At 47.4% G+C, this 144179-nt stretch overlaps 1 pseudogene; it reads left to right on the top strand.

The window, feature by feature from the left end:
• Positions 1-23767: 23767 nt before the first annotated feature.
• Positions 23768-135839, top strand: LOC116910934 (annotated as a pseudogene).
• Positions 135840-144179: the final 8340 nt, after the last annotated feature.

Raw genomic sequence — 144179 nt, 5'->3', positions numbered from 1 at the left:
ACAAACAAAACAACAAAAACAAAAAACCTAGTTGGAACTGAGGAAAATTCAGGTTTTTCTTTCTCCTCCTCTGTCTTCCAGTCAAAGCCACATGAATGACTCATTCTTGAATGTAGAGTAAGTCCCACCCATTGTCCCAACTGAATCCACGGCTCCCCAAGAGTCAATAAGGCAGACGAACTGAATCTACAAGGCTGAGCAAACCTCGCCAAACTAGGGACAGTCCAAGGTCACAGAGGGAATAACTAGATGCGCTGGAACTGGAAACCGCCCTCCCCACTACACCCTTCAGCCAACCAGAAGTGGGAGGGAGGGAAGAGGGCGCTGTAAGAAGCCATGGAGCCATCCCCACCCAGTGAATGATGGGAAATCAAAAGAGCAGGTGCACTCCGCTGCTTCCAGGTCAGTCCTGCCTGGCAGGTGCATCCCAGGTGCAGATGTTTGCAGACTTGGCCAGGCCTCCTCTAGTCTGGGGGAGGGGCCGCCACCCTCCATTGTTCTGCTTGGCTCTTCTTGCAGGGGAGGGGGATCTTTGCTGTCTGCTCTTGAGAGCAAGGAGCCTTTGATTCTGGAGGAGCATGCATTTTCTGACTTTGATCTCCCCGGAATCGGGCCTTTTCGAACTCTCTAGAGAGCACTTTACATTTAAAAGCCTCTGAGCCGGCTGTCTCTCTTTGCTCACCTGTGGTGAAGCTCCTTTCCCTGTAGCTCATCCTTCCAGCAAAATGGCCTCTGGGCAAACCAAGTCACAGCACAAAAGAGTTCCACCATCACCTGCAGCCCAGGTCCAGCCAGACATAGTCACCTCTCTCTGTCTTAGGGCTGAAGGGAGCTTGCTGTTAATAGCTGAGGAGGGAGAAGAACGAGGAGGTTTTGCTCAACTCCTGGAATAGCACAGGAGCCTCTTCAGAGAATGTCCTCAAGACTGATCTGCAGGAGGTCCCCAGAGCTTTTAGGGTAGGCTGGAATACACACCTCCAGACCCCCACCCTGACCCCAGCTATCATGGCCCACTAGGGTTTCATCCTAGGCTGAGAGGAGGTGGTTTCTCAAGGCTTTCAGTCTCCACAGAGACACAGCAGTGAGCCAGAGTTCAAAGAGGTCTTGGCTGTCCTGTGTCGTGGCAGTTGGGATTGTGAGCAAATGGCATGGACTGCTATGATCAACCCTGTCTGCCCTTACCGTGGGAGAACTCACAGACAGGAGGCGACGTGAGAGTCTTCTGTAAACTGGTGGGTACGCTAAGCAAGTCAGTGCTTATCTATGGACAGACGCCACTCTTACTTCCATTCCCAATCCCACACAGCAAGACTCGGGCTGTGGGGACTCTCTAGTCTTCCTAGGAAAGGGCGAGGCTTGTCTTCCTGGGGGTGCAGTATTCTTAGTTCTTACTCCTGTCCCTTGTGATGGTAGAGAGGTAGACAGACATACCGACTCACAATAACAGCAACAACAACAACAACAACAACAACAACAGCAACACCCATTTAGAGAGACCTGTCTCTGAAAGTTCCCAGGCCTGTCACAAAACACCCAGTCCAGATAGTTCTTCCTCCCTACCTGCTCAGCATACTCAGCCCTCCTGACAGGGCAAGGAAACCTAGAGTTTAGCTCTGGGAAGGACCCAACTCATGGGGCTGGTAAGTTCAAGTGATTTTCCTTAACCAGGGCTGATCAAACAGAAGGACCACAACCATTGAGTCTCACCTTCTACCTTCTCCTCCTCCTCCCCACTCCTCTTCCTCCTCCTCCCTCTCCTCATACTTCCCCTCCTCCTCCTTCCCCCACCACCTCCTTCCCCTACCACCTCCTCCTCCTCCTCCTTCTCCTTCTCCTCCTCCTCCTCCTCCCCTCCTCCTTCCTTCTCCTCCTCCTCCTCCTCCTCCCCCACCTCCTTCTCCTCCTCCTCCTCCTCCCCTCCACCTCCTCCTCCTTCTCCTCCTCCTCTTCCCCTCCTCCTTCTCTTCCCCTCCTCCTTCTCCTTCTCCTTCCTCCTTCTCTTCCCCCTCCTTCTCCTTCTCCTCCTTCTCCTCCCCCCCCCTCCTCCTTCTCCTTCTCCTACCACCTCCTCCTCCCCTACCTCCTTCCCATGCCCCACCCTCCAGGACCTTGACCTGTCTTCCTCTAGGGCTCCATTCTCCACCTGTTCCTGTGAGTCCTTGGTGAGAGACAGGGGCAAGGGCCTCCCAGAAACTGAATACTGGCCAGGGGCACAGCCAGCGCTGGTGTCTCCCCACTGGGAAAGCTGGCTGTCCGTGGGAAGGTCCTGTTAACTGGGAGGACTTGCTTTGCCTTTCTGGATGTCATCTTGCAGCAGACCAGACCTTCCTGGGGCTGGGGCTGGCCGCCGTTCAGCCTTTGCTGTGTGGGGTCACTCCATGCTAGCTTTCCATCCCTAAGCCCAGTTTTTCACTCCAAGCCGAGCCTGCTTACTATCCCTCCTATACACGCTACTTGGTCCTGTTTCATGTCTCTGCCGATGCTACTCTCCTGCCTCAAATACACTCTGATATTTATAAATCTTTTGCATTTAGCATTTCAAAAGGCTTTTCTGCCTATGATCTCATCCAATTGGATCACATCAGGATCCTCACAGCAACCCGGGGAGCTTTTGCCATTACTTTTATTTAAATTACTGCTCTCTGTTACATCGGGAGGCACTGAAGCCCAGAGACCCTCAATGACTTGTTCAAAGTCACATCGGTAGTTACAGAGAGAGCTGGAATTACAGCCAAGGACTTTGCGACTCCCTGCCTAGTGCTACCTTGCAACCCTGTATCAAGTCCTTTCATCACCACTGCCCCCATCCATGGAAGCTTCTGGGAAGCCACAACCAACATAGTCCTGGCGACTGGGTTTTCTCTGCCCACCCCTTCCATCGTATCGGTTTATAGCGCCCCAAACTTTCTGTTGAAAACACCCCCCACACCCCCACTGTCAGCTCATTTGATTGGGACAGCATTGACCTCATCCCTTGGCCCGTGGGTAAACACGTGATCAGAGTTAGTCAATCGGAGCACTCTGAGTGATTGGTATCACCACCGTGGTTGCTTTCTGTGCTGAGTGGAGTAAATCTGTAGAGTGTAAACCTGGTCTGTATGACATTAAAACTGACAATGAGTTCTGTGGACAGGGCTCCACATCACATCCTACTGTCTGTTCCCAACCTTTGTCTCTTGGCCCTTACTGTTGGGATTTTGTCTCCTGTATTAAAAACAGAACTGCAATTACCTTAACCCCATGGACCTCAGAAAACTGTCATTTGCTTCTGTGTCCACATCTCTGGACTGCTCCTGGGGTGCCCTGAACTTTTGGATGGCAGTGTCACTTTCTCTGGTCTCTCCCTAGTTTGTTATTAGCAGTCTGGTTACAGGGCTGTGCTGGCCCCCTCCTCTTTCCTCACAGTGGAAAAAGCACATTTGTATGAATTAGGATATCTGGTCTGCCTTGTGCCACAGAAGAAATACCTTAACCTTTTGTTTCTTTTTTCATTGTTTTGTACAAGTGCACATGCACGTATGTGTGGGAAAACTTCTAAGTGTGGGTATTCTTGTATGGGAGCGTGCACACATGTGTGGATGAGAGAGGCCAACCTCATGTGTCATTCTTCAGGGGTCATCTGCCTTGTTTTTTGAGGTAAGGTCTTTTACTGTCCTGGGATTTGCCGAGTAGACCAGGCTGGCTGGCCATTGAGTCCAGGGACCAGCCTGTCTTCACCTCAGCTCTGCGATGACTGGCCCACACCACCACGCCTGTTCTTTGTTTGTTTTTGTTTTTGCTCTTGTTTTTAGACTTAGGTCCTCACGCTTGCATAGGAAGCTCTCTATGGACCAAAACAACTCCCAAGCCCTGAAGTTGATCGTGAAAACCAAGTAGAGACTTACATGCAAATGTCCTTCGAAGACTGCAAGATACCACGCTAGTGTGCGCGAGATCACTTGGATCAGTGCATGGAAGGTGATGAGTATGCTCTTGGTCGCCTAGACTGAAGAGCTGATGAAAATGATAGTTGGATTAACCCCATGCACTGTTCACCTGGCTGAATTCTTTGCCATCGAGCCGGTTGGTGACTGGTTGGACAGTCACTTAGGCTCTGCGGTGGTCTCCTCTCTTATAAGTTGTCACTAGACTTCGTTAGCTCATTCTCTACCGAGTGGGGGAGAGGGAAAGGTAAGAATGCCTTCTCTTTCCAGTGAGATCCAATGTGAGGCCAGATCAAGCACCATCTCAGGTCAAGAGCTGGTCTTGGGGGGAGTGTCTACCACTAGGCTCAGGAAGACAGGCATGTGTCCCTCTGGCAGCTAAAGCAGCTTTCACACTCACATTTCAGGCGTGAGTGAGTGAGGGCTTTAGCTCCTTGTTGGTTCCGGATGAGAAAGAACTCCCAAGTTGGAAACTAAGGTCAGTGTTGTTCACAGGTTCCTGGGCATCTTGCCCTCCTCAGATTCCTGGTCGCTCACCCATCCACCCAGGTGAGCGGCACTCAGAGAGTTTGAAAATGCCTCAAGGAAAAGTTGTTTGTTAAGTCCCTTCATGCGAATGATTGGGGAAGGGAGGGTAGATACTAAACATTGTGATGCTGGGTCTCACTACCTCCCCTTCCCCCTCTCCCTCCCCTCCCTCTTTTCCACCTATTGTTTCTTGAACACTTTCTGTGTTCAAGGTGAGCATTTAAGTGTGCTATAACATTTACTAGTCTGCACAACCATCTGAAAGAGGTCTTATTTATTTCCTATTCAAGAAGTTTAACTCACAGAGGTCACATTGCTAACTTAACAGAAAAAGTGGGTCCTAAATGTCATTTGTCTTCTCTGCAGGGTCTAAGCTCTTCTAAGTTACCGTCTTTGCCTATTCTGAGACTCCAGGATGGTCACACCCACCTTCAAATGACAGGCATTAGGTTGCACTCCGTCTAATAGCATGTAGATTTATATCACATAAGACCATAAATTCACAAGCACCAGGTGTCGGATGCTGCTCTTTTCTGCATTTCTGTAGAGAAAAGGAAAAAGGGGAAATGTCATGTAGATGGATGGATGGATGGATGGATGGATGGATGGATAGGAAGATGGGGGACATGTACTATATTGTCTCAAGAGGGTTCTAGTCTAAAGGGAGCAATGAAGCACAGGTCTTTGAAGACCTTTTTCAAAAGCTGTAACAGTAAAGCCCTTGCTGAAGGAAGAAGAAGAAGGAGAAGAAGAAGAAGAAGAAGAAGAAGGAAGAAGAAGAAGAAGAAGAAGAAGAAGAAGAAGAAGGAGAAGAAGGAGAAGAGAAGAAGGAGAAGAAGAAGAAGAAGAAGGAGAAGAAGAAGGAGAAGGAGAAGGAGAAGGAGAAGGAGAAGGAGAAGGAGAAGGAGAAGAAGAAGAAGAAGAAGAAGAAGAAGAAGAAGAAGAAGAAGAAGAAGAAGAAGAAGAAGAAGAAGAAGAAGAAGAAGAAGAAGAAGAAGAAGAAGAAGAAGAAGGCGACCTTTGGCTTCACAGCACATCTGTCTTGTGTTCGCCCGTGTTCTCCCTTGTGACTTGCTATCTCCCTCCATTCTCTGTGAGAAGGAACATAGGGGCCTTGGTCTCGCCCAGAGTCCATCTTACGAGCCCTTGGAGCAGAGGGTGGCATAGAAGATTCTGAGCAAGCAGTGGTTTATGATGATTGACGGTGGCGTCTAGAATATTCTCAGCAGGTCTGTGACCCGCAGCTTCCTCAATTTTTATTTAATTAGCTTCCTCTTTTCTTCAGCTGATCCCAGAGGAAGCAGTTTTCCACTTCTAAGAAATGTTTGACCAGGTCCCACCCTTGTGGGTGAGCTTTGGTGAGAGAAGCAGTAAGTTATCGTAGACTGATTTCTTGTCTCTTCCCACTTCCTCCTTCTCAAGTTCAAAGTCATCCACAATTGTCTTGGCTCTACCTCAGCTGGGGCAGTCCTCAGGCCCAGGGGACATGCTGTATGGTACCCATATCACTTCTTTGAGTTTTGCAAGCACAAGTGAACTTCTCCTTGAACTCTCTGTCTCCATGGTATGGGAACAGGAAGACGTTCTGAGCATGCTCAGAGATAACCTGCCTTTGTACGCCTCTGTTAAGGATAGGCTAACTTAGTTGTTTCTATTTCTAAAGCTTCTGGAAACTGGGTGCCGTTGCTTGATTATAATATTATCCTTTTAACTCACTGCCTCAATGTCCTTCTCTCTTGTTGAAGGGGTAGATGTGTTACCTGAAATCTGTTCATTCAGAATTCAGCTCCAGGCTAAATGAAAAACAAGGAGCGCTCTATGGTAGCCTCTGCCCCCCTCTCCTAAGCAATCCCTCCCACGAACCTCATGAATGATTCAGGCGCAGTCACAGATCCCCGTGTCCAGCTCCAGGGGTCTTCATAGGAAAACAGACCTGCCTGAAGTTGGGAAGTTCCCCAGACTACAGACAGTTCTCCCTCTAATTAATGTTCCTTTTTCTTCTAAGTTGAGAGAGGGGAAGAGGGAACAACTAGAGAGAGGGCAAGTTCTGGGACTCATCACCTCGCAGGCCGGTGATTCTTAATGGAAAGTCACCGTGGGTGCTGGCTTCCTGTCCAGGTGTTCATCCTCCCCCTGGCTCCTGAAGACGGGACGGTGTGTGAACTCAGCCGAGGCTCCTCACCCCCTCTCTTCCTGGACTTTAGAGGGAGATCTGGGCCAAACCCTGCACAAGTGGCTGGGCACTTGGCTGCCACAGAGGAATGACCAAGGTCTGTGTGTCCTTCAGAGATCCTGCCTCTAGCTAGGATGTGGCTCAGTGGTGGAACTACCTGCTCAGCCCAGTCACTCGTGAGACGCTCCTCCATGTTTGCCTCTCTTCACTCATTTTGTATTCCTTCCTTTCCTGTGGTAGCTCTAGGTCACTCTCAACCAACCCCCGCTGGCTGTCAGAAGAAGCTCTGAAGTCGCACATGGTCTCAGATTAAGCCGCCTTCACCACCACCCCAGACCCGTCCCTTCTCTGCTGTTTATTTGAAGATCTGTGTTCTCCCACAGGGCTATCCTGTGGGCTCCTTACTCGATTTTATTTTCTTAAGCTGAAGTTGTTACTTACTGGACACACCCACTGGTGGGGGGGTGTGGTGGGGGCAGAATAGTCTCCATGTTGCTCAAAGGAGCTAGCAAACAAAATAAAAGCATTTTGACACACACGGTTAGTAGTGAGCACACTTGGCCAAGACTGTCCGTGCCTTTTTATCCCCAAGGCAGGTGGTTACTGTGTCTCATTTCACCGGGGGAAGCTTGATTTCACAATCTGACGCAATTGAAGAATTGGTACAAGGTGGTGGTGGTGGTGGGGTAGAGGGATGTGCTCTCTTGTTGGACTAACTACTTTGACAGGAAGATAGAACCTGGTCAGAGGAGAGAGCATTCCGTATCCTGAAGAGTCTACACCCTCAGGCCCATAAAACTCCTTTGTGGTTTTGAAGACTTCAAGAATCTTCGTATGCAAATTTAAGTCCTCGGCTAACAATGAGGCTCCCTGGGAGCCAGAGGCTGGGGTTGTAAGAAAGACCTCAACAGTTTACTTCACAGTTTAAGCAAAGTGTGAGGCCCCCTGGGAGCCACAGAATAGCTGCTGTGAAGTGACCTGCAGAGCCAGGGCATGAAAGGGTGTGATAAAGACCCAAGGAGGTACAGCACAAGCCTCCCAGCTGGAACTCCTAATCTGTTTCCTCTTACTCACCACCTACAGGGCCTGGGGCAGGAGAGCAGCCTCAAAGGGAATACCTAAGGTTAGACTTTCTCAAAGACCCTTCCCTCCTCCCCCGGCTTTACCTCCACGGAATCTTGGGTAGTTCACCTGAGTTTACTTGGTCTCTCTAGCCAGGAAGCCAAGTCCTCCAGGGCATCTATTTCTTCTTTTTTGTTTCTTACCATAATGCTCAGCACGGTGGGATGCAGGAAAAACACCTCCCATTTCTTCATCTTTGAAGCACCAATGTGCCCTTTCTACCCTGCAGGCCGTTTCCCAGATAGTGGGGAAATCAGCTGAAAGGCAGAAAAGACCCGGACCAGGATGCCCAGTGCCCCAGTTCCTTCCAGTCTGCTCCAGCCTAGCAGGTCCAGGCATAGAACTATTTGTCTGGGGGATTCCCTGTGGTATGGCCCAAGCTCACTCGTGGGCTAATCAAAGCATATCTGTGTTGGTCTCCTAAGGCACAGCAGAGGGGACACTTCCTGTTCTGTGGTTTAGAACCTGGGATTGAAGACAGGCATATGAGGTGACAATCTTGATATCTTGATATCACCTATCACTGCAGGGGTCTCTCTCTCTCTCTCTCTCTCTCTCTCTCTCTCTCTCTCTCTCTCTCCCTCCCTCCCTCTCCCTCCCTCCCTCCTTCCCTCTCCAAAAAAAAAAAAAAAAAAAAACGTTCTTTTTGAAAATAGGTCTCACCGTGTCGCCCTGGTTAGCCTGAAACTCACGCTATAGACTAGTCTAGCCTTGAACTTATAGAAATCTACATGTGCCAGAACTAAAGGCATACCCACTACTCTCAGCCTTTGGCAATTTCTTCATCACTGTGTGCCTTTGTTTTCTTTTTATTTTATTTACTCCACTGGAAAATGAGAATGAAAGTCGGGTCCCACCTGCCTTTGTTGGAGGTGGTGTTCTAGTTTGCTTCTCTGTTGTTGCGACAAATACTTTAACCAAAAACAACTTGGTGGGAAAAGGCTTATATTTCCAGGTCAGAGTCCATCCCTGAAGAGTTTTAGGACAGGAACTCAGCAGGAATTGAAGCAGAACCCATGAAGGGATATGCTGACTGGCTTCTTCTTGCATGGTCTCTTGCTCAACCAGCTGTCTTATATCACCCAGGCCCACCCGCCTAGGGGTGGCGCCTCCCATAGTGGGCTGAGCCCTTCTAAATCAACTAGCAATAAAGACAGTGACCCAAAGACATGACCCTAGGCCAATTGGGTCAAGGGAATTCTGTAGTCGTGGTTCCCTTTTGTAGGTGACTCTAGCTTGTGTTAAGATGACACCGGTAACTGGAGTCATAGTTGAACGTTCACACAGGGGCTAGCAGGGGAATGTCAGCTGCCCCCAGATAGGGAAAGTGACTGTCCCAGATACTACTGGCTTCTGCTCCTTTATTATCTCATACCCTTCAACTAGCTCACCTGAAAGACCCCCGGAGCGGGGAGACCCTCACTCAAGTCTTGGGATGACGCAACCACCCCCCCCCCAAGAACTCACACAAGACCATCCTTGCTGTAATCACATGAAGTTTATCGATAGGAACCAGTGCACTGGGGTCGAGACTCATATCCCATGCAGGGGCAGTGGAGCTCAACCCCGAGAGGCTGGGAGAAAGGGTATTTAAAGGGAGAAACCGCAACCCGAGGGGGCAGGGATGGCGTCATTGGAAAGTGAGAAGAATAACAGTGAAAAATCACAAGGAGAAGAAGCTCTCTGTTTCTCAAGATTGTTTCCTAGGAGAAGCTGCTTCCTGCTTCTCAAGATTGTTTAATTTTATGGTCGGCTAGTTCCTAGGAGAAGTTGCTTGAACCAGCAGATGTAATTACCTATTCTATAGCCCTAGGAGAGGCTTCCTGGAACGTACAATTCTGAGGCTAACCTGTTTCTTCTGCTCTAAACTTTGTGTCTGGGGGGGGGGCAACTTTAAAACTTTTACCTTTCACACCTTTCCCTCCAGGTGCTGGAGAAGATACCAGCAGGGCAGGAGGCTTCAAAGGGCAGCCCCCTCCCTCTGAAGGTATGGCCATTATGAGAGTCTCCAGTTCCTTTCTTACAGAGAACCGGCAAAGTCTGGCAACACGCAGTCGCCCTTCATTCCTGTACAAGCTTCTGGAACTCAGCTCTACTTCTGAGGTGTCCCATGCCCTGATCCACACAGCCAGTCCCTAACTGGAGGACTCAGTTCCAACTGCAAGTTCCCCAGCCAGGCCTATGCAGTTTGTTTTATGATGGGAACCTCCAAGCACCAGTCCTTGGGCACACGCTTGTTCCCTTATCTTTGGGCTTTGGTTTCCTGTCTGAAACACACCTCTTTTGGGAGACCTTGGGGTTCTGGTAAAGAGGTCTCTCAGTCACACATTATACCTTTGTGCAATGGGACTCCTTTAGTGAGCTGGTAAGTGCCCTCAAAACAGATATTTATAAATATTTCAGGTAGACTTTTCCAATGGATTTTACCTTTGTGAGACTTCTGCTTTCTGGGTAACTACTTTTCTAAGGAAATACATATCTATGTTTCTTTTTAGTTGAACCTGGATAGGGAAATCTCTGTCTTTACGGGCGCTGTGTAAACTGTGGTTGACCCTGAGTCCACATCCACTCACTCCAAGTTCTAAGGACGGGGTGGGGGTGGGGTAGATTCCAAGAGCAAAATGGCCCCAGGGAAAGTGTTTTCTTCCACTGTTGGGCTCTGAGAGTAATAAAGGAAGCAGAGGCTGGGTTCTGGGAAGGGACTGTTCCCAGCTTGAGGGGAGGAAGTAAGCTTATCAGGACCCAGTCTTTATCTGGAGGAATCTTCCGCAGGCTGCAGGCTTTGACCTTCTGGCTGCAAAGCTTTGCCAAGGGGCAGGAAGCCTCAGGGTCAAGTGAGACGTTAGCAGAAAGCCTACTTTTGCTTTCCCAAGGCTTTCTGTTTTCCTTCTAGGGCTGGTGCTGGCACATTCCAAAGTCTCTGCCCGTGGCTTGCAAGGACGTTGGGATGTGCTAAGGAAGGAAGGCAAACACAGCTAAACTCCTCTGGCATCCACAGCCTGGTATCTCCAGATGCATCTCCAGTCTTTTTTCTTCTTTTCTTTCCTAGGATATGATCTAGAATGTTCCCCAAAGGATGATGTGTTAAGTGTCCCGAGTCTCCCAGCTTGGCAGCACTAGGAAACAGCACAGTCTTTAAATGATGGGGCGCTGGGAGGTTTCAGGCGAAGGGTGAGTTGGTAAGGTATCGGTAGATAAGGAGGGCAGGCATAGACTTCCTTAAGAGAACCACATTGTTGCCCATGGGAAATGGCATAGAGGAGAAGGCATGTGCAGTGGTGGATGCAGGGGTGCGGGGTAAGGATAGTGGGAAGACCCAGGAGCTTTATAAAATGCCTAACCCAGCACCTGCTGACTCCCAAATCTGGTGCCCCTCACCTCCCCACAGGCTCTTGAAGGGGGTTGTAGGATATCCATATTTTCTCCCCTTGTGTTTGATTTCGATAGTCCTGAGGTGAGCACTTTACTCCTTCCTACGCTCCCTGCCCAAGGCACCAGTTTGCCACAGGCTCAAAATCATCAGTGCTAACTAATTATGGATCTAAGCACCCACAAAACAAACCCAAATACACCGTTTCCTTCTAAGTTAATCCTCTTAGGTGCTCCCGACAGTGGTGGAGAACTGAGCGGAACATTTCCAGTCACTCTAGTCAAACAGGGAGAGAGAGAGAGACACTGGGAGCTCCTCCATCCTCCCTGCTCCTCCCGCCCTCTTCCTGTAGTCTACCTTGAAGCCATACTGATGGACAAGCATGAATTCAACCCACTGCACATTAAATCCCGGTCTCCTCCTCTGTGTACAGGTTCCCTCAGCCACTTGCTTGCCGCCTTGTCCCTGAGTCATAAGTCCCCTGAGGGTGGGTTTGCTCTTTGGATGTATTCTTAGCACAGAAGCCCCAGCTGTCAGTGACTGGTAAGAAACAGAGCAGTTACCATGAAGTCCCTCCTGTGGAGAAGGCAAGAGTAGAGACTCTGAGTGATCACTGGGCCAGAAACCAGTCCTCATGCTGCCGAGACCTGGGTTCCAGCAGCCCCCGACTCCTTCTCTTTGGAAGGTCCCTTTGGCCTTGCCGTCTTTCAAAGAGAAGGGCACTGAGAAGAAGTTGGGCATCTACAGCTTTGCAGTACACGTCCTGTTGGGATACTGGTGCTGTCACCTTATGGTTCAAACAGTAATGTCTACATTTTAAAAGAAACTAGTTTGCCTCTAATCTGTCTGTGCCCAGTCACTTCCAGGGGGAAAACAACCTTGTGTAGAGCCTGAAAATTCTCTCTGGCCTCTGGGTCCTACCTTGTTCAGGTTCTCTATTCAGTGCCCTCTGCCTTGAGACAGTTGGGAACAGCGGCTTGGCCAGGGACACCACTGACAATCTGATTTTCCCAGCAGCACTGTTAACAATAGGCATGAGTGTCCCCTTTGTCCAACCTGAGTGCTTCACAGGAGGCGCTGGGAGAGGCACAGCGACTGCCTTCAATCTTATCCCGTGCTCATCTCCGGCCTCAGCCTGGCTCTTGCTCACGGTGTCTAAGAGCACAGCACTGCAGCACAACCCTGAAAGGCTCCAAGACACTGGACTCTTGGCTAATCATTTCAGATCTGGGGGTTATAGGCAGAGGCACAGACAGACGCACAGCTCCTCTCTCGGGCAGGCTCCCCCACCTCTGTTTTCAGATAAACCAGCTTTGGTTTGAGATTATCTCTCTCCCATCTAACCTGCAAGAAACAGAAACGATGTCAAATGTTTAAACTTCCCCCAGCATTTCTCTTCATTTGACAGACTCTGTGCTCACGGCTGCTGCCCTGGGGTTCGGGCGGTGACAATCTGGCACACATCTTACCACGTTATGACAAGTGTTTCCTGTTCTGGACTGGCCTCCTCTGGTCCGTCTCCTTATCCTCTTCTAGACGCCCTCGCTGGAGGGTCAAGTTCATATGCATTTTTCTGTCATTCCAGAATATTGGATCATGTCCATGTATAGGAGGATACCTTCCCTGAACAATAGTAATTTAATTTTTTTTATTTAGGAAGGAGGAAAAATAAAGAGAACAAGGGTGAGGTGACAGAATTCTGTACCGTCTTGGTCAACGTGTGGATGTTCAAGTGTTTATTATCTCCTCTATCTAAGGTTCCAAGGAGGGAGAAAAACAGAAAAAAAATGTGTTGTCCCAAACTCCTGAACTTACAACGGTGTGATAAAGGCTTCGGAATGTCTGAGGTACCCAGAATTGGCAGCTGACTCACTGGGAGGCCCCAGATGAATGAAACCCCACAGTGAATGCATATCCCACGGGGCTGAGGTTCTGCCTGGGTAGTTGTGTCCCTAATTCTGCTGGAAAGTTAGCCACTTAGTAGACATGCAGGAAATGTTTGTTGAAGGAATAATAGTGACCCTGCTAAGAACCACAAAAGATGATTAAGAAGCACTGTGACAGAGGGGGTCACCATTCTCAGGGGACACGGAGTAGCAGTGGAGGAGACACACTTTGGGACCGAAGAAGGACTGCTTTTTCTTCATGGCGTCAGAGCTGAAATGGGATATAAGATTCCAGAAGTCATGAGCAATAAATTTCTATGGTTCACATAGCTCGGTCTGTGATCATCTGTTACAGCAGCACAGAACAGACTAAGACGCAGACACCACGTCTGGGTCTTGCCTGAGGGCTGAGACTGAATCTAACATGAACCGTCACCCGTTGGGATTGTACCTGTCCTGATCAAAGCAGAACGGTTGGTTCGGAATGAAATCCTTCCCTCCACCTCCCAGTCCTCGTTGCTAGTACTCGTAGTTTCTCCCATAAATCTGATTAGTGTGCTTAATCTCTGGGTTTTTTTTTTCCCCTTCAACTTTTGGCACACTGTTTTAATAATAACCTTAGTCGCCCCTCCCCCACCACTGCCATCTCCTTCTAATAAATATTGTCACATGTTCTTTCTTGTTTGTTCTATTGATATAGTTCATAAATTTTAATAGTGTGCTCAAAGCTTTACGTCTTGATGCGTTCACTAGAAACAGTGTTTCTTGGCTCCATGGGAAGGTAATGTCTCTCCGCCCCTCCCCCAATTCTAACCCTCTCCACCCCCCCACCCCCCAGTAAGGTCATTTCTTTTGCTTGTCTCATATACATGGGGATGGATAGCTGTATTTCAAATGTTCTGAGGTGTATTAAAAGTTTGAGCCAGACAGCTAGAGAGCAAATAGCACTTATCTATTTTAAAGTTCAGATTAGGTCATTATTTTATCATGTAACCTAGAGTTCCTGGTTACCTTTCATTCCTACTGTTGACCAAAAGCAAATTAAAACTAAAAAACAAAATGTCAAATCAAACCAAACCAAACCCATATGGTTTTTTTTTTATTCTCCGTAGGACACAGCTGCCTTCTTGTCTGGTGTGTTGCTCTGTCTGCATCGTAAGGTAAAGGAGAACAATGTGTGGTGTGGAGACAAGGTCTCTGCACCACAGGGGATAAGGAGAGAAAGAAGGTCAGGCTTCCCAGGGAAACACGAATGCATGACAGGACTTGAGGAATAATCTTCATATATGAGTATATGTGTGCAGTGTATGTGTGCAGACTGTGTACAGTGTGTAGCATATGCTCACTGTGTATGTTCAGTGTGTATATGTGCAGTGTGTGCACTGTGTATGTTCAGTGTGTGTATAGGCAGTGTATGCACTGCATGTGTTCAGTGTGTGTGTGTGCACTATGTGTATATGTGCAGTGTGTGTGCACTATGTGTATGCACAGCATGTGTGCCTTGTGTGTACTCAGTATGTATATGTGCAGTGTGTTCAGTGTGTGTGCACTGTGCACAGCATGTGTGCATTGTGTGTATGCAATGGGCATGTTTGCAATGTGTGTGCTGTATTTGTGTTCAGTGTGTATTGCAGTGTGTGTGCACTGTGTGTACTTGGCGTGTATATGTTCAGTGTACGTGCAGTGTGTAAAGCACCTGTGTGCAGTGTGTATTCACTGTATGTGCACTGTGTTGTGTTCAGTGCGTATATGTGCAGTGTGTAAACAGCGTGTACAGCATGTGTGAGCTATATGTATGCAGTGGGCAGATGTGTGCAATGTGTGTGCTGTATGTGTATTCAGTGTATGTATGGGCAGTGTGTGTGTGCAGTGTGTGTACACTGTGTATATGTGTTGCATGTGCAGTGTGTATGTGGAGTATGCATGTGTGCACAGTGGGTATGTGCAGTGTGTGTGTGTGTGTGCGGTATGTGTATGCAATATGTGTGTGTGTGCGGTATGTGTATGCAGTGTGTGTGCACTGTGTGTATGTGCAGTATGTGTGCACTGTGTGTGTTCAGTGTATTTGGTTAGATTTTATATTTTTCCTTCTAACATTAAAAGAAGCCAGATTTTTATATGGAAAAATTTTAACTAAACCAATGAAATCCTGACCCCAGAATTCAGGAAAACCTGTGTTTCATTTCTTTCTACTGCTCTGCCCTTGTTTCTCTAAGAGCTTCACAGTTCTAGTTTGTGATTTTGCTTCCTAAAGGCAATGGTGTCCAGGAGACAGAATCTCATGACTGCCTGCTACAAGAGGTCACTGTTTGTAGCAAAACCTGCCCATCTTTCTCAGGGTATGCCACCTGCTTCTTGGATGTCTTTCTTTTGTTGCTTTTGCAACTCTGTTTTAGTCACTATGTATTTATTTGTGTTTAAGGGATAGATGATAGATAGATAGATAGATAGATAGATAGATAGATAGATAGATAGATAGATAGCTGGCTGGCTGGCTGGCTGGCTGGCTGGCTGGCTGGCTGGCTGGATGGATGGATGGATGGATAGATAGCTGGATGGATGGATAGCTGTAAATGAATCCTTCTCAGAAGAATGGCTCCCAGCCCAGCTTCCTCCTCAACTCTGCACTGGTCAGACATAAAATGGCATGGGCCACCAGAGCCAGTGAGAGCCTTAGAACTCCTACTGATTGCTGCGAACCATAAACACAACAGGCTTCACACACACCTCTTCCATCCCCCAGGCTGCTGGGTTTCTGAGTCTCACATCTCACTCCAATCTCCTCCTCTAAGTTTTCTTCATGGCTGACTGAAGTGTTCTAACTAGACCCAAAGTATACTTCTGAAGATGTTCGTTCTGTCCACCCTCGAAGGGTGGTGGCAATCCACCATTATTGACCAGGGATTTCATAGCAACTGCCTCAGTGTTGAGCCTAACTCTCACTTTGTTAGCCACGTGACCTTTTACAAATGACCTAACATCGAGTGTCTTTATCAGAAGAGTCTGTGTTAGGTGTGCCCTCCACAGTGTGCATGGTAGACGAGACAGAGCACATATATTTCTGAACACAATGCTGTACTCCAGAAAATCAAATCAATGATAGCCCGGATGACAACTGAAGCTTTTTAATGCAGTTGCATGGCTGGGGCCCCGACTGGTTTTGACCAACTCAAAAAGCACGCATACTACGTAGATGAGGAAAATGCCTTTGTTTCAAAGATCTCTGTACAGATTTTTTTTTCAGCTGGGAGACTGAGAAGAGGGTTCAAAGATTAAGAACACTCACTGCTCTTGCAGAGGATCTGGGTTCAATTCCCACCACCCACATGGTGCCTTAGGACCATCTGCAATTCCAGTTTCAGAGGCCCCAATGCCCTTGTTCTGGCCTCTATGGGAGCCAGGTATGCACAGAGCACACATACATGCGATATTAAAAGGAAGAGAAAAGTGATGGGTTAAACATCTGTCCTCACATTGCTTCTTGTTTGTCTCTCTGTCTGTGATCCATTGCTCTCAGGAGAGGCATCCCGTTGGTTCCTGTATGGCTCTCATAGGTTCTCTCTGCCCTTTCTGGCCTCTGTCTGTCCCACATCATATTGTGGGGTTCCCTTCAGGTGTATTGTGAACACTGGAAGTCTAGAATTAAACCTTCCTCCCCCTTCAGAAATCTGAATCCATGCTCTGACTGATGCCAAAACAAGGCGGGCGCTATTCTCAGGCATCAGCTTCCATCCTGGGAACTCCAGGCCCTTCTAGGCAGATCGGCTTGATTTCTTTGGAGTGTATTTCCTGTGCTCCCCCATTCAGCCCGGAGATAAAGGTGCCCGTGCTGGTGGGGGTGGAGGGACCGACAGTACCACCATTCATAGTCGATTTGCCCATCAGCCTTCTCCGGTAGGGACATCAGCTGGCAGGCTAACCTTTGGGGAGTGGGGCCCAGAGGAGTCTCTCAAACTCAACAAGTGGCCAGAATACTTGAGAAAGGAACTTTGTAGTCAGGTGAATCATTCAGAACACGGCTGAGGGGGACTGGAAAGAGTGAAGCTATAAAGGCGAGACCAAGGAAAGCTGGCCAGGTGGCATAAGCCTGCATGCTTGGAAAGAAGTGAAAAAGGACATGTGAGGCCTTGCAAAATACCTATCAGTGTTACATGAGTAAGAACTTTCTGTCATGAAAACGGGGGAGTAGTCAGAAGCAAGTCCGAGAGCTTAACACACCCAGCAGACTATCCCTACCTGCCATCTCTCTTTGTTGATGGTGACACAGGAGTTCTGGGTCCCAGAAGGTGCTTAGTGTGTGTCAGATGGGTAGGGAGATGGCTAAGGTCTGAGACACCTTATGCAAATGGGCTCCAGCTCAGTGTGGTCTAACCTGTGCTTAGGTCTGAGACACTTTGTGCAAATGGGCACCAGCTCAGTGAGGTCTAACCTGTGCTTAGGTCTGAGACACTTTATGCAAATGGGCGCCAGCTCAGTGAGGTCTAACCTGTGCTTAGGTCTGAGACACTTTATGCAAATGGGCGCCAGCTCACTAAGGTCTAACCTGTGCTTAGGTCTCAAATGGGAATTGGGAGAATTCTCAACGACTCTCATGATTTAGGTTCTTCCGCTCTGAAGTTCACAGGGAGCTCCAAAATCAGAGCCCATTTTCCCCTCAGAGGAGCAGTGTGGGCCATGTGTCTCATTGAAATGGTCAAAACCAGCCTGGATCACAGTGATGTGACTGGACAGAAAGTGGTCCATCATTTGTGTTCCTTGGTGCTGACATTTGCAACAGTGAAAAGTGTACTAAGGCCAGGAAAGACTTTTGAGATTTAGAATCAGCCGCTGTTCTCTGTGAGCCCCTCTCTTCCCATCAGTCAGACAGAGGCAGGGCATCCACTGTTTCTGAACACGTCTCTGAGGTAAGCGGGTATTCTTAAATAAGTGAACTTTGGTGAGATGGAACCAGGAAAAACACACACCTTCACTGTCTCCCTGTGTTTTATTGCTATAGGTAACACAAGTTCAATGTAACCCTCCATAAAATGTCAGATTTTGTAGTTTAACAGAAATGCTACTTCCTTTATTTTCCTCTATGAAGTTCCCAAAACACATCACTTTATCAAAGACTCTGAGAAATTCTCTCACACACTTATTTGCATTTAAGGAGGAGTTTCTCAATGTGTATGCTCACTGTGTGTATGTGTGTGTGTGTGTGTGTGTGAATATATGTATGTGTACGTCTGTATGTGTGTGTGACTATGTATGTCTCTATGTATATGTGTCTGTGTGTATATGTATGTGTCTGTGTGTCTGTGTCTCTGTGTACATATATGTCTGTGTGTCTCTATGTGTTTGTCTATGTATATGTGTATATGCATGTGTGGTACATAGGAATGTGTGTGTATGTGTGTTTGTGTGTGTATGCGTGTGTGTGAGTGTGTATACGTGTGTGTGTGTTATTATACACACATCGTTCCTAGCACCCTATGGATTGTATGTAGAGGAGACTGGTCACTCCAGGACGGTGCTGAGGACCAAGGCTGGCATCTATGGTCCAGGCTCTCTGAGCTTCCTGCCTGTTCTGAAAGGAGTGTTTCTGATGTTCTAGAAGACAGTTTGTCACAGATCTGCAGTCTCCCGAGAGTCCACGCCAGTGACACATCTGCCCCACTACCAGCCCTGCTCTGCACCTCTCCTCAGTTGCTTGTTTGTGGCCATGGTCATGCTCTGTAAAGTGCTCTACTCCCTAGCTGCATCCTCCCTGGGAGGCGGACCATTCATCTCCACAATGCTCCCAGGCATCCTGGGAGTTCCGTTTGCTGTGTTCTTGGGCAGAAGCTTCTTGAGAGATGCTGTAAGGGAGTTTGACAGGTGGGAGACTCTCACTATAGGGGGGAATGCATCACTATGGCGCAGGATGTGATCACCCCTCACGCGTTAGTGTGTGGTCACTGTCACAATGCACGCTTTCTCCTGTTACCTGAACAACTGCTATGGAGCAGGGTCTGTGCCTTACAACGACTCTCCCTTCCGGTTTTACACAATGAGTGGCTAGCAGATGCTAATTGTGTGTTTTGCTAACATGTATTGTTTTTATAAAAAAAGAAATCAGGGGTGTTTCTTTATGTCTAATTTATGGGCAAACTGAGGCAGACTAAAGGGAGTAATCAAGATGATGATGCAGATGAGGTTTAAAAAAAGCACAAGTAGGAGGTCCATCTATCAAGATGATGATGGAGATGAGGTTAAAAAAAAAAAAAAAAAAAAAGCACAGGCCATAGGCTCAGAAGAGAGGGCAAGGAGAGAGGCTGAAGGAAAAGTTGTCACGATTGCAAGTATTGTCCCTGTGCTTGCTGCAGGCCTGAAGGACCCTGGTCAGTTAGGCATGTGGAAGCAGAAGCAGGAGCAAGCCAGGATTCAGAAACTTGGGTACCCACATCAGCTTTGTCCCCCAATATAATGTTGATGACATTAACACAAGAAAGACATCACCATGCCCCTGAGGCTCTCATGGCCTTGGGGTAGTCTCTGAAAATAGCATAGTCACTTATGGGAGAGAGTGACCAGCTCTGTCAGCTGCAGATCCACTGACTGCAGGACAGAGAGAGGTGGGGGATGGGGAGCAGAGAGAGGAGGAAAGAGGGAGACAGAGGGAGAGAGGAAGAGAGAGGGGGAAGGAAGAGAGAGAGAGAGAGAGAGAGAGAGAGACAGAGAGACAGAGAGAGAGAGAGAGAGAGAGAGAGAGAGAGAGAGAGAGAGGAAGAGAGGGAGATTAGCATTCTTCAAGCATATCAAAGCGGCTATACAGAATGTAGAGAACAGGCAACTTTTGAGCTGGACTTTGAAGGATGGATAGGGGTTGGCCAGGCAAACAAGGAAGAAAAACAGTATTTTAGACAAAGAGGAGAGGATGTGTGTAGGTCATGGGGCTTTGGGTTTTATTATCGTTATCGTCATTAGTACCAAGGATTGTGTGTAGAGGTCAGCTTGGCAGACCCAGGTCTCCCCGTCCACCTGGTTGAAGCAGACTCTCGTTTCTGTCACACTGTATACTACAGCTTAGCTGGGCGGGGAGCACCTGGGAAATCCTCCTGTCTCTGCCTTGCGTCTCACCCTAGAAGTGCCTGGGCTACCTACGCACGCACTCTCTCTACCACTACGTCCACGGGTTCTTGGATCATGCTTATGCCGCAGGCCCTTTTGCCAGCGGAGTTACCTCGGCAGCCTGTAGTGAGCCTTTAGAAAGGTTTTCCCACTGAAGGGCTGAGGAAGATGGCTGAAGGGCTGAGCCATGAGAGGGACAACTGGTGGTGAAGAAGAAATTAAGAACAATCAAGCAAAGACGAGTACCCTGTCCTCTTAAGTCCTGGGAACAATGAGAAGTTTAAAAGCAGGATGAATACGGTAAAACATTCCCTTCGAACGAAGAAAATAAGAATACTTTGCATCCTGTTTTCTGGCAGCTGATGCAAAACAAAGACACCCAGTCTTCAAACAAGGGAGCATGTGTTGGAGAAAGGCGTTCCCAGGGCCGGTCTTCGCATCGGGATGGAGTCTGCAGAGGAGATTCTGCGGCTTGTGCACTGGCCCTGCCATCAGGAACCCACTTAACCTGGGTTCATGACCCTCTGCATAGACTCCTGAGCTCACCCTGATCCCTGCTGCAGAAGCCCACTGCTCCCCTCTACCTCACCAGCACCCGTTGGTTGGGGCTGTGGCAGGCAGGACTCCTCACTGCCTTTCCCCTACTCTAGTTCTGCCTCCTTCCTTTGCCTCTTAAGCTCCCCGACAGCCCAGAGCCAGCGACCTTCAGCAAGCTGAGCAAATTATTTTCTGCTAATGAGCTTAATTACCCAGCTCTCTATTTAACATGCACTTAAGGCTTTTTTTTTAAAAAAAGGCCTTTGGAAACCCTTTGTTACATGAGCAGGTACTCACGCAAAAAAGGTAGGAGTGCTCAGGCCCACACAGGCCAGCAGTCACAGAGGGAGGAGCCTGGTGCTCCCCACCCTGCCTATGCACAGTCCGGGAAGATCCAGCATGTTCTTTCCTCTGACGCGTCTGCTTCCTCTGTCCTAGCCTGTATCCTTCTGCATCACGTGATGTCCACTTCAGAGTTTTCAATGGGACACACAATACCTTCTACTGGACCTTCCAAATCTGCAGTGTTACTGCCATAGAAGGCTGGCTAACTGGGGGAGACAGTGACCATGGGGAAGTGAAATACTGAGGATTCAGAACCAACAGGTCAAGGTTTCCTAGTGTCTGCCTTTGAGATAAGATGAGGGACACACAGAGTCTTCCAGAGACCAGGTTTGCTTATATCGGTTGCTGACTCTGGAACTCAGAGGAGAACCACTTTCACAGGAACCTGGAATGTAATGGGCTCCTCCTTATATAAGTATGCAGATCGCCCAGCAAGCCATTGCTTTTGAAACTAATGTATCTCTCCCGGCAAGAGCAAAATCTGCAAACATGGAAATGTTGACCAAGACAGTAGAAGTATCCTAGTTTTCTTTCTGTTGCTGTGATAAAATTTCCTGACAGAGAGTGGCTCACGAGAGGGTTTATTGTAGCTCAGAACGCCAGATTACAGCTTCGTATAGCAATGAAGGCAAAAAGGAGGATGAGCGGCCAGTCTCCTCCCCAGTCAAGTACAGAGGAGATAATCAGGCACTGCTTACTACTCATGGACCTCCTCCAGTCCCATACAGCCCACGACCTGAACCTAAGGAATGGTGCCTCTCACAGTGGGCAGTATCTTTCCACATCAATCACACAATCAAGATAATCTCCCACAGGTTTGCCCACAGGTCAGCCTGACCTACATAATCCCACACTGAGAATCTCTTCCCAGATGATTCCTGGGAATCATTGATGATTAAAACTGTCCATCACGCCAGGTAAATACCACAAATTATTAAGGCTCATGTTCAACAGGGGAGACCCAGCGGCAGGTGGTTCCATTCAGTCTGTCTGGAGAAGAACAATTTCTGGGTCAGCCCAAGGTATTTCCACACCCGGGGCCCCGCATTTGTCAGAGCTGCCGTCTGTGACCAGTCGTAGGCAGAGAAGCCATAGAAATAGGTTGAAAGGGCAGTATTTATGGCCGTCTTTCCAAACCTTTTGTTGAGAAGTGTCTTCCTGTTCTATTGCTGTGAAAAGATACCATGACTGTGGCAACTCTTATAAAGAGAAACACCTACTTAGCACTGGCTTACAGCTTGAGAGGCTTAGTCATAGTGACAGGAAGTGTGGCAGCATGCAGGCAGACATGGTGCCTGAGAAGTAGACAGAGTTCTACATCTGGATTGGGAGGCAGCGGGAAGAGAGACTCTAGGCCTGGCTTGAGGACTTGAAACCCCAAAGCTCACCCTCAGTGACATGGTTCCTTCAACAAGGCCACATCTCCTAGGAGTGCCACTCCCTGGTGACCAAGCATTCAAATCTATGAGCCTATGGAGGCCGTCCTCATTCAAGCCAACCCAAGAGGCAAAAGAAAAACAAACATTCCAGAAAGATCACGGGACCTAACACATGGTGCGAACATGGGTCTGGGCTCTAAGGCTTCACTTTGGTGGTCTCCCTCCCCACTCCTTGCTCATGACTTGGATATGGAGTATCTCTATAAAAATGTCTCTCGTGTTGGTGGCTGAGCCCAGAGTAGATGGTGCCAGTTTAGGAGGTTAAGGAAGGAGGGACCTAGTTGGAGGAAGTTGGAAACCAGGGCAAGTTTGTGGGGTATCTTGTTCCTGGCTCCTTCCTCTCTCACACTCTTTCCTGTGCTCTATGAGGTGAGCAACCCCCATCTCCATGCTCTCCTGCTGTCAATCATGATGCTCCACCTCACCGTTGGCCAAGAATGAGCAAAGGCAGGAATCACAGGCTGAGGTATCTGAGACCATGAGGCTAAATAAACCCTCCTCCCCACTGCTCTGTCACATGCTTGCTTTGTTGCGGCGAGGAGAAAATGAACTCTCCCTTTCTCCTTGTTCTGTGCTCTGTCTCTCCCCCCACCCCCACCTCTTCCTGCCTTTGCTTTTGCTGATAGTTCATTGGTCAGCCCACACCTCCCCCTTCATTTTTTTACTTAGTGTTTCACAGATCTGCAGAAGAGCTCACACACATACACACACACACACACACACACACACACACACACACACACACACACACACGACTGAGATGTACCACACTGCAGAGAGGGGACGTGAGCTCAGGCTTTAGTAAGAGTGTGGCGTGAGCTCTTGATGTTTGAGGGAAGAATTACGAGGGAAGGCCATCTTATCCGAGTCCTGGGAACAACTACAGTTCATGTTGGAACAAATCCAGCAGCAAGGAACGGGTGTCGCTCAAAGTCAGGCGAAATCACCACCTTCCTTTCACTACATTGAACGGTCTACATGGTCAGAGGCCACCAAGGAGCTGGTTCTAGGAACAGAGCCAAAATCCAGTCAATTAAGGGGAGCCGGGAGTGTTTAAGAAGCAGTACCCCATCCATCATTAGTATTGGAACACTCAGCAAAGGGTAGACCAGAGGATCGCACATTTTCCTTGACATTGAAAAAGCTGGCTTAAGGGAATCTTTTTTTTATAAAAACACTTCCACAGGTTCTTGACAAGAGTTCTAACACACGTCCTGCAGCTTGGTTGCAGGCACAAAGAAGGGAATCACTCGTGTACCTTCCTGCTGTTTACTGCTGCCTGGCACGACACTACAGAAGAAAAATGCCAGTGGGTTTGTTACGGGCTCAGAGAAATCAGAGATGGCTTCGTAGGCATGGTGACCGCTCAGCTGGACTCGTACGGGGCCAGGGAGAAGAGGGAAGATGGCATGCGCAGACGTCTGGTGAAGTTTAAACGCAGGTGTCACAGGCAAATGTTAAAACATGACTATGCTGTCTGACCATGCTGTCGCTCAACATGGCCTCTCTATACCAAGAACTGCTTAGTCACCACACCTCATGTCTCAGCACCTCGGAATCTTTGCCCACCCTCTCTCCTGGCACTGTCCACCCCAGATAAAGTTCTGGTCAAGCTGGGAGAAGGCAATGGGGCACTGTTAGTGCTGTTTCCATGCTGTGAAGTGGTCTCTCTGTGTGTCTCTGTCTCTGTCTGTCTCTGCCTGTCACTTTCCCTTCTCTCTCCTCCTCTCTCCTCCTCTCTCTCCTCTCTCTCTGTCCTCCTTCAATTTGCCTCTCAGACTCCATGGATCGATCTCTCTCCTCTCTCTCTCTCTCTCTCTCTCTCTCTCTCTCTCTCTCTCTCTCTCTCTCTCTCTCTCCATTTTATGCCCAGGAAGAGAGGCAGACCCGTTCCACCCCACCTCCTTGTCTACTTCATTTTCTTTGATTCTTCTGCACACAGACTAAGACTCAGATGGGTCAGGGCTCGACATGAAACCTAGGCAGAAAGAGCGTTCCTAACTCTACAGGAAGCCACCTGAAGGAAAGGCCTGAAGTCAGAAACAAACCAGCTGACCCAGGTCGCATGACTACCACCCCTCTGCCAGGATGAAGTGTGAGCGTAGTGGCTGGTCTTGCCACATTTCGAATCTTTATTAGGACGTGACACACCCACCCATGCCTACGTCCTTGTGTGGACATTGCACACCTACCCACACCCAAGTCCTTGGGTGGACATTGATGTCTGCTGTTCTCTGGGGTTTAGTGCTTTGCTCAACTCACCTCCCCACTATCCACCCTAAATTGTTAGTGTCCAATTGCAGCTCCCCACCATGCTACTATGGGGAGACTCCTCTCTAGCCTCTGAGTCTCACCCCTTAACTGAATTACTGGGGTCCCTATCCCTCAAGTAGGCATGTTTGTATCTCTGTTTGTTGTAGGTTTATAAATGGATAACAGATACTGTCGATGCAATGAGCAATACCACAGAGCAGAGGTTAAAATATGTCTGTCCTGCCTGCCAGGTAAGAGTGTGGCCTGGGGATGTCTGGAGTGTACCAGCTGGTTGTCTTAGGGTTTCTATGGCTGTGATGAGAAAAACCACAACCCAAAAGCAGGTTGAGGAGAACAGGGTTTTATTTGACTGACACTTCCAGATCCCAGTCCATCCTTGGGGGAAATCAGAGCAGGAATTCAGCAGGGGTAGAATCTGGAGTCAGGAGCTGATGCACGGGCCATGGAGGGGTGTTGATGACTGGCTTGTCTCTCATGGCTTGCTCAGCCTGCTTTCTTACAGAACCCATGACCACCAGCCCAGGGATGGCACTGTCTACCATGGGCTGGACCCTCCCCTATTGATCACTGATTGAAAACCATGACTTAGCACTGGATCTCACGGAGGCCCCCTCTTCTCGGATGACTCCTTTGTCAAGTTGACACACAAGAGCAGCCAGCATTTGTGTTCTCCGAGGGATTTGTTCAGCTCTTCCTCAGTGTGTGTCAGGGAGGGGGTCCTGTTTCTCAGGATGGAGGACTAAATCATTAGTGCTGACTACTCTTAGTTCAGCTTCAGCAAAGGCACTAGGGTGAGGGAGCTGCTATAGCAGAGGCTTGGAGGATAGTGGCTTGGCCACTGCAAATTCTTTTTGGTGTTGGTGACCAGGAGCCTGAAATAAAGCTGTCAGCTCACGTGGCTTCTCTAGGTGTCTCTCCTGGGCTTGAGGCTGGTCACCTTCTCAGGATCTTTCTAATCTCTGGCTGTGTCCAAATTTCCTCTTCTCACACAGACGCCTGTCAAGTCAGGCTTGAGCCCACCCACCAGACCCCATTTTATCTTGGCTATTTCTTTAGAACCCCCATCTCCGAGATCAGTCCCAGTCTGAGTGACTTGGGATTATAATCCCATATATAGACTGGGATGTGGTATCTTTTGGCCCATGACAGAGGCTGCAAATAAGGTTGGATTTTATTTCATTGAATTTTGGTCACCTCGTTCAGCAGCCTGTGTTGAGGGCCTGCTCCACGTCTGATCGTGTGCAGACAGATGCTGGGGTGCAGTAGGGAACACAGAGGGGAGATCCATGCATCCATGGTTGGGAGGCTGTAGAAGGGAAAGACAGAGTAAGTGGCATGTTGAGTACCCATAAAGGTTGTAGAAGAAAATTAAAGCAGGCTTAGGCAAGAAGGCATCTTGTCTAACTGATTGCGGGCAACCTTTGGGCAGGACTGGGTGCAGACACCCAGAGGGAAGGTGCCCTGAGGAACATCCAATCAAGGCTTCCTTCACAAGGACCTTGACCCTGCTTTGTCCACATTTGGTCCCCCTCTTTTGTCTCATCAATGAAGGCTGAGGGGCCTGGGGAGCTCAGTATGGAAGGGCATGGCTAGCTTGTAGCCAACTCAGGGCATCGGCGGTCCACAGTGTTCACACTGTGGCATGGGAGATGGGAATGGAGGCATTGATGTGGGTAGAAACACAGCCGTTCCATTCATCTCTTTCCTAGCTGGTGCTGCCATGATGGATAGCTACTGTCTCAGACACGGTAGCTGCTCTCAGTCTTCCTTCAGCCCATGCTTGCAAACTCTTTCACTAACTTATAAATGAGGAAACTGGACCTCCACGAAGTCCCCTAACCTTCTCCAATCCTGCATGGCAGATATACATATCAGCTGTTCCTAGTGTTACACTCGGTTTTCTGGACAAGCCCAGGTCCCTGTTGTAGCTTGGAGTTGAAAGTTGGTTCTCATTACTTTCAAATGCTTTTGCCCTCAGTTAATGCTTCAAGCCTAACATCTTACCAAAGGACCAATAAATCTCATTTCCAATAAGTAACTGCCAACAGGGAAACATGCAAAAATTTTCAACCATTTTCCAACAACCGTAGCTCACGACTTCAAGGCGTGGACTGCTACAGTTTGTCCACAGCGAGGAGGCAGACACTGGGCACCAGCCCAGCAACACATTCTTTGACAGCAGCATGAAATATTTTACCACAGTTTCCAGGAAGTTCTCACTGGCTGTCCCAATTACAATTAAGTCTTCTTGAGGCATCTGTTGAAGGGAGCCTTAACACACACATCTCTCTGGCACCCCCAGAGCTTCCTGACAGCAAACAGATCCTGAGGAGAAGGGAAACTGGGATAGCCAATCTTAGTTGTCAGCTTGATTAGATTCAAGATCAACCGAGAGACGCACTTCTGGGAGTGTTGGGAGGATATTTTCTAGAAGAATTGTAAGAAGGGAGGAAGGCCCTCCCCCAGAGTGGCCATCAACTTCCTGCGAGGTTCCAGCTATGAAGACGGCTGAAGTAAAAGCATGGCTGTTTTTACCTGCCTCCCTTCAATCCTTGCTGGTGAGCCCGTTACCCTGCTGTTACCATGGCAGTCAGCATCCTTCACTGATTTCAGATCCCAGCCTTTCCTGCTTCCCAATAAGGCTTCCCAGGGACACCTTGGGTCCTTGGCTGTCGAGGCGTCCTGCCCTGTGAACTGAGCAGCTACTTGGTTTGCAACCTCTCCTCTGTGAAGACAGACATGGTTGGACTTCACAGAGTACGACTACCCAGCTGGCATCCTATATAAGCCAGTTTAATAAATCCCTTTGTGATACCCGTTCATTCTATCAATTCTGCTCCCATCTTTAAGACGGTCCCTCTCTCAAAGCTGACGTGAAGATGGCCCCTATAAGCTTATTTTAGAAAGTGAGTCCCTACAACATCAGTGTTGGGAGGTGGACCCTAAATGAGGTGTCTAGGTTGTGAGGGGATGAGCTGGAGGTTGATACTCCGATGTGGGAGAAGCTGCACGCTGGAGCCTCCTGCTCTCTGGAGCCCTCTGGCTCCTTCCACTGTGGAGTAATGAGTCAGAATGACCCCAGTGCATGAGCTCTCTTGACCTTGGACACCACAGCTTCCCAAGCGTTGAGCCAAAGAAGGTTCTGTTCAACATAAATGTCTCCGTCTGTGGGACTGTGTTATAGTAGCATGAATGGACCCAGGGGAAGGGACTCCTGATGCTGGGAGGTGTACCTTTTGTCTTCATTTTGGCTATGCACACTGACCCAGCACAGTGACCCAGAGCTTCTCTCTATCTCTCTGCCCTAAAGCAGGTCTTCTCTTTGGGCACTGTGTTATTTTGCGTTCTGTGATAGGTAGAGTATAGCTACGAACCCAGCCCTGAAGGACGACACTGTCACATCAGTTGATCACGTTCGAGCTCCTTACTCTTCCACAGCAGAGGGCTGTGGCTCACGTCCTTGGTCCTTCCTTTGGTTCCTTCCTTCTCTCTAAAGACTTCTTCACCCATCCTGAGTACTGATCTGCATTCAATGCAAGTTGGCAATTCCCCTTTCTTAGGTCATGTCTCATCCTCTCTCTTCCCAAAATATTGTGTGATTTGATGACTTAAACTCACTTCCACAGTTATCTCCAAATCCCTCTCTCCACTAATGAAAAACACCCATCGTCTAGGTTTTCGTTTACATTTTTTGTTTGATTTTTCAGTGTGTGTGCTCACGTGGAGTTCCTGCATGACACGTGTCTTTGGCACTTGTGCCGTAGTGCGCATGTGAAGGCCATAGGCAGTGCTGTGGAGTCTGCTCTCTCACACGTCTACACGGAGGTCCAGTTGAACCTGAGTTGTCGAGCTTGGGCAGCGAGCACTTGTCCAGAGCCACCTTGCCAGCCTCATGTAACGAAGCACGTGCATCTGGATTCCGGCACTGCATTCCTAAGAGATGGGGTTTCTTTCTCTTTGTGGTGGCGTGGACCTAGAGTAGTTGCACATGGGTCAGATTCTAGAATCTTTCTAGGTTTTATGAGAATGGAATACTTGCACTCCTCTTGTTCCACTCAGGCATTAAAATTATATTGCTCAAGAATCTGAGAATTGGAAGACCTTTGCCATTCAGTTTCCTAGTCATAATACACTGGCCTGCCTGCCTGCCTGCCTGCCTGTCTGTCTGTCTGTCTGATTTCTCTATGTCTCCATCTCTCTGCCTACCTACCAATCTATGTATTATGTAGGCTGTGAGGTGTTCCTGCCCATGTGTGTCTTGGCAACTCCCCCTCCCCCGGCTTGTGTCTTATAAGGAACCCCATTAAACTGATGTGGGCTTTGGATCATATGGGAAGGTAGCTTGTAAGGGGTGACCTGGACCAGGAACACAGAAGACGGCAATGTTTAAATAGACCGGGGTGTGATCTGCTGTATTCAAGCCCAGCGGCCTAACAAGTTACTTCCTGCTCTCAGCGGGGATCCAGGGCAAGTGAGAGGCTTTTGATCTTAGGTTCTGCAGTGAGCAGCAGGTGGAAGAGCAGCTGGAGACTGGCCCTGGCTCCTCCACACGTTGGCCTGGAAATGGCACACAACACTTCCACCTGCAGCTTGCTGGTCAGACTCTGCCATGAACTCCCCGGAACCGCACAGGGGCTGGCGTGCGAGAGGGCAGACGGCGACTTAGTCCTTAAGTATCCTAAGAGGCCAGCCCGAGACTAATGCGCCACCCACAGAATCTATGTAATTGAGACTTAACTGGTCATAGCCGGCATTTTGAGTACCACTTAAAACTTACAGGTCAAGGTACTCCGCATGTGAATGGATAGTCAGTCCTTTGTGTGGGCTCCCATTGGTGGGTTTAGTGAACCACAGACCAAAATAATTTTTTAATATAATCTTCGCTTCTGTACTGAATATGCTGACTTTTTCTTGTCATGATCGCCCCCAAACGCTGTAGCCGATCAGTTCATTACAGAGCAGTAGGTGTTGCGGGGACCTCGATAAGCTAAGGCGGACGGAGGGAAGCACGCACATTCTGTACATTGTATAAGGGACTCGAGCATCCATCGATCGGGCATCTTCAGGATCCTGACAGCACCAACAGGAAAAACATGCCTTCTGGGTTGGGACCAGAAGGAAGTCGGTGGTTGCCAAAGGTGAGGGAGAGCTGGATTTCCCAGCAGGCACTGCTCTGACTCAGGACTCCTGTCCATATGGAACGGTAAAGACACGGGGATTAGAGCAGAGCTTGACAGTTATGGGCATCATCTTTTTCTGTTCATGACTCACGGCGACTCTTAGAAGTCCCTTTCGGAATTCATGAATGGACCCTTGCTTCGAGCAACCCAAGGGCTGACAATATCATCAGATGGCATCTAAGGCCCAAAGCAGAAATGTCCCCAGTTGGCCACAGCTCCCTTGTGCTTCCACCAATGCATCTGGAATGTCTTGATTTCTGACTGACTTTGTTCTGCTACTATAAAAGCTTCCTGAACCTGTACCATGGTAGGAGATGGAATTGGGGCTATCCCAGGCCCTGGTCAATTTTATTTGCCTCCAGAATAAATGATCTCTTACCTCTTTTTGTTTCTTGAGCTTAGAGGGGGTCATGATAGCCCAAAGAAATTTGTATGTGGGCCCTGGACCCATCCAGGATACTGTTCTCTTCATAGTGGCCACAGATTACTCAGTGTTTGTAGGACATCCCACACAGCTGTGTCTTCTCTCGGGGACCTTTAATTGACAGGCCACATGCTGGTGCTGTCTGTCACCTCCCCGGCTTCACTATGTTCACCTGAACTTGAGAAAGGTGAAAAGGAGGGAAGAGCTAACACCCGCTACAAGCACTGTGAAGAAAGCAAGGTCAGAGGACTCGGTGAGAGGGATGGGCCCAGGCAGAGGATGGTGAGGCTGGCAATGCCCATCAATCTCCACGCAAAGCTCCTCTGTCTTCCTCATGTCCTGTAGGCGCTGTGGCTTTGCAGGGCTTGTGAAAATAACAATAAACTGAGCGACAACTAGAAATGGAGCTTGAGTTTCCTGGTTTCTCAGATCTGGGACTTTTAGCAGCTGTCGGCCTGCCAAGCCAGAGGGCAAGAGTCCACACAGAGTACAAGGTCTGCCACTATGGCTAAGGTGCTGAGAAGGTGACAGCAAGCAGCCCCATGCTGTAGACCTGGGCATGCAGTGCTGTCATGGTTACCCCTGTCCCCAGGAGGCTAGAGAGTCACCTGACTGCAGGGATTCCAGAAGAGATCAGCCTACTTATCATCCTACATGCATGTACACACACACACACACACACACACACACACACACACACACACCCTATACACTCTCACTCACACACTCACTTATATACACACACCTATACATGCACACACTCACACATATACATACCTATACACACCTAAACACACACACCCCTAAACAGTCATACACATACCTATACACTCACACACATACAGTCACATATATACTCACATCTATACATGCACACACTCACACATACACCTACAGACACATAAACTCACACACATATACATACTCTCACATATACCTACACACACACACACACACACACACTCACACACACTCAGGCACATATACACTCACACATATAGACACACATATCTACACATGCACACATTCACACATGCAACTACAGACAGAACTACATGTACATAAACTCACATACACCTACCTATATACATACATACGCATACATACATACATACATACATACATACATACATACATACATACACACATGTATACAAGCCCATGTGAATGTGTTATAAATGGGCATCAGAAGATAACTCTATCATCCATCAAACATTATCAAGCTTCCTTGCTTTCCTTCCCTTCCCTTCCCTCCCTTCCCTTCCCTTCCTCCCTTCCCTTCCTTTCCCTTCCTTTTCCTTCCTTCCTCCCCCCCACCCCCGTTTTTGAGACAGCATCTCTCACTAGCTCAGAGATTGCCAAAGTGTGTTCGGCATGTCCAGTGAACACCAGGATCCCTGTGTCCCTGCCTCTCCAACTCTGGGACTGCACGTCTGTACCTCCATGCCACCCTTCATACATAGGTTCTCAGTTTGCTGGCCCTCATATTTGCCAGACAAACATTTACCAAGAGAGCTATCTTCCCAGCAGTGCTTGCTTTGTGACCCAGAACAAGCCCCTATCCCCTTAGCTAACCTCCTTTGGCCTCCTGGGGCTGATGTTTCCACCCACTTCGCTTCCCTTCTACCCCATTTATGGCCCAAAAGCTCCTTTGTAATGAAGGATCAAGAACTGTGTCTTCACTTTCAAACGTGGCACCATTTGCTGTGTTCTGATGCAAAAATAGCTTCCTAGGCTTAGACTGGTTGAGATTCTCCTGTTAGCACAGATTCACTCCATAAAGGGTGGGGGATGAGGGGAGGCTCTTGGAAAATCAGCTTTCTTAGATGCCCTGAAGCAAGAGAGACACAGGGCACCGTGAGATACTTAAGATAGTGCTGACTTTCTGGGGGGAACAAAGTTTCTTAACATTTGTGCATGATTTAAACTTCGCTTATCTGGAAATACATATGGCAGAAACAGGCAGATCAGCATATGTAGGCCGTGAACAAGCAGGAAACATCAGCACGATGCCAATCACCAGGACGGACAACCAGAATAGAGCCAAACTTGGCCACAGCAGCAAGGAACTAAAGCACAGAAGAGCTGGCAGAAAACTGTATGTGTGTGTGCGCTGTGTGTATGAGCACATGTGTAGGTCTGTGTGTATATGTGTGCATGGGAGTGTGTGATATATATGTGTGCATGTGTGTATGTGTCTGAGTGTGTGTACACATGTAACATATGTGAAGGAATTATCATGTAAAGCACGTGACATTTACTTCCATGTTGAGGTGGTTATGCCATCCGTTGAGAAAAGGAATTTCCCACTGATGCCTAGAGTAGGATCGTGCGTTCCTGGGCCCAGATGCTCACCATGGATAGCTGGCTATTAGTTCTCCTTGTGGCGGTGGGATATTGTGCTTCTGTATGCGCAGGTACAGGTGCATGTGTAGAGGCCCGGGGTCAACCTCAAGTGTTGTCCCTCAGATACGCTCTGCCCTGATTTTGATGGAGGGTCTCTTCTTGGTCTAGAGTTTGCTGGTTAGGCTAGGCTGGTGAGCAAGTAAGGCCCAGAGATTGCAAACACATTCCATGACACCCAGCTTTTAAAATGCGTGACGTGGAATCCGACGAGGGTTCCCATGCTTGCTTGCGCAGAAAGCGCTTGAGAGACAGAGCCATCTCTTCAGTCCTTCTTCCTCCTTCACAAGCCCCCCTTTAATGGGTTTTGCAGGCTGCCAGGGTGGGCCAACACCACCCTCTTCACACAGCGGCTGTTCCAGTGGCTTCCCTATAAGGAGAGCCCAGTATCTGCCACTTCTACCCAAGAGGGCTCCAATCTCAGCCTCCCTGGAACACAACAGGAAATTGTGCTTAGCAAGATTTTGTGGATCAGGAATTAACCTTATCAACTCCTGGAAACATCCAAGGCCGCCATTTGAAGGAGCCCAGCTTCTTAATGGAAAAGGGAACACACAAGAAAGATGATACAGTTATTTGTATCCAAGCCAGGCTTGGAACAAAAGTGACCATCGGTTTATAGTTCTTTCCAGAAGTCAGCTGCCCTTTCATTCTCAGGGAGCTAGAGAAGAAAGAAGCTGAGTTGATGGCCGCAGCCAAGGCTCCAGAGCTGGGCTCCTCCAGCTGTGCCCCGTCCTGGCACTGGGAACAGAGGCAGGGACCTATCCCTTCTGATGTCATTACGAAGCATCTTTTCCTGGTAACAGAATGGCTTTGAGAGAGCAGCAAGGGAGTTGATAGAGAAGTAACTGTCTGTTCCTTCTTAATTTCACAGTGTGTGTGTGTGTGTGTGTGTGTGTGTGTGTGTGTGTGTTTGTGTGTGTGTGTGCTTGAGTGCATTGGTTTTCTGTCCTGCAATTTTGGTGGATTCATTATTAGTTCTGGTTTCTTTGTTCCTTTCTTTCTTCCTGTCAATTCTGGGATCAAACCCAGGCCTTTGTAGTGCTAGGCCCACCCTTTACCACTGAGGGATAATCCCAGCTCTGGCTGTTTCTCAGCTTGAACTAGTGTGTTACAAAAATACAGACTGTAAAATAAAATACGCAGATCCCGGGTAGTTACTGTAGTCAGTGGGCCACAGAATAAGCTGACTGGTGAAGTGTGCCTACAGAAAAGAGAGTGTACACCTGTGTCTATGTGTGCATGCCTATGTAGCTGTCATGCATGTATCACATATCTGTATGCATGTCTAAATGTGCATGCTTGTGTATGCATATGTGCATGTGTGGACCTGTGAGTATGTATGCACAAGTACATGTATGTATGTTTCTATGTGTGCAGTCATGCTGGATACTATGTGTACCTGTGAATATGTATGCGCATGTACACGTATGTAAGTTTCTATGCATACAGTCATGCCTGGGTACATATGTGTGAATGCACATGCATGTATGTGTGCATGTATGTGTGTATGTATGTATATATATCTATACATATACATATGTATATATATATGCCTGCGTGTGCTAAGTGAACTTGTATGCATTTATGTGTCTTTTCCTTTAGTAAAGCTGTGAAATAGTGACTTTACACAGATCTGTAAAAGTATCAACCCCTAGAATATCTATGAAATGTACTCCTATATCACCTTGTTTTTAAATGTGGCTGGTGGGTGCCCAGACCCTCTGACTCCTTTCATATCCATCCTCAGAGTGGCAGAGGGCATTAATGAACTCAGTAGTTTTTAAAGCAAACAGCGTTTGAGCCTGGAGTCACATTGCCCTTCACCCTTCACAGACCCTTCAGAGGCCCTTCACAGGCCACGGCTGCCACACTGTCATATTCCTATGTCCTGTGGTACATGGTTCTTGGGAGGTGAGACATTGGCTGAGCTTTTAAGGGAAGCCGCTTTCAAAGGACAAGACACCCCTCATCTCTCTGACTGGAGGCAACTTCAAGTTGCTGGCAGAGCTGCCCCAGGTACCTGGGGTGTCCAGAGTGTCTGGGCCAGCCTCCCGATGCTGAGCGTCCACTGGGTCCGCATCAGCTGCCTGGAGGTGTTCGGTCTCAGACATGCAGGGCCAGGTGCAGCCTCCACAGGTGGGCATCAGGGTGTGCTGTCCCTGTTCTGTTTCTCCAAGAGTTCCAAAATGAGTGATCTGTCACAGAGATGAGGGTCAGACCGGCCGCACAAAGGAACTCTGAGGTTGGCCTACAGTGTGAACACTGTCAATTATCGTACTTTATGTCCTGCCTCCGCCCCCAGGAGCAGGGGACCCGTTTCCATTAGACCAATTTGGAGCGATGCTGCATGCCGTAATCCTTTTAGCATCTTATCTGAGCAAGAGAGATGAGTGCAGATGAAGGCGCCGAGGGGTGGCCGGGAGGGAAGGAGAGGACACAGAAGAAAATGATAAAGAGCACTTTCTAGGGCCGTTTTTAACTCCTGATTGGACAACGTATTCACACTAAGTGTGGCCTTAGCACATATGCTGGTCACTGGTGTGCAGGAGGAGCACTCAGAGCCCGAAGAGACCCATTTCTAAGCCCCTGTCTCGTGTTCAGAATCTCTATCTGCAAGGAAGCCAAAGCTCTCTGTGGTCTTCCTGAGAGTCACTGAGCAGAGTTCAGCGGGGAGATGGCTCAGGTGTAAGAAATCAGGGCCTCAGGGTGAGCCCTGGCATGGAGGGTACCAAGAGCCTGTCGCTTCACACAGCACAGGCCCTCTCTCCTACAGGAGCCAATGCTCACAGGTCCCTAAAGCACCCGTGTTGTTCCCTATGGATACACAGCAAACAACTACACAGTTAGATGCTTGAAACACTGGGCACTCACAGGTCAGGACTCCAGACACCACTTGACCACCTACCTACCTCTAGCCTGGGTCTCACCAAAGCTTCCAGATTTCTTGAAGCTCTGACCGTTCATGTCTTCCCTGCTGCTCTGGACTCTGCAGGGTCCTAAAGGTCAAAAAGACGCCAAGCAGAGCCTCCCAGCTCCCTTCCTGATTCCTTTATTCATGTAGCCAGTCTTGTGGATCTAGGAATTTATCTTTATGGCTTCACTTAATCTTTCTGGGTGTGCATGTATGTATGTGTGTGTGTGTGTGTGTGTACAGTGTGTGTATGCATGCAAGTGTGCATACACATGTGTGTGCAAGTGTGTATGTGTGTGTACAGGCATGTGTATGTGTGTGTATGTGTAAGCGTGCACACATGTGTGTTTATAAGCATGTGTGTGTGTACAGGCATGTGTATGTGTGCATGTATGTATATGTACAGGCGGGTATATATGTGTGTGTACAGGCATGTGTGTACAGGCGTGTGTGTGTGTGTGTGTGTGTGTGTGTGTGTGTGTGTATCTGCATGCATGGGCATTCACTTTTGTACAGGTGTACTTATGTCAGCAGGTGCATGTGCCCACATGTGCACACAGAGGCTGGAGGACAGCCTTGGCTATTGTTCCTCAGATGCCACCCATCTTGTGTCTTTCTGAGACAGGGTCTCTTACTGACATGGAATTTACCAAGTGTGCAGGAGAGCTGACTATTAAGTACCAGGGATCTACCCATCTCCATTTCCCTAGCCCTAGAATTATAAAATCAGATTTAATTATTTTATACTCAGATGTTTGCCTGAATGTTTGGCACAAAGGAACCTGCGGGGCTCAGAAAAGAGTGTCAAAGGCCTGGGACTGGAGCTGTGGATGGTTTTAAGCTGCTGTGTAGGTGCTGGGAACCAAACCCCAGGTCCTCCTCCAGAACAGAGTGCTCTTAACCTCTGAGCCATCTCTTTCCTGGTTTTTGGGGGGGAGGGAGGAGTTGTTTGTTTTTGTTTTTAAACATGAATTCTGAGGATCGGTCTCAGGTCCTGAAACTTGTAAGGGCAGCTCTTTATCAACTGAGCCTTCTCCTCAGCTTAACCTAATTACCTACAAATGCCCCTGCTTCCAAATTGCTTTACTGTAATTTAAGGGCTAGAAGGAAGCCTCAGACCCCACCCACATCTAAAGGGAGACATTTCCGTAGGGCCATAAACACCTTAAGGTGAAAATCACTGAGGTCACCCCGTCACTCCAACACAAGGGAAATCCACTCCTGAATCCACGGACTCTGTTGAGTTCACCAAGTGACAATCTTCACTCAAGCATGGGCAGTTCTACATTCCAGCCAGCTCCCCAGTCAACACTTGGCTACCTCAAAAGATCGTAGGCTTCAAAAATGTCTTCTTGACCAATGTTCGGTTAAGGAGAAATAAAAAATGTTCTTCAAGACTCCACCCCGATATCTGTGCCTAGGAGGAGGTGGCGAGGGCATGTTGGGTTTGGCCTCCCAGCCTTCCCTTGTTCTTCCACCAAACTAACAAGTTCCCTGACTATGCTCACCTGCTAGAGTCTATATAATTCTGGTGCCTGGCCAAAGATTAATACCTTAGTCATCTGACAGAAAGCCAAGATCTACGAAGGAGTTAGGGGCCCAGGGTATTGAGTTTTTCTCTGCCACCAAACAGGTGGCTAAACTGTTCTTGGCTGACTGTTGTGAAGCAAGCCTTGCGTCTGGGAGTGGGGCGTAAAGAAGGGAGCTCTGCTTGATGCAGCCCGCCTTGCCTTAGAAGCCAATCAAACGAAGTAACTACTTGATGGTTGCCAGTGTGGAAAGGGTTCTAAGCAATAACACACTTCCTTATCTGGCCTTCCAGGGAGACTGTGGTCACTTGACACCACATAATTAGCTTTAACTTCTTGGAATGCTAATCTCAAAGCAGTTCAGCTCCCTTAAGCACCTTTTCCTTATTAACTCCCAAGAGTGCCTGGGGTGTTGGAAATAGGGTGGTGGAGATAATGTCTCCAGAGGTGTGAAGGTCGTTTGGCAAAAGAAATAGAATGGGGCCTTTCTTCCCTGAAGTTGAAGTTGTAGGCACCCAGTTACTACCCTTAGCTTGGCAGTCTGTCTGAATTAATTGGCTACTACTGAGTCAAAAGGATGATTTCAGTTTCTAGAGACAGGTAAAATCTGCCTAGAAGCTTCATGTTATTTCAAAACAACATTGGGATAATCGTGAATTTGCTGGTTGAATGCATAGCTTCTATTCAGGCCAGGACTGTCCGGTCTCAATGACACCAAATTGAAGCCAAGAGACAGAGTTTCTAAGTTCTGGGAAGAGGGAAAGTTGGAAGTCATAGTCTTAACCCCTGAAATACATTCAGACACAAAAGGCTTTAGACAACCAAGTTATTCGCTGTGGGTGGTTAGGTCAGGTGGCAAATTAGGTAGAGCTAGGCGAGGAGGGAGGTTCCTAAGACCCAGGAAGTAGACAAAACGTACAAGTTTTAGGGAACAGACGCGGAGGATTCGTAAGGCCCCTGTGCAAGCTTCTAGCATCAGTGGCAATTGTTGAGACCTTAAGGGGCCTCTTCTGCTAACTGAGCTGTCCGGAAGTCATCCGGACTACACAGGAATGCAGATCCTGTGAGTTGTCACCCAAGCTAAGCTGGGCTCTTTGGTGATGTATCTGCTTTGGGATGGCCTACACTCGTTCAGGCTCTGTAAGTGAGCGCAATAGACCCATTGCTTCGCTGCTTTGACTCCCCATTGACTCTGTCACTGGTGTCCCATATCCTGGGCCAGTGGACATTTGTCTCCTCTCCCCAGGGAAAGGCACACGACAGGTGCCAACCTCTCAGATGGGATGATGAAGTGCCCATGGATGTAAGACTTCTATGAGCTCTGATTAAAATACCCAACAGGTTAAAAAAAAAAAAGAATCAATGTGAACAAAGATGCAGAGAGAAAGGAAACTGACAGGAATTTCCAAAAGAGATGTGGAAATGCTCACTGTGGTTTCAAGTGCCCGGAGCCACCATGTTGATGATGAGAGGCAGGCAGGCAGCAGGCCACAGTCTGGAGAAGCCGGGGTTGGGGGGAGGCAGAGAGCTCTGTGTCTTCGTGACGGCGAGGATGGCATTTCAGAGAACAGGAGAGAAATTCAAGGCTGATTAAAATAGACAAAATACGGAGAGGCTGTTGCCCCTAGAATGAGGGGATAATACATGAGAGAAATGAGCAGAGAATAAGATCTTGGGATTTGAGATTATGACGGTTAAAATAAAAACCACTATAGGGGGTTCAATAGACAAATCTGCACAAATGTCTCCAAAAAGAGGATTCTTTTCTTCCTTTTTTTTCAAGTGGAAGAAAATATAAGAGAGTTATTGAAGCAAAGGCTGGTGAAAATTGAAGGGGATGTCTATCAAAGAATTAATAAAAGAGAATTCTCCCAGTTCTTCAAATGGAGAGAGATACCAAGTGCTGTCTGTGCATAAGGATTCAGAAGCCTTAGCCAGACGCAGCCTTGAGAGCATTAAAAGTAAAGAAAGGAGGCTAAGACTTTACAGGGAAAGCCCAGAAATAAGAATTCTATTGGCATGAAGCGTCTTAGAGGTGCTGGCAGTTGGAGGACGATGGACCGATGCCATGAAAATGTAGAAGCTAAATATTTTGAGCTTAGATTCCAGCACCCAGGCAAAACTCAAGATGGTGCCAGAATAGAGATTTTGACATATGCAAGCCCTGTGTGCTCTCTGGAAGAATAAAATCCAAGACTGTAAGCTGGCGGGTGGAAGCACTCTCGCCGAGGAGAGGAGGACACAGAAAGCAAGAAGAGAGTGAGCTCCACCTGAAGACGGACAGGAACAGCAGGCCTTCCATGCTGGAGCAAGATGCGGGAACTCCAGGTAGCTTTTAGACATGAGAGAAATTTGTAGGGAAGAGAGCATGGGGGACGGAGAGCTCAGGACGCAGGGAAGAAGTTAGAAACTGAAAGAGGATGAAGAGCTGGCTCAAACCGCCTCTGGGGATGGTTTCCCCTGAGCGCCATGTGACTGTCTAGGATTTCGAAGAAGCACACACTGACCTCAGTCCTTCAGACACCTCTGCTGTAACATCCCACAGGCAAACCCTGAAACACTGTGAGTGCAAGAAACATGAGAGGGGTCTTGGGAATATGCATGCCACTGAAAACTGTGGCAGTCTGGGGATACGTCAAACGCCGCTAGCGTCTTAAGAAAACGGCGGCTACTCTGGCATTTGCAGTTTGAATCCTTGTCTGTCCTTATGCCCTGGGATGGTTCCTTTTTGGACACTGTGATCATCAGCTAGTTAGGTGGAAAATACCTGAGGAATTAGTGGGGCATGCCTTGGGGGCTGTCTGTGAGAATATTTCCAGAAAGTGTTAACTTTTCTCAGAACCTAGATGACAGAACCCCATGAACTGTGGTCATAGGCTGAGTATAAAAAGAGACAGAAGACTGCAGGCACCCCTCTCTCTGCTTCCTGTCTTGTCTAAACCGGAGCAGGCAGCCTCTTACTCCCACTGCTGCAGCCACAGGCTACTGTGTCTTCCCCATCCGGCTGGAATGCACCCCAAAGCCCTGAGCTAAAATAAACCCTTTTTCAGTTGCTTCTTGTTAGATAACCGGCCACAACAAGAGAAACAACCAATACGGATGTTAGCTTTGAAGAAATATGCACTTAATAAAGTGTTTATATGAACACAATGACATCTTTTTTTCTGTTGTTTGACGAATAGTGGTCGTAAAGAGCACAACGTGGTGTTTTGATGTGCTTACTTATGAGATAAGTCAAGCTAATTCAAGCGTCTGTCACCTGACACGCTTACTTTTCGTGGATGATGAGTATATTTAAAAATCAAGTATGTTGGTTCTTTTGAAATGTACAACGCATTATTATTAATTGTGGTACTAGGGCAAACTCCTTCCTGGCAGCTTATAGAACTGTACTTGGCCTCACTTATAAGCTCCTAATGCCACCTCTTGGACAGATGGATCCTTTAGAGGTGTTTGACCTCCACTGGCCATCCCAGCATGGAGGAAGCTAGCCAGCTAGCCTAGTTTTCTCGGAAAGCCCTGGGTCAGTGAGAAATCCTGTCAAACCCAAGGTGAGCAGCCCCTAAGAAGCAATACCCAAGGTTGACCTCTGCCCTCTGGCCCCCAAGGTTGACCTCTGGCCCCCCATGCTCATGCCTGTACACATGTGATGCATTCCACCCTACCACAAGAATCTCTGAATTCCAGTATTCAACTGAGAGTATTTGAAGAAGCAGGGTCTTTGGTTTCTCCCAAATGCTCTCAGCCTCTCTACACAGAAAGCCCTTCCACATACACCATATGTGAAAATCAGTATGACTTTTAGGCAGAGGCAACTTCTAAAAACGTTGGTTGAGAGAGGGTGTGGATCAAAGGACGTCCGGTGTGGTTTGAATGCGTCTCCCAAAATGTCACACGTCGAAAGCTTAGCCCATTCCCCTAAGTTATGTGTCAGTGCCATTAGGATGTGGAGTCTTGGGAACTGACTGGATTGAGGTGGATGTCCTGTGGTTATTTTTCTACTGCTGAGATAAAATACCATGGCCAAGACAGCTGTAGGAGAGTTTATTTGGACTTACAGTTCCTAACAACTAGAACCCATTGTGGCCCAGAAGCAGGCAGCAGAGATTGGTGGCTAGAGTAGAAGCTAGGGGCTCATATCGTCAACCTAGAGCACAAAGCAGAGGGACTAAACTACAATGGCATGGGTCTTTGAAACCTCGAAGCCCGCTCCCAGTGACATACCCTCCTCCAGCAAGGTCACCCCTCCTGAACCACGCAAAGAGCGCCGTCAGATGGGGGACCAAGCTTTGAAACGCCTGAGGCTGTGGAGAACGTTTCTCTCTGAAAGAATTGTGGTGGGGATCCCTGGGTAGGATTTGGAGGAGAAGAGCCCTGAGCCTCATAGACCTGCTTCCTCTCTGGGTTTTGATGCAATAGAGTACCCCTCCCTATCAGGTACTGGCACTATTCTTTTGGACATCCCAGTTTCCAGAACAATGAGGAATGAACCTCTGTCCTTCACAGATGACCAAGTCAGGTGTGCCAGCTTCCGGCAACAAGCAGCAGGCTCAGACGGGCTGACGGTAAGGATTCGGTGTTCTCTGAAGGTGAAGAATGTTCTGGAACATTCCTAGTTTCATCAGAACCAAAAAGCTGGCCAGGGGATGGATAAATATGTTTTCTGGCTCCTGAGGCCCCGAGAGAGAGAGAGAGAGAGAGAGAGAGAGAGAGAGAGAGAGAGAGAGAGAGAGAGAGAGAGAGAGCGCTCACCTCCCTCGCAGACATATTTCTCTTGTCTCTCTGAGGAAGGGAAAGGGCGTGCTGTGAGTTAACGCAAAAGCTTCAGAGAAGCCCAGGAACAAATATGCACTTCTTAACAAATATTCCATTTACCCAGAAGTGCTCAGCTGCCTGCGGGGAACAGCCTCTCTACTGACCCAGATAAGCAGGCCAGGGCCCTGTGATGTTGGTACGAGGTACTTCAAGGTGTCTCTCACCACAGGCTACCAAGAGTCTGGACGGCCCCGTCCAAACACAAACACACTGGCAATGGCGTTCCTACCTGCACAGACGTGCGCACAAAGGAGATTTTTCAGCTAATAAGATCCTTGGTGTTTGTAGCACCAAAGCGGCTAAGGTCATTAGAACTCCTCTTTAAATACATTTCCCCTCGTTCTGACAGAAGGAAAACTGGGTTGGAGGAGCTCATTTTATTTCCCATTTAAGTTAATTCAATGGGAGGCAGACTTTTTAAAACATTATTCTTTATGTGTATGTGTGTGTGCGGAGGGGATGGGGGAGGCCTGGGGGAAGGAGAGATTGAGATGTCCCTATGGGTCCCTTGGCTAAAGAAGAAAAATGTCCGGCTTGAAATGCTTTCCTCTGGGGGCTGTTTGTGGAATCAAAACGCCTCTCTGGTTTGCAGTTCTGAAACCCACCACTGTGACTGAAAAAAAAAAAAAAAAAGAAAAAAAAAAAAAAGGAAAGAAAGAAAAAGCACTTTCAATTTAGAGGGGAAAATGTCCGCAGTTCCTGGAGTCCCAGCTCAGCCGAGGGAAGTGTTGCTGGAGGGTGTGAACGCCCAGGGTTTGGGTTTTACACACCACACAGATCTCAGTGCCCTCCAGTATCCTCGGGTTGTCCCACTGATCTTGTCTGAGTGCTGGGACCCACCTCTGTCCCCAAGGGGAAGAAGACTGACCGCAGGGCGTTGCTGGGAGGCACAGACGGAAGAGAAGGACAAAAGGCCAGTCCCTGGATGCAGAGATGACCTTGGTGTTCTCTTGGGATCACCTGTGATCCTGAAAATCAAAGTTGCATCCTCAGAGACTCCTGCCCTCCCCTGCTTTGTCAACACTTCTCCTGGGGATGCGGAAAGCTTTGAAGGGTATTCAGGTTAAATCTCTATTTACAGGCCCCACCAGGAGTGTGCTTGTGGGTAAATGATGGATCCTCCTTCCCTCTGGTACACAGGTTCCTGTGCACACTGTGTGTCTTGGTCTAGGAGGCCACCCTGAGAGCTATTGCTGTTTGCTTGCTTCCAGGTGGCTGCCTATGCCATTATTAATTCATTCCGCAAACACGTTCTGGGCACTCGCTGTGCTCCAGGAGTTTGACCGGACAGCTCTGTCCCAGTGTAGCTCACCCTCTAGTATGAGAAGATTTACCGCAGATTCTAAGGCAACAAACAAGCAAATGCTTTGGTATGAGGGAATGGTGCTGCGGGAGTGGCGGAGGAGAAGTTCAGAGGCAGAGCGGGGCATCTGCAGCTTGTCACTGAGGAGGGGCCCTGGGCAGAGACGGCTTGGAGGGGAAGGGCTCGACAGAGTAGAGAATGGAGTTGGTATCCCCGGGCAAAGGGAGCTACCAGGAACAATGGTTTTGAATTGGGGTGGGGATATCTGGGCTATTCAAAGGACATCAGTGTGGCCAGGGTGACCACATCAGAGCACGAGCAGGTGGCCAAGGCTGAATCATGACTGAAAAACCATGAAGGATACTGGAGGCCAATGCCAGAACCTCAGGTTTCCTCCTGATGGAAGGAACTAGGCCGTTGTGCGGTGATCACAGTGAGAGTTTCACAAAGAGGGGAGGTGGAGAGGAAGAGGAAGAAAGGAAGAGGAAAAAGGAAGAGGAAAAAGGAAGGGGAGAGGGAATGGAGGCCTAGGGTGGGGCCGCATAGATGGGGTCAGAGAAAAGTGGTCTGTTTGTATTCGTCATCCTAAGGAACGGAAGCGGGTGGTACCCCAGGAGCACGACACCGTTTAGAGGCAGCCGAGATGCCAGTTGATGGGGGTACGTTGGAGACAGCTGAGTCTTTGGGTTTCTGTGACTCAGAGAGGTGAGTTCCTTATAACCTGGACAGGTATCTTCGATTTGGTTTAGGCTATGTTAGTTGAGGCAGGTATGTGTGACACATATCCAAGTGGGCATTCTTATTTGTTTTCCTAGACACAGTCTCGATGTCCGACTAGCTCAAAACTCACTATCTATCTATCTGCCTGTCTGTCTGTCTGTCTATCTATCTATCTATCTATCTATCTATCTATCTATCTATCTATCTATCTATCTATCTATCTATCTATCTATCTATTTATCTATCTATCTGTCTGTCTATCTATCTGCCTATCTGTCTATCTATCTGCCTATCTATCTATCTATCTATCTGTCTGTCTGTCTGTCTGTCTGTCTGTCTGCCTGCCTGCCTGCCTGCCTGCCTGCTGCCTGCCATATCATCTATCTATCTATCTATCTATCTATCTATCTATCTATCTATCTATCTATCTATCTATCTGCCATCATCATCTGCCTATCTATCTATCTGCCCATCTATCTATCTATCTATCTATCTATCTATCTATCTATCTATCTATCTATCATTCACCCATTCATCCACCCACCCACCCATCCATCCACCTAACTACCTACCCACCCACTTAGCAGGCTGGCCTCAAACTCATGAGTAATCCTCCTGTCCTTGTCTGGCTTCCCAGTGTTGTGATTACAAATAGACGATGTCATACCCAGCTTCCAAGTGGAGGTGTGGAGTGTGCAGTTGGAGTCTTAAATTCTGAACTGTGTGTGAGCTTCAGACATCCATTTAGGGCTTATTCTTACACACATGACACTGAACTACACTGAAGGAACAGTGACAAAGAGTCTGGGCCCTCTAAGACTCTTAAACAGTTCACTGGGGAGAGAAGAGCCAGCTCCAAGGGCTGAAAAGGAAAGGGCAGAGCAGCTGGGCAGCCATCTGTGGGATGGAGATGAATCTCCCTCCCTGTTAGCTGGTTCTGGTATCGGAGAGTTTCAGAGGGCTTTAGGGTAATATGGATGTCATCAGTGACAAGGCCATGCACAGCTTTGGAGAAGCAGTAGAGAGAAATGCCCCACCGGATTGGGGCTAGGAAAATATAAAAAGAGAGAACTTGCTAATAATATAGGGAAAAGCCTTTCGAAGGGTTTTATGGCAAAGGAGGTCAAAAAGTTGAAGCATCAGCTAGCAGAAGAGGTAGGATTCTGGGAGGGCCTGGCTTGGGGCTTGGTGTGAGTCAGTTCGGTTTAGGTTTTCCCATGGATGATCTGGAGACAAGTGCCAAGCACGCAGCACAGAGCTACGGGACTGAGGAGAGCAGAAACCAAAGCTCTCAAGGGTTTGCCGCTTAGGAAGGAATCACGTAGAGAAGGGAAGTGGGGAGCTGTGGGCATCTCCAAGGGCTAGGTCTCTAAACAGGAGTGAACGTGAGTGGGAGCTCAGACCAAGGGAGACCGTGGCTAACAGCACCATGTTCAGTGGACTGTGTGGACTAATTAACTAATACTTGCTTAGAGCCTGAGTGGACAGTTAAGTTACATCCCAGACAATACTGGAGCCCCTTTGAACAGTTTCCTTCAGCCCATCTGCATCTTCATTGCCCAAGTGATGAGATCTTTATTAATTTTGAAGATGTTTCCTGATCACCTACTGTATCCAAGAAGCCATTACAGATACACAGATACCTGAAGCCATCCCAGTTCTTCTTCATAGTCTTAGGAAGCCAAAATGGCATTGGCGATCTGGCTGTGCTCTCAAACAGGTACTCATGGAGCTTGGGACCAGCAAAGGGAAGCCCCTCTTCCATGTCCTTCCTTCTTGCCCTCTATTCTAAGTCAGGGCTTCAACCTCGCCATTCCCTTCAATGAATACAAGATAAGGGTTCCCAAACGCACCACAGTGTACCTAGATGTTTCTTTTTCTCTCGAGTTCCTTCTAGGCACAGTTCAAGTTAGTGGAGGAACAGACATGAAGAAGAGTAGGCTTCAATACAGGTAGAGGCTGGGGCAGGATCTGCTGGCTATCCAGAGCCACTCTGGGTGACTGCACCATCCAGCACTCTCTTCACCATGGTCCTGAAGCTGGAGAGTTAATGGTCATTCTCCTCAGCTTCCCGACTTCCCCCCACGGTGGTGGTAGGAAACTCTTAACTGTCTACACACATGGACAGAAGTAGAAATGATCACAGGCCAAGGTGGAGAAGCCAACTCTTATGTGGAACTCTGGAAGGTATCTCAAGGTTCTGGGAGAAAATGGATTCATGTGATTTCCTAAAAGCATAAGAAAAATACAAGACCAATACTATCATGGCCACCTTGAATACTGCTTGAAATACGCCCATTTTCCTCAAAACATCATAGCTCTGAGCATCTGGCTTGATGTTGAGCAGCCCCCTAAGCAGAGCTGTCGTCCCCTTTGCTGCCTCTGAGCACATTCACTGACAGCACGCTGGATGGACATCTCCCAAGAGCACCCTGCCCAGCACTGGGCATCGACCTTAGATAAGACCAGAATCTCTACCATGTCAGCTCTGAAAATGATGCCCAGGATCAACACCCTACAGACTTTTCACAAAGCACCCTCCCCTAGATAAGAAGTATTATAAGACCACCCCCTCTGGAGTGTCTGAGCTACTTCTGTTGCTGTGACAAAATGCCTGACAGACCAAGTCAAAGAATGAAGGGTTTGTCTTGACTCATGGACCATTCTGAAAAGAAGCCATGCTAGCCTGGGCTCCAGGACGGTGACATTCAATCCAGCCAGGAGGTGAAGATTGATGAGCACTAGGGCTCAGTTCCTTTATCCCCTTCCCCTGAACATTCACTCTAGGACCCTAACCCACAAAATGGCAAAATGGTCCTGCCCACATTCAGGGTGGGTCTTGTCTCCTCAGTTAAACCTCAGTGGAAATGTCCTAGGTCCAGAGGTATATCTTCTAGGTGATTCCAAGGCCAATCAAATTGACGGAGACAATTAACCATCCTATGAAGCGTCTATCCCAGAGAATCAATCCATTGGTGACCTCAAGTCCTTGTTATGGCTAAGTCTGAAGCTAAGTGTTCAGGGATATAAGCACAGAGTTGGGGGGTTAGGTTGGGGTCAGACTCACAAACACACACTTTACATGTTTGTGGCCTCAGGACAGACTCATGCATGGAGAACAAAGGAACTCTCCTTTTGGTGGACCAGATTGGGCAGGAGACTCTCAAATTGAAACATGGATGGTGACTGACACATTTATGGATTGGAACAGTGTTGAAGCATGGATGGTTGGAAGAACAGGAGTTGAAGGCAGAGGGAGTAGTTAGCAGTGGTAAGGGCATAGAAGAGACATGGACAGGCTCTTGGACATACATCTAGTTGATGCTGTAGTAGGTCTTATCCACTTCCGCAGAGAAGGAGCCATGATAGAGACAAGTCCCAGTTGTCTTGAGTCCTCCCTCTATAGTCACCGTACAAGAAGCCGAGAACCCCACCGGCCTCCTGCCTCCAGCTGGGCTCTTCTCATTTTGAACATTTTGATAAGCTGTTCTTTGTTGCAGCCACTGTGAACAACACTTTTAGCTAACATTTTCTTTATTCAGGGAACAACTTTAGAAGAGCTCGCCACTGGTGTCCCCAAACTTACTGCTGGAATCCTAATAGAGTTATTTTGACTAGCAAAGGCAGCAAGTGGAGGAGGTGAGTGACGGAATGAGATGCTCAGGAGGCATAGGGGACTAGACGGGGGACTGTCCCCACAGCCGTTGTTTGTTTGTTTATCTAACTTCAACATTCTCCCCGGAGCTGTGGCGACAAAACCTGCTTTATCTTCCCAAACATGAAACACTGGGTAAGACACATGTCAAATGAAAATAGCCTTTTTAGTCATAGTTGATATTTGTAAAGAATTTGACATTCAGATTCTGTCAAATTCAGCTGCACACTTCGGTTTGGTTTACTTTGTTTGGGGGCTTGGGACAATGTTCCCATGATTACTCCATGGCAAACGTCAGTCATGACCACAGGACACCCCCCTCCCCAGCACAGCTGGCAGATGCATGGCAGAGTTTCTAGCCTCGAAGGGAACAGACTTTTATATTTCCTGTCTCTAGAATCTTCTGTTTCCTACACTGGTAGGTTTTCAGACAGCCATTTTATCGGGAGTCCGAGGGCAAAGCTTTGCTTTTGGTTTCTTGTTGACTCTGTCCCTCTCCTTGTTGACTCTGGGTCTTGATTGACATCTTTATCTCTGTTTGTTCTTGCCTGGGCAGGCTCCTGTGTAATACAGACTGGAAAGGATGCTAGGAGGCTGCTGTAACAGTCCAGGAGAGATGCCAGGACTGGAGCCAAGCACTAGTGTGGCAGTGAATAAATGGCTGGAAAAGGGACCGTCCATGGCAACCTCTGGTTGCCAGCTTGGACACCAGGTGGTCAATGAGGGTTATCTCCGGTGTGGGAGGAGAAGTAGCTTTTTGTTGAACCTGTTGGGTTAAAGTCACCTGTAGGACATCCAAGTAAAGAGTCGACAGACAGCTAGCTGCCTGTGGAGATCTGGGGCTTGAGAAGAAATGCCCAAGTAACAAAACATGTCCCACCTACACTTAGCCTTCCACTGGATGGAGTACTGACCAATGCCAGCTCAACGTTGGCAGTGTCACATGAGTCACCAAAGAAATGCTTCCAGGTTTCATCTTACTATCCTCCCACCCCACTTTTCATCTGCTAACCACGCATGGTCACAGCATCCCTCTGCATGGATCATAGTAGAATTGAGGATGGGAGTCTGAAAAGGACTACAGCTAAGGAGAAATAAGCAGAGACTCCAACCCATAACTGCTGAGTGCTGTGTCTGGCCCAGCAGCTCCTTTTCTTCTACATGGTCCTGTGGCCAAACCAGATGTCTTAAGGTTCCAAGGAAGTCATACTTTTACCAACTTGTCCCAAGGAATTTTCTGCATAGACAATAGATGATCTGGGGTCTCTGGTCCAGAATGCCTGTGATAGTGTCCTGAACTAGTACCAGCATCCTCGGAAAGATGGTGAGATGGTCCTGGCAGATGGGCTGGGCTTGGAATGTGAGCTTGAAGAGTGAGTCGTTTTGGTGATGTTGATGCCCAGAGTGGTGCTGTCTGTGATCCAGCGATTGTGGCATGCTGGGAACCTGGAAACCTCTGTGTTGACTCCTTTCACAAGCCAGAGTGAAGTGACAACTGAGAACCCACACTTTTCTCCTTTCTCCAGCCAAACCACGCGTGGGTCCATTCTGCCCTTCTATCTCTCGGTTGTGTGGCCAGAGTGCCCTTATCAGCTGTCACTCTGCCTGCCCTGATTTGCAGGGGGAGTGAAGGTTGAGCCTAGAGACTGAGGGCAGAGCAAGTAAGTGGGCAAAGGAAACAGGGTTAACGGATGGGAGGAAGAGGAATATCCTCCTAGGAGCCAGGAGCCCATGGATGACGGAAGCATTAGTCCTACTCACCAAAGTTCACCAGTCTTTATCCTATCAAGATCATGGCAATGTGAAGGTAAACCTTGAAGGTGAAGTGAGAAAAAGGGAAGCAGGTCACATACCATAGGACTCAGTATTTAATAAGTCTCAAGACATGGTAGCTGGATGGGGAGATTCAAGACATTATCAAGATCACACTTTTAGACCTGAGTTCAGAGCCCAGTGTTCCCTTTCGTCGACTCCAAGACATACAGCAACTTACTTCACTCACCAGAGCAGCAGGCACACAATCTTGGAAATCAGGTTTAACAATATCAATGCTACTCAGTTATTGTGAGTTTTAAGATCAGATGATGTTGGTGAACGGCTCTAATTCATGGTAACATTAATATTATTTTATGAGAAAAGGGCTCATTCTACACTTTGTATTTCTGGAGAAAACACTTCTCTGGTAGGCTAAAAGCAACTTCTGATTGCACTATACTCAGATCATTACATTGCTGTGAATCTAAACTACAAGTTAACCTACCCATGAGGCCAGCAAATCTTGTCCTTAGAAGGCCACAGAACGAAAGAGTTAGGAATTGTGGACCATACAATTGCCCCACCCAATAAACTTTCCATCACAGAGTCAAAATTAGTCATGGGCAGTCTGTAAGAGATAGGAAGGGTGTGGCCATGTTCCATGAAAACGCCATTTATAAAAGCAGGTTGTATGCTAAATTTAACTTGCAGTCAAACCTGATTGATTGTTAATACACTGATCCCACGTACTGTGATGGTTGATGGATGGGACACTAGCAGGAAAGCCAGAAAGGAGGAAGAAGCATCGTGCATATCCTTCACAAAGAGCCAAGTATATGAGAATCCACTCTTAGGGAGCCAGTCCCTTGAGTAAGATACTGACATATCAGATAAAGAAAAGCTGCCCAACGAAACATGAGTTAGACGAATGGTAAATAAAGTCCCAGCTTTGTGATGGGACATTATCTGCCTTCCTACTCAGTGAACTCAATGTAGTGGAAAGCAGCAAGGCACCTAGAGTAGCAGAATGGACTATGGGTACAGGGTGGGGCAAGGAGGCCATGTCGGCTAGACTTTTCCTTTGCTTTTCTAGGTCTAACTTCTTCATTTTCAAGCTAAGACCTCTTCAGCTCAAAGAGCAAAGCCTAGGACCCTTAGTGGTTTTTCCTCTAAGTCTGAAATCATCACTGTGGCCAAGTAGAAGTGTGAGGGGAAGCCTCCTCTCTCCTCCCAGTTCAGGGACAAAGTTCTGATACTAGGCTCTTCCTTACCACATCCCCACCCTCTGCTAGTGGTAAGCATGAAGGGGATACAAAAACATCAGGAAGAAAGGTCTGAGCCTAGGGTTGGCTAGGAACACGTGATGCTCTAGTTTCAGATCACAGTTTGTTAAGGATGGAATGCAAATCTTGCTGTGAATTCATTGAGGCTCACCGTTAGTGTGGCAGATAATGGGTCTTGGAGCTGATGGAGGTGGGGATGGGCAGAGGGCTCCACATTTGAATCTCATGATCCAAAAATCTCTACTCTATTTTACTCCTCAAGAGTATCTCCAAACTCCTTCCTTGAGTGCAAACTAAGAAGTTCCTTTCCAAACTCCTCCTAGATCTCAGTGTACTCTGTCTACAAGATGGTCCTATCTCCATCCCGTCTCAGGGGAGCTTCTTCTCTGAGCTCCCACAAAATAAAACTGAAGGCCACTCTGTCAGGCATTCATTCTGTAAGGCACATATCCTGTGGCCCACCGACACCCTGGAATACTTCACAGTGTCATGCCTCCATAGACGCCCGCCCTGTCAGTGCATGAAGGAATTCACAGTGTGCAGCTCTCGTGTCTACCACCTTCCAGGAATGGAGTTGTAGATGCAAATGCCAGAGGAACATGTGGAAGGCCACAGAAGGTTAGCCTCTGGACGCTTCTGCATCTTTCCCTTTCCTGCTAACTCCAGACCTGTTAGCCATTTGGCAGCCATGTCAAAAGACTCTAGACTGGTCAGCTTAAACAACCCAAACTTATTTCCTTAGAGTTCTGGAAGCTGCAGGCTCAGGGTCAGGGTAGCCACATGGTCAAGGTTTGGTGAGAACTCCCTTGGGTTTTCTGTGGTCTCTTTCTTACTATGTCTTCATGGTGAAAGCGGAGTATGACTCTTTTTCTATAAGGGCACCAATCTCATCATGAGGGCCCCACCCTTATAATGTAATACAATTGGAATCACCCCCCAAATGTCCCATCTCTAAACTACTATCACAGGGAGTTAGGGTGGCAGTATAGACAATTTAAAGGAACCAAAACATTTGGTCTATAAAGTAGGCCAAACACTGTGAGAAACAGAAATGACCCTGGGGTTCTGGAGCTATTGCAATATTTCTATCATAATAAAGAAAGCATAACGTACTGGCTGGTTCTGTGTGTCAACTTGACACAGGCTGGAGTTATCACAGAGAAAGGAGCCTCCCTTGAGGAAATGCCTCCATGAGATCCAGCTGTAAGGCATTTTCTCAATTAGTGATCAAGGGTGGGAGGGTCCATTGTAGGTGGTACCATCCCTGGGCTGATGGTCTTGGGTTCTATAAGACAGCAAGCTGAGCAAGCCAGGGGAAGCAAGCCAGTAAGTAACATCCCTCCATGGCCTCTGCATCAGCTCCTGCTTCCTGACCTGCTTGAGTTCCAGTCCTGACTTCCTTTGGTGATGAACAGCAATGTGGAAGTGTAAGCTGAGTAAACCCTTTCCTCCCCAACTTGCTTCTTGGTCATGATGTTTGTGCAGGAGTAGGAACCTGACTAAGACACTTAGTCTCCCCTTGAGTCTCCACTGCTATGAGTTCCCCTGCCCACCTGGGAAGACCCCTACTGCTACTCTTCGTAAGAAGGGCTGTGATGCCCACGGGCCTCGTGCTCCATCTTCTTCAAGGGGGGAGTCTTACCTGCCAACGTGAACGATTTGTTCTCCCCACGCCATCATGCCCAGGACAGACGCTCAAGGGCGTGATGATCTCTCCACACAAATCACCTTTCACCCAGGTTCCAGAAAGGAACGCCACTATGAATCTCCAGAGGGAAAGCAAGCCTCCAAAGTAGCCCCAGCAAAATTCGGGGGCTGTTTCCAGGAAGAGTATGAAGATAATCTCTGTGAGAGATTGTACTTCATTCTATTCGTGTGGCATCTCATCATGCTTGCTTGGCTGTCTGGGTGCGTGCGCACCAGTCACCTCCATGATGAAAAATGCGAGAAGGCTGAGAGGGTATGAGAGGGTAAAGAACACCTCGAAGGTCACTCTGACAGCCAAAGGTCATCCTCAGGCTAGACTCAAGCTTTGTAAGTAAACATCTCTTTGTCCTAATTTTCAGAGGCTTGTCCCTTGTGACTTGACCTTCCAGCCAGTCACTGTAGACCCAATACTGGAGCCTTGTGGGTGGCCATGGCCCTTAGGATCCACAGTCCTCCCAAGTCCTCCCGAGGTAGCTTTGATGTCTGAGTACAGTCAGTGGGCAGAATGCCAGTGCTGGGGGCTTCATCCTTTCCCCAGTCCCCATCCCCCGTGCTGTCCCTTCCTCCCTCACCTAACGCAGAGCCAACACACTCCCAGTAAATTCAGTGTTTTTCCATCCCAGTGAGCTCAGCCTCGACTGCGATTTGGGTGCAGGCAGCTGCAGGTGCCTCCAGTCATCAAGTGCTCACTTCCCCCCACGCTCCCCGCAAAGGCAAAGCCATCCACGTTTGCTTGCTTCTCTGGACTTCACATCCTGTCAGCTTGCCAATCTCCTGGGCCGCCAGGCACCACAGCTGACAGTTGAATCTGTGGTGCTGAATCCTTCTTGTGGGGGAAAAAAAAAAAGGCTAAAGAGGTTAATACACTCAAGTCAGGATAAACACGCCAGCTGTTAGAGTTTCTAATATTTAATATCATTATCAAATAAATAACTCCAGAAGAAACTCTCTCTCTCTCTCTCTCTCTCTCTCTCTCTCTCTCTCTCTCTCTCTCACACACACACACACACACACACACACACACACACACCCTATAAAATTCACACTACTTCATTTATACTGGTTAGGGAGAATATTAATAAAGTATCTTAAAAGCTTCCACAATGGAGTAATGGCCAAGTTTCAGGGCACGTTTGCAAATACACATCCTGCTGCTGGTCCCGGCCTGAGTGTGCGGGAGAGGGGAATCGGGGAGCACCAGAGGGAGGAGCAGGCTGCTCTCATCCCTGTCCCTCCGGTAGGGTGTTAGCTCCAGTAAGCTGGGCACTTATTTTCAGTGGCAGGTACCGTATCGAAGAGCACAGTCCGTCTACTGCCTACACAGTAAAAGATACATTTGTTTAAGGAAAACATAACATGCAGACACCACAGTCTCGGCGGCCAGCTTGTGACCGTAGATATGAATGGCTATGAATCACATTGTGCTATTGCTTGTCTGACCCTCCTCGTGTTTGCCATCAGCCCCAGCTCCTCACACGAGTTTCTCTGGACGTTCCACCTTCAGGCCCCATCAACAGAATTTGAGTGGCTTGTTAAGTGTGCTAGGAAATTGCTGGTGACTTTTCCTTCCCAGATCCCTGGCTACCGTCCATCTGAGCTAAAGGAACAGAAATAGTCACCATCACATTTGGGGGTGGGAAACATAGGCTAATTTTTTTTTAAAAAAATATCCGACAAAATGTGTTTTTCCAGGTCACAAAGCACTGAGCAAACTACGCGGAGGGCTACTGTATGCTGACCGTCACCATGGAAGCCGCTCTCGGACACCGCGTCGGTTCTCCTGCTCAGGTTCCATAAGCTTTTTCTTTTTCTTTCTTTCTTTCTTTTTAGATAAAGCCTTCATTGCAAGGGGCCAGGGTCGAGCTATTTCCCTTCTCATCCGGCAAAAGCCCGGCATCCGGTTTGCCTGTCCAGATGTATTTTTTGTTTGGGTTTTCACACCATTCGACGGAGATCAAGTCATGAATGCTCTCTGGATGGGCAGAGAAACGGCGGTTTGTGAAGTCTGAGGATGCATGTTGTCTAGCTCAAAAGCACAGCCGGGCGAGCTTGGTGAGAGGAGATGCTGCACGGTGTGACCGCAGCAAGCCGGTATCTGGGGCGATTGCTCTTCGGCAAAGCTTTTGAAAACTGGAACAGGAGGGTATGGTTTTAATAGTCTCTCGTACCTGGGGCTGTACGGGTGGGATACATCAGATGAGAGAAACTGCGGTCATTAAAAGTGGGCTTCATTCTAATAAGGCGTGCAGAGCGCTCCAGCTGGCCTCGTGTTTGTTAGCAGGCTTGGGTGATGGCTGGGCTGTCTGTGTGCTTTCCCGTCAGCAGTAGAGCAGCAGACACATGCACAGCTTCCCTCAACGCCTCTGCCTTTGGGTCTCCTTGAACTTCCAAACGGCTCCGTGTCCCCTGTGCTCGGTGCCCAGTTAGGTTCCTGGGTTCTACAAACAAGATTTTTCAAGTGTGAGGGAGATATCAATCAGTGGTCAGAGGCGAGAAGGAGGGCAGAGTGATGACTCTCGCAGCCAGACCTTTTGGAAGGCTGAGTGGGGAGAGGAGGTGTCTCAGAGCTTCACCATGATGGAGGTGGTGAAGTTATTGGAGGGATAAGACTACGTCCACACCAAGAGTTTCCTGATGTTTAGATTGTCAGTACGTTTTGTTTGTTTGTTTTCCCAGCTCGATCTGGGTTTGAGTGAAAGCAAAGCTATATCTAGCATCATAGGGATGAAAGAGAATCTGTGCGTGAAGGGGGGTGGGGGTGGGAAGTTGGGGGAGGGGGAATAGGGAAAGGGGATGAAGAAGGAGTGCATGGAAAGAAGGGAATGGGGAGAAATGGTTAGAACCCAGGTCTGTGCTGTCTCGGAACGGGCCTCTGCATTCACAAGAGAGACCAGCTTCTCCCACCCAACATGCACCAGCCCATGTGTGTAGCCATCCTATGGTTCATCCTCTCATTCAGTCTCAGAGGAAGCCTCTGAGATAACACAGTCAGAGCTGGGGAGATACTCTCTGCCTCACCTCCTTTTGTACCAGGCTGCGTCTTTACCTTGCTGTCTGAGATGGATAAGGAAAAACCCACCTCTTCCCACAGCTTCTCCTGTGTCCCGGGCAAGCACCTTAGATTCTCATCCACGTTTGTTGAACGACTAGAAGAAAACAAGAGATGTGGCGGCAAGGGGGGGGGCGGTACGTGAGTGTGAGGGTAAACCCCAGACCTCCTGGGTCCACCATGTTGCTGTCAAGTGTTGATACAACCGTTGGCTAATCATAGTAGATGTACGTAAAGGTGGAGTGAGTGTGAGATAAACGATCATCCATGGCGGTCCTCCAGGGAGTTCTTTCTGTTGCCATATCAGATGCTACTATGGAAACATAAGTTGGACACAATGGGTCTTGTTTTCTGGTGTGGTGACTGAGATGGTAGCCATGTCAGTGAGGAAATGGGAGTCAGTGAGAGCCCCTTCATTTTTACCTGTGACTTCCTCCCACTCTTAGCCCCTGGCTTGATTCTCAGGAGACCCTTGGAAAACCCCTGATGGGGATGCAGGAGTCCAGAGATGGGATGCTACTTGTTCAGGCAGCTCAGCAGTGGGACCAATGTCCTTCATCCACCCATGTTCTAACTGGAGAAGTCAGATAGAAGGAGCCAGGGTCATTTCAGACATGAAGAGTCCAACTGGTTAGCGTTTGACCTCTGCCCTCCAGCAGGTCTGCATACAGGGTCCTTGGCAGATTATCTCAGAGTCCTCAAGGTGATTGAAGAGAGACTGGGGTGGGGGGTGCCAGCCCTACGAGTGGATTCCCTGCAGTGTGAGCATGATGTCAAGTTCAATCTCCGTTAGCCATACAAAAATCCCACTTGTAATCCCGGTGCTGGGGAAACAAAAACAAGGATTCTCTAGCACTCTCTGGCCAGCCAGTGGAGATTAATCTGTGCTCAAAGCTCAAGGGGAGACTCTGCCTCAAAGAAAGAGAGATGAATAGACAGAATTCTATAGCACTGACCTCTGACCTCCACATGCATGTGCATACACACACACACACACACACACACACACACACACACACTCGACTGAAGGACACACTCTCAACTGAAGGACTAATATGAGAGTCTAGAACAGTTTTTCCCTGCTGAGACTGGTCTTAAAAACCAGTATGACTCTTTGTGAGTTTTAGCCTCCTGTCAGGGTTTTCCTCCACAGATTTACAAGCATCCTGTGCTCCGTGGAATCTCACCGCTTACTTCCCAACTGCATCATGGGAAGAGTGCGCAGGCACCATGGCCTCCACTCCCAGTTCCCAGCCTCCCTCCCTGGTAAGTGCCATGTGTTATTCATGTGACTTGTTCTTTTTCACGTACTCTGCGTTCCTTCTGGTGGGAGGTGGCTTCCCCGAACTGCTGCGAGTGCTCCTCGCTGGTATATTTTATTCATACGGATCACTTATTGGACCACCCCTTCCTGCAAGAGACAGAATTTGCCCTTGAGGCATCAGATGGAGTAGTCAGACTGTCAAATGTGTCTCCTAATTGAAGTGAACATCAGCACAATATTTGTCAACTGGAAATAAACAGCCCTGGTGAAGTAGCAGGTTTGTCACCTTCCTGGGACTCCCTCTGGTCTTTCTGGGAGTTGGGATAGTTCTTAGACTCAGAATGTCAGAGACCAGGAAGTGGCTAGCCTAGAGCAAGTGGCAGAGCAGTCAGCAAAATTTACAAAACACCTGTTGTCTTTTCCTTTCTTTGTCTTTTTGGGGAGTCTCATCTTCCAATATCCTAGGGCCCAACAGCACCCCTCTTATGGTCTACAGTCTCAGAGTTTGAAGAACAAAGGAAGTTTAAGATAGGACCCCCTAGACCTCCTTCTCTGTCTCAAGTAGCTCCAGACCCCAGAAAGGCGACCAGGGCTGGTGCCACTATATCACCTGCACCTGCCTGGGCCTCTGCAGTTCCCTCTCTGGCAGCTTGTGGGAGACACTTGTTGACGGGCAGTGGGCATAGCTTTGAACAGTACAGTCCCTAGCTGTGGATATGGCTCAGTAGCAGGCCCGAGGACCTAAGGTCAGTTCAGAACCCATGTAAAGGAGCTGAGTTTGGTCACAGATAGGTATAATCCTAGCTTCCAGGTTGACCTCTGGGCTTCCCTCACCATCCTGTCTACTTGGTGAGTTACAGGTCAATGCCAAGAAAACACACACACACACACATACACGCACACACACACACACACACACATTCACACACACCAGACACACACACACAGACACACATATGCACACACAGATACACATACATATCCACAGACACATATCCACACACACAGATACACATATGCACACACAGAAACACACATGAAGATATACACAGACACACAGACACACCCACAGATACATACCCACAGACACACAGATACACATACACAAGCACACAGATGCATGCACATACACACAGATACATACATACATATATATATATACACACACACACATACACACACACACATACAGAAACACACAGACACAAGGATACACATTTATAGAAATACACACACACACACAGACATACATACAGAAACACACACAGACGCAAGGATACACATTTATAGAAATACACAGATACACACACACACACACACACACACACACACACACACACGATGATGCAGTCCCCAGCTGACTTTGAGACTATCCATTCTTCTCAAGGTCATGCCCAGAGCGACCAAGTGAAGAAGCTCAAGTCAAGCTGAAAACCCATCCCTTCCTCCAATGGAGCCCAGAAAGTAGAGGCAGAGGTGAGCACCAGTCCTGTCCAACACCGGGCCTGCCCTGTGCACTGCTTGATTGCTTTCCTAGAGAGAACAGTCAGAAGCGGTCATTTCTTCCTGTGGAAACTTCCTGCATTCGGCAGACAGCACTCTTCATTGTCTTCCTCTGCTCTCTGGTCCAACAAGTGGACACTGCAAAGGCTCTAGACCACTTCCCAGAGATGCTTGCCCTACAGTCTCTCTGCTGAGGCTCTCATCCTGGCACACCAGGCTTCCCAGGGATCTGGTGGACGTAACCCTGCACGGTTCTCAGCGTCTGTCTGTATCTGTCTGGGGCATGGGGTGCAGGGTCTGGCTGAAGATACTGACAGGCACTGTGATCTTCGTTGGTCTTTCTGTCAGGACTTAGTCCCCCTCTTCCTTCTTGGGAACAGAGAAGGGGATGAGGAGGAGACAGAGGCACGATATCCCACTGGATCCCTTAAAGGGCAGTTAGAAGAGTCCCTTCCAACAACTTTGGGGGCTGTGCGCTAGCAATCATGGACGCGTGTGCACACTCGCGCGCGCGCACACACACACACACACACACACACACACACACACACACACACACACACAAAGCTTTCTCTGCTCCTTTCAGTTCAGACGTAGGAGCTCCTCGTTGGCCATTGTGCCAGTGTGTGACCCAGGCCTGCTGGTCTGCTAAGGAAAGGCCAAGGCATAATGGCTATCATGAATCTCTAGACACACCCCTGACCAGATGCACAAATGAGGCCCAGGCACCAGATCCCCACTCCCTGTAAACCTGCCCCACACTACCAGCCTCGACTTCGATAGAACAGTCACTTGTACTAAGAAATTTAGTCCTGTTTCCTACCAGTAGTTTCAGGCACAAAATGAAAAAATATCATAACTTTTTTTTTTTAAGTTTTTATTTTTTTTGCTGTCTGTTGTTCCCTGGAGTTAATGTGAACCGAGGAGCAGAGTGGATGTAGTAAGGTTTCTTGGTTTTTAAACTTGACTCCTCTTGTGGGTTAATAATAGTTTGTTCTCTGAGGAATGCCAAGCCCAAATGGTGGATTCAGGGAGTCTGGGAGAGGTAAGGTAGCTTCCGAGCAGGGACATTTTAAGTTTTAAATGCAACTCCGATCCTCTGACGAGCTCGAGTATCAGACTAGTCCTGCGGCTAACGCCTTCCTCCTTCGCTGCTACTTCTTTCCGCAGATGAAAGTGAGTCTGGAGCCCGGGCCCAGCAGACACCTGGGCTCCTTTTGTGCCCCATGAGTCTTGGAACTGTCCATGGTATCTTAAACCCTACACAGCAGAGCAGAGAGCAGTCATGGGAACGCTCAGGGACAAGGGGTTGGTGTCTCTTGTTGTATGGGGTGCAGTGAATCGGTGACTGCTGACTTGTTGGTGAGCGAGAACACCCTCTGAGGTGGCACACGATCGTGCCACCTACGTGACACTGCTAGTAGGCTGGAGGCGACAAGGAAACACAGATTTCCAGCACGGTCTGAACGCAAGTCCCCACGTAGAACACCTTTCTGTCTCCCTCTCCTGCTCGAACAGGCAGACCTTCATGTAACTGCTACTGTTTCAATGCCCTTGCCTGCTCCTCCACATACCCTGGGGGGCTCCCGCCCAGAACAGGTCAGTCGTGTGCCCTCCTGACGGCTCCTGCTCCCAGCTCACTCTCCTCAGGTCTGCCTGTGACTCTCTCCTCGCCTTCGGTTACTTTCACCTGCCACCTCTCAGCAGGTGGTCCCACAGCCAGCATCTCTTGCCCCGTTCCCTGCAACCCCGCAGATGCTTCTGTGTGAACGCTTCTCTCCACGGTGTCTTCCTTGCCCACTGGAGTTTGCATGGACTCTACCGGAACCCTCCTCCTTCTTTATTCATCTTGTCCTCATGGTCTCTTGCACCGTTTCCTATAATTGACCCTGAGCCCTTTTTCTTTAGATTTCCATTCCTGGGACTCTAATTCAGGCCTCACCAGTGACTGTAGCACCCTAGTAGATCCCTCTGTCTCCTTAGGTGCTGTGTATCTCGATGTGATAAATCTTCCTCCAAACATTTTTTAAACCTATGCCTGGATTAAACCGCTTCAACATACCCTACCACTTCCTGCCACTTAGGGTATCTACTCCTCACCAGGGAGGTCCAGGCCAGTGTCCTCCATGCCTGAGCCCCGTGTAGATTTCAAATGTGTCTTAATCCCTCTCTCCTCTTTGCTTCTTATCTCTTGAAATCATCCCCCTCCCCCTTGGCCGATTTGGCGGATGTTACCGTGTCTACCAACCCAGGTCAAGGTCGACAGCGCCGTGGTCAGGAAGATTCCAATAACTCTGATCTGTGTATCCATTATTAGACAGCTGCTCAATGCCAGCCATGCTCCCAGGCATGGGGCACACAGAGATGAACTCGGCCAAGGTTCCTGCTTGGTGGAGCTGACACTGGGGAGGGAGGAGAGAGATGAAGTAATAAGTGAGAGAGTGAATGAAGTAGCTCTGGGTAAATATGAGCATCCGCTCTATCCCAGGGATTCTCTTCAGGGGAGAGAAAGTCTCAGAGACTCTCAGTGCCTTCCCTGGGGTCGGTGAGTGAACAGCAGAGCCCAGATCCCAGGTTGTATTGGCCGTCCTCTCCCCTACCTACACTGCTTGTTTTTTAGATCCAAAGCTGGCCGGCCTACAGTTCCCCCAACGCTGTCCTGGGTTGCCCTGGGCAGAAGCAGGCAGGGGGCATTGCTCTAGATAGGCAGTGTGTAGCATTCCTTATCTTTCTTCAGCGTGTCACTAGCTAGCAATGCCATCTGAGGGTTTGGGGTTAATAAAGACACTGTCATGAAGTAATGGCTTTTATTTTCCACTAAATTTGCCTCTCAAGTGGCGAATTCTATCACTTGGACAGTGACTATAACCCAGGGGGAACTCAGTGTCCAGCCAACTTCCTCCTGCTGACGGTGACAAGAGCAGGCTATCCCAGCAAGAAAGAGTGAGTCTGGGAGGAACAGTTGCAGCAGGTCTGAGAGTAGCCACAAATCAGCGTCTCTGTCTTCGGGAGAAGAAGAAAATACAGAAGCAGAGAGATGAGGGTGTAGGAAGGAGGGTGGGGGATTACCCCCATCTTCCTATTTATAGACCGATAAGTCTGAACAAAAGCCATCTTCAAGAAAAGAGCGGTATTGAAATCTCATTTGAAATAGTCTCCTGTATACCTAAATAATCCTCGTCTTTTACCACCTCCTCACATATTCTATATTGGTGATTGCGATTTGGCTCACAAAACCTGTGGCACGGGATGGCACTGCCCCCCCAGCTCTGATCTTCCTTTAAATTATTTTCCATTTAGAGTAAATCCTATAGCGTGGTACAAAACTTTATTGAATAGCTCATTTGAGCAGAGAATACTTTTGAAAGAATATTAGTAAACTCTTTCAATGGAAGTCAAAACACCAAAATGGAAAATTCAAGTTTTGAAGAGAGCCATTAAGTGTGATTAAACCTCTAAAAAGGAGGAGAGAACAACGCCCACAGAACTCTATTTAGCCATTTCATGTCTTTAATTGTCCAAAGATTTACTTTAAAAGCACGAGCATGAAAGGACGCTGAATGTTACAGTATTTAGAGGGGTGGGGGGGGGGAGGGAAGGACAGGGCCCGTCCGCCAGCAAATGGAGCTTAGCCCAGAAGTGGAAGCAACAAAAGCGGCAGGAACCTGCTTCAGTCTACAATGGAGGGAGAGAGGGGGCATAAAAAGGCAGCAATTCTTGACTCCGCTTTGAGGAGCACAATAGGCGTGATTACGGATCCAGAGCACTGGAGCATCCGAGTAGCCTCCACATCCACCCGCTGGCTGGTAATTAGGATGAAGCCGAGGGGAAGAAACAGAGAAGAGGGAGACAGAGACCAGGCTTGTGGGAGGGGATTTGAAAGGTAGTTTTTGAATTTTAGAATAGATAGAGATCACTCCGGGACCAAGTTTTTATCGTGTACTGTCTCCAGCGAGATTATGATTTATTCGATGAGAGGTGACAACACATAGGTTTAGATCTCCCCAAGGCGCAGGTGCCGCCATGGCCCTTGGACCAGGGGGTGTGCGGCGGAAGGATGGAAGGGCTTGGACAGGGATTTGAAAGAGGAATTCCACTTTCAAGAGGGAGGAAGAGAGACCCTCTCCATGTACCGACGACACGGGTCCACAACGCACCTTTTCTGTCCCTTTCTTACCTTCGAATGCACAAATGAATCTGGGGTGGGGGGAAGGCAGCTGGTGATGTGGTCACCTTCCGGGAAAGGATGGGAATAAAAGAAATGTACGCAGAAAGCAGCGAAATAAAGAGGAGACGCAGAGAGAGGCAGGTGCTGGGTGAACAGTCACAAAGCCATCCCCAAGCAGAAGTACCCAGAATGATTCGATTGTGTGTGCATTGTCAGACGTAAAGAAACATTTTTAAAATAAATAAAGCCATGTTGTGGGTGGGTCTTAACGAGGTAGAAGCGTTCTTGATTGCGCAATGTTAGGTGGAGAAAATACATCTGTGATTTCCAATTCTTTACCATCCCATGAGCCCCAGGTTGTACCCCTACGGAAGGATGGCCACCAAGCCTGAGTGGCAGCCCCTCTCACAGCCAGGCATCTCTTTTGGGGCGAGATCAGTCTGAACACTAGAATTCAGCTGTGTTTTAAAAGTTCTCAATTCTGACCGTCTCACTCAGATTACAGTCACTCAATATGGACGTGCTGGTTTGGATCCAAGCTCTAACCCTCCTGCTGATGCCGTTCAGATGAAGAGAATATGTTGAGTATGCATTTGTGTGAGTGTGTGTGTGTGCACGTGTATGTGTCACCTGACGTCGGTAGGTGTGAGTTAACCCAGACAGAAATGCACATGACACCCAGAGAAGATTCCTCAGAGAGCCTCACGTTGGTGGCTGTACACTCTGACCAATGGGGAGCGCAGCAGTGGGTAGAAGGAAGAGAGAGCTTCATTGAGAACTCGGGGGCTCCAAAAGTCTGTTTCACTTTGACTACAGATAGCAGCCCCTTCCGTTCTCAGAGTGACCCAGCATTGCAGGGAAATCCTCCTTGCTTATCCACAGACACCACTGAAATTTCACAGGGTTAAGTCAGATGTCAGCCCAAGTTTGGGTGACATCAGAGGCCAGGATGTTGCTTTTAATTCTATCGCTCATATGGGGATACTTGGGGTTAGGAAAGACATACCAGTTTATTACACCATCATGGGAACCCGAACAAAACCTAGGAGACGTGAGCTCTTCATATCAAATCCCGATGACTGATACATGAATGTATATGAAGTTTTAAGTAAATTTTTTCTGTCATCCTTTACTGGGGCAAGACTTGCTTCCCCTTCTTGGCTGCAATTTAAGCCACCATGCAGAGATGGCTTGTTTGATTGACTGTAGTTGAGGCTCGTTTGGAAGTCATTGTGTGACCCCTACCCTGCCTGTTCCCTCCCTTGCTGTCTCTACCCCACTACATGCTGAGATTCCAAGTGTGGTACTGTGTCCAGAGTCTTACTTTTCCTGATAAAACCAACTTGGCGGAGGATGGGGTTATTCCGGTGCATAGTTCCAGGGTACATTCTGTCATAGAAGGAAAGCCATGGGGGTACCAGCCGTCAGCGAAGAGGCAGATGAAGGGTACTCAACTCCACTTTCTTCTTTTAACACAGTCTCAGATCTCAGCCCAGCCCAGGGAATGGAGCCACAGATAGTGAGCAGTTCTTCAATCTCAACTAAGCCCAGTTGAGATAATTCTCATGAGCACGTCTCCCAGGGGATTCTCATATGCTCTCATCAAGTTGTTGACTGAAATTAATGGATATACCAGATATATCCAGTGTGTGTGTGTGTGTGTGTGTGTGTGTGTGTGTGTGTGTGTGTGTGTGTGTGTGTGTGTGTGTGTGTTTAAATGGGAAGATTTTCCATTTAAAAAACAATCCAAGATCGAAATGTAAACTGTCTCACCTTAGGTCAGTTATGGGCTGCTCCTGCAGTGGCTGCCTTTCGAGGATCCCAACTCAGGACCTGGAGTCAGCAAGTCAGTGGAAAGTACTTTGGTGCAGTGGGTGACATCGTAATGACGCCTGGCTGTGGCTAAGGCTTCAAGCGCTCCTTCTGTCACCCCCAGCCTTGAACTTGAATACAAAGCCGGAGTGCTGGGCTGTGGGGTTCTATTTCCTTCCTTTAATGCCTCATCTCTTCTGTTATAAAAACAGCACGTTTTACAAAGCCCAGAAAAGGGAGACAGTAAAATAATCCTGATCATTTAACCTAACTGCTTTCGCTTTGGTGAATTCTGCTGCCATTCTTGGTCTTCTTCGAATACCCAGAAAGCGCATACAGCACGTCTCGCTCTGCCCTGCTCACTCCGTCCGAGACCGTGGAGTATGTTGTCTTTCTCTTACCACTGTTCCCCTCCCTTTCTCTCTCTTACATCCCTCACTTTGATGATTTTTGATCACAACCAATTTCCTCCCCTCCCCAAACACTAAGCCTCTGGGGTGATTCTGGGACTAGAGGCCCCGCTGAACTCTAGCTGGTTGCTGCTGGTGTCTCTTCTGGGAGTTTGGTGGGTACTTGAGTCAGAGCCTTCTGTCTCAAGTCAGCACTGCCTTTGCGGTCCCTAGAAGTAAATTGGTGAGGGCAACAGGAAGGAACAGAGTGGAAGGATGCAACACTGCACCCCACCCCAAAGGGAAAAGATAAAGGGTGTGAGAATGGCTCATAATCGTGGATGTGTTATAAAAAAAATCAGTGTTATCCATCTCCATAAGACGCTTATCAATCACCACATGATATCGGCTACAATGAGGGTGACCCCGAGCCCCCGCTTCCTGCTTCCTGTTTTGTTCCCCTCTAAGTCCTGAACTTAGTTCAGTAGTATTAGAACACTTCAACCACAGAAGCTATTCCATTTTAAGAAGACCATGTGTAGACAGGAATGGCTACTCTGATTCATGGGGGCTTCTAGCTACACAAAGCACCCCCCCTCCCCAGCGCTTCCCTATACAAAAGCAAAGACAATGTCTGAGGCAGAATGTTAGGTGGCCGGCGCTCCGCAATAAAGAGATTGGCCTTTGGAAGCTCCTGCCAGAGCAATTAATATACAGTCTTCTCAGTGATAAGCGTTTTGAGAGGGCCAACTACGTCTATGGGAAATCTAAGAATCAGCAAAGGTATCTCTCAAGAGGGCAGCGTGCATGAGGACGGATGCTCGAAAGACGGGAAAGGGAGATATCCAGGGGTCTTTCCTGATGAGAAGACATTACCATCTCCACACACTCTAATAAAGGAAAATTGCAATTTACAGTACTTCCCTGTGGCTCAATTTCCTTGGCAATTATTATATTAAAGTGACACTTCTATTGAATTATATATTTCAATTACTATTAGAAAAACCAAAGTCCTTAAGTTCATGCCGATTCTGAATGCAGCTTCTGGAGAGTTCTACCTTTGACACTCCAAGGATAGCATCGTTCATCTCCTTAGCACTTGGAAGCCCATTATGCAAGGCGGGCGAGGAGGGAGGCACTGCCTGCACAATAGTGTTCAATATTATCAAAGCACTTCTGGTGGATGCGACCATCTCCGCGCCGTGTGTTGTGGTAACCCCAGGTGCCCGGCTGCCTTTCTTTGCACAGGACACAATGGCAAATAGAAACATTAACTCTCACAGTATTGCAAGAATCCAGCTGCATTATTCCCTGACCTCCAGGAAGATAATGTGTCATTTGCTGTACAAAAATGAAAGTTTTTTTTTCAAAGCGGTTAGAAATACAATGGTGTACACTTCACGTGCAAAACTGCTTTTCCAGGGTTTATTTCTCTGGCCTTTTGGAGAGAAAGAACGGACTGTTTGCAGGGAGACGACAGCTCAGGGTGCCTGCTTCCTCCCTTCTCCCAGGAGGACGGAGAGGCTTCTTATAGCTGCATGGGGAGGGTGAAGAGGAGTGCCCACGGAGCGGGGGGCAGAGGACAGAGAAGCCCTACTTGGTTTCGGAACACCCCTGGGCAGTGCTTGGGGACATCTTGGTGGGTGGATATTTACTAGAAGTCAATAGCACCCGTGGGCTTCGGTTCAATGCTAATGAGGCCAAGGTTATCCAAGGGCCAGCGGGTTTCCTTCTGTTCCCCCGCTGCAGAGCACCTCTGTCAGCCGCCAGGCCTCTCACAGATGCAGGAGGGGGGGCACGACGTGGGCAGGAGGCTTCTCCCAGACAGATGGCTCCCCAGCTGTTTGTGCCGATGGGTAACTTCAGTTGCCATCGCTCAGCTGCCCCTCTATGGGCTCTGTGTCCTCCAAAGCCTTTCTTTTGGTGGCCTGGAAACTCCTCCTCAGGGCCATGGCTTCACGCAGGGTGTCATCGGTGAGTATGGCTTCTGACCAGCCAGGTTGTCTTTCACGGTAGCCTGATGTAGTTAATGGTGGGTACTGGAGAGTTTATGGGAAGTCAGCCTCCTGAGACTCACCCTTCGTCTTTCAGGTGACTCCTTTGTGGTCACCTGGGGCTTCTTATCTTCTGGTCAATGAAATGGACACAGCAGTCTTTGCCTTCGTCCCCAACTGGCCTTGTTTGAGATCCAAGCTTGAATGGCTAAGTAAAATGTAGGGTATGGGCCATCTTGCTTCTATTCCGACACCATCCTCGGCCTAGTGGCTGCCATCATCCACCCCCTGATGCCAGGGAAGCAAATTCCTTTATTCAATATTGCACCTCAGACCCATCACATGCCACGGTGTGGTGCCTAGATGTGTAAAGCCCTTAATTTTCGGCTGTGTCAGACAGGAATGTTGTGATTCCTTTCCCCATTCTGTTTTGCACCCTAAGCCCATTATTCCCTTCCTACCCATTGGAGCAGATCCTGTTGTTTAAGCTGTATTGGAAGAGATTCTCTAGAGTGTGGAAGGACAAGGGAGTGTCCGTGTAGAGCATAGAAACACACACAGTAATATATGCACACAACCATGCCGTTGGCTTGACAGGATTGGCTCATGCGATGGTGAGCGCCGCCATATTCTGAATATCTGAATGTGTGCAGGACAGGTGGTCACTCAGACAGGAGTTGGCTCTTCCTTGTCCAGATAGGGCTACTTCTCCACAAATGTAGCGACTGTCTCCCTTAATCATTCCTTCCCTCTGCTTTCTTCTTTCTTTCCTTCCTTCTTCCTTCCATTTTAAGCTATTGGGGCCTCCTGCATTCAAAGCAAGCGCTCTATCCACTGACCTCTATCCCCAGCCCATGTTTTTCAAATGGTTTCAGAACACCCCTGGGCAGTGACTTCAACTTGATTGGTTGCATGAGACCCATCCACATGACAAATGGTAACCTTTATTTAAAGTCAACTGATTGTTGTTGTTAACATATTTTTTTTAAACATTTTCTCACCAACAGTTACTTCAAGTTAAGTAAGAAATAAATGAATAAGAAGGTGACTCCCCGGTGTTCTTAACGTGACATCTTTGATACTGCAGGTGTGTGTTCAAGCAGATGTCCAGGCATGGGTCAACACAGTTATCAGGAAGAGAAAACATGCCTCCTCTCTAGGACATTTTTGAGGCAAATTGGAACAAGACACTCACTTGTAAGGTTTGCTAGTTGATATTAATTTTCACTGAAAATCAATAAATAATTCTTCAGTAGAAAGATGCAAGATAGAAGGATCAAGCAAGATAATCTTAAAAATACTCTGGAAATGAATTTTTGAAAGATAGTTTGATTTTTATACACTTGTCTGAAATTTGCTTCCTGGGTGTATATTTGAGCCTAGACATTCATGGCACAGTTGGTCAAGAGGTCAAGTTGGTCACTCATCCTATTCTTCTAACCACCAGGCAGAACAAGGGATGCCAATGAAATTCTCCATTTATAGGAGCTCTGAACAGCCACCAAACACCATCAAAATTGATGGCAATCCAGCTGTGTGGCAAAATGTGTCCGGTCTCCTTCAGAACTCTACAGCACAGCTGCACTGGAGGAACTGGGAAGTCACCAGGGAGCTACAGGCAGTGCAAGGCCATCCCTCTGCTTGTTGGTAATTTTGACCATTCTAGGTCCCTCTTCCCTTTCTAAACAGAACATGAAGACCACTTCAAAAACCACAGTTGGGGAAGAAGATGGTTGTAGTCAGCTACTGAAAGACAGCATTCAGTTTTGTGTCTGAATTGTGTCTGAAAGAGCAGGAACATGAGACATCAGATTGAGAAAGAGAATCCAGAGAACAGTGTCAGGAAAGGAGACATCAATATCTGGGGAAACGAGTTTGGGAAATGGGAGATGAAGCAGGGTTGAAGGTTCCACATGGTACATAGAAGATGGAAAACTGTGGAACAGCAAGGAGGTCTTGGCAGTCTCTGCTAGATAGAGCAGTTTAAATAGAAAAGACAGAAGGCAGATTTCTGTGGACAGAAAAAAGAGCCAAGGAGTGAGAACAGGGACAGTATGAGAGTAGACCGCTTTATCCAAAGGCATATAAAGAAAGCTTGATTTACAGACTGTGTAGACAGAGCCACTAAAGGCAGAAATACTAGAAGCAAACAAAAATAACAGAGCAAAGTCCAAGACGATGGGAGCTGGAAGGCTGGCATGTAGGTTGTCCTCAGAGGACAGGAAGACTTCTTAGAGATGAGGTTGACAAGCTTAGGGAGCAGTGTGCTATGCTAACAGGACAGTGGAGGAAGCTAGTGGAAGACGTGTGTTGCCAGGTGGTCTTTCAGGGCAGCTGAGGCTGGGAACTCAGAGCCGGCAGTGGCAGAGCCTGGCAAGGCTGATGTGCTGTCCCTGTGTCAAGCACACTGATGTAGGTTCAAGAGTGGAAGAGGCAGATGGTTTAGTTAATTCTTAGTCACGGTGTGGGCAGGCAGGTGCAGCGATATGTCGATTTGGCAAGGCAGTTAGGGATGTGGGTGGGCATCAAAGAAGAGGTGGTCCCTCACAGGACAGGCAGTTCACAACTGAGGACTCAGAACTTTGGCTACATGGAAAACGAACCACTTTGTGTTGTGAGTTTCCATTTATCATCTTGCTGTATTTACACAGGTTAGTGCAGCTGTTGGAAAAGGCTCTGTGGCAAGCCAAGATTTCCACACCACCCTTTGCTGAGGAGTGCCCGGTCGGGCTATTTCAAGCAAACGGGGTATATCAAACACATTGAGCAGGAGTTTCACACAACAAAGGCTTGTGCCTTGATCATGTAAAGCACACTGGGTTCGGGTCCTTCACTTGGGAATAGACGTTGTTCCCAGGTTGTAGATCAGTCATCTTAGCATGTGACTCTTGAAGGGTCAGAAAAGATGGACTGGGAACCTGGTCTTAGGACCCAAAGCAAAGCTGACAGGTGGGTGCTGTGTGAGCCCCAAATCACCTGGAAACTCCAATCCCACTGCAGGGGAGTGGAGTGAAGGAGAGCTTAATCTTAGTGGAGAGCATTTGAGAGAACTCAACTGGACACCGGTGAAGAGGGGAGGGTTGAGGAATAGCCTTTGACTCTACCCTACTAAATTGATCATAGAGGTACAGTAAGGTGGGCCGGCATGATGGCTCGGGTGATAAAGCACTCTCTGAACAAGCATGAGAACTTCTGATTTTGATCACCATAACCCATTTTTTAAAGACTGGATGTGGTGGCCCAGATTTTATAATTCCAGCGAGGGGGCTGGAGACAGGTGGAGGCCTGGAGCCCACTGGTCAGCCAGCTACTGGGTGAGTTCCAGGCCAGTGAGATTTTATCTCATAAAACAAGATAAATGGCATCAAAGGAACGGTTTGTGGGTTGTCCTCCTGTCTCCAAATGCACACTTGCACATGTGTACCTGTATACAGGTGTACACACACGCACGCGCACACACACACACACACACAAGCATGCACAATGCACACACACATACACACTCATGCAAATACACATGCACACATACACACATACATACACACGCAAACACACACACCACACACACATACACACATACACACACATACACACATACACATAGACACACATGCACACATACACACGCATACACACACATACACACATACATACATACACACTCATACACACACATACACACATACACACACACACGTATACACACATACACATACACACACATACACACATATACACACGTATACACACATACACATACACACACACACATTAAGAGGATAAAAAGGGGAGAGGAGGAGACATGAAGGTGAGGACGGTCAAAGACTGACACACAGCAGCAGCAAGACCATCCAGCTAAGCCTGAACTCCATCATGTTCTCCCTTGATTTGGCCAAGCTAGCGCCTGTCCACCAGGAGCAAGGGAGGTGGTGCATGGCCGACTGGCCTCAGCTCTGAGCCCCGAAGGCCGCACAGGCTACAAACAGGAGTCCATGGGAACCAAGTGTCTCCTGGGTCCTGGGGTCCCTTTCAGTGCCGTCCTAGCTTGCTCAACACCCTGCCCAAGGCGCTGGGTATTCATGGTGATTATCTCGAATGTTCCTCTAGACCACGAGATGCCAAGAGGCCTTTGCCACCACGGACCCCGCTCTTTGAGGCAACATGCTCTTTCTTCCCGATTTGCTCAGTCAGTCCTGAATAACTTTTCATGGGGCTCCAGACACCGCAGCCTGACAGCTACGCCAAGGCGCGTGGGACGAGCCGGAATTGCTCTACAAGCAACCTTGCCAAAGGCCCTTTCGATGCACAAAGCTGGCTCGAGCTTTGTATATGGAGGGAGCTAAATCAATGTTAAATGCTTGGCTCTTTTCACAGGACAATGACCAGGACCTAAGCTGCGTCCTTCCTTTTTGATTGACACTTGAAACACAGCGCGGGAATCAGCCAGAGGCGCTGCTACAAGCCGAACTCTCTGCTGGGAGAACCGCTGGTGACATCTGCAGAAGGGCCCGACAAAAGGCAGTTGAAAGCTGTGTTTGTTGCTTCCCCCTCAGATCTGCTTGCTTTCATGGAGATCCTTGCTTGCTTTAATATTATGATTCAGCACCTGGCTTTTTTTGAACCTTGCTTTAAACTTCAAAAGCCGAGGTGGTATTAACAAACATGAAACGAAAAAGTGGCGGTAGTTTGATTTACTGTTGTCGTCTTATCAAGGGTTTTTTTTTTTTTTTTTTTTTTTTTTTTTTTTTGCCACCAGCTGCCACGTTCTGTCATCTCTGGAGCCATTATCATTTCTCTAAAATCTAAAAGAGTCCACTTAATAACGGCTTTGAATACAGGCAGGATCAGTAACACGCACAGTTCTGGGGATGACAGTACCATCAAATGAAAAGAAAGATGTTGCCAAAAAAAAAAAAAAAAAGGCGTCAAACCACACAAATAAGAACCATAGTACTTTCTAGTGACCTTGATTTCAGAATTAAACAAATCAAATCCAATTCCATTGTCCCTTTTGAATCCCGGGCGTAGAGTTTCCTTGAGAGGTTCCTCTTTGTCTGGAGTAGTAGGGTGGGGAAACGAACCCTGAGACCACAGGAGGCTTTGCTCTTCCACATGGAGGAGGGAGCAGTCGTCTGCACTTGGGGACAAGTGCTGTGGCCTCGGCTAGCCCGGCCACTGGGCTAATTACTGGTTCGCTTTCACCAGCTTTATCCTCTCTGGAGCTGCTCCGCCCTTGACACTGACAGCCAGCCAGACACTGAACCCTGACCCCAAGCACACAGGGGAGACTACTCTGCGTTTTTCCCAAGCACCTAATGAGAGCGTCTGAGGGCCTTCAGCTTCATGCCAAAGCTGAGTCTAGCAAATGAATGTCACTCACGAGTCCTGAGACCACAGATCTCTCAGGAACAAGAAGTCGGTCTGTGCCACCAGGCATCCTGGGCTCATCCGGGCCAGCGCTCCGGTCTCCAGGGACCCTCAGTAAAAGATGTGGAGGCTCAAGTCCTACCCACATCTGAGTTCACTACCCAGCGCTCACTGTGGACACCTGTATTTCAAACAGTTGTTCCTGGGGGTCTACCCCTACAGATGGGTCTTCTGGAATCACCAGATAGCAAACAGGTAGCTCACCTGGGTCAAGGGCAAGTGCTGAGAGAGTCCAGGGCCGCAGGGCCACCGCTGACCCGGGATGGGAATTGGATTCAATATGGAATAGACTGAGCAAGGCTTGACCAAGTATAGTAAATAACCCAAGCTCCCAAGTCTCTCTTGCATTGCTGGTCTGCTTTGCCTCTCCTACCCAGGTCTGCGAAACTTCACCATCTGACATCATTGGTGAAGAGTTTCTTTCCCTCACCCACCCTCTGGAGCCCCCGTTCTTGAGGATGTCTGGCGTAGAGGAAGCAATGGATATAGATACTGTGGTCCATTCGCAGTACCTTCCACGGACAAGGGGCTAGGGTAGCTCATGGGGTGTGCTCAGACAAACCACTCCGCTTTCTCACTGTAGAAGAGGTGTGCTGCCTTGCCGGGCTTTGAGAATTTGGTGATTCGGTTAACAGACACCCCCTAGTCACCCTGTCATGAAGCATTTGGGATTACTCGCTAGGGGGACCCAACTCGAGAATTTTGAGCCAAGAAAGTGTGTCTGCTCTTCACTGGGTCAGTCAGCTCTGCAAGGTGGTGGCTTTGCCTCCCAGTGTAACCCCGTGGAAGCGATACGCGTCATCTCAGGAAGAAAGGGAAGGAGGAAGTGGAAGGGAAGCCTGTGGGAAACCCGTCCAGAATTAGTTTTTTAAAAGTTTTCTCTTTCCCCCCGCCCTGTCTTCCTTCCTCTCCCTCCTGGGTCCCCCCACTCCCACCCTGAGCCCCTGTCCCTTTGCCTTTCCATAGCACTAGACTCTGACCTACTGTAAAAATGTCCCGTTTGCATACAAAGGCATTTATCCCCCCACCTCCACTATACTTCATAGTTGTTCCCCTTTACAGAGATGCAGTGCCCTATCACTTGCACTCTACTGTTAAAGGCACAGCACGGCAGTGGGATTCTGTGGTTGTTTGGTGACTAGGGACATCCAACTCGAATTCAGGAGGCACCAGCTACATCCTGTCCCTGCTGCATACTGTCCAGGCATCCTTGGACCACATCCTGTCCATTCTGAAACTCTGTGCTTTCCTTTTGTAAAATCTGACTAGGAAAGAGCTTTGCCCGTTGACCTATTTGAAAGCCAGAGAGAGGAAAAAAAAATGTGCACGCACCAGCTTTGCGGACTGACTGCTCATTCAGCGCATCTGTCATCTGTGAATGGTGGCTAAGTCAGCCCCGCAAGGTGGCCGGCTGTCTCTCCTTAGTACGGTCAGAGGAAGGACTCTGTGTCAACAGCCCTGCCCCATGGTCCTCTGAACTAGCTCTCCAATTCTTCCCTCCTTAGTGATGATTTTTCTCATTGAAGTGTGGGAGTGGGGTCACTTGGGGTGACCGAGTGATCACCCTCAGCCATCCTCATAAGGAAGTCTCCTACAAGAATTTAGTGAGAAAAGCTTGGCTACTGTTTGTATTCCTTAAGAGCAGAGGATGGAGAGAGAGAGACCAGGGTCAAAGAGAACAGACAGAGAGGGAGGGAATGTAACTTACATTATGGTATGGAAGTCATACCAAGGGCCTGGCTCTGCCCTTTGCAGACCGTGTGACCTTGAGCAGGTGTCTCCCCTCTGTTTATCTTGTTTATTCATGACTCAGGCCCGAGTATGAATTAGTCTTTGAGTCACTCTTGCGAGGTGCTGTCATAGTTGGTAAAGTATCTACGGTCCTCCACGTAGCAAGCCTGCACTTTTTAGGGAATTATAACTTGAGAGACAAATGACAATTAGAAAAAGTAGTAAGGGCCCGGCAAGATGGCTCAGTGGATAAGAGTGCTTGGTACCAAGCCTGAGGATCTGCATTTGATCCCTTGGACCTACATGATGGAAAGAGATAACCGACTCTCCCAAGCTGTCAACAGACAGACAGACAGATGCACACGCATTAAATAAATATGATACATTTTTTTAAAAAAGAAAATGTAGTCAAAGACACCATAAAACATTTAAGGTAGTGTAAGGGGCCTGTGAGAGGAGGGGGCAGAACGAAGAATGAAAAGACTTTGAGCAGGTGACATTATAGGTGACATTAAGCCAGGCAAGAGAGTGGGTGTTCGAGGAAGAGCAGGAATGGGAAGCTTTCTTTACACTTAGGGCGCGGTAGCTCTCGTGGCTCAGTCATCTATAGGATAGATTTTTTTCCCAAGTGGGATGAGAATCTTCATCCTGGATTGGATGTGGGGATAAAGAATGGAGGGGCTGAGCGTGAGGTAGAAGAAGGAAGAATTCCTTACAGGAGAGAGGGGATGGTGCTCCCTTTAGATAGAGGACATTTCTAAATATACAATGGATGGGACACTAATAAAGAGAAGCAGGAAGGGACTGAAGCTGTGGCTCAGGACACACCCCTCCTTCTCAAGGTGGTACCATAAAAACAGAGACTATCACCAAGGGCTGTGAGGTCAGTTTCTTCTGTAAGAGATTGGTTTTATTTTTCAATTTTATTTGACCAACTTAACAACCCATTTCTGGTCACCAGGAACTCCATCGAAATATTCTGAGGTACACGCCTCAGAACAATCTGCTCAGAAGCCCTTATAAGTTGGGGGTGTGTATGCTTAGCCTCTGAGGGGCGGTTTGGGTGTGTGAACTCAGGATGTAGAGTAGAATGGATACTCTGAACTTTCTGCCTTTCCTGTAAGATGTAGGAACTGGTTCCTCAGTCACAGCACACATGTGGGCGGGCTAAGCCACATACACACAACACAGCATGCATGCAGGAGTGGACACAGGCACACAGAACTCTTGGGGGCAGACGCTCACACCTCCCTCTCCTTCTCAGGCCTTGCTTTGCAGGTGTTGAGGGGAGCAGAGGTGACCAGCTCATTTCTATAAGAGACCAGCATCCTCGCAACTCAGTCATTATGTTTTGGGACAGTCACTTGGCCCTTACCACAGCCGGGTAAGAGGGAACCAATGGAATGGAGATAAAAATGCCCACAGTGGAACTCGATGTAATTAATCTACTTGAGATAAGAAAACCTTTTATTTGGTTATTGGTTGTTATAGATTTCCCCTTTTGCCTGTTACTAATTGTTCCTTTTCTCCCTTTTAGATGACTAGAGTCCAGAAGGGCCATAGATCTCTGTTGCCTGGGCATTCTATTTCCAGAATCTAGGACAGGGCCTGGTGTTTTTCTGAAGTGATGTGAAGAGTTCGTTGATTTAATGACACGGTATATTCAGGTCTAGTTTCTGAGGAAGTTAGATGTTAGCGGAGTCTCCAGAAGTAGTCTGAGTTGTGTCATGGACTGCCAAGTTCCCACGAATGGAACCTAAGGCTGCATATGCTGGCTTAGCAGCTGTCACTCCTGTGGTCTTTCCTGGCTGATGTCACTGTCACTGTGTGAGCACTTAGCCCGTCGGCCACTTCAGTCCTGGCTAATCCCAGACATTTACCAAGTCACAGAAGTTTTAGAAAATCACTTGGACCGAGGTATCGATATAAAAATGTGTCCTTTGCGATGAGAAGGCATTGCCTGGAGTCCGGTTGATAATACAGCATGGCTGCACTTGTTATATCATATCCACTACAGTAGTGATGAGAAAAATGAGAGGGGGATTCTCCATAAAGCTGTTAGCCCACGCACACCCCGTCCCACTCCAGCCTCTACTGCCTATGCCTGAACCAATCAGACTCCCTTGCCAGCTATGACTATTAAAGACCTATATCCCAGGCCAGAAAACAATCCCTTGGATGTGTGGCTCTCGTTCTCTGTAGCTTATTGTTGCAAAGAACGGAAGCCATGGTGATCTAAGAGCTCAGGGGTGGGTGTTTGCTTGAGACTGACTGCTTCTCCCAGGGATGCAAAGCAGACCAGAAGAAGATGGCTTTTGGGAGGGGACACCTTACCCAGAATGCCAGTGTAAGCACAATTTGTAGAATGAGACCGGGCAGGTCACTGATCAGGGTTTGGAGGGCACTGCAGATTGTCGTCCCCAGCTCCAGTTTGGCTGAAATGCCAGACCTAGATGTTAACTTTCTTGGTCAATCCATCCCATCATACTTTGATCATGCGTAAGTCAGCCTTTGCAAGGGCCTGCGTTCTTTCTCCTCATCATCGTTGGTGAGCAGGCTACAGGAGAGACCCTCCTCAGTGGAAACACAGTGTGGCCCTGAGCTGTGATACTCTGTGTGCAACAGGAAACAGTCTGGAAGTGCCAACATCACCCCAGGTGATGAAGGACAAAAGGAAGCAGTGCCTAACCATGTGAGAGGAAGCGGGAGAGACAAACATGAGTTTGCTACGAGGTCCGCTACACAGGGTTCACTCACGAAGCAGAAACTCTCAGCCACGAGGGACACAGCCGTTCTGAGTCATTGTCACTGAAGTGGAAATATGGGTGCAAGTTCAAAGGCGCTATAGAACGTGGTGATCGCGTGCCCTAGTGAACGTCATCATCACTGCAAACTGGCCAATAGAAAGATTGCCTTATTGAGTGAGGACACAGCTTCAGCCTCATCCCCCCTTTTTAAACAATGTCTTTGCGCAGGAATGTCTCTGGCCCAGTCCATGATGTCTCGTTGTGTGTCTAATCTAACAGGTTGCGACCCCAAGACAGACTGTGATCATTTGCAGAAGAAGAAGAAGCATCATCTGAAACTGACAGCTAGCAATCGACAGGGTCAGAAAAACGGAAGAGAGACTGAGGCTCTTCCATCGGGAGATCGGGGACTCAGAGAACCACACAAATCCATCCACATGGTTTGGTCTTGCACGTGAGCACACCTCCCCAGCACGCCTGGGAGCGCATGGCTCACCATCCTTTGAGATTGCTGCAGCACGAGAAGGAAGGGAGGTGGAACAGGCTGCAAACAGTGTTTGGAAAACTCGTCTGGAATCTTTTTAAAAGGGAAAGTTAGGGTTGACTTCAGAATACTCACCTGTACAAGCTGGACCGGGGGGGGGAGGGCAGCTGACGAACTCTTACTGTAGGTATCAACAAATCATTTGCTTATGATTTTTATGATTAGCTCATACATTAAGTCTAAAAAAATTGATGCATGTGTCCCACGGGGCTAGGTACTCTTCCTAAACTCCCCAAAATGTGTCTCAGTGGGAGAAATGCCGTATATCTTTACAGAACTTTGAATGAGGTTGGTTTACCCACTCAGCAATATAAAAGTGAGAGAGTGGACAGTGGTTTGCCTGGCAAAGATAGCACCGTGAGTGCCTACTGCCCTCACGTATCTGGTAAAGACACCGGCACCAGAAGTCCGTGGAGCATTTTGTGTTTACAGCTTGCTTCGGATGATGGCCCTCAACCTTGCTAATGCTGTGACCCTTTAACACAATTCCTCATGTTGTGGTGACCCCCCTAACCACAAAATTATCCGGTTGCTACTTCATAACTGTAATCTTGCTACTGTTGTGAATTGTAATGCAAACATCTGACACGCAGGGTATCTGATATGAGACCCCACAAAGGATCACGACCCACAGGTTGAGAACGGCTGCTTGAGGGTCTTAACCTGGTGCTAGCCTTTTAGCATCCCTAATAATCAACTCGGCCATCCAGATGGAAAATCAGACCCCGCTCAAGGTCATGGAATGAATGGAAGGGTTAAGTGAAGCCCTCTCTAGCTCATTGCTGGCATCACCTCTAGGATTCCGTTGGCCAACGCTGGCCTTCAGACCTCCCCCCTGCACTGAGTCCAAGATGGCTGTGTGCTTTAGTGGCTCTGTGCTTAGCATGGCGTGTTCTAGTACAGCTCGCTGTCATTTGGCTGAACCTAGGAGATGCATTGAAGCTGTTAGGAACAGTTGAAAGATCACAGACAAGATAGCCTGTTTTGGCCACTAACTCTTCAATTCCCCAATACTGTGCCCCTGGCCCTCCCACCCTTTCCTCCTGCTCTGCAGCCCATGGTGCATCTCAAAGAACATTCACACCTACAAAAGAGAATCACAGAAGCCTATGAAGAAGACTCGGGCAAGTCCAGAGCTCCAGGGTGTTCGACCGTTTTGAACATGCGCTTTTGATAGCCTCTCCAGTTTAATTGGAAGACTGAGGTTTAGAGACAAGCAAAGTCAGGTGAACACAGGGCCGGGACTCAGAATGAGTGTGGGCCCTCTCTCCGTCTCTTCTCTTCCCGTCGGTCACTGTCACCTGGTCTACAGGCAGGCCAGCTCTCATCTCAGCTGGCCAGCTGTACCCAGAGTCTAAGTTAAGTCTAACAATCCAGTTAATGCTTCAAATGCCAGATTGCGGTACCAAAACTTCCCTCCTGCTTTTAACAGAGGCCTTTGTCGAACCCCGTCCTTTTCCTTCAGGCTGGTAAGACACCGTGTGTGGGCTCTTAAATGGGTTCAGGGAAAGACAGGATATTTCAGGAATGGAATTTTCCCTCTCACAATTACACGATGTCCTAGTAAATAGATTAAAACAAACAAACAAACAAACAAAAAACTCGAACACACATGCGTTAACACACTATTCGCTTCACAGAGGGAGAACAAGCATAGATTGAGCATGGTGAAGAAATACTTCCAATATGCCAAGAATTTGAAAGCCAAAGTTTTCCATGGTGTCTCCAAGACTCAAGGAAACCTCCTAGTAGCCACCGTCTACCCAAAGGCCATCTACCTCAGCCACCTCAGGTCCTCCTGACATTTGAGACTCTTGGACAGTCATCTTGTGTCTGACCAGGCAGCAGGGCTGTCACCTCGCCTGTGTGTACTTGGTTTTCAGGCTAGAGGTGAAAAGAAAAGAGTAAAACCTAGGCCATGTGGACAAAGTGACTTCCCTCTTCTCCTTGGGGAGCAGGGGCGAACTATCCAGTTCCCTGCTCTCTCTCCCTACCCGAAGAAACCAATTCCCCTCTCCCTCTGCATGGAATTACAGGTTCAGTCAAGGAATGGGAAAGCCTTGCTAAGAGGTTTGTTCAGGGTAGTAATTTTGCAATCCACCCTAGCTGAAGTAAGTATGGGCCTGCCCCTGCCCCAGCTCCTCTGGTCCCCACTTAGGTGAAAATGCGTTGCATATAAACAAACTCTCCTCAAAGACAGCTCAACCTTGGCATTTCTTTCTCCTTTTCCCCAACTTGCTTCCTTTTCAAACACCTCTTGCCCGCCTCCCATGCTCCCACATGAGGCCCAATTATCAGAATAATAATTAACAGGCTCTCATTATTTAGGATCAAACAATGCCCCCCTAATGAAGCCAGGAATAGCCAATGTGATCCCTCAAAACCGGGTGTGAGCTTTCCTTACACCTTGGGGCATCAAATCCACCAAAACCCTGCAAAGGCCTGGATAACATTGAGTCAAGGGCAGTTAATGGATACCCAAGCACAGACTAAAGTGCTCCAAGCACGTCAGTCAAGACTAACCGGAGGCAAAAACATCAAAATGCAGGTTGGAGTTTTGACATTCCTGCAGGCTCTGAACGCCTCGCCAGTAAATTTTTAAAGTCAATATCCCCTTATGTTCCCGAACACTTTTCTGTCTGACGAGTCGGCCTAATGCGGGTGTGATTGAACTGCGAGAAAGCAGGACTGACTTTAAAGGCAGCTTTGAATGCGTGGGGGCGGAAAGGAGGTTCAGGGTGTGTGTTTTGTGTGTGTGTTTTCCTTTCCCTTTTTTACAGAATTGTCTGTGATAATAACGAAGGCAGTGTACACAGATTATCACAGGCTGCGTCTTTCGACTTCAAGGTTATGTGATTAGAAAAGGAGAAAAGAGACGAGATTAGAAAAACCGCAGAACATTTTGAAGGAAAGCTTTTTTACAAATTATCCATGCGCAGGATTGACAGGGAATCTGATAGATGGATCTTCTAATGTTTGGAAATGGATAAATGCAACAGTGCAAATAGAAGCGACTGGCAGAAATTCAAAGCCCATATTAATTATTCTAATTCACTTAAAGCTAGTTTCATGTACACACACACAAACACACACACATGCATGCACACACACATACATATATACTCACACACATTCATATACACATATTATATACGTAATAATATATACATGTATATGTATACATATACACATTCACATACTCATATGTATACTACACATACATATACACACATTTATACGAATACTCACACACATTTACACACACTTACACACATACACACATGCTACCCACAAATATATATGTACTCAAACACACAGACATGTATATATACATACTCACATATATACATATACAACATACTATACACACATACACATATTTACACACATATTCATATACATAATACACACATATACTCACACATACATGCACTCATGCACACTCACGCACATGCATAGACACACTCATACACACATATGCACATACTACATATATATGCTAACACACATACACACATACTACACACAAATATATACAGTACATGTACATACTACACACACATACACACATACTACATGCGCGCATACACACACTCAGACACACTACATACACACACATACATACTGCACACACAGATACACACAGATACACACACACATTTAATTGTCACACATATACATGAAACGATACACAACCACTCTATTAATGCACCGACAAGAGTGGGCTTGTTTATTTCTGGATTTGGGGCCAATCTTTTTCTCTCTGCACCTCACCTTCTCAAATGTAGAGGATCTTGATGAGAACAAACACCAGACATCTAAGCAAGGAGCAGAGGGACAAGAGACGACTGGGGACTCAAGGCACAGCTTAGCCCTTGTTTAACAAGGAAAAAAAATTAAATTCTCCTGTACCCAAACCTAGTCTGATTTAAATGAAAATTCCAGTAAAATCCACTGCATTTGCATATCTGAGGAGCAGCGGACCGGCAGAGGAGAGGCTTGCTGCCACACCACACTTGCCCAGCGACCTGCCTGCCCTGGCTGGAGGAATGGGCCCATCTTGCTTGAGGAAAAGACCCTGCACTTTGAAAGCGTCCTTGCTCCTATATGCAAAGGCAGAAGCGATGGTGAAGCTGGGGCGAACTTTGCCCTATTTAAGTGGAAGCGTTGAGTGGGTAGCATCTCGACAGATTTAGATTCAGCTCAAGGCCACCTGACTCAGGTCTTCGAGATATTAAAATATAAATAGACTATAATTGTGCTCTGGGTCAGACTTGGCTCTTGCCGACCCGGTGACTTCAGTTAGGTTTGAATGAAGGACATTGTGTTTAAAGTGTAAGATGTCTTCAACAACATACGTTGTCCTTAGTCAAGTATCTGCTTTTTTAGACCCTACCACTTGTGACATTAGCTATACTTGAAGGTGATTTTGAGATTCAGTTTTATCAAGTAATAGCTCTGACCACGGACCACAGACACTTGCTTCCCGTGCAGATGTTGGTAAACCCTCCTCCATGAGGCTTTCCTGTCTTGTGTTCATTTCTTCATTCAATCAAGACTTACTGATCTAAATCAAAATCCTAATTAAAAAATCACTCCATTCAGCTATGTGATTGTGGGCACAGCGTAAGCTTTGGCGCCCGTGTGCCTTCTTTTCCTGACTGCTGACACCAGCCCTGCATTCCTCCCTCACAGCTGACGCCGCGCTCTCGCTCTCTGCCTCTCCACCGTGACTGACTGTATCGCAGACCATAAACCGAAACAAGTCTGTGCTCCCTTAAGTTGCTTCACTGGGCATTTTATCACAGCAGAGAGCAAGTTCTCTGAGATACATCAGTGAGTGAAACAGACTGTGAGGCTTCCCCTCACGGGGTCTCCGAGTCTGATGAGGACAGATGCCGGTCAAATAAATAAACACAATCACCTGGTGTGCTAGGGGGTGATATGTGTTGTAAGGAGGAGGGCTAAACCTACTAAGCAGGACACTAGGGATGTGCAGGGAAGAAAAGAGATGGACTGCTCCGCACACACAGATAGGTAGGATGCCTGTTGGGAGCAAGTGCAGCCGCACAGGGATGAGAGCACTGGGGTGTCTCTGCACAGAAAGGAGCAGTTAGTGGGGAAGGATGTCAGCAAGGCAGGGAGGCAGTGCGGGGGCCTTGGTGTAAGTGGGGAGGAGAGACATGAGGCAGGTCCCATTTTTCTTCACATTCTTGGTGTCTTGCTTGGTTTGGTACCCGGAAAACCATCAGAGATTCTTACACCGTAAATGAATGAATGTATAGAATGAATGTATGGAGTGAAGGGTGGGACTAGGAAGGCCTACTGACCCATGCCTCCCATGGGGTGTTGACATACTCCACAACCAGACTTTGCAAGGTCCCTGAAGGTACTGCAGGAAGAGGAGCTCCCAAGGTTCAGGGGAGTTCCGCACTTGGTAGAGCCATGGCTCATGAAAGTCTCCAGGAAGTTCTGCAGGGACATTGCATGGTCATCTGCAGGTTGCCGCTTCTCATTTGGAGAATGCATTCAACTCTAGAACCCACTTCCCCCTCTCAGTCTCATTATCCCTGTCCTCCTGTGTCATGGAGCACTCTTCAGGAAGTCTGTTGGGAAATGATGATCCACCTGAAGGAAAGTCAGACCATCCCAGAAAAACCAATGCACGCACGCACGCATGCACGCACGCAGGCAGGCAGGCAGGCAGGCAGGCAGGCAGGCAGGCAGGCAGGCAGGCACGCACGCACGCACGCACGCACGCACGCACGCTTCATCCCCTCCCAGTTAGCCCTCTCTTTTCTGGACTCCCCTCTTGCAATTCTCCAGCTACGTTTAGATGTATAAAATCTACTGTCTTGTAATATCTGCCTGTAGACATCGTGGTTCTGATTAGAAGAATCTTGGGTTGTAGTGCGGCCCTAAAATGTTTGTTTCAGGATTGCATCTGACCTTGCTTTAGGGTCACGTCTGACCTTTTGATTCTACCACTAGACGTACACTTACTGAGTCTTCCATTCTGGCTTCTTAATCTAAATTAACTGCCTTGTAAGGCTGTCCTGAGAACCAAACACAGCCTGAGGAAACGTTGAGGAGTGTGCCTGTGATGTTGGAGTGACTCAATACGACAGTTAGTGCTAATTGTTAACTAACAGAATCTGTAGTCATCTGGGGAACAGGGCCTCTAGGCATGCCTGTGGAGAATTATCTTGATAAATATCTTGTTAATTGAGGTGGGAAGAGCTAACCTGTGGGCATCACTGTTCCTCAGCTGGGACACTGAACCGTGTAAGTGGAGAAAGGGGGCGGTGCTTCCCTACAGTCTGCTGCTGGCTCTGAGTCCAGGTGCCTCAGGCTCCTACTGCAGCCTTGACCTCCTCCAAAACCATCAACTATCTGTAGGCTTGCAATTGGAGCCAGAAAAAGAAAACACACACTTTTCTTCCTTAAAGACACTTTAGTGAGAGCATTTCACCAGAGCAATAGGAAAAGGAACTGAAACCATCTCTAAGAGTTTTCTCCCTTGTTTGCCCTCTTCCACAACCCTTTTCATGGGTTTGGAGAGTAACCATCTTCCCCTGGAATCTTCCCCTCACCAGGCTCAATCTCCTCAGTTCTTTCAAACTAGATTGTGGACGATGAGCTGCAGGGGACCACAGCTCCCAGACTCTCCCTACTCCTGAGCATCATGGGAGGTGAAAGCGGAGAGCTGACTCTTCCTCCTCACCATCCCCAACTAGCCCACTATACCGGAGGACCCGCCTCGCTCGAAAGCTGAGAATACCATAGTAATTTTAAGTCATTTAAAATCTGATTTAAGACATTGCAAGTTAGGAATACACTGGAAATGCAGTTTTCCAGGCCGTCATTATGCAGAGGACAAACAAAGGTTCGGTAATCCCAGCTCCCGCACAACCATAAAACTACACTCTAAGAATGAGACGTGGCTCTGCCAATCAGGAGATGAATATCTGTGATTTCCCTAGTACTAGAAAGTCTGCCTTTACAATGAAGGCCAAGCTCATTGTCAATAATCAATAGTTTTATTGGGGCGGTTCATACTGGTAAGGAGGTTTCCTAATACCAAATACTCTAAAACTCAACGCATTATGGAGAATTAGCGTCACAGAGTTGTAATAGTGGATTGGATTGATGTTTTAATTCATTTTTAATATTATTCTCTCTGTCTCTCTGTTTCTGTCTGTCTGTGTGTGTGTGTGTTTGTGTGTGTGTGTGTGTGTACAGATGTGAGGACCGTGAGTTTTTGAAGATTTCCCCACCTCCATTTCCCATCTTTTAATAGGAGTGCTGGCACTACCGTGCCCCGCTTTACACATCTTCTGGGAACTACACCCGTGTGCTCACTCTTACACAGCAAGCACTTTACCCACTGAGCCCCATAGATTAAACAGTTTAAGATTTATTGCATGTGTTTTCTCTATTAGGAAGTGATTCAAAAATATGCAAATTCTAGTGGCCGTGGAGCTTGGTTCATTCAATGTTTGCCTTGCCCCTTGGCCTGCTGCTCTACCCTGCAAAGGCCACACCCCACACAGCTGACCTAGTGAGGTTCTCACTGCCTTGCTTCTTTCTGTTTCTCAGAAATGCCTCTGTATGTGTGTGTGTGTGTGTGTGTGTGTGTGTGTGTGTGTGTGTGTGTGTGTGTGTGTGTGAGAGAGAGAGAGAGAGAGAGAGAGAGAGAGAGAGAGAGAGAGAGAGAGAGAGAGATCTTTTTATAGCTTATACACCTTCAGGGATAGAGACTGGACCTTTGCTTTTTCTGCATTTGCATTCCCAGTTTGTGACAATAATGGAGGCTACCCAAGTCACACTGAGCATTAAACCTGTGTAGAGTCTCCTCTGTGCCCCAGTCCTTGGCTTTCTTTGGAGATGAACCCAGGGTAAGAAATCTAAGAGGCTTTCTCTTTGGTAAACCAGCAGCATCGAGTTTGAGCTGTAAGTGGCCACCTCTCCTCATCCAAATTGTTTTTTTCTCTTGCCTCAGAGGAAGCTTTCTCCTACAACGATAGGCTTCAAAATCTCAAATGTTTAACACTAACACACCCACTTGTCTACTTCCTTCCCCTTTCTGGTGAGTTCTGGTGAGTTTACCATTGGAGTTACAATTATATCTCAGAGACGAGATGAAGAGAAAATAAACCACACATTTTAAAGCTGCTCACGTGTATACGTGTGCGTATATATGTATGAGTGCATGTGTGTATGTAATGTGTGTGTATGCATGTGTGTGCATGTGTGTATGTGTGTACACGTGTGTTTGTGTGTACACTTGCCATTTTAAGAGGGTTCTTTCTCTTTGCATAGATCTCTTTGTTTGATCTCTTAGAAGAATATCACAAGTCTGTCACTGACATCAGTTCATGCACAGGGGCTGCACTGAGGTGTCACCAAGATGATAAAACAGCAATGGTCCCAACAGAGAGGAGGTGAGGAAGAGAGAGCTGCTCTGCAGAACAGTAGAAGTCACCGTGCTTCTCAGTAGTTCCTCGGGATGGGGATGAGGAAATGGAGGGAGAGGGCTGGCGGCTGGAGCACCAGCCTGAGAAAAGCATCCTAGGTTGTAAGAGCCCACCTGAGCTTCCTCTTTCCCCGAGGAAGCTTCCAAGGTGCAGTTCATGAAGCCCAATCTGAGGACCACTAATGCTGAAGAAGTCGCTTGATTCTGGTTAGAACACATTAGAGTTGGAATCTCTTCCCACCACAGGCTCTTGGCTTGGAGAGCAATTTTGATGCTTCTCCACACAACTGCTTAACGCCCGCTAAAAAGACTGGTAGTGTTTGCAACAAGGCTAATGTACTTTCCACGCTGGTGGCTCTTCTGGTCTCCCTCTGCTCCAGTCCATTAGCTCCATGACTCTCAGTTCAAAGGTCACCAGATGACCCCCACACGAGACAGCACAGTTCAACTGTGACTTAGAAGTGTGAGTTCATTCCTCTATCTTCACAGTGGCGCTCATGTCCACTCACCGATTTGTCCAACTTGACCATGAACAACACCCCTAGTAGTGACCCTTCAATGCACACCTCAGCCTGAATCCTTGCCTCCTTCCTGTGTCTCTCATTTTCCTAGTCACTCACAGAACAAAGGAGGTGTTGTGTTGTGAGGAGGAATTGGAAACAAACCACCCCAACAGCCCATCCAATGGGTGACCCCTTCTGCTTCAGTCATCTACTGATGTCCACTCTCCTGTATTGCACTGACAACCCAGAATCATGAGATCTATCTTGACAGCACCCTTACTCACTGGCCAATCCACATTAAGAAGGCCAGGCCCTAACACAAAAGTATTGGGAGTATGGCCCTTGGGAGGTCATTTAGCTTAGATGAGGTCAGGAAAATGGAGCTCCTATGATAGAATTAGTGCCTTCTAAGGAGTAGAAGGAGCACCATAATGTTTTGCGTGCAAGGGCAAGCAAGATGGCAGTTGCCTGCAAAAGAGGGTGTTAGTTCTCACTGGACCCACCATACTGGCACCTCATGTCCAGAACTTTGCAAAGAAGGGAAGTCAAGGCCACACCCTAGTAGCTTGTTAGAGCATCTACTGGATAAAGGCACTGATGGTTTAGAGACAGATTTTGACACTAAGCCTTGCCAGCCACACCTTATCCTGGGCCTTATTCTCTACATCCTCACTGCGTGCATTCATTGTACTAGCGTGCTTTTGTATGAGGAAATAGTAGCCTTGAGACTATAGACCCATCCTCTCCCTTCTGCCAGCCCTGTTCCCCTCCATCTTCCTTCCCTAGTCACTTCCACTCTCATACGACATATACATACATCGTTTTATATAATCTCATAAAACCCAGTAGCCACCAACAAGAGAGATGAAGAGGAAAACAAGAGAGAACCAGACACTTGGGAGAAACTAACCTAAATTAAGTAGAATGATGGCCTCCCGTCATACCATCGTCCTGCAAGTGGCATAATTTGATGCCTATTTATGGCTGATGAGAGTCCGTTGAGTGTGTACCGTGTTTTCCTTACGCATCCCTCTGTTGCTGGACACCCAGGTGGGCTCCATGACTCAGCTTCTGTGAATACAGTAAACCTTGAGGTGCAAGTGTCCCTTTGATATGTGGTCTGACAGTATTTTAGGTAAGCCATTTCCATCCTGAAGTCTCACGCCACCACCTGAAGGAGCCCTATGGGGATGAGCTTCCCAACACTCCCTCTCCTTTGCCAGCGCGTGGAGCACACTGTAAAGCTTCACAAGGAAACTTTCCTAACTTTTTTTTCTTTTTAAATAGGAGTTTTCGATTATCATCACATCTGAAATGTGAGTCTGGCAATAGGTCCTGTTAGAAGGTGGCCGGCTCATTACCCAGAGTGCTAATGGGGAGCGGAACGAGGATGGTCCTCGGACCCAACAGCTCAAGTCCACATTAGCCGCTGCTTGGAAAAAAGGCTGCAAAACACCATCCCTAATGATTTAACAGCTTGTCTCCGAAAACACATTAACCAAAGGAGCTTTTAAATATTAAGAAATAATTACACCAACCCAGTGTTGTTCTTACTCAAATTACATCACATCAGGGCTCGGCTAGATAAATAAGTTTAGTGAAAGAACATGGTCTTGTGAAAATGAAAAACTTACCCGGCGAAATGCTTATTTCCGGTCGACGGCAGGAAGGCGGACAGAGGGGAGGGAGAATTAATGGAAACAGCCAGGCAACTTTCCCAAATGGACACTTAGAGTCAGCTTCACCCTGTGCAAATTAATTCCCCATTATAGGCATTTCCAACTCTATTTTCCCACTACCTCCAAACGGTCTGGAGCTGGAGGAGACCAGGGTCCTCCTGTGCACCAGAGCAGCCAAGAGAGCCCAGCTTAAGTCTAGAAGTTAGAACCCAAAGAACCTGGCACCATGTTGGAGCTGTGGATCTGACTTACATTAGAACACAGAGGAATGCTCTGTCCCGGCCTTGATAGGGAACTTAATTTGGGGGAAAGGAAAAAGTTTAAGAGTCTGATACATTGTCCCTCAACACTAGGGCAACTGAACCCCAAACCCCACCATTGAGCATTTCCCTCTTTCTCCAAAATGTAACCTGGATGGAACATTTGGGTAATTTACCTGTGAGTGTGTGTGAGTCTCATAGATCCCCTTCATCCCTCTACCCAGATAAGGTCACTGAGCACTGGGCATGGAAATCCTTGAAGGAAGACAATGAAAGACTCAGTGCATAATTTTAAGGTCATAGGCGAGCTCTGGGCCTTCTGGGCCTACAGTGCCTCGCTTCCTCCAGCCCTGGGCCCAGCAGTTCTGTGGTCCAGTAGATTGATGGGGACGATAGCCTCTCTAGGGATGACTTCTAAGAAGACAGTTCAAGGGGACTGAACTGACTGCTTAGACTGCCGCAGAGTTGGGTCGCATGAACTCTCTCCCCAGCAGCCCTGGTGGGACAACTTCTGTTTCTCCATTTTTCTTTCCTTTAGTGTAAAAACCACTCTGCCTCCTAGCCAAACCAACAGTGGGGTGGGGCAGAGCTGCAGAGATGGACTTTCACAGGCTTCCTAATGCCACGCTTACTTATTTACTTTCCTGGGGGCCGAGTTTGCCTCTGACAGACCTAGGAGCCTGAGCACTGACTCATGAGGCCTGGTCTCCTTGGTGTGGAGCCCAAGCGCTCACAAGACCTCTCTCTCTCTCTCTCTCTCTCTCTCTCTCTCTCTCTCTCTCTCTGCACATGGGCTAGAGCACGAGGCTTGTTTATACTTTACTTATTCATTAGGTTGGTGTGCTGTTTATTGTCAACTTGGCACAGGTCAGCATCATCTGGGAAGGGGAAACTTTAATCGAGGAATTACCTTCAAAACATTGGCCTTGGGCAAGCCTGTGGTGCATTTTCTTGGTTGGGGATTGAAGTGGGACCGTGCAGCCCACTGTTGTTGGTACCGTGCCTGGCCTGGTGGTCCCGAGTGTACAAGAAACAGGCTGAGCAAGTCAAGAGGAGTGAGCCGGCAAGTTGCACTTCTCCATGGCCTTTGCTTCAGCCCCTGCCCCCAGCTTCCTGCCCTGCGTGAGTTCCTGCCCTGACTTCCCTCATGATGGACTGTGAGCTTTAGGATGAAACAGATCTTTTTCTTCCCAGGATGCTTTTGGTCATGCTGTTTATCTCAGCTGTAGAAAGCAAATTGGGACAGTTGGCAAAGGCCTCTATCCTGAGAAGATCAGTGCCTGGGAGGAAACGGCTGTTTAGATTCCCCAACAAAGTCAACTACTTTGGAAGCATTGCCATCTCTCCTGTGCTCTGAAATTAAACATGCTCAGAAACCAAGAACTCTCACATCTAAGCTCCCATGGCAGAAGCCTAGCAGCTCTGCCACCAGGGTCATGTTCCATGCTGGCCGGAAGTCGGCATTCTATGCCCACATTGTACTTCTTGTTTCTGAACATAGTAATCGTCTCAGTAATCCTTCTAACACAGACAACCTTCTAACACAGACAACCCTCTAACACGGACAACCCTCTAACACGGACAACCCTCTAACACAGGCAACCCTCTAACACGGGCAACCCTCTAACACGGACAACCCTCTAACATGGACAACCCTCTAACACACACAACCCTCTAACACGGACAACCCTCTAACACGGACAACCCTCTAACACACACAACCCTCTAACACGGACAACCCTCTAACACAGACAACCCTCTAACACAGACCACCCTCTAACACGGACAACCCTCTAACACGGCCAACCCTCTAACATGGGCAACCCTCTAACATGGGCAACCCTCTAACACGGACAATTCTCTAACACAGACAACCCTCTAACATAGACAACCCTCTAACACAGACAACCCTCTAACACGGACAACCCTCTAACACGGACAACCCTCTAACACAGACAACCCTCTAACACAGACAACCCTCTAACACAGACAACCCTCTAACACGACAACCCTCTAACACAGACAACCCTCTAACACGGACAACCCTCTAACACAGACAACCCTCTAACACAGACAACCCTCTAACACAGACAACCCTCTAACACGGACAACCCTCTAACACAGACAACCCTCTAACACAGACAACCCTCTAACACGGACAACCCTCTAACACAGACAACCCTCTAACACAGACACCCTCTAACCCAACCCTCTAACACAGACAACCCTCTAACACAGACAACCCTCTAACACAGACAACCCTCTAACACAGACCACCCTCTAACACAGACAACCCTCTAACACCTCTAACACAGACCACCCTCTAACCCAACCCTCTAACACAGACAACCCTCTAACACGGACAACCCTCTAACACGGACAACCCTCTAACACGGACAACCCTCTAACACGGACAACCCTCTAACACGGACAACCCTCTAACACGGACAACCCTCTAACACGGACAACCCTCTAACATGGACAACCCTCTAACATGAACAACCCTCTAACACAGACAATCCTCTAACACGGACAATCCTCTAACACGGACAACCCTGTAACATAGGCCTATGAGAGACTCTGAGTGAAGTGCTCTTTGCTCTGTGCTAATTAAATGCTTCTCATTTCCACACCCTCAGGCAGGTTGTCACTAACTCTCCCTTAAAGACCTGTCTAGTTGAGCACGAACTTGGCCAGAAACCACACTGGATAGTGGTGAAGTGGACAGTAATGGAGTAGATAAAATCAAAGACCTATAGTTAGATCTATGAATACATTTCTTGGACTTTTTTTGAACCATCCTGTGTTTGCATGTTCAATGCCCACAGAAATTCCTGACATAATAGACATGGAGTAAACAATAGTTATGTGTCACCTCTGCCTGGTATGAATTAGCCAGGATAAACGCAAAGCTTACTTACTGTATATTTTAGACACACACAAACATGCACACACACACACACACACATGCATGCATTCACATACACACGCATGCACATGCACACCCACGCACTCACACACTTGCACACACACACACACACACACACACACGTGTATGTGCATGCACTCACATGGCACAATCACATGCACACACGCCAGGACATGTGAATGGGAGTCAGATGACAACTTGAGAGAGTTGGTTCTCTCTGTCTACCATGTATGTCCGGTGATCAGACTCAGGTCGCAGGCTTGGAGGCCAACACACCCACCAGTAAACCATCTCATCAACTGCCGTTCAGTATTTTTTACAGTCTATGTACATTTTTATCATGGAAGTAAATTCTTCTTGTCGAGGAAGTCTACATCTACATTAATAAAAAGAAAAGCTTCCATCAAATGGCAAGAAAGCAGTTTCCTGTAAGCCTTGGAATTCTGAATGTTTATTTCTTATTTCCTTGAGGACAAGGAAGTAAATTTCATTGCAAGTGACGCTTAAGGGCTAGAATGTAATGGATAACATTTGCCTACCATGGCCTGGTCCACGACTTGATTATCATCATAACAAATACTGGTGAGAATGTAGGGAATGAGGAAGCCTGGTTCGCTGCTGATTGGAATATAAACTTCAGAACACTAAAGACTCGTCCCCAGTGCTCCTGGATAAGCGATCCAGAGAGCTAAGCTAGCACACCGCAGAGGTCCTGGATAAGGCTCGACACACATTACCCTGGATAGGAAAATCTGCCTAGGTGCCCATTGACAGAAGAATGGCCTAAGGAAATGTATTCTACCTACACGATAGAGCATTGTACCATAAGAATGAAAACCTGTCGTTCACAGGAAACGGGATAGGACAGGAGAGCCCATGTTAAAATAGGTCAGTCAGAGAGAAAAATGTCATGTGTCTTTTTCCATAAGTAGAATCTGGGTTTTAACCTAAGACCTAAGAGTGGAAAGGAGATTCTTTGGTGAGAATGTTCTATTTTATTTATTTATATACTTATTTATTTTGAAACAGGGTCTTACTAGGTAGCCCTGGCTGTCCTCAGGACTCCCAAAGATCTGCCTGCCTCTGCCTCCGGAGGGCTGGGATCAAAGGTGCGCTCCATCACCATGCCTGGCCCATAATGGGGACTATTTGGGAAGAGAAAGGAGACACATGGTAACAGTAGGAGAACAGGAGAGTCATGGGGTAAACATGAATGAGGTATATAATATACATGTGTGAAGATAACATGACACATACTCTTTTATGTGTGTTTGTGTGTATGGGACAGCATGTGAGCACGTGTGGAGGTGTGCATGCCGGTGTTTACATGAGTAGAGGTGAGATGGACACTAAGCTCTTCCTCTGAATCTCCCTCCCCTCCCTAGTTTCTGAGTTAGTGTCCCACTAACCTTGGAACTTGCAGGTTTGGTTAGCTGGGATGTCCAGCAAGCCTGTGGACCTGCTGGTCTCTACCTCCTCAGAGTGGGATTTATCAATGTGCACTGCCAGGCCTGGCTTTCTGGAGGGTACAGGACTCAAACTTGATCCCCATGTTTGCACAGCAGGAACTGTAAGTCTGGTCCTCCGCCCCCACACCAGTTTTGCACAATGAGCATATTCTAATAAGGACTTTGATATTTTTTCTTTTGGTTGTTTTCGTCTCCCTCTCTCGGCATCTTTACGGTATCTGTCGATTGTTTTCTGGTTAGACTAGACACTTAATAGTCACAATTGGATGACCTCAAATTAACAGCCATTACTTCCTCCCATTGCTTGCTGTTTGGACACAAGTGTATTGATCTGCTAAGATTTTTGTCCCTCAGCGACACAAATAGCATGCCATTTAATTTGGCATCTGTACTGTGTGAGCACCCCACTAGGGACTGTTAAAGATGCAGGCTATGGGAGGGGCGGAAGGCTATTACTGCTTTCGAAGACATAGGAGGAGGAACATGGCTCCTTTGATCGCTGTCACCTCACCTTTGGACTTTTATCACAGATGTTTGATGCTGCTGGTTGACAGATGGGAAAGGAAGATAAATGTGCCTGTGTGAATAGGTTTAATATCAAAAGTGGATATGAGGGGCACACATTAGTTCCTCCAGGAGACAGTCATGTCTGCAAGCTTTGGCAGGCACCATCAGGGGGACCCCTTTGGTCTCCTGGGGCCAAAAGGTGAACATGATTGGGGCGCCCTTGACTGTGAATCTTCCACAGCCCAGACATCCCCCTTTCACCCAGGCTGTGCGCTGATGGAGGCTTCTCCGGACTGAGTCCTCAGCTGACTGAGGAATACAAAACACCTCTCGGAACAAAAGGCATTCAAGATCCCCCGAAGACAAGACAACCTACTTTGGTTTCTGTGTCTGGTACCGGGGTATCAACGGAGATAAAACGCTGAATGACAGGGAGGCGGGGTACAGAATGACACAACTCATTGTCCTGCCATTGACTGGAAGGATAATGGGGACTGAGGGAGTCACCGTAGTGTCACAGACCACTGTGAACTTGGGAGAACTCAAGGATCAGAAAGTAACATGAAACAAGGAGAGAAACGCAGATAATATTGGGTTACCGAACATTCTCAAATTGTCCTGAAACGCATCCCATCCCTTTGGAGGGGGCATGTTTTTGACAAGGAGCACAATGGGAAGAAACTGGCGGCGGTAACAATATCAGCATTTTCTTTCACTACGGGCCGTAATGTGAACTTCTTAGAAGACACCTCCTTTCACCACGCCTTTGTTGTCCTGTCTATTGAGGAACCCAGAGACCAAAGTCGCTGCCTTGTTCCGGGGCTGTCTGAAAGCAAGGAGCTTGATTCTCCTGGCCAAGGACAGCTGCCCTGTTGTGAACGGCGTGGGTTTGCAGCCAAGGGCAGAGGAAGGGAACAGGGAGGGAACATGAGAGGGAAGAGAGGGGACCGCAGGGGGAAGAATTTGGGGCACACAAGTGAAAGCAGAGGAAGTAAAGAGTACAGGTGTCTGTGGAGAAATGAAAAAGGGGGTTTGTGCTGAGGGACATGGAGTGGATCTGAATGCTCTGTCATCCCAGGGCCCAGATCTGTTTCTCCTCAAATGTCATTTCTATTTCAACAATGTGAGAACCGATTGATTCACTTTTGCAGTTATGCTGTCGGAACCAGAACTTTATTCTCAAATTACTTACTTTTTAAGAGGCCGTTTTAGTTATTAATTGGAAACTGTTTTGTTTTGTTTTTAAATCTGTGATACTCTTCACTACAGCACCCTCTCACAAGGTCTCACCCTAGCGAAGGTGTTGATTGACTAAGGGCCTGGAGCTGCGACCACCTACTCTCAGAACATCAGCTGAATGGGATGAGTTCTCTCATAAAGCCAAGAAACATTATATCACACACACACACACACACACACACACACACACACACACACAGAGAGAGAGAGAGAGAGAGAGAGAGAGAGAGAGAGAGAGAGAGAGAGAGAGAGAGAGAATATTTCAACCTTGGGTGTAGAGGACTCAAAGCCACAAAGGCCATTTCTAGACCTATCTAAGACCACAGGCCCAGATGGAGAAGCGTCTTTCCAGGGGCTGGGAAAAGGGATACATGATAAAACAGCATGCCACACAAGATAAGAACCAGAGTTCAGATCCTTAGGAACTACACAAAACTGCATTTGCATGTTATCTGCCTGTAAATCCAACATTGGGAAGATTGGAGATGGTGGATGGCTGAAGTGAGATGGCTATTTAGGCTAGCCAAACCATTGAGCCCCTGCCTCAGTAAACCAAAATGAAGGGCAATTGAGGAAAGCACCTGATATCAGCCTTTAGTCCTTACACACATAACCACACCCATGCACATTTACCCACACTCATGATTCCACATACATGCAAACACTAATATGTACATGCACATCACACACACACACACACACACACACACACACACACACACACACACACACACACACGAATTCCTGGGGCTACTGGCTAGCCTAGCCTACTTGGTGAGCCTGACATCCTCCAACACTTACACACATACTGATACACTGACACACTTACACATACACACACACTGTCACACACACTTACACTCTCACACACACTTACACAATACACACATTTAAAAAAGACTTCTTAGAAGAATACAAAAAGCTTGACAAGAGAAGATCCCAAAAATTATAAGGACTTAGTATTGCTTTGCATCTTTAATGCATCAAAGTGATCCAAGGGGTCACTGACAAATGCGGAAGTGAGAACCCGGGAGGCTAAGGATGAGAGCTTTTCTGCATCACTAGGGGATGCAGTTTATAGATGACTGCTTTGGGACACAGAGACCATTAGCAGTGTCCACTGCAACATGCGGGTATGTTTCAAGCGTTGTGTTTGTTCCAGAACCAGCTCTTCCCACTGTGGGCAGCACGTCCAGCAGTTTCCATATTGTAGGATGATTTCATTATGCAGGTGAAGGCAGGTACGGGATAGAACGAGACCTGTCATTGGACGAGAAGGGAGGATGGGTGGGAGAAAAGGTTTAGAGAGGCAGAGGAGGCCGGAGCGAGGAGAAAGCAGCTGAGAGAACATGGCGGCGGATGTTAAGATTCTTCTCTGCTCATAGTTACAGGTTGTTATGAATATTCTTAAGGGGTGGGTGTGTACAGGACTTTGTGTTGTCTAGATGGGCAAGTTATATCTTACCAATTGGATCAGAGGTTATTGTGTGATGTGTTCTTTCATGTGGTGACTAAATTGAGTTCAAGAGAGCGTATGGTGGCAGGATGCACTGGGTTCCCACAGAATTGGGATGTGTATGCTTGGAGTGGTGGCAACCAGACAAGAGACCTGTGAGTGAGGGCAGGGCGGTCTGACAGGAATGGCTCTCGGACTGCCTGGGTCAGAAGTACTTGGGGGCAGCATGGAGCTGCTGAAATAAATTAGCGCTAGTTCCAATGGCCTGCTGGAGCTGGAATCTGAGAGAGAGAGAGAGAAAGAGAGAAAGAGAGAGAGAGAGAGAGAGAGAGAGAGAGAGAGAGAGAGAGAATGAATCACAAGGATACATGCAGAAACCGTTCCACCCTTTTTCATTTTTTTTTTTTTTTTGGTTCTTTTTTTTCGGAGCTGGGGACCGTTTTCATTTTTTACTGCAACACCACTTAGTAATTTAATTCATTATTAGTGTAATACCCATAAAAGTCCTATTCTGTGACTTTGACATCCCTGAATAATACCCAAGGAAAATAAGCCTCACGGAGAGTAGGCATTATATAGTGGGCATTATAGTGGGCATTCGCCTGGCCAGTGGCTGCATTAGAATCCAAACCCAGATTTCACGGAAGGATAAAGGACAGCACTCCTAAAAAATGGTGCTTACATTTGGACTTAGAAATAGGTTTCCTGTCACCAAAGACACGCCTGGATCTTAACCTAAAAACACACAAACCAGGGCTGGAGAGAGGGCTCAGGGGTTAAACGCACTGTGCCGGTTTTGATTCCCAGAACCCACAGGCTTAGCTCACCACCCTTTGTACCTCCAGCTCCAGAGGAGCTAATGCCCCCTCTTCCAGTCTCACTGGGCAGCAGGCATGCATGTGGTACATGAACATACAAGCAAGCACAGCACTACGCACATAAAATAATGTTTAAAACAACAGTGAACACACAGTGGTGGTCACTGTTGCCACCACGTCCAGGCCTGACCCTCCCTGCCCTGGTCAGTGTTATTCTTGCTGCTCCATAACTTAAGCGTCATTGATTATCTTAGAAGTGCTACTTAATCTGCCCAAGACTTATTCTCCAATTTTGCCTAAATGAAGCAACTGTGTGTAGCACATGCTTTTCCCATCCTCTTCCCTTCTCTCTCTCTCTCTCTCTCTCTCTCTCTCTCTCTCTCTCTCTCCCCCTCTCTCTCCTTCTTTCCCCCTCCTCCCCCCTCCCCCTCCCCCCCCAGGTTCTCAGAAGTTTCCTCTACCACATGTTGACACCCACCATGTTGTCTCACCACAACCCAAAGCAACCAGTCAACGGACTAATTCCTCTGAAACCATGAACCCAGACAGCCTTTTCCTCTTCTTAAGTTGCTAATCTTGGTTAGTCCATCATCTGGCCCACCATTGTAGGGATGTAACTCTTATACAAACACCATTGAGAAAGGGAAATTTATAACTAGGCGGTGAGAGCAGGAGAACGAACTCCAGGGTGAAATTGGCTCCTGACCTTGACAGACAGGAAAGGCCTTTGGTGAACAGAAATAGAGCGGTGAGAGGAAGTGTGGAGCTAACAGCAGCCTCTGGCCCTCGCTCTCATCTGCCGGGTGGTTAGTGTATCACAGTCACCGGCATGATGCAGGCATGGTGACTGAACTAGTGAGCCTTCACGCCTTGCACTTTGGGTTCTAGACCCTTCTATAGGAAATGGAAAACCGTCAAGGGTTTCCGTAAACTCTGCAGCCTTAACGCTGCTTTCCTCCCTCTCAACATAGCGCTAGTTGAGGCGCTGCTGGACACGGCGTTTCCTCTAATCCCATTTCATTCATGACTCCAAACGATTGATACTTTTACTGTGTGTGGATCACTACTTCAGCACACATATCTAACAAGGCCCTGCTGGGCTCTGTTAGATACGATGGCATGTGTTCCCTCTGAGAAGACAACCGCCGCACAGAATCAAAGAAAACAAACAAAACCCAATCTTCAAGGCTCTATTTTAGCTTCTGTGGGATCCCTTTCCTTTACCCTAGAGATGTTTGCCTAGGATGTTTTTGAAAGGAAGGGGGGAGGTATAGTAAGAAAGGGAGGAGAAGGGGACCTCTCACGGTGAAGAGTCCATATCTACCTCTCTTTTGAGTGCATGGGGAGAGACTGAGACAGGCAGAAAGCCAGCAGCCACCTGAGTTCACTGCGGACATAGACACTCTGAGGCTCACAGTCTGCTCCTCACCAGGGCCAACTCCCTAACTGAAGCCCAAAGCACTCTTTTTCAAGGGTCTGAAGTTTTCGGTTTACTTAAGCCCATGATTTCTGTTGCCAAAAGGACTGAAGGGCAGCATGATTTTTGGAGATAGGGATGCTAGGAATCATGAGTCCCTTTCTGTGACAGTTTGTTCAGTAGACAGGGTCTCATGGGGCGCCTCCTGCAGAAGTTAGCTGGATGTGTTTAAGAGACTTATGCCCAGATAAATTGCTTATAAATATGAGCCGTTCATGAAGGCAAGGCGGAGGGCAGTCTTGGGGGAACTGCTCTGTCTACGTCAGCGGCTGCTTCCGTGATGGTTCTAATAGGTGCACCTCTCCTCCCACAGCATGTGGTCATCCATTGCTCTTCCTTTAGTTAATGCCACAGTCCCCAAGGGCCTGTAAACTGTAATTTGACAGTTGGGAGGAGGAGGAGGTTAAGAAAACTGCCACACAGCCAGGCCTCATAACTCCACAGGCAACTTTTTACTGGCTGCTTCTTTCTTAAAGCTCTCTTTTAAGAGTCTTTGGAGAGCCCTAGTCCTGCCTCACACTCTATCAAGAGAGAAGCCCTGAGATGAAGCTACCCCAGCCTGTGCAGCCTCAGCAAACATGGGCACGGCCCTTCAGTTTTCATTAAAGAAGGATTTCTAGGAAATGAATGGAGAAGGGAACGTTGTAGTCAGGTTACTGCGAAATAAAGAGCCACTCACGGACTTTAATTTCAATCCTAATGTGTCTTAAGTACGACGTTTAAAGCGCGAGGAACTTCTGCAAGTTTGCCTTTTTTTTTTCTTTTTTCCTGGAAATTCTACTTTTACTTACTGTTTGTTTCTGATCACTTCGCACACTAAAAACTTCAGGGAGCTCTCAGTGGCACTGTTATCCTGAAGAAGTGGCGTAGAAAACTGGTGAGGCGTCCAGAGGAGGCTGAACAACAGGTGGAGTTGGGCAGAGAGGCGGGAGTGCCAGTCCCAGGAACCCCGCAGAGCTGGCTTCTTCCTCTGAGTGTCGAGATGCCTCAGGTCTGGTGGCTTCCTCTTTAGGTGATGGCCAGCACCTGATCTACATGAACCCAAACCCCGTAGACTGAGGGTGACACAGCCAGCAGCTGTTGTCAGGGTGGGAGGCGGGGGTAGAACCATATGAAATAGCACGGAATCACTAGATCCTAACAAGAGGGCTCAAGGTCTCTGTAACAAAGACATGACACCTATAAGAAGTATTTGGCCATGGCATCCATGGACTTTCAAGGAAAACCAGCAGCCAACAGGAGGAAATACGGCGGCGTAAGCTCTAACCCAGTCTCATCTGGCCAGACCAACTGCACTCAGTGGAAGCTTCCTGTGTCCCCAGTGGCACCTCCTCCCCTGAAGCTCTCCTGATGGTCCTGTCTGCAGCTCCAGGAGGCTCTGGAACCTCTCTGTAGAACAAGGATATCCCAAGGAATCCGGGGAGTCCTGCCAAACCATGGAGTACGGCATGGGGAAGCCTGCTGGGCATCTTTCTGCTGAAAGGAAGGTACCACGCTCTCTTTCTGGTTTGGGGAGACAGGCAAAGAGGATGGACCAGGCAGAGGGGAGAATGAGAGATTCTTAGAAAAACAAATAGAATGCCTCACTCCCATTGGTGGCAGTACAAACTTAGACTGGTAAGCATCACGGTCCAGACAGACCCCAGGGCTTTAGAATTATCTAGGCGGGAGCTGAGGGTCAACTCCTCCCCTTGATTCCGTGAAGCTCCACTCCATGATCAGTAAAATCTTGCCTCACTAGCATTTGTGACTGAGGGGCCCATGGCCGAGCACTCACTGTCACTTCTGTGTCACTCTTACGGCAGGCTGGAGTCTATAGAAAATGTGTTCTGGGGACTGCAGAGACGGCTCAGTGGTTAAGAGCATTCGTTGCTCTTGCCGAGGGCCCGGATTTCATTCCCAGCATCTGTATGGAGGCTTACAAATGGCCTATAAATGCAGTCTCAGAGGATCGGACTCGCTCTACACTCACGGGCACCAGCACACCCACACGGTGCACATAAACTCATGCAGGTGCACACACAAATAAGAACAAATTAAGAAAACAGGACTAAGTTCTAGTCTACCACGATCCCGAGAATCAGAATATGAACATCTAACCCAGGCCCTCAACAGGGAGCAGGGACTTGGAGCCAGGCCGTCTGGTCATCCAGGCGACATTCCATGTTACCTGTCCTCTGTAACGCTAAATGAGAGACACTCAGGAATACCTCACGAGGAATGGTAGTTCTCATGCCAAGCCATCAGAACAGGTCACTGTCCTCAAGCACAGCTTCTGAAACCAGAACATGCAATACATCACCGTGTGACGCAGAGGGCTCCAAAACTCTGACCTCACATCCGAAGTCCTAAAGCATTCTTTAGTATGTAACTATACACCTTACATTAGCTAGATTCACAGAGACTCGTGTATTTGATAAACGTTGTTCTCTATGGATGAGATATCTGTCTTCTTATATTCACACACATAGTATTATACTGGTGTAAGACTTGTAAAGGGAAAAAACAAAAGAAAACAAAAAGAGCTTCTGATCATTATGCCTGCCCTTTGGGGACCGTCCTGGTCATTCAGTATTGAGGGCCACCAAGATGCCACCTAGCTCATGACTATTGAAAAGACATTTCTGGCCACCAGATGACCACTGTCTTACTTTATCTCAAAAGACTTGTGATTCCTTCTGATCAGTCTGTAAATGAAGTCATCAGATGGCACAGAACTGACCTGTGGGACAGAGGTTCAGGAAGAGGCTGGCCTGTGAGAGCAGCCACCAGCATCGGTGTCCTTTCTGCTTCAGCCCCTGCTTCCTCATTAGCACCCTGCTCCTGGACCCTCTCCATTCCCCACGCTCTGAACTAAACTACCTGAGCCATGCCTGTCCTGGGAGCGGAACAGGGTTCTACCCAAGCAGGGCGTTGGACTCCAGAAGGGAAGACCCAGTTCCTGTCACAGGGGAAAGTGAGGCAGGCTATCCTGTAACATTCTTGCATCCTTCCACACAGCCAGGAGGGCGGAGACCAGCTTGGAGCCAGGTGGAGGCTAGCTCTTGAACCCTCCCTCGGGCCTTGCTGCTGACATGGGGATGTTGCTTCCTTATGAGAAGGTGGGCCCCGGACAGTGGCTTCCTCTGACTCAGTCACTCAAGCCCACCGCACACGCAGGAGCAGCCCCACCTCCCACATCTCCCCCTCCGCACTCCTGGACCTCTCTGACCACTTGTGAGGGAGTGCCATTCCCAGTCCAGAGAAGGCAGGCGGGGGAAGGCTGCCCCTGCGGGGCTGAAGGGCAGCTGTTTATATTATAATTAAGGTTTTACAGCATAAACTGAAATGTAGCTTGGCTATTTCAACAAGGCACTGGAGGTAATTACCACTGCTAGAGGCGTTCTCCACCGCCAATTACTTCTCTCTAATTGAATGACTCAGGCCACCGTGTCTGAGACCAGCGAGAAGAGTTTGCTTTCAAATACGGACACTCCTGCGGAATCTCAGCCCAGCAAGAAGTTTAACACACTCTCATCCAGCCCTTCTCCCAACCTCCTTGGGTGTTGGGTGGGTGAGACAGAGAGAAAGAATGCCGGATCTAGAGTTCCACCACTTACTGGCTCAGGTGGAGGGAGCTCCCTGCATCCATTCCCTTGTCTATAAGGGGCGAGGAGTAGATGAAATGCTGTCCGCATTACCCAGCTCTCCATAGCTCTAAAACGTTACCCGAGACAATCGACTTACAGAGCTGAAAGGTTCGTGCTGGCTTCCTGCTTCATCGGTTTCCAGTGCACGACAGGGCCTGTGAGGCGTATCTCTGTGGAAGCCCATGGAAAAGGGTGTCTGTTCACTTCAGGGAGGCTAAGAACACTAAGAGACCAACAGGAAGGAGTCAGGGCCACAACATCCCTCTGAAGACACGCCTCCAATGACTTAACTTCCTCCCGACAGGACTAACCTAATTTCTATCAGTGGCCCTGCAGGTTAAGAACCAGCCTTTAATGTAGCACCTTTAGTAGACACCTATCAAAACCATGGTAATTCTAACCCCACCACATGGAAAGCATTTAATAATGTCTCACCAGAGCAAATGATTCTGGCAGACATAGCCAAGAAGGAGCCCAGGCTTATCTTTTGCCTATTCATAGGGGAGAAACTGAGGCAGAAAATATATCCAAACTCCACAGAAAGGACTTGGAAAAATGAGAGACACAGCAGAGGAAGCGCGTGGCTACTTGGCCTGGTAGAAATGAATTCCTTTGGGTTGTAGTAGGAACGGCCCCCTCCTAAGAGGTTGACACATCTCCAAGGTGCCCAGCCCTGAGCATTTGTGTTCCCTTCTCATCTCTGCATCTTTTTAAAGATATCACCATTATACTACCATTCTTCATAGTGCTTCAACTGCCTCCGTGTCCCAGGCAACCCCATTAGTATTACATTCACACTCACAGCACTTTGAATTTCCTAAGTCTTATTCTAACGCCATATTCACTGGTCCTCAGAGCCTCCTGAAAAAAGAAGAGTAATCCTCCTGGTGTACAGATCACAGAACAGAGGCCAAGCAAGCTTGAGTAAACCACATAAACCCTATCTAGACAAAAACACAAGTCTCTGCTTCCAGTTTTCTCCACTGCTCCCTGGAGGGAAGCCATCTCAGCTCCCAGAGTAACCACACAAGCCCAGCCCATAGCTGACACCTTTGATTTCGAAATTATACCACGTGGTTATAGTATCTCGGAAGCCAGGGACAGTGGTTCTCTGGCTTTGGCATGTGTATATGTGGTAGTTACGGCTGTGATACAACATCGAAAATCACTTACGGAAAAGGATTGTTTGGGTGTATGGTTCCAGAGCGAGTCCATAATGGCAGAGAGGCACCCGGTGTTCGGGACAGGAAGCAGAGAGATCACATCTCCAACCACAAGCAGGAGCAGAGAGAGAGAGAACTGGAAGTGGGGCAAGACTATAGACCAGCACAGCTTGTCTCCAGTGGCACACTTCCTCCACAAGGCTCACCTCCTGAAGGTTCCATGAGCTCCCCAGACAGCACCATCAACCAGGCACCAAGTGTTCAAGTATCTGAGACTGCGGGGGGAACATTTCTCATCCAAACTACCACATTACAAGAGTCGCGTCTCCAGGGGTTTCTGATTGCCTAGCTCTAAGAGGAATCCAGGAACAGGAAGCTTCATAAGGTCCCCAGATTTTTATTTCAGTGGTTCAAGGACAGGCCTTTGAAAAGCACCGGACTTGGGGAGCGAGGATGGAAAGTAGCTGTGACCTGGGTTGGGCTAACCTGCTGAACACTGGGACAGCCTGTTGAACATTGGTTTCCTCATATGCAAGTTAAGATGAGGATATACTGTATCATTTCTGAGAATTAAGTGAGATGATATCTGTGAAGCAGCAAACACCGTGCCCAGGAAATGCTAAGTGCTCCAAGATATTTGTAGCCGTGAAGCCCAGCTACCGCTATAGTCACCAGCACTATTGAAATGCGGACCAGCCTCTGACGGTAGCTTGGAGTCTTCTCATGCAGTCAGTACATCTATAGAAGACTGAGACTTGGAGCCATAAATAGGATTTGATAAATTGAAATCCCCCATTATCGAAGCTGGTTCATTTATCCTGATTTAGCTGCCTTGGGTGAGGGTATTGGCAACCTTCTCCTCATCAGCAGACACTGATGAATGGCAGGGAAAGGGGAGCTGGTGGGAATGCCAGGAGGGGCTTCTTGGGAATTGGCTCTGAGTTGGTGTGATCCGCCCAGAACCTCACGGCAGACAGCTCTGACAGGTCACGGCCGTGCACAGCCCATCCCATTACGACCAGCTGCTTCCTAATCTCCCTCTACCCTGCTGGAACTTCCAGTTCAAGTGCATCCTGGGATACCAGTCTCCCGCCAACTGATCTTAGGTCTGTGTGGAGTGAATGGTCCACTCTGTTAGGGAATGGTCTGGCTAGAGCAAGCTCAGCACGAAGCTGTCCCAGAGCCTGGAAGGAGGAACATAAACAAATCCTACCATCTACTCCATGATTCACATGCAGGGGCAGTGGCAGCTGCTGCTGATACCTCATGTCCCACACCCTGACTCTATCTGACTCTTCTCTTCTTTCAGAAAAGCTGGTGCTTACTAATTGTGCAAGAATTAAGGGTTTCATGTGACACTTTCATGGATGGCATGCACTTTGACCATGGTCACCTCTTTGGTCACCTCTTGTCAGGGTTTCTATTCTTGCACAAACATCATGACCAACAAGCCAGTCGGGGAGGAAAGGGTTTATTCAGCTCACACTTCCACATTGCTGTTCATCACCAAAGGAAGTCAGGACTGGAACTCAAGCAGGTCAGGAAGCAGGAGCTGATGCAGGGGCCATGGAGGGATGTTACTTACTGGCTTGCTTCCCCTGACTTGCTCAGCTTGCTCTCTAATAGAACCCAAGACCACCAGCCCAGGGATGGCACCACCCACAATGGGCTGGGTCCTCCCCCGCCCCTCTCCCCCCACTTTACTCACTAGTTAAGAAAATGCCTTACACCCTTTCCTTGACCATTTCTATCTCTACACAGTCCTCTTTGAGAACAATATTCCAGAAAACTTCCTCTGGACTCCAAGCCCCTGATGTGAGAACCTCCGTCCCTGGTGTGAGAACCTGAACCCCTGGTGTGAGAGCCAGAGCCCTTGGTGTGAGAACCCCAGCTCCTAGTATGAGAACCCCAGTCCCTGGGATGAAACTCCAGTTCCCAGTTTGAGAACCAGAGTCCCTGGTGTGAGTACCTCAGCCCCTGGTGTGAATATCCCAGCCCCTGGTGTGAGAAGACCAGCCCCTAGTGTGAGAACACTAGCTCTGGTATGAGAACCCTGGTCCCTGGTGTGAGAAACCCTAGCCCCTGGTGTGAGAACTAGAGCCCCTCATGTGAGAACCCCAGCTCTTGGTGTGAGAACCCTAGTCCCAGGTGTGAGAACTCCAGCCCCTGATATGAGAATCAGAGTCCCTGGTGTGAGTACCCCAACCCCTGGTGTGAGAACCAGAGTCCCTTGTTTGAGTACCCCAACCCCTGGTATGAGAACCAGAGCCCCTCATGTGAGAACCCTAGCTCTTGGTGTGAGAACCCCAGTCCCAGGTGTGAGAACCCCAGCCCCTGGTGTGAGAATCAGAGTCCCTGGTGTGAGTATCCCAGCCCCTGGCAAGAGTCAAGGTCATCGATTTCCTGCAGTGGGAAAATGTTTCAGAATGGGAGGGGAAGACATAGGCCAGCCCAACACCCTCCTCCTTATCGTTGTCTTTCCTTTGAACTCTGATCTCCTCATGACCTCTATCTGCCTCTGTCCCCACCTTATGCATCTCCTTTCTTGTCTGTGAACCCCACACAATGTCAAGCTGAGGCTGTGCTCCTGTGGAAATGGCGAGTCACTCAGGGTAGCTGTAACTTCCCAGTCATCTTTCTCCCCTTGAGAACTCTAGGCAAGAAGGACACAAGAGCACAAAGACTGGCCATTAATGTTTTACCCAAAGCCCAGCTCCACAGTCACGCTCTTGGAACCCCAGTGCTGTCTCACAGCAGTAAGTTTAAAACCTATTGCCTTTCCCAGAGAAATACCTGGGGTTGCCCTGTGGTTTAGTCTTCTTTCCTGTTCTGGATCCTGTATGTGTCACATGGACAGAAAAATGTAACCTACATTCTAACTTTCTGTTAAGTCAATGTCCTACATCCTACCCCCCCTCCTCAGCTGCTCTTTTCCCAGCTGCCCCTTGGGTGCCAGGCTCCTGCTTCCATGTCACTGGCCACACACCTTATTTGCTTTAAAATTCACAAACTATGGGGAAAGTGCCAAGAAGATACGTTTGAATGGGGGAGGTGATGACCTGGAGGTGGGAGAATGGAGGACCCACACTTCAGTCAAATTGAGGCACTGGGAAAGGCTGCCTCTGTAGTGGTTTTAATATATGATTTGTGAATGTGAACACTCCCCTCTCCTAATTTCACTGGAGGAGGAGCCTCCCTGTGGTACGGTGCTGGCCATCTGCTTTCTCCTTGAATTTGTCCCTGGGACCTGACTTGACACCCTAACACCGTCACTGTCCATTCTGTGTCCTTCCCTGACTGCACTCACTGTAAACATCCTCTGTCCTCCAAGGAGTTGATCTGTAGAGGTCACTGCGCTCCTGGGTGCCCCCGTACCCCAGGATCCTCTTCTGCTGTGTTTTCCTCCTCTTCCCAGCTCCTAATTGTTTGAACAAGTCAGAGCTCATCCCTTGGGCCCCTTCTTCTCGTACCTACCCACCTCGATCATAGATTTAGATGTTGGATTGAATGTAAGAAGTGTCTCATGATTGTTCTTTCTTGCCTAGAAAAAATGGCCATTCCATGGGTCACCCTCACTGCTGTGACTATGCCAACCCCTAATGATCTGTTTCCAATTCCCTGGTCTTGGCTTGAACATCAAACTCCCAAATCAGGGTCTGCTAACCATCTCCTAATTGACAGGACCTGTCCAGAGAAGGACCCTAGATGTCAGTGTCCCTGCTAGCTGTGCTCCCCTCTGTGAAGTCCCCATCTTGGTTAAGGACAGCTTCATGCTTCTATTTGCTTATTCCCCAACACCAGGACCCCCAACACCCCATCTCTCATTGCATAAGTCTTGTAACTCTAGCTTCACTTCTCACGGTTAGACTCCCATCATTCTAGACCAAAGTTCCTAGTGTTGCCCGGACTAGCACAACATCCCCAAACTTGTTCCTGTGACTACTTTTGAACCCCTACAGTCTTGTCTCTGCACAGCAATCTTAGAATAAATCCCATAAATCCCATAAATGATATCTCCTCATCCTTAATTCTACCTCACACTACACCATCTTTCCACTTCCCTCGCACAATACTCAGAGTGAAATAAAAGTTCCCTCCTGTGTCTTGTCCATCTTGTGAATCCCCAGGATCCCCAATTCCTGTTTCCCTACCTCTAATGCTCTCTCTCCTCTCACCCAAGACTCTTCATGGAGCACCTGGATGGGCTTCATCAGACTATCCTGTCTCAGTAACTCTACTCTGCCTTACAGAATTGATACATAATAGTATTTCTAAGTGTCTGTTTTGTGTGTTTTCCAGTCCGACTAGGTTTTAAGTTTTCTGAGAGCAAAGATAATTTTTGGTTCAGGCACGGTCCTTTCTAGCATCTGACACATAACAAATGCCCAATATTTATTTGTTAAGCAAATGAATGAACTGGTGGGCGGGTGAGCCAGGCTCTCTTTGCTGCATCTTTTGAGAGTTTGATGAGCAGTCCAAGGGGACCAATGGTTCCATGACAGTGTGTGAGGGAACTGGGATTATACTAAGAAATGAATTTGTACTATTTAGAACACTTTCCTTAAATGTGATTGTTTCTGTTTCCTTCTCCTTCCAGGGTAGAGTATGAAGCCCAAAACATTACAGTTTTACCCTTAATGTGTTGGCCATGACACTCCAGGGTGGAATATCATGCACACACACACACACACACACACACACACACACACACACACACACACACACATACAAACACACACATATACAAACACACACATATACAAACACACACATATACAAACACACACATATATAAACACACACATACACACACATACACACACAAACACACACACATATAAACACACACATACATATACACACAAACACACACATATACATACACACACAAACACATACATATACATACACACACATACACACAAACACATACACATATAAACACACACACACACATATACACACACATACAAACACACACACACAAACACAAACACACACACACAAACACACACAAACACACAAATAATGACAATCTAATAAGAGAACTTCATTAAGATCTTACAGAGAACCAAGGACTATTTTGAACCTTTAGGTGTTTTCTCCTTTGTACATGAATTTGCAGGTCTAGACTTCACAAATAGGAAAAAGGAACTCAAATGAGACTAGGTGACTTTTCCCAGTTCATATAGACAGCCGGAGGGGAAATTCAATGTCTATGAGGTTTGTGATTTGGAACAGGGTCTCTAAGGAGACAAGCATGTTAAGTCTCACTTTCCTTCTCTCTTCTCTGGCAGATCCAACTCTGATGAATTCAGGTCAAAGACATAGAGCATTAAGATGACCCCCTATTGCAGTGAGAAAGATTCTAGACCCTGGATCTCCTCAGGCAACGTGACCCTACTGAAAATATGATGATGTCACTGACAACAGAGTTATATTCCTTTACTGATATGTAACGACTCTTTCCATCCATGTAGGCCCTGTTCCCCAGCCAGGGGACGAACACAGGTCTGTCGCATTTCCAGGTGAACAACTTGGATCTGTGTTACAATTCATTTATTTTCAGCCTCTCTTGTTAACCCACCTCCACCTGGCAAACCAGAGTTTGGATATCCTGGACTCACTGTCCCTCCCAGCACCCCTGGCCAACTGACAGTCAAACTTAAGAACATCCCTCCTGAAAAGTGTGCCATGGTTTGCACTGGTGAGAAACAAGAAGGTGGGATCCCGTGTGGTTGTCCACCTCCCTCACCCTTGACTGTGGCGAGCATGAGCAGCTGCTTGCATAGTGACAGCATTCTCCAATGGTGTTGGCTAGAGGCAGAGGAGCAGGGAGACTGGCTTCCCAAATAAGAGAGCCATTGCAAGGCTCCATGGGAGAAATTCCAAGACGTCTTACGGGCCATCCAGGAAGCAGGACTTGCAAGCTACAGTTGAGACTCTGAAGCATCAAAGACTATACTTCCCACTCACCCACCCTTCCCTTCCAGTCCTTAGATGCTTTTAGCAGACCCAAAGTCCCCTCCCACAGCTAGACGACCCTCTGCACGACCGGAAGCAGAGATGACCAACACTCAGCTACTCATCATAAAAGCTGGTGTAGTATCAATGTGGATGCAGAAAACCTGAAATCATACTTGCCTTGTTTTTCCACAAAAGTGGATTAAAAACAAGAAATGTCAACAAGCAGGAACAGAAAGCCACTTGACTGCTGAACTGTCCAATCTGTCCCAGAGAGAGCCTGTGGAAAGGAGCAAGTTGAGAGCAAGATGTCCTTGATACTGTTCTGGGAGGTCGTCGGTGCTAGCCAGTGACACCCAGTCCATTGTCAACCTGTTGCCAAGGTTGACCTCTTCTGTACCACAGGCTGGTCTCCACCGCATAGGTCATCTTCTGCCAGTGACCTGGGACATTGGTGAAGCCCTTCTCAAGGACTGAGAAGCTGTCTGTTCTTTGGAAATCCCAACCACTATGGGCTCCAGTCTTTGTATCCCCAAAGTCAGACACAGATAAAATGGCTATGATCTCCCACACAGCTCTAATGATCAGAGGATTTGGGGCTGGAGAGAAGGCTCAGTGATTAAAAGCACTGACTGCTCTTCCAGAGGTCCTGAGTTCATTCCCAGCAACCACATGGTGGCTCACAACCATCTGTAATGGGATCCGATGCCCTCTTCTGGGGTGTCTGAAGACAGCTACAGTGCACTCATATACATTAAATAAATAAAATAGTTTAAAAAATAATCAGAGAATTTAGAAGATCCTATGATTGGGATATTAGGAGAACAAATCCTCTGCTCAGTGTGGGATGGTCCTACCAATTTCCACTAAAATAAACACTGAGGTCTCCCTTCCCTACAACCTTTTAAATTAAATGTATAAATTATATGTCTCCTTGGGCTTTTAAATTGAACCAAAGCAAATGGACTGAAAGCCATCAAAATATGTGCTGGAGGGAGGGCTGGCTGCACATCAATTTCATCCTCACCCAAGATATGTTCACTGTCACTCTCAAGATGAGTGACATATGATCATCCTATTGGTTGTCCTTAAAGTTACTCAGTAATGGCTGGTTGCCAAGGAGTTCGATGGACCCTTCACAGAATGCAGAGAAGAGTGATACACTGTCTTTATGTTTAGGAAAAAAAAATGAATGCATAAAAAAAACTCAAGTTAATACAAGAATTTTAGAATCATACCATAAATTTTTTTAAGTCTGAGACCTGACATCTGTGTGTTTCATTGTTGACTATCTACCATAGTATTATCGTTAAGTTGCACAACTGAAACCAGATAATCGCTTGCTCCATGCAAATAGACAAAGAGCATTTACATTAGCTCAATTATCAAACACATTTTCTTTAGGGAGCATCTGTCCTTTTCTGATAATGCTAAGGTGGGCCATTTTAATTTCAACACCATGTAGACTTTAGCTTTCGGCCTCAACAACCTTGTGGGTGAGACTTACCACATCAATTTTAGGCTCGGTGAAAAAATAAATGTGAAAATGGGGGAGCTCCTTGCCAAAAATAACTAAGATTTCAAGACAGTAAAAATAGAACATTAAAGCAAGCACGGGGTTCAGCTGAGCTTGAGATCTGTTGTTGTTGGACACGTCCTATCCCCGCCCACAGATGGTCTAGAATTAACCGTCACTAATGTTTAGGGAGCGCTTGCTTTCCTCTGACCACAATTCTGAGAACTTCACATGTATCAGCTCAGAGAATCCTTAGCAAAACTCTAGAAGGTAAGCCCTAGTATTCCTATAGAATTGGAGGCACAGGAAGGGCAACATCTAGCTTTGGTTCCATGGACTCGGAAGTGGGCGTGGGGAACCAGCCTTTGTGCCTAGGCAGACTAGACCGAGGGTACTGTATTAGGTTGGTAGTCTTGTGATCACTTTTCTAAACCCAAACTCTAAGATTTCTATCCCATGCAGTCTTCCTTATCTACGACAAGAGCTCATCCTGAGGAAGTCCAAGGCTGCCACAGACAGAGGAAACTGCAATGAAGGGGACCTTTTACACGCTTAGGCTGCACATTGAAATGTACTTGTAGGGAGCAGGAAGTGGTTTCTCTTGGATCTCCCCATGCCACTGATGCTCCACAGTGAGTGTTTGTAGAAGTTCAACATCTAAGGCCATCAGTAAAAGTGACTCATGTCATACAAAGCCCACCATGCTCCAGTTACAAAAACCACTGCATGCTGGAAGACTGGAGCTTGTGGACAGGACTAAGTTTGCCTAGATCTGCCTTGACTTGTAGATCAAAGCTGTGACCTTGTTCCTGAGAAGTTCCAAGTTCCAACATACCAGGTGCCTCGCTTTCCAAGGACAAAGCTAGAAAGCTGCTATGCTGTCTATGAGAGAACTGCAAAGTTTTCAGAGAGAAGACCTGCATGTGTCCTGTGCCTCTTCTTTCTAGAACTCTGGTTCTCCAACTTCAATCTTGCCTGAGCATCTCTTAAGAATGCTTTGAAGAAATCTAGATTCTGTGCTCGCTCAAGACCAAGCTTCCAGGATGCTGATGTGGATGGTGCATCCTTTGAAATATCCTCTATGGAATGGAGGCTTTAACAGATGGAGCTTCTAGGAGACTTGGTGGCCACTTCTGACCCATGCTCCAGCACCGAGGGGGCCGCAGCACCTTTAGAACACAGGCAGCTTAGAGATGTACCCTAAGACTCCCAGGTGGACAGGAGTGCACAGGGTCATATTTCAAATGTTTACAATAACAACTTTGACTAATATTTGACTTCTTGCTAATGTAAGTTGTACCACAATGTGACCTACTATCTACTTAACAACAAGCTTTCTGGATAACTTCTCCATGAGTAGCTTTTAAAGCCACCTCCTTTACTCTCCTATTTCCAGTTGTTGGCTCCTCTTTGTCTTATGTTTCTATTGCTATAGTTTTGAATAAAATTCCCTTTTTCATCAAGACTGATGATGAAACAGATCTTAGAGTTATTTAGCCTAATTTCTTTACTCCATAGGCAAGGAAAGGAGGACTCAAGGCCAAGTGGTTGACCAGGAACAGAGACGCAGGAGATCATACAGGCCGACCCCACATACTCCCAATTTACAGACCCAAAGGGTGTCCCTTCTGCCTGTGGTACCATGTGTCACCAGCAGACACCCACTGTAGACCATGTCTGGACCTTCATCCCTGGCTTTTCCATTGATGTCGAGCTGAAAACAGTTTTATTTTTCCTCCTTAAAAAAAAATCTTCAAAAATGAATGGCTGTCTCATACAGCAAAACTACAGTGAGTGACTGGAAAAATCCACGGTGCACAGATAGAAAAAAATGTTATAAATAAACAGAACGATCAGAAGACAGATTAAACATCCAAGTTGAGAAAGAGAAATGAAGATAAAAGACATGAAAGCCATGACGTAATCCTGACTAGGAGGAATCAGCTCTACTGTGTGACCCCTTCCTGGCCACATGGTATTTGAATTCATAGGACTATGGATTTTGAGAGCCAAAAAAACCCCAACCAAGCAACCAAACAAAACCCCAAAAGACCAAAAGTACATTCTCAGATGTCACAAGTAAGGTAACTCAACTTCTCATCTTGAGGAAACACAGAAAACTAAAGCCCAAAGACATGAGGACATTAGCCTGAGGCCACACAGTAGAGCTATATATAGTTAGGTGCTAGTCATCTGGCCACTGAAGGAACCTCATTAGATGAGTTATTTGGTCCCTGCCAAAGAATACTTACCGCCTAATGGTTTGGTATCTGTCTAGTTTGCTCTTTGTTGCTGAGATGAACAGCATGGCAGAAATCAATGTGAGGAGAAAGACGTTATTTCAATTTACAACTCACAGGTCACACTCCATCCTGAGGGGAAGGCTCTAGATAGATAGCTACCTGGAGGCAGCAATCAATCGAAGCCGAGGCCGTGGAAGGACACTGCCTACTGGCTTGTTCTCCATGGCTTGCTCAGCCTACTTTTTCATACAACCCAGGACCATCTGCCCAGGGGTGGCACCACCCACAGTGGACTGGGATTCCAGACTCAACCATTAATCGAGAAAATGTCCCCCACGGACTTGCCTACAAGCCAATCAGATGGCTGCAATTCCTCAATCGACTGTCCTTCTTCACAGATGACTCTAGCTTGCGTCAAGTTGATAAAAAAGCTATCTAGCAGAGTGTCTTTCCACTGTGGTTAAGAAAAAATTAAATCGATCACCTTCTGGGGAGATGTAATGGTAGCTTTTAATGAGTGCAAAGTCCTCGAGACATTTGTTGTTGCTATTGTAGTTGTTGTATTGCCTCTAGATGGTGTAAATCAATTAGCCATCATGGACTAGTGACCGCTAGCGAGAACAGAGTGGCGGCCAGACGCAGATAATTGCTCTGTTGCTGAGATTAACACCTCAGCATGCTCTCAGGACACTTATGAATCTTGCTGTCTCCATGAAACCCACAGTGGAGGGACTGTACATTCTGGCTGTATCCACGTCTGTAACCTCCTACACAAAAACAAATGTTGCCTTAAACGTTGCGTTTAATTAAAGGTCTGTGCAGGGCCACCACAGCAATCACAGGGAAGACAGGACACCACCCTCCCCCTTTGAGGGACTTCTTGCTGGTGAGTAGTGATCTTTAGAGCCATGACTACAGGACAAAGGCTACAAGGAAAAAGGACGTGATGCCAGTGACTGTGGAAGAGTGAATTACAAAGCACGGGTAGACCTCTGCTTTTATGAGTTAGCATGAAGTTACACTGAGACTCGGAGCCCTGGCTTCTCACTCTGAAGGGTCTGTTCTACAACTGTTGCCTGCAGACTCTGGGAGGGAGCAAGAAGACTCTCCAACTACTAGAAACACAGGCAACTCACAAGGATCAGGAAACACAGGAAACTCACAAGACTCATAAAGTGCATGTTCTAGACCCTAGGGTGTAGCTGTTTGTGGGTTTGGTGGGAAACTTCTGTAGGGCAGCTTTCATGAATCATCTCCCATGACCCGGTGAGTGACTTTGGTAACATGGGAACCTGTGTCATCCAGCTGAAGTTAGTAACTCCAATAAGCTCATTCACTCATTCGGTATGGTAGAGAAAGACCCAACTCCTACTTCTCCTAGAGAAGCCTGGAACTTCCTGTCTTTTCCCCAAATCCAAACCAGATTTTCCAATGAACTGTCCCCAGCCACCAGATTCCAGTAGCAGTGGTTGGAAATCAGAAGCAGGATGAAACTGGCTGGGGAGAAGCCAGGAGAAGGCATTCTGGTTCGTTTGTTCCACCCGAGGAGGAAAGCCTACCTCAGCAGTTCTCTCACTAACTAAAAGAGGGCTTTCCTGGGACAATTCTTCCTGAAAGGAGACCCCCACACACTCACACCCACACACAAAATATCAAACAGGCAACAAATAATTTTACCATTACCAGGTAATCCGTGTTAATTGCTCCGTTTATATACTGAGGCTGACATACCATTAGAGACTGGGTATGCATTGTAACTAGAGCATTAATAAATTTAAAATGCGCCTATTAGGATGACAGCTTTGGAGGTGCAAAGGAGTAAACAGTTATCACTTGGCAGCAGCCGCTCTCACCCCATCTGCCGAGACTGCGCATACATTTTCAGCTTCCTGAGCAATGATTAGGCCTGTCAGAACCTCTTTAACCTTCTAACTGCTGGTCCCCACTGGCCGTAATTAGAGACTAATGAATTCAGAAGATGCAGGCCGTGAGGAAAACTGCCTTGACAGTTTGTGTACAAATTAAGCCCCAATTACTTCAAGCATCTTTTGCATTGTGGATACAAGTCTCTGTTTTTATTTTTGAATATGGTCATTTTAGCAGAATGGAGAACTTGGCTAATGTATTTTGTCATTTTTATGGCTCGTCATAAAGAACAAACATACTGGGGTGGGTCATGAATTTGCGAAATAAACTATTGCAGATTATAAAAAGGAATTAATTTCATCTTGGGAATACCCTACCACCTTTTTTTTCCATCCTCTTCTGATTAATATGGTTAGTGTTATTCAGATATCCTATGCTGGGGGAAGGAGCCTGACTAGCTAGCAGGTTGTGTGGGTTTAGACCCCGAGGAAGGAGCTCATGCAAGGAGGTGTCCTGTTCCGGCTGACCCTGCTGTGGGACTTCCTCCAGGGTCAGATAGCACCAACCTCCACCTTGCTCTTCTGCCCTCTACGATCCTGGCATGAAGTCTGTGAACACCAACAAGTGTGAGTTCTAAAGCACAACACTTAAGTCTCCAGTCACACTTGCTTAAAAATAGTCATCGATCAGCCAGTCTCGCTTCGTCTTCTCTGTCATCCTGTCCAGATATTCCTTATGTGTCATTTAGGGGGCACCTCCCCCTATTCTAGACTCTATGTGCTCACTTAGGGACGCTGCCTATATGGTTTTAGAAAGCTGGCGGGCAGGTGGGCACTTTGGCCTAACGCTCATCGCCCTTACAGCCATTGCTTTAGCTAAAGGATGGACGCTGCTACTGCTGCGGCCTCTGCATCCCGGAGCTGGTCTTGCCATCTGTGTTGGTCATACCGCTCCAGGCAGCTCAGGGACCCCTGTGCTGGCAGGAGAAGGGGGCTCTATCTTTGCTGACAGCCGGTGGCCACTGAAGTTTGTGCATGCAGGAGACCCCATCCCCACGCTCTGGGACTGGGTTGCTCTGGTTAAAACCCTCCCTTCTGTCTATTTCCTCTCCCCTGCTCCAGTCTTCTCTAGAGTAGATAGAACGATACTCTCTCCTCCAAACACAAAAATTTGTCCCCCCAAAAATAGGCAAAGATTCACTGTGGCTGGCACAGAAGGCTCTGCAGATGTGGGCACAGGAAGCATCCTGAGAACAGAGGTTGTCTAGTTAGGTCCGCTCTGATCGCAAGAATTTTTAGGAAGAAGTTATATTAGAAGTAGTGGACAGCACGCGGATTCTCAGCGTAGAGTAAGGAAGAGGCCACAAGCCACGGAGTGAAGGGTGGCTGCCAGAGGTTGGAAAGTTGCCTCCTGCAAGCTGGAAAAGCATCAGGCCCGCTGACACCTTGAATTTAGGCTTCTACAGTCCAGAAATGTGAGATCATATACATGCACATTGCTTTAAGCCACTGAGTGTATGCTAGCTTGCTTCAGTAGCAAAAGGAAACGAGTTTGCTGTTCTCTCTAGAAACAAAGATTTGTGCTTGTATTTTATTATTATTATTATTATTATTATTATTATTATTATTAATTAGTAGTGGTATAGTATAGTAATTCATTCTGAATAAACTTTTGCTTTCTGTCTGAGATTGAAATAAGAAACTATTTGTAGTAGCCCAGCCTTCCACCTCCAGTGCAGCCAACACCACCTGAGAGAAACAACTTCAGGAAGAATTTTCGTAGTGCCAGAGGGTTCCCTCCTTCCTAGAAGGGAGAGAATGGGGGTTGGGCGGGGTGGGGTGCCTGCTGCAACCAAGTTTCTGGTTTTTTTCCCCTCCTCTTTAGTTACCTGAGCTCCAAGAGAATGGGTGGCGACACTTCCACTCAAGGTGGCCTCCCCATTAGTTAATCCTCTCTGGGAACAGGACCACCTTAGACCTCCTTCCTGCCTTCTCAAGAGCAGAAGGAGACAGCACCCAGCATAGGTTAGGGCAGTGCTGCAGAGTCCAGAACACTAGAACAGTAATCTGCAGCCTGGCAAAGCCAAACCACGACCACGCTCCCGTGTGAGGAGACATCATGGACTCCTCTAAGCACTGGACACTGCAGTCAGTGGTGACTCCTGAGTCAGCAACCTATGACACTCCTGTCTGACTCGGGGACTGGTGCTGCAGCCCTGGGCTGGAAAACTCTGGACTCCAGAGTGTCTAACCCGCCTAGAGCAACAGATCTTGCAAGAGCAGATGCAAGATATGTCCTTAACAAATGACCAGAATCTTAACCCATAAGGCGGGTTCTTAGCAGCTATGATGCATTCTTAACAGCTCTGAAGGGCTCCCTTCCATATGTCCTCTCCCTTCCCCATCTCTCACTCTCTTCTTTCCTCTTTTCCTCCTCATTTTCTTCCCGTCTCCTTCCTCTTTCTTTCCTCCCTCCCTCACCTCTTCTTCATCATCCTCTCTCTTCCTATTTTCTTCTCACTTTCTCCTCTTCTTTCTTATCTTCTTCCCCCTCCTCTCCCTCCTCTTCCTCTTCTTCCTCTTTCCCTGGCCTTGCCTTCACCTCCCTCATTTTCCAGCTGTGTCAGAGGCTGATGAGGGACCACCTCCCTGCACTTTGGCTGCAGCCATTTTCAGATTGTCTGACCGAGGCAGGGTGATCTCTGTAGACATGTTTATATTACCCAGCAACCCTTCTATAACTGAACTGGCCCTTCCTGCCCATGAGTCTCCACTCTAACCTTACTCCATTCTTTCTTTTTTTTTTTTTTTTTTTTCCAGAGCTGGGGACCGAACCCAGGACCTTGCGCTTCCTAGGCAAGCGCTCTACCACTGAGCTAAATCCCCAACCCCACCTTACTCCATTCTAACCCGTCCCATGTGTCCTTGGCTGAGGAGCTTATGAATGGGCGGGAACCACAGCTTAGAGATAGAAAGTGGATTAAATCCTAACAAGGATGGAAGGGGCTGGTTGGCTGGCTACACTGAAATGAAGCACTGGGGCGCTCCTCAGGCAGTCTGTCTCCTTGCTGCTGGGGCTTCCATTCCAGAGTGTCAGTCTTTAAGAGGTAAGAGGAGGCAAGGCCTGCGTACAAGATGCAGGATGGATTTACAGGACGCTTCGACAAACCCCAAGCTATGACTCCATTCTCTATAAAAATTTAAAATCCCATTAATTGCCCATCTGGCCTGTCTTCTAATTCTGCATCTTTTCCTGGACTAACTCTTGAGAAGCAAAGGAGTACTAAGCAAAGGGATGTGCGATGAAGCATTACTTTTTGTTAGGTCTTTCAGTACCACTCCCTGTTCACTGAGGCACTCCACAGAGAAGGCCCCAGGACTGCACCCAGAGACAGGCTGGTCAAGGGTCCCTGAGTATTTAAGTCAGGAATCTGCATGTGTGTATATATATGTGCATCTGTGTGCATGTGCATGTGTGCATGAGTGCTTGCCTTCATGTATGTGAGTGTTTATGTGTGCGTGTGCATGTGTGTACATGTGTGTGTGTGTGTATGCAATTGTGCATGTGTGTGTGCACGTGTGTGTTCACGTGTATGAGTGTTTATGTGTGCCTATATGTACATATGTGTGCATATGTGTGTATGTATGTGTATGTGAGTGTTTATGTGTGTGTGTGCATGTGTGTGTGAGTGTATGTATGCATGTGTAAGTGTGTGTGAGTATGCACATTGGCATGAGTGCTTGCCTTCATGCATGTGAGTGTTTATGTGTGCATGTGTGTGTGCATTTGAGTGTGAGTGTGCACATATGTGTGCACGTGTGTGTTTATGTGTGTGTGCATGTGTGCGTGCATGTAGGTGTATGAGTGTCACGTGTGTGTGTGGACGTGTGTGTGAGTGTTTATGTGTGCATGTGCATGTGTGTGTGTTTATGTGTGCATGTGTGTACGTGTGCATGTGTGTACGTGTGTGTGCATGTGTTTGTGTACATGTGTGTGTGAGTGTTTATGTGTGTATGTGCATGTGTGTGTGCGTGTGCACGTGTGTGTGAGTGCGCACATATGGGCTTTAGGACACATCTCACTTGACAGTCAGCAATTTTTTTAACCACACTGCACTGAGTTCATTTTGCCTCAGCAAGCTGCTCCTCTGGCTGGTCAGGCAAATTCACTGGGTTGAACAACCTATGCTGCTCACACATGAGACAAAATACTATTTTCTTAAGTCTCATTGTTCTAGAAAATATGATATCCTTATTACATGACAGGTTTGCTTAGTCAGAACGGCAGAGAACCTCGGGGGCTGTGGGTTATTTTCCCCTCCTGTCTCTATCTTTCCTCACACCTATAAGCTGCTGCTCCAACCAAGAGAGAAGCCACTGGTTTCCTAGAGTAGATTGTTTTTGACAAGGTGCTGAGCATCCAACCCAGGGCCTTATACATGCAGCCAGGCTCCAGCCTCCCTCTTTCTTTGTTCCCTGAGTAAAAGTGACGTCTGGAGCTGAAGCAATATCTTTCAGACTGTAAAACCAAAATCAAAAAGAGCAGAAATGAATTGACTCTGAGACCTCCAAACCATGAGCCAGCAGTGACAGGCCATTACTTGCAGGTCTCTACTTTTATGGCTTTTATTGGTCAGATATCCTGCTACTTCCATCACAGCTGAGATGCAGGAGATATTTATTGAGATCTACAGCTCAGAGATCCCATGGCAAAGTCAGGGATGGGTGGGAAGGTAGGCTAAGACCCGAGGCTGGCAACGGGAACCCCTCTGTTGGCGAGCCTGACTCTCCTCTGTTTTATGAATTCATCATTTTTTCTTAAGAATTAGGATACTACATAGAAGTTCGTCTGAGGAAAATTAATTTCCACTAAAATTCTGTGTTCAAAACTCTGGATAAGATTCCATAAGTTTATTTCAGTCAGCTGTATTACAGAAAGCCAGGTTTCCCTCAGGCCAGGGTCTTAGCATCGTGACACCTGACAGAGGAAGTCATGTTGAAGGACCATCTAGTCTAAACTCTTGTTGACCTTGGAGCTTCGTGTGGTGTACCCTGTTCTTCCTGGGATAGCTGGCCAGTTAGCCCCAGGAGTCTGCTTGTCTCTGCCTTCCTAGCTCTTGGATTACAAGTGAATGCTATTGCACTTGGCTTTCAAGATTTCTTATTACTGTTTTACTTATTTTATGTGTGTGACGGTGCTTCTCAAATGTATGTATGTGTGCCGTGAACATGTCTGGTGCCTGTGGCATTCAGAAGACACCGGACCCCCTGGAATTGGGGTTACAGATGGTTGTGAGCTGTCATGTGGGTGCTGGGAACCAAACCCAGGTCCTCTGCAAGAGTCACAAGTGTTCATAACCACTGAGCCATCTCTCCAGCGCCAGCTTTACACACGACTTTTAAAATGTGGTCTCTGCGGACCACACTCGGGTGCCGGTGTTTGTCAAACAAACCTGACCCCTGTTCCTGAAAGATTCTGACTTCCTTTCTGTTATCCCTCCCTACTGCAGCAACCCCCACCTCTTCTCTTATAAGCGCCTGTAAGCTCCGATCTGGGCACCACAACATTTAACACTAAGCCGTATCACCGAATCTTCTCTAAATTGCGGGCTCCATCTGTAAGGATTCCGTCTTCCATGTTCCCGAACAGACAGACCTGAGTGCATTGTCCGGTGCCTGGAAAACGGCAAGCGCCTCACAGCCTCCTGTGAGCACCTCTGCTCCTCCTCATTTTAGGGTTATGTGGGCAGATGCAGGCATAGGACTTTGCTCAAAGCAGGTTCCTTAGTAGACCTAGTAAAGCCCCAGAAAGCATCCATGGGCCCTACGTAAAGGAAGATCAGGCTTCCACCCAGATTCAGAAGGAATGAATCTCCTCTCTCTGTCACGCTGGAAGGAGCCAGGTTGTATCCTGAACTACGCAAAGATGAGGCTGTATCTTTCTGGCTCTACTTCATCCGTTGGCATTCTTCCTTCCCCCAGGTCTTACCATGGCCAAATTCAAGAAACAGATGTTCACGTTTAAAAAAAAATTCTCCCTTGAGTCAGTGTGGCTGTTTATCCAATTTTCACCCTGCCATCCAGAGTTAGTCCTGCCCTGTGAGGCGCAAACAAATCAGAATGTAGGACTCCAGTCCTGGGAAGAGTTGAAGAGAAGAGAGTGGGGCACAGTGGGATTCTGGGATACAGGGAAGAAGGCTCACCTTCCCACAAATAGCCCTTTTCTCCACTCCTTGAAGCTTGTGTTTCTATGAGCCCTCCCCTTCCCCCAGGGAACACACAGCCTTTGGAATCCGAGACTCACAGCTCCATCAGTCCTGCACCATCTCCCGAAAGGAAGAGGAACATTTCAATTATTCCAAGCCAGTATCTCTGTGGTGTTGTTCCACAAGGGATTCTCATCTACACTGATGGTGCTCTGTGTTGGTAATCTGCAGACCACTTGGTTTGTGGGGTTCAACTCCTTGGCTCCAACATTACCTTAGCGAGCGGTCTGTGCAGGGAGAACTGTGGAGGAGAGGCCCTGCTTAACTCAGTTCACTGCGTCTCACGGGTGAGCACTGAGAGTCGAGTTCCGATCGCAACATCTGCACAAAACAAGGGCGTCCAGGGACCGACCGTCAGATTTTTTTCTTCCTTAAGCATGATCACCATGTATGTTCACAAATAAAAACACGAAATGTTCTGACAGCCAAGCAAAGCATGAAGAATTAAGCTCCCTAAACAGGAGAACGCGAACACCATCCTTGCCGCTGTGCTTCCGAGGAAACCCTTCGTTCCCAGACTCCACCCCCACACCCAGGTCTGGTTGGGTTCATCCTAGGAGACATGTTTCTGCACCAGGGCAAGATTCCATGTGGAGAAGGAAGGATACAAGTTTTACGGACTGGGGTTGTTTGATGATAAAATCAGACTTTCCCAGAGAGGATGTCGGAGGCAGTTCGCTCAGAGGCAGCTGCAGGGGGGATGGTGGAGAAATCAGCGGTTCCCTGGCGACAGCCCCGTGAACCTTACTGCCGCCCAATACTGGTCCTTTGAGTCTCAGCCTCCGGGTCCTCTGGCTTCTGCATCCTCTTACCATCCTTCTTGTTCCGCTCACAGTGAACTTGAGACAAGCCAGACCCGCCTGTGTTCTTGGACCACTTCAGTCTGGATGTGCCTCTCCTCCCCGGCTTTGTCTGCGATGGTCTTTAGCTCTTTCTTCACCCTTCACAGACTACAGCTCCCCCTGTGCTGAACTCTGGGGCTCTGGCTGATGCTGGCTGTTGGCTTCCTTGGGGTGGCATAGCCTCTTGGTCTTTAGCATGAATGAAGTCCTGCCTCATATTATATATGCCCCCCATTAATGCCTTCTATAAAGACGAGTGCAATGAGGCACCCCAAACAGGAGGAGGCCGATAAGTACACTAATTTCTTTTTATTTTTTGGTAGATTAACCCGATCCTTGACATTGGTACCTCTTTCTCTGACTAATTGGCATTGCAAGATATTTTGGTAGGCAGGGTTAGGTTGAAGGAACTTTTAATTTTATTCCAAATTGTAAAGTACTTTCATGATTGAAAACTTAAAGGGACTTTTGCAGATTCAGTGTGAGACTTCTGTCTGGTGTCCTTTTAAGCCAAGAAGCCTAATGAATGCTGTCTGTCTGTCTGTCTTTCCCTTTCCCCATCTCACTTCCTACTTCTAAGCCAGAAGATAAATATTTCATCTACCGCATGTTTCTCCCTTGACTCCAACCTAAAACATTCATGGATGGAACCCTCCAAAACCAGAACCATAATCTTTCTCAGGCTGATTCATCTGGATGCAGGGCAGAGAGCTCGGTAGCACAATGTGTGCTTGCCAAATACATTTCCCCGTTGCCACATTAGAAAAGAACATATGGCCCCAAGATTATCTCTTATAGGCCAAGTAGCTAAAAGATTATGTTCCGTCCTGGAATCTTACTACTTGTTTTTACTTAAGTGATGCATTAGAGTAGTTGAGGTTCTCCACCTGTGTGTGGGGGTCCTACCTGTGTGTGGGGGTTCCACCTGTGTGGGGGGTCCCACCTTTCAGCACTGTCATCTACAGCATTCACACTTGAGACCTGATCAACTGAAATTTAAAAATCACAGAACCATCTCACTGTTTTAAGTGAATTTACAATTTCATGTCGGGCTGTCTTCACCGTTATCCCTTACATCTGTGCATTCTGTTACCACAAACTAGACACAGAATCAATTGGATGGTTTTTAGAATTGAAGTTCTATCTGTAACTTAAGGGACTGACTGATCTGTAGAACCGGCCAGCAGGTTGATAATTCAGGGAGGCACTGGTATGTCTGCCAGTCTTGAGTTTGAGATCTGTAGTGTGGAAAACAGACAGGGTTTCCACCTGGTAGAATTTCCCTGCTTCAGGACACGGTGTTTGCTCTGAGGCCCTTTAATAGACTGGATGAGGTGGATCCAAAGTCCACATGGAAATGTTAGTCACAGCAACATGTGGGCTGGCTCTGTCCTTCCTTTGTAACACACGAGTTGACAAAGTCAGTCATTTGTGATGAACCAAGGGCTCCAGCTGTAGGAGTGTAGTGTCTTAGAGATGTTGGGGAGAGTGTTTCGCAACAAATGTGGGGATTCCCTTCACTTTAGCTATAATTCCTAAATCATCTAAACCAGAAACCCCACTGGTCCCACTATGAGACAGAAGGAACTCCTTACTGTCTCTCGGCCCAGAATAGCAGAACAAGTGCTTTTTGTATCTAGAAGACTCCAGAGCCATCGACTAAGTTCCAGAAAATCACTGAGAACTACTGAGCTTCATTTGAAAGAAGAAAAGACTAAAATAAGCTGAAAGAAGTCCTAGAAGGAAGGGATTAGCTGCCATTGCTGCTATTGACGTCTAAGGCATACCCCTTTTAAGGATCCATTCACTTTTATGTCTCTGAACATTTACCTACATGTATGTACCTACGCACTGTGAGTGTGCAGTGCCCAAGAAGGCCAGAAGAGGGCATTGGATCCCCAAGAACTGGAATCCAACAGCTACAAACAGGATGCGAACCAGGATGTCGGTGCTGGGAACCAAATCCAGGTCCTCTGCAAGAGCAGGGAATGCTCTTAACCACTGAGCTCTTAACCCCAGTCCCAGTATAATTCTTAAGGACTGTAGCAGGAAGCTAATGAGAGAAAACAAAGCCTTCATTGGGAGGATACCCACGCAAGAGAAAGGTGGGTTTCTCCCTGACCCACCTCTTTGCCTTTAAATATTATTAGTATGACTTCTTGGCTTAGGAAAAAGACTCTTTAAAAACGGTGACCCTGTGTCTGAGAGAAAACAACGGATCTCTTAAGCTAATGGCTGTCGTTGAAAACTCCTCCAGTGATGTTCAGCTACAAAGGGGGAAAAAAGAAGGAAGAATGAACTTGGCGATAAACGACCTTCGGGGAAGACGACTATTCATGCTAATTAGTCGCTCTCTTCCTATAGGCATTAGGCCATGCCTGGGAGAATAATGGGAGCATTGTGGTAAACATCAAGACGAGCCTCAAGTACAGTTATCAAAATTTTAGAAAACTCAAGCTGGAGAGTTTTTCATAAGCTCGTGACTCGCTGCTCCGGGTATACCGCACAATAGTGTCTCTCCTAATGGCTTTTAGCTTTTGCCACTGCCAACTTTTATATTTAAAATCCATACAATTATGGACAATTTGTGAGCACTGCGAAGCTTTTCTTTTTTGCACCAAGTCTTACCGGTTCGAGCTAGCTTTTAGCCTCCGCAAATCAAATGCATTTTTGCTTACAGCACTCGGTTCGTTCTCACGTATACCACTTTATCCTTATCATTAGTACTCCTTATTATGCATATTTAATTTAAGAATGCATTTTCTCCATTAAAAAATTAGAATCAGCTGAAAGACGTCCCGGAAGGGGAAGCGTTTGCTACAGCTTGCGTTATTAACCGTGTAAACCCTGATAGGTTCTTCCAGAAGTCATCGGCAAGAGACAGATAGGCGAAAAAGCAAATAAATAAATAAATAAATAAATAAAAATGAGAAGAGACCAAGATTTTCGCTTGAGAATCACAGGCCTCCTTTACATAATGATCCAGGCATTATGTTCATTAAGATAATGCTTAAGAAAGAAAATTTCTGCTCTGCGTGAATGGAACAAGGGCGTGAATTGCTTGACGTCTTCTGCCGATTATCATGAATTGCGTTTCTCAAAATCCAACACAGGCCTGGTGTGGTGGCACACTCCTGTCATCTCAGCACTTGGGCATGGAGGATTGAGGATAAAAATCAAGATCATACTCAGCTGTGTGAGCAAGTTCAAGTCCTCCTGGGCTACGTGGGACACTGTCTCCTGGGCTATGTGACATACCATATCCTGGGCTGTATGACACAACACCTCAAAGGTATAAAAGCACAAGAGCTAGTCCGGCAGACACACCTTGCAAAAGCAAAAGGGAGGGAAGGAGGGAGGGAGGAAGGAAGGTGTCTACTTACCTGTCTCTACTCTAGTACATAGAAACTTTGGAGCCAGTCCCCTAAATGTCCATAGTTTAGGGAATAGAGTCCCACCAGTCCCACCCTGCCTCTATACCGCACCCCCCCCCCAAGATGGGGACACCACAGGACCAAGACTTAGCTTTACGTTGAAGCCCTTTAGCTAAAGAGCTGTGGATTTGAGGTTAGAGGGATACAGGGAGGAGATCAGAGGGAAATGGAGGGAGGGAGGGAGGGAAGGAGGGAGGGAGGGGAAGAGAGAGAGAGGGTAGTGGTGGTGGTGGTGGTGGTGGTGGTGGTAGTGGTGGTGATGGTGATGGTAGAGGAGGAGGAAGAGGAGGAGGAGGAGGAGGAGGAGGAAGAGGAGGAGGAGGAGGAGGAGGAGGAAGAGGAGGAGGAGGAGGAAGAGGAGGAAACCTATTTAAATGTCTTTTCAATCACTGATTGGAATTGACCAGCCAAGAAATGTTTGTATCTTCAACACAGTGGCTACCCGGTTTGACTCTCCCCACTGCCAGACCGTGGTTACTAACTTATCTGGTTGTTTTGAAGTCCTTGGGTCAGACAGAGGAACAAAGAACTCAGGCGATTTCCTCGTGTGATTAGGAAGAAGGGTCCCTTCTTCTTTGTCACCTTACAACATGGTTTTGAAGCACCCATGCCAGTGTGACTCCAGCTTGCAGAAAACTGTCAGTACCAACTGCATGGATTATGGGAGCAGAGGGCAAAGCAAATAAACACCCTGCTTCTGTTTTCTCATTGGCTGAAGACCTTCAGATCTCCAGAGACTCCGGTAAGTCTGTTATGAACGCTAAAGAGCACCGCTGGCCTCCTCCTGAGCACTGCCACGGTGCGTGAGGAGCCTCACCAGGTGCTCAGAGCCCATCTTACTATGGCTACAGGGGCTTCATCCCACACCGTTGGGTAAACTCTGGTCCCTCCGCTTCCCATCTCAGTCAAGGTGGATCTACTCGCTCCCTACCTCGGTTTTCTCCGAAAGATATGGTCAAGTCTATTTCCTACCTCGCCCATTGGGTGTGAGGGTTAGAAGCCACACCTTAGTAGAGCATTGTTTGTTCATTCCTGGATTCTGTGCTTCTGGAGTCCCTAGGAGATGTCTCCCACCTAGCAACTGCTTCCTCAGCATTCGGGGTTGAAGGCGACACCACTTCTTCCTGAGCCTAAAATAAAAAGAGAACAGGGTCCCATCTGGATTCCCATCAGACCCTCTGGGCTCCCTGCCCTGCACACGCCCTGCTCAGATACCATCGTATCGTCTCTTACTCTCAAAGAACCAGGGATACTTGGGGGCCAATAAACACGGTGAAATGAAGACACAAACAGACCAACTAATTAGCTGACTAATTACTCTCTCAAAGCTATGTTTTCTAAGGCCTGCTACCACCCTGATCAAAAACAGGACATCAAAAAACGAGTAAAGGTGTTCTTCCCTGTTATCTTGGCAGTCAATCAAGGGCACAGTGGTGCCATGGAGGACCGGTCCCAGCATTTGCACAGCGTCCTTCAGCAGCAATGTGAACACGCGGTGTCTACTTTTATTCTCACTTTCAATGACCCGCTCTCCCAGACTGTTCTGCTTCCATTTTAATTTAAGTCTCACCTTCCTTTGCTTTGCTTTGGCCTCTCCCAAGTCCTTTTCCTCCATGTCCCTCCTAATTGATAGCATTGCCTCTCCTAATTATTGCTGTCAGTGTGTGTATACTTTATATCTATATCTGTATGTGTATCTATATCTACATCTATATAGGTAGACATAGATAAATGAGAAAGAAATGTATGTCTATGCATACATACATACACACCACCCACTTAGTCCCTTTTGTTGTAGATGTGTGCATGGTTTTGGGAATCACCACTTTGTTCAGATGTCAGTCAGGATGCTCACTGTGGGGTGGGGGGAGGCTGACTCTTCGTCTCTCAGCAGCCCTCAGTTGCCGGCAGTTCCTTGTCTAAGGGTGGGGCTCGGATATCCTCCCTTCTTCTTCAGAACGTCTACTGATGCTGCCACTGCCGAGTTAAGGTGGAAGGGGAATCGTCTAACAATCTGGATAAACAGTGTGACATCCTCACACCAGCAAATTCTGAGATCTCAAATTGGAATAAGAGAAATAGATCCCACTTGTCACGTGTCAACTGTCCTCTTTATAGAGGTCCAGGGACCCAAATGTTTGTTGCTCTGCTATTATTTTCTTTTTAAAAGAAGTGTGTGTGTATGCGTGTGTGTGTGTGTGTGTGTGTGTGTGTGTGTGTGTGTGTGTGTGTCATAGCACTCATATGAGGGTCAGGGGACATCATCTAGGACTTGGTTCTCTCCTGGGGATTGAACTCAGGTCTCAGTGTTTCCCGACGAGGCACCTGCTGATCCACCCATGCTATTTTTAACAATATATTTTAGGGTGGACGCTGCACTCCTGTGTGCTGTGTAGCTAGATTTTACAGCAGGGATAAAAGCTGGCGAATGGGTGGCTCTTTGCTCTCCAGTGAGGACTGGACCTGACTAATCTGGTGCCACTGTGTCCTGTGTGTCATCCCCGTCTGGATGAGGAAAGTTGCATCAATTGCAGTACAACAGACTAAGACTGGTGACAGTACAAAGGTGTGGTTAGAAGATGCATTTGTCTCTTAGCAGGCTCGTGAGATTCCCCTCGGCGAGGCTACACTTTCTGCTAGTGGACAGCAAAGGGTCTCTAATGCACATACTGTAGGTATAATAATAGGACACTTAGCGAGGGAAGGCTCTGGGGCTGCTCGTTGGAGATGGGTCTCCACGCCAGTACTTGTCTTCCCATCAGCTGGAGAGAGGCCAGATTTGGTGACACTTGCCCAAACCAGACAAAGACCCATCTGTCGTCAGACATAAGATCCTCTCTTTCCTCATCCCTCCAAGTCTACTCAGACACAGGACTGGATAACAATAGCTGCCCAAGCTTGCTGAGGAGGGCATGGGCATGGAAGCTCCCTAAAGTCTGGAACCTTCCACCCTGCTTTGAGCTTCTCTGCTTCTGCTGAATTCTTCCCATTTTGGTTTCTACAGAGCACCAAGCCAAAGCAGCTCATCTCAGCTCTACCGAGTGCCTTGCCCTCCCATGCAGTAAGCCCCAAACCCCGTCTGTGTTCCAGATGCCACGACATAGGGAACTTTCTCTTCACTGAAACTCTAGCATTTGAGAATCTTTGTGGGCCTCACACACACACACACACACACACACACACACACACACACACACACACAGACACACTTGTGGGTGGATATGTTAAACCCCACAGAAGCAATTCAAGACAATCCAAGATCAGGCAGAACAAAGGTCATGAGTCAAGGGTGTCGTTTCTGTAGCTCTCCTCCAACAGAGACTACAGTCCCACAGTAGAAGGAAAACAAGATTTTCTAACTTTCCCAGTGCCCAGCGTGTATGTTATCCAGTACAAAACTGTCACCATGGGCGAGACAGAAGGTGTTCAAAACTCCCCGATTCCACCATGTCTCTTGGTTCTCTGTGAAACCATTGTTGACTGTTATTTGACACGCCTAGGAAGAAGAAACCTCAACCGAGGAGCTGCTTCCCTTGGATTGGCCCATGGCCATGTCTGTGGGGGCGTTTCCTTGATTGGTGATGGATATGGGAGGGCCCAGATCACTCTGGTCCTGGGCTGTATAAAGGGTATCTGAGCAAGCCGTGGAGAGCAAGCTACTAAGGAGTGTTTCTCCATGGTCTCTGCTTCAGTTCCTGCCTCACATTCCTTCCTGTGTCCCTTCCCTGACGTCCTTTCACGATAGACTGTAAGCTATAAGATGGAATGACTTCTCACAACAACATAAGGAAACTAGAGAACCTTCCACTTCTCCCCCAATCCCATCCTTGGTCATCAATGACCCCTGACTTGAAGCTGTAAACTAGCATATGCTTTCTGGGTCCCTGTAGAAATAGAATTGTTCTGTACGTGCTCCATTTTCCCAGTGGCAGTGGCATGGTGTGGGCAGGATGGCTGTGACACCTCCTTGCAAACGCTTGGTGTCATGTGCCTTTAATTCCGGGTATGTTACAAACGTGTGGTGTCATCTCCCTGTCCTACAATTTGCATTTCCCAATGAACGAGTGCACCCGTTACCTCTTCCTGTGTGTTTGTGGAGTCTGTTCAGATCTTTTGCCCTTTTCTCCTCATTGAGGTATCATCATAGTAACACAGACAGCGTTCACGCCTTGTGCATATAGTGCCTTTGATAAAAGGCATGTAGCATGATACGTCCACTCTGCAGCTTGCGTTCCTGTGGACTGACGGTCTTGTTTGAGAGACATGGGGGTCACATTTTGATAAAGTGTTTTTTCCACGATGGTTCAAGATTTCACATCTTATTAACAAAAATTGTCTCATGGTCTCCCAAATTTTCTCTTGTGTGTTGTTCTAGCAATTTTTATAGTTTTAGCTTTTACATTTATGTCTAAAATGTTCTTAAAGCATTTTAATAATATCACTAAGTTAACAAGAATCATTCTAGTCAAAAAAATCGCTGACACTGACCCTGGGTTCCCTAAAGCCAGGGGCTTCCGGTTCTTGCCTGGTTCCCTTTGGTCTTACAAGACAGGAAAGTCTTGGTTGCACTCACTCTGTGGCCACTTTGGAGGGTTTTGTACTTAAGATTTTATTTTCCATAATTTCATATGCAGGCATTTATGCTCTGAAATATTTTAAAACGTTCCCATTGTGTTTAAAACAACAACAACAACAACAACAACAAGAACAACAAAATACCTTAAAACAAGACAAGGAAACACATCTAATTAACATGTAGAGGCCCTGGGACGCGATTCTGGTTCTGTGTTAGTGGTTGTTTGTGGTTTCAAGCACTGTGGCTCTGAACTGTCTGTTTTTATTTGTTAGCAATGCTATCCTGAATAAACTTGGGTGAAAGTTTGAGTTCTCTGATATTGGTTTGGGTTAAATTATAGCCTGTGGCTCTATCTACCAGGAGCAGGGCACTCTTAAAGCTCCCAACATACTCCAAAAGCAACGTTCACCTGGATAGGCTCCACCGGCCTTCCTGAAGCTAACCTTGGGGATTTTTGTTGGTGGTGGTTGTTTTGTTTTTGTTTTGAGACAGAGTCTTGAGTGTCCCTGGCCATTCTGGGTATGTAGCCAAAAATGACCTTGAACGTCTGATCCTCCTGTCTTTACTTCCTGAGTTGCATGACTGTACACTAATGCACCCTGTTTATGTAGTGGTGGGGATGGAACCCAGGGCTAAGCAAGCATTCTACCCACTAAGTCACATCCCCACCCCAGCTTCTGTATTAATTTTGGCAAATATGTTAATAGGAAAAAGGAAGGGACCACTTTCTTTGGATTTGCTTGACTCTTATGAAGTGGAACATCTTTTCCATATACTCTTTTTTAAAGCGTTTTTCTTACTCAGGTCCATATTCTATTTCCCTTTTCATGAGTTTTTTTTTTTTTGTTGATGTCCAAATGCTTTTTATATATTAAACTTTATCAGCCCATTATCATGCGCAGACCTACTTTTGCCAGAAGTGATTCGAATGTCTTCTTGGTTTTCTGTCGTTAACTTTGTTTATGGTATTTCTAACTTGCAGAGGGTCCACTCAGTTCTGTAGAAAGTCAAATTTATTAAACTTTCATTTAATCAGTTTATCTCAGTGGCATACACTTAGGGATAGCTAAGGTAATAGCTTTTCCTTTTATTTTAGGGATTTGGGATACTGCAGTGTTCTGGTTTGTCTGTGATTTATTTTGGTATGAGGCCGGAAAGAGGAGTGTGTCTCAGCGCTACTCCCTTACAAAGCAGAATTTGAGGCAGTGTCCTTTCAAGGCCAGGGCAGAGAGAGATCCCAAGGTCAGGGTGAATGGGGAGATTGGAGCCACAGGAAGGCGTGGCTACTGTACCTACCGCTGGTAGCACTGCATTGTTCGGAGACTGAGGAAATCAATGGGTCAGTCCAGTGATACAGAGGTGGAGGGAGGGGCAAGGAATCACCAATCAGCTCTCAGGGATTGGAGTTTGCACCGGACTGGCATTGCCCAGTATGACGATTAATCTCAACTGTTGGTTGATAAAATCTAGAATCACCCAAGACAGGCTCTGGGCATGCGTGTGTGAAATTATCTTGACTAGGTTCATTGAAGCTGGAGGACCCCATCACTGTGGGCGGCCCCATTTCCTGGGCTGAGATCCCAGACTGTGTAAAGAGGAGGAAGTGAACTGAGTACCAGAATGCATTGCCCTCTGCTTCCCAGCATGCATTGCTCATTGCTTCCCAGCATGCGTTGATCTCTGCTTCTTGAGTGTGAATATGAGGTGATCAGCTGGTTCTGGCTTCCACCACTTGACTCCCCTAGTATGGACTGTGCCCTAGAATTGTGAACCAAATAAACCTTTCAGGAAAGAAATGATGGTTGTAAGCACTACAGAGGACGGAGGACAGAGGCCGTATGATCAGAGAAGCCTTGTCAGGTGAGCTCAGACTGCTTACATCTGACAAACTGAAGCTTCCCTGGGTTCCCTTGGGGCAGTTCCACCCCCACCCAACGCAGTCACCCAATCGTGCTGGCTTGTGGTGGGATTAGCATTTTCTACTCACCATCTCCAATCTCTGTCAATGCATAAATGCAGGGGCTACCGTGACTCTCAGCCGTGACTGGAGATTTTTTTTTCTACCCATTTTTCTTTTCGAAAGAAAAAATTCTTTTTCCCTTGGCTGTCCTCAAAAGCTCATGTATAAAGGTAGAGAAATGATGATTTTAACCAGTTGCATAAAACAGTTGGGAATTTGCAGATAAATTCACATTAAATTAATATTTCTCTTCAGGGACTATTATTTCTCTATAACACCGTACTTTCATTTTTATGGACATAACAGAAGCTTGAGTTTTTTTTTTTTTTAAACATCTCTCAGTAAAAATTTCCAGTTGGTTTTTATGTGACTTTTGTAGAACTTTCATTTAATTTATCCCTCTGTATTTTAAATTATTTCTCTCGTAGGCAGAACATTCTTTTTCATTGTGCTTTTAAGAGATCGTTTCTGGCATGTGGTAAACTTTCCATATATTTATCTGGTAACTAACTGTCTTTCTAAACTTGCTAATTACTTAGAAATGTTTTAGTTTGTTTTCATGGCCTTTAAAGCAGGCAGTCATATTATGTGTAAGTAATACAAATTTTCCTTTCTTCTCCAATAATATTTACCTTGTTTCCTGCCCCTTTCACTGCCGGTAGTGTTAAATAATTATGACAACATCACTCTTACCGTTCCCCTAACTTTAGTAAGAACGCTCCTATGATTTTACTTTGAAGCGTGATATTGGCTGTGGGTTTCAGAGAGAAATCTTAAGTTGCCTCAAGGTAAAACACTTGTATTGCTAGATTACAAAGAATTTCTAAAACTGATGAGTGAAGTTCCGTTTATACGTTTTTGTCTCGACTAGATCTCCCCAGACATTGCCTGTTTGACTGTGAGAAAGACACAGCAGCTTCCGGCCCAAAGCTTTGTTTTGTTCTGATGTGTGTGCACGTGTGTGTGTGTGTGTGTGTGTGTGTGTGTGTGTGTGTGTGTGTGTGCGCGTGTGTGTGTAAACATGTGCATGTGGAATGCAGAGAGTCATTTCTGGGTGTTCCTCAGGAGCCACCAACCTTGATTTTATGAGACAGGTCTCACACTAGTACCTGGAGCCCACCAATCCCACTAGCCTGGTTTTCCTTATTTTTTCATTTGTATGTGTGGGGGCGGCATTCTTACCTGTATGTGCATACTTAATGACCACGGAGTCAGACTCTCTGGAAGTGGGTCTGTAGATAGTTGTGAGTCACCACATGAGTGGTAGGAATCAAACTCACGACCTTTGCAAGAGCAGCCAGTGCTCTTAACCTCTGAGTTATCTCTCCAGTCCTCTGGCCTGGCCTATCCATGTGGGATAGTCACGTTTCTGAGGCAAGAATCGTACCAACTGACAAATCTCCCCAGCCCCCGTGCTTGTCCTAACTGGACCACGCTCTCCCTTTGGAGAGTCAAGTGCTTCTCCAGAGATGGAGCCTTGACTTTGTCCTGTACCCAGGACACAGAAATGCTCTCTCTACTTTGGGTCAGTTGGGCCATCTATCTGATGACATTCTGTGTCCCCTCAATGCCATGATGTTTCTGCCTATCTCACCACCATCACAGCAGTGTGATGTATGACACTCAGGCTTGCCTGAGAAAGCATGGTACCTAACAATACATATCCAGATGGGCTGTAGACCGGATGAAGGGGCTGACGTCATGTGAAGGGTGGGTGGTTTCTCTTGTGAAGCTATAGGTTAAAAAGCATGACTGAGAAGAGAATTCCAGACTTAGTCCTGGACTAGGTGACTCCTGTGTATTTGACCCCAGTTGGTCAGGAGAAGAGGGTCACCCTGACTCTGAGTACAGCCATTTAAATTTCTATTTATCTTTCAAGACAAGGTTGCTTTAGGCCAGAACTTGCTGTAAAACTGGGGATGGAGTTGAATTTCTTCTTACATCTGTCTGTCTGTCTACCTTGTCTATCATCTATCTCTCTGTGTCTCTGTGTGGACATGTACAAGATCAGATCAGAAGACAACTCGCTGTCATAGTTGGTTCTCTCCTTTCATATGTATGCCAGGGCCCAGACTCATGTTTTGGGTCTCTGTAGCAGGTACTTTTACCTGTTGAGCCATCAGGACAGGATGACCTTGAACCTCTGATCCTCCTGCCTCTTCCTACAGAGTGCTAGGATTGCACACAGGTGTGATCATGCCTCATTTATGCAGTGCTGGGTATTGAACCTAGGGCCTCATGCATGTAGGTAGGTACTCTATCAATGAAGCCATATCCTCAGCACGATCTGCTTTCCAGTGGCAAAGTACACACATCACTCTGGGCCTCCATAAACACCTCAGACCAGCATCCCCAGCTCTCCCTGTAAGTCTCCTCCTTTACGCAAATCTCTTCCCTGGCCTCGAGTGTCCACCAGTCGAGCCAAACTGGGGTCCCCTCAACTGTTCTCACTCGGGAACACCTCTAAGACCTCTCTTCCAGCTTCTCTCCTTCCTCTCGTCTCTGCGTCTCTTCTGCAGCCCTGGCCCAGCCGGTTCTTTCTCTTTGGATCCCCCTGCCGTAGCCTCTGCTCCGAGTGCGTGCTCATGAGCTACACTTTCCCAACCTCTTGACTTTCCCACGTGCTGCTCACATTTCTCCTTCCTTAAAAATAAAACTTGTCTGCCCTGCTCTTGACCTTGTCAAACATTTCTGAGTGTAATCATCAACTGAGATCCTCTTTCTAGAAAAGTTCCCTTAAATCACTTTTGAGCTGAAAACTGAGACTCCTTGTTTGCCCTTGAGACGAGGGCTCTCTCCTCTGGTCCTTTCATCTTCAGACTCCACCGGCTCCACCTTCACATTTCATTGAACCTGTTCAGTGTGGTCTACATTCTTCCTCTACTGGTGAATCTGCCCCCTTCCTCCCTACCCCATACCTAGCAACCCCAATCTATCTTGGATGGCCTCAGCGTTCCCCTATTCTCCGGACCCTTTTCCTGGCACCACTCACCACATGACTCTGTTTACTTCTCCATATTCCCGTGTAGACTTACATCCCAGATCCTTCGCACTCCCTGTCGGTCGGGGTTGTCTGTCTTTCATGAAGTTCTACATAAACTTGAAGCAGTTCTTTCCTTATTTCCCTACCTGAGTGACACTTTCTTATCACAAAGATTAGTAAAAGAGTCTTTGACCCTCCCAAGAAACAAACACACAGATGTACAGGCAGACAGACAGGCAGACAAAGAGACACACAGGATGACCAGCAAGTCCAGGATAGCAGAAGTCATATCTATCTTAGAGCCACAGAAAGCAGACACATTACCTTGTTTAATGTTGTAGTTTATTGAGAACAATAAAGCTTAGTAGTGATAACAGGGGCCTGTGGGTGCTCCAAAGGACGCCTCCCATGGCCCATGTTCTCTCCGATCCATGCCACCATTTTCATTCACGTCCTCATCCAGACTATCCCTCTGAGAGCCCAAGAGAGTTGCCTACTTGTTCACACTCTGCCAGCAAGCTTACACGATTGCCTGCCCGTGAAGCCCCATCCCTGAACTCAGCCCCTTGCTTGAGAGTGCAGTCAGCAGATATGTGGGGCGAAATAACTCATGAAGGCATGGTCTTTGACCTCATGGTGGCACAGTCCAGGGAGGGGACGTATCTATCCATTCATCTCACTCAAAATCCATCATTCTCAAAACCCAAAACCCAGCTGGGCCAAGGTGGTTCATGACCTTTCCTGATTCACGAGCACCCAAGAAGTTCCTACACAGAAAGTCCCTGCTTGTGTCTCAACCTCACCGTGTACAAGGTGGGGCACCTGTACAGCTCTTCATAAACTCTCTGAGGTTCAAATTCCCCTTCTTTTAAATGAGAGCCAGGGCATGGAGACACTCTGTCAGTGAAATGCTTGTTTTGCAAGTGTAAGGATCTCATTTTCACACCCCAGAATCCACATTTTTAAAGCTAGGCATGGTGAAAAACCTGCCAAACGGTGTGTTATTGCAGAATGTGGAGAATTGAAAGAAGGGATGACTGGGGGATATTCCCTGAAGATGGCTCTGGTGACAGTCATCCAGATTTCCCCGAGGATGCAGATGTAGATTTAAAAGATGTAGATAAATTTTTATCAATATCTGAAGCCTTAAAAAGCACTGGAAATACTTTTTTTCAAATCTCAGAACTGGGAGATGGCTATTAAAAATATGCGAAGGTTTTAAAGTACATGGATAGTTCAAAGGCTGTTATTGAGAAAGCAGATCTGTCCAGACTACAGCCTATAGCCTTAAGGCGTGTGCTCAATATTGATGCTTGTCAATTGAAGATGTCAAATTGGCAGGGGGCAATTAACAGTTTCTTGGAGGCTCTTGAAGTGGACCCTTCAAACACTAAAGCACTATACCGAAAAGCATGAGGATGGCAAGGATTAAAGGAAAATGATCAAGCATCGGCTGATCTCAAGAAGGTTCAGGAGATAGCCCAGGAGATAAAGCTATCCCGGCAGAATTGCTTAAAGCCAAACAAATGATAAAGGCACAGAAAGATAAAGAGAAGGCAGTGTATGCAAAAATGCTTGCTTAAGTAGGATTAAAGTTTCCTTAACTATTATACATCAGTTATATAAAGGACAATGAATATTATTGTCTATGTGATCCCTGATGTGTTTCCCTTGATCTTTGTCATTGTTTACATAGTAGTGCTGACATAGGTTCCTTCTTAATAAAGTGTTACAGAATACAGTTAAAAAAAAAAAAAGGTTAGGCACGGTGGTGCCCATATGTAATCTCAACTCTGGGGAGGCAGAGACAAATAGAGCCCTCAGACTCACCAGCCAGCTAGTTTACCCTGATCTGCAAGCTTCAGGCCAATGAAAAGACCAGGAGTCAAAAACCAAGGTGAGTGATTGCTGAGGAGCCAAAGTTGAGGCTGACCTCCTAGTCTCCACATGCATGTGTCTACATTTGCACACACTCATGTGTGCATGTGTGTGTGTGGGCACCCCTCCACACACACAATAAGAATAAGTTCTTTACAGAGTCGTGTGATCTAAAATGTCTCACTAAGTTCATGCCACTTAGGAATCCTACTTTCCTGTCATTGAAGGCTACGTAGTCTATGGCCTATGCTCCAAGAAGAAGTGCTCCCTTCCATGGGTTTATTGGGAAAGGTCTTGTCCTGTTGGGCTTCTCACAGAGATGCCTGTGAGTCCTTCTCCATCCCCGACTCAACCCACATTTAATAAATACTAATTTACCATGCTCAGAGTTATCCACTACCACTGGCCAATCCACTGAGGAGGAGAGACACAGGTTGGACCCATGGTCCCAGCTGACCTGCAGTTGTCTATGACTGGACTCATTCCCCAGATTCCCCTCTAGGCCCTATACCACCTGACCTGTCACTCCATCCCTATCCCTGGTGACTTCTCAGCCCTTCACTGCATGCTCTTCCCTTCACACAGACAACCCTGGTCATTTCGAGACACCATCAGCATTGAGGAGAAAGGAGATGCGTACGGCTTTCTCCTGCAGCCCTTGACTTAAGTGGATATGCCTTGTCTTGTAAGACACAGGAAGGAGATAGGAGATGGAAGACAGCAGATCTAGAGACTTAGTGAGGCCAGACACCAGGAGGTAAAGTCCAGATTAGAGCTAAGCTCAGGGCCGAGCCAGAGTGAGGTGGGGACAGTCCCCAGCTGAACACAAAGCAAGCACAGCCTCTCCTCAGGAGCAGGTGAGAAGATGGTGCCACAGGTAGGTGCTGCCTCCTTCTCAGAGACATGGGCTGTCTCCCCATCCCTTGCTCTTCATAACAACCATTGAATCAGCTTCCATTTACTCTTAGGAGAAAACTAATTACCAGCATCTCTGAAAATCTCTTGATTCTGAAGCTCGAGTTCGTTTGAGGCCATTTGAAGACTCCTAACACTGGGAGACATGAATTTCCTTTTTTTTTTTTTTTAAATGAAGTACTCAACATTGAAGGTGGTCTAAGAAATCTATACTTCACAAGAACAATAAAGATTCGTCTAGTTTGTGTGTGTGTTTATTTGTTTTTGCAAATGCACCAAATTAAAAGGGTTAATTTCTACATAGCATTTTTTCATCTGCTCGTGAGGTGTCTCAACACGTAAAGACATTTGCCTTGCATGCCAGATGACCTGAGCTGGATCCCCAAAACCGATGAAAAGGTTTGGAAGGAGAGAACTGTCTCTAAACGTTGTCCCCTGAACAACTACACTCTACACATGTGCAGTGGCATATGAAGTCACCATTTATATATAAACAATAGTAGTAAATTTTAAAATGCTAACAGTTTTCAAAAATAAATAGGAGTCCCTCCTAGATGCCTAACTTAGTTCTCAAGCCATGCTGGGGAATCGCCTTAGCACCACAATGTAGTAAGACCCTGCTTGAAGCCCTGGCCATTCTTCACCTGGGACCCAGGCCTGCCTGGGGTCACTTCTAACGTATTGACATACAATACAGACATTTCCATGCTACTCTCATACAATACAAGACCGTGTGACTTTAACTGCAGAAATTCTCTTTTTTGTTTCTCTTGGTTTATGGCTAAGGAAGCTGAATAGCCAAGATGAAGGTCCCAGCCTGTTTGGCCTCTGCCTGGCTTACAGCCAACTGCTTTCACCTCGTGTCCTTGCTCAGTGAAGGACAGAGAGCAGTGCTGAAGGAGGAGGATGCTGCCACAATCTCACCCTTAGGACCCCAGCTAGCCAGGTTCCCTACTCCTGTCATTGTGTGGGTCAGAGATTCAGCACGAACTTTAGAGCACTCAGTTCTGTCCACAGCACTTTAGAAATACACAGTGGGTTTGATTTGTACCAAAGTCAGAAAGCAATGCTGGTTTACTGGGTTGTATTCTCTCTCTCTCTCTCTCTCTCTCTCTCTCTCTCTCTCTCTCTCTCACACACACACACACACACACACACACACACACACTGCTGGAGCTGGAAAGGATGATAGCTGTCTGCCCCACCTCCACCCTGGTCGTATTTGTGTGTAAAGTGCACTGGCACTTGTGAGTGTTCAAAAGAAGATGTATGCACACACATGTGGAGGTTAGGGCACAACAGCAGGCATCTTTCTCAATTTCTCCATATCTCATCTTTAGAGACTGTGGCTCTCATCAGCATGGAACTCACACCTATTTAAGGTAGACCAGTTGGCCAGGGATCTCCAGGCTACCTCTGCCTCCCCAAATGCTGGGGACCAAACCCAAGTCCTCATACTCACACAACATGCAATTCACTGGCCCATCACTTCTTCTGGCTGCGTTTCTGAGGAACATGCTTAGAATGGGGGTGTTTGAATGTACTGGGTCACTATTGGAAACTTCTCTGAGAACAGCAATTTGGGAAAGAACAAGAAAAATAAACAAAATGCAGTACCTTAGGAAGTGCTAAATTCTACCTGGTAGGCCACCAACAAAGGACAGAAAGCATGGAACCTTGTAATAGGAAAAATAGTATTTTCTTCTTCATTTTTTCTTTCTCTCTCTGACACACACACACACACACACACATACACACATACATATACACACACACATATACACATACATACACATACGTACAAGCATACACATACATACACATGCAAACAAACATATACACACATATACACATACATATACACACATATACACACACATACAAACATACACAAATACATACATATATACATACACATATACACAAACACATATATACACATACAAACAGATATATACACATACATGCATACACATACATACAAACATATACAAACATATACACACATACACATACATACAGACATGCACACACACACACACACACCAATCTATACCACCAAATTTGTCTCAGAATTTCTTTTCATCCCTCCTCCCTTCCTCCTGTCCCCAGCCTTCTTCCTTTCCCTCATGGTCTCATATCCATCACCAATTTTATTCTAAATTCTATAAGTTAATTGAATGTGCATGATCTTCACTAGTTATGTACATATAAAAATCTAAACGTTGAAAGCACGAATGGTGCTGAGCACTCATAGTCTTAAGACTTGGGTGGTGGAAGAGGGGGATCAGGAGTTCAAGGTCAACTTACATAGCAAATTTGAGACCAGCCTGGGCTATGTAATACACAAACACACACACACACACACACACACACACACACACACACACACACACCCCACACCACACCAAGGATAACATTTCAATTGTAGCTCAACTTCTTCTTGCTGTGTGGCCTTGAACAGACTATTTAAGTTCTTCAGAGCTCTATTTCTTTACTCTAACATGGGCAATAATAACATCAGCTTCCTCCTGAGTCTATCAAATCCACCTCCAGGATAAAATAACCCAATGCAGGAAAGGCTGCTTCAGGAGACCCGGCCTCTAGTGTTTATATTTATTCTTACATTAATCTTGAGTTCATGGCGGATGACGAATGTGTGCTTAGAGGCTTGGGAGAAGAGCCACTTAGTGCTCATTCACATGATGTCCTCCTCAACTAATTGATACCACCAAGGACTTTGGGTGGCATGAGCTGGGTCCTGCTGGGGCCCCTGGGTCTCTGTGCTTAAGGAAGTGTGTGTGACACCATCCTCCACTGTGGTAACTACTGGCACTCACTTTGAGCATCTGAGATCTCTGCTCACTGAATTTAAGACTCCTTGCATCAAGACAGAGGATGTGGTAAGAATCTTTCTTTTAAAGGGAGTGTGCTTATAAACCAGATGGCCTGGGAGAGCCATGGCCTCCATTGTCACCTAGGGCAGCCTCCCTTCTCTCCCTCCTTGCAACCAGGAGGAGAGCTCCCCAACCCCAAGCCTCTCCCACCACCATCACCCCTTTTGCAGTGTCCAAGGAGGGCCAGGCTGCTGTAACTGCCACTCAATGCCACCATTAGACCAACAGGTCAACTGAGAAAGCAAATGCAGGCAAGCCAGAAAGTTCTGTCCTCAAAGGGTTGCTGGCAGGTGCCTCTCAGCACATGCTGTTGTCATTGCCCAGTTCTTCTTGAAGAAATGTCCTCCTCCAGATGACCCAATGCTTAGCAGGAAGTGCAGTCGAGGCGGCCTGGTTCAGCTCAGGGACGTTGTCATAGGGACATCACAGATGGATGACACCTTGGCACAACTAACCACCCAGGGCTGGGCACTAGGCACTTGGGGGCCTAGAGCAAGGCACAGTGGCTTCTCAAATAGGTGAGGACCCTGGGTTAAAAGCTGTCCCATGTTGAGGCAAGGTTCAAGTACTTTTCTTTCCATCTACAATAGCAAGCCCCACACCCTCCAAGTTCTGTGTAGTTAACATTATTTTATTTGATTTCCTCTACTACTGTGTGCCAATAGTAGAATTATGATAATAATAGTAAGAGGTAATCAGTCTTTTAGCTGAGGGCTCACTCTGTTCCAAGTGTCTTGTACAGAGTATATCAGTCTGTTTTAGACTGTTTTCTGCTATTATGATTGGTACCATGGACTGAGTAGTTTATTAAACATAGGGGTGTATTCAAATACTTGTTTCTAAGGTCTACAGCCATGGGACTACAATTGGAGACAGTCTTCTTGTCAAGTAGAGAGATCAGGAGATCATGGTGATGCCATCCTGAGGATCCCATCTCCAGCACCTCATACAGTTGTAGTTACTAAACACTTGCTACCTCCACGTACCAACATGCCACGATGTTGAGGATTATGTATCCAGTGTACCCACCCATAGCAAGGCCCATAAGGGCCCTGTGATTGTCCTTACTGAAAGGGAAGGAAACCAACACCCACAGGGATTAAGTGGGAGTTGCAAGTAGACCCAGGGCAGGATGGCTCAGGTCAGGTCGAGAGCCTGCCTCCCAGGGGCTTTTGCTATGAACATGATGTCCAAGTCCCAAGAGGGTCTTAGCCATTTGCTGTAGGGATCAGTGCTCACTGTCCCAAGCCTAAAGAGATCACTCAAGCAGCCAATCAATCAGCCATGCCTACGGGCCAGCATCTGCACACAGCAGCCAATCAATCAGCTGTGCCTACGGGCCAGCATTTGCACACAGACACAAGGACATCTTCTAACCAAAGCGAGCATTGGGAGCCCCAATTGGAAATGACTAACAGAGTTGTTTTGCTTCTGAGGCAAGAGCTGGAATGTTCAACTAGTTAGCCCCAGTTTTACTGGCGGCCTCGGCTACACAATGCAGGCTACGGCATTTGGCAGTGCCTCTTGAATTTGGCACACTCCATGCTCCTCCTGGACCCACGAGATAACATAACCAAATGTTTTCTGATGCTGTAAGAAGTGAGTGTTTTGCAGGTAGAAGGAAACACAAACATTCCTTCCACCTGTCAATCCCAAGGGCAAAATGCTTCACTCTCTCATGACCCTTTAAGAGGTTAGATGTGAGCAGGAGCCCAGATAAATGGTCACGATGCAAACAAAGTCGTGGAAATAAAAGCATCTCTGATCTATGTGGGCTGGGGATGCCAATTATACCATCTGCACCATTTCTCAGGAAGAGTACGACTGTGCTTCCCTGAACGCCCTGAGCAACGAGGCTGTGGCTGTAGCCTTCTTCCGAGTACGGCACGCACACACCATTTGATCCTCTTTTCTATATTTGTTTTCAGACTCAGACAATGGGTGACAGTTGCATTTCCTTACCTGAGGTTCAGTTGGAACAGAGAAACGAAAACCCATAGAACTTAGTAGAATGTGTGCACAGGACCCAAGAAGGTATACTGGGGCCTTGCGTGGCAGCTGGTTGGAGCCACAGTTCTGCACCCCCTTTCTGATCAGTTACTGACATTCTTTTAACCAAAGCATCATTAGCTTCCGATGGTGGCGGGGGCCGTGTTAGGTCCTATGCTAGTATGCAGGGAAAAGTCAAACACAGGGCTCACATTAGAGGGATACTCGACATGCTCAGACTCAATTATGGATAACTTCTCAGATAAGAAAAAATACATAAACTAGGGTAATGATCAGGATCCTTTTCAGTGTGCTGCAAAGATACAAGAGACCACACCAACGGAGTAGGGCTCACTGTTTTCTAGCTGCACCTAGCTGCACTGTTTTCTGAACAAAAGGAACCTCCTAAGTCAAACATTGGCAAATCTTTTCATCAAGAAGCTGGGTGGTGAATGGTTTCTTTCTTTTTTGTTCTGCTGCCTTCATATTCACCTGTGCCAAGATGACCAGAAAGGTGGGTGAAGAGTTACCGACTTTGACTGCACATCAGTGGCCTTTCATTATTGCAAGAACAACAGGGCCCTGATCTGGCCTGTGGCTGCAGCTTTCTAATCCCTTGTCTTCATGAGTCTTGCCTTCTGCTCCGGGAGAAAGCATAGTGTGTGGAGATGCCCCTCCTCCACAGTGAGAAAGGAACGCCTCACCTTCTCACCTCTGCCTTTGAACAATACAGTTGAGGAAACTTTTCTTTCAATTGTGGATTGCAGAAAATTATTTTTATCAGTTCCTCAATGTAATCTATATGCTTAAATTGAATCAGATCAAAATCTTGTTGGAAACTCATAATCTAGGCATTAGTGTTCCTAGAGGCGAGGAAATTGACCAGGTATAGTTAAAATCATAAATCAATCTGATTACATTCTATTTTTCTCCTGAGATCAGAAAAGTAAATCATCACATTATATTGTATCATTGCATTTTATGGTCAGATACTGAAAATGGGAAATGTGTACACACACACACATATACACTCACCTGAAAATGTTTACATTTCAAAAGTAGACTTAAGCTCTTAATTTCTGAGCTATTTTGTTCACTTAGCTTAAGGAAAACAAGCTAGCACTCGAATATGCATTCTTGGATATTCTTTTTTGTGCTGAGATTCTAGATGTGCTTAATAGTTAATGAAGGGCAAATGCTCCTTCAAAAAAATACATGGCATACAAACTTTGAACCCTACATAGCAGATTTGTGTAGGAGAGAAAAGGAAGTCACCAGAGCCACCGTGATAAGCATCACAGTGAGGAAGCACAGTGGCCAGAGGGAAGAAATAGATGGAGAGGATGCATCATGAGAGTCCAGCAAGAATCACAGGGAGGGTGGCATTGAACTGGGCATTGAAGAGCGAGCAGGATTTCTCTGTGAAGATAAAGAGCACACAGAGGCCTCTAGAAAGGGAACATAATAAGGGATAGCATTTTGCATTCACGTGTTTTGGTGTGCATGCATGTGTATGTATACATGTGGATGTGGGGAGTACCAATGCACTGATCATGCTCTGACTTGCTTAAGGAGGCAGGGTCTCATTTGAGCTCAGCACCCTCTAAATCTACTAATTTAATCAACAAACCATCTTGTTCCAGGGATCCCCTCTCTCTGTCTCCAGAATGCTGGGATTACAGGTGGGTTGCCACACCTACACAACATTTGCATAGGTGCTCGGGTCTAAACCCTGGGCCTCATGCTTATGTGGCTAAGCCATCTCTCCAGACTGAGGGGGTAATCCACCCATGAATCTTCCTCAACGGAAGAGAAGTGGTCAGTCATGGGCCAAGCACACAGGGTCTCTTGAGGGGGAATGAGAGAATCAGTCAACTGTTGCCTCTCTTCCTGGTCATGCAGTAACAACCACTCTACCCAGATACAATAAAAACCATTTTACTCAGATACAGTAACAACCATTTTACTCAGATACAGTAACAACCACTCTACCCAGATACAGTAATAACCATTTTACTCAGATACAGTAACAACTACTCTACCCAGATACAGTAACAACCACTCTACCCAGATTCAGTAAAAACCACTCTACCCAGATACAGTAACAAGCACTCTACTTAGACACAATAACAACCACTCTATGCAGACAGGACAGAGATTTTCCTACCCTGCTTTCATTACCATACCATTTCAATTTTGCTCGCACTTAGCTAAAAACCAAGAGTGTTCAGTTCACTCTTTGAA

This window comes from Rattus rattus, chromosome 10, assembly GCF_011064425.1.
Source record: "Rattus rattus isolate New Zealand chromosome 10, Rrattus_CSIRO_v1, whole genome shotgun sequence".
NCBI lineage: Eukaryota > Metazoa > Chordata > Mammalia > Rodentia > Muridae > Rattus > Rattus rattus.
This window is presented reverse-complemented; position numbering and strand designations above follow the sequence as displayed.